The sequence below is a fragment of the Uloborus diversus genome, chromosome 3 (assembly GCF_026930045.1).
Source record: "Uloborus diversus isolate 005 chromosome 3, Udiv.v.3.1, whole genome shotgun sequence".
NCBI lineage: Eukaryota > Metazoa > Arthropoda > Arachnida > Araneae > Uloboridae > Uloborus > Uloborus diversus.
In genome coordinates, this window is record NC_072733.1 from 73,152,846 (window position 1) to 73,297,024 (window position 144,179).

General features: G+C 33.6%; 2 protein-coding genes and 1 long non-coding RNA gene across 4 annotated transcripts; 2 read left to right on the top strand and 1 right to left on the bottom strand.

Moving 5' to 3' along the window:
- Window positions 1-42,809: 42,809 nt before the first annotated feature.
- LOC129218799 (myb-like protein AA) lies at window positions 42,810-44,927 on the top strand. The gene is made up of 2 exons (XM_054853120.1): window positions 42,810-42,991; window positions 44,363-44,927. The coding sequence occupies exons 1-2, from the start codon at window positions 42,810-42,812 to the stop codon at window positions 44,925-44,927; spliced, it is 747 nt and encodes a 248-aa protein (XP_054709095.1).
- Window positions 44,928-56,905: 11,978 nt separating this feature from the next.
- On the top strand, window positions 56,906-93,735 carry LOC129218154 (uncharacterized). Of its 2 annotated transcripts, XM_054852370.1 has the most exons (4): window positions 56,906-57,011; window positions 66,453-66,568; window positions 89,837-89,966; window positions 90,053-93,735. In XM_054852370.1, the coding sequence occupies exons 3-4, from the start codon at window positions 89,942-89,944 to the stop codon at window positions 90,940-90,942; spliced, it is 915 nt and encodes a 304-aa protein (XP_054708345.1). In that variant the 5' UTR covers window positions 56,906-57,011; window positions 66,453-66,568; window positions 89,837-89,941; the 3' UTR covers window positions 90,943-93,735. The 2 variants fall into 2 exon arrangements, with proteins under 2 accessions (XP_054708345.1, XP_054708344.1); XM_054852369.1 differs by having other exon boundaries at window positions 89,837-93,735.
- Window positions 93,736-109,110: 15,375 nt separating this feature from the next.
- On the bottom strand, window positions 109,111-118,080 carry LOC129218155 (uncharacterized). The gene is made up of 3 exons (XR_008580297.1): window positions 117,590-118,080; window positions 114,624-114,720; window positions 109,111-109,570 (listed from the first exon to the last, which is right to left on the bottom strand). It is a non-coding gene; the product is annotated as an uncharacterized LOC129218155 (long non-coding RNA).
- Window positions 118,081-144,179: the final 26,099 nt, after the last annotated feature.

A 144,179-nucleotide genomic window follows, 5' to 3' on the forward strand; every position in this document is an offset into this window, starting at 1 on the left:
TTTCAAATTTATATCGACCCTCGACGATGATGACATGGGGCGGACGGTATCTACCATATTATTATTCTTCGTTACAATTCGTTGTCTTTGTTAGAAAAATAGATTATTCAAAGTGTAAAAAATGTTTTTCAATTTATACAACTCCGACAAAGAGATACGAAACACACACACATGAAAAAAAAAAAAAATATATATATATATATATATATATAGATATATATATATTTTTTTTTTTTTTTTTTTCATGTGTGTGTCGAATCTGTGTCGCTTGTTTTACATGATTTTTTTTCCCCCGAAAAGGGTGTTAATCAATCGCCAATCGTATTCATAAAACCATATCCAAATGCACATTCCTTTAAATCGTTTATAGAAATGCCGTTAGAAATATCGGTACATTCGTGCGCTCGTTTTCGGAACGCTTTCATTCTTTCCATCAATAATTGCCATTCGTATTTTTGAGCTTTCAATTCATCTTTGCTCGATTTATAGCGAATGCAAACGTCGTTGTCGTCTTTAATTTTTTCCTTTTCCGTGGTGACGATACATTGCGGATCACAGCAATAGACGAAATTTGTGTAAATTTTGAGCTTCTTTGAGAAAAAAATATCCATTTTTAATCATGGGGTTAAAAGTCACGAGAATATTCAGATATTTTTCGGCAGTTTCAAAAACCGGATCCAAATAAGCTTCGAGAATCGAAAAGATTTGTTTTTTACGTAGATCATCGTCGATCGCAGAGTCATTCCAGCTTTCCAGAAAACGTTCCAATTTCATGACGGCAAAATTAAACTGAATATTGACGATATCGTAAATGGCTTTCCATTCGCGAGCCATTTCGATAAAATGAGGACATTTTTTTATGTTTTTCGGAAAGTTTGAAACATGTTCCGTTACTTTTGTTGTTGCGAGATGTTTTTCAGCAATCAATAAAGACATGGTTACCGATACACAGAAATGAAAAAAAATAAAGGATTTGAAATTTATTTTTTATAAAGAGGTTGTGTATCGTTATTCTTGTCATTAAAAAAATATATATATATATATATATATATATATATATATATATATATATATATATATATATTTTTTTTTTTTTTTTCCTTACTCCAATTTTTTCAAGTGGTCCCGCAGAGAGGATTTCGTCCAATCCATGTTTTTGCAAACAAATTCGACGATCGCGTTCAGAGTTTGCGACGTTTTGTCTAATCCAACCCTCAACTCGTCGTTCCATTTCGTCACCATATTCATGAAATTGCGATACATTTGTTTCATTTTTCTCTGATTTTCTTTCAACTCACGTTGGCATTCCGCTCGAACCTTTTCAATTTCCACGTCTTTTCGTATCAGTTTCATGTCGCATTCCGCGTGAACCATTTTCAATTCGTACTTTCTCAATTCTTCTTTCAATGCCTCGTTTTCGCGTTTCAACATTTCGATTTCGCGTTTCGTTTTCGCTCTGTAGTCCGATTTGAATTGTTCCATCAAATCAGCGAATCGTTTTTGACTCTGACTTAATTCATAAAACACTTTACCGTCCAACGCCTCGTAGAAAAAATTACCGAGCGAAATTTGTCTCGCCATCCATTCCCGCGGCGATAATAATAACGTCTCGTTCGAAACGTTTTCTTTCAAGAGCATCGAATAATCGTTCGACAAATACAACGACGATAATAATTTTGTACCATTTTTTCGTTTGAAACTTTTCACGAAACCGTCGGGTTCCAACGTCTTTCTCAAGGGAACTACACATCGAATCGAAGCACACGCTTCCAATATCGGTGCAACCCATTCTCTCTTACCGGTCGAATAATTCATTTTCTTTCTCAAATGCCACCCGTCGATTCGCTTGTTACCGTTGGATTGGAGCAAATAAGATTGTAATCCCCCGGGAAAACACAAACTCATAAATAACGCGGCGTGATACATGACGGGTCGCTGGATATAATAATGTTTTCGATCATCATCATCATCATTTCCGCCAACACGAAGCGTTTTATCTCTTTCCAAAGTTCCATCGCACGAAGATTTCGGCATGGAAACGTAAGCGATAGTCCTCGCCAAATGTATCGCGGTTTTGATCGGTTTACACAATTTTAATTTTTCGCCTTTCGCGACGCGTTTCGTTTTAGACTGCACGCGATCGTACATTTGCTTGAAAGCTAGCGGACCGTTCAACGAAACGATTATCATGTGACGATGATGGATATTTTCCCAATTCTTCTCGTCGTCGTCGCCACCACACGTGCGATAAACTTTGGACGTTGTTTTAAATCCGTCGCATAAACAACTCCAAGGCAAGACGATCAATCGCTGCTCGTTTTTCATCATTTCCGAAGAAAACGTATCGAAAAGCGTCGCTTTGATCATGACGTGGTACCAAGTAGGATCATCTAGACAAATATATTTATCCATCACAAATTCCAAATCGGAACCCAATCCCGATTCCTCGCTGAAAATACCACGGGGTTGTTCACTACTACTACTACCACTCGTCGCCGTCCAATCGCGAAACCTTTTCAATAAACCATCGATTTCGTAAAACGATTCGTAACCGGGTCTTTTTTTCTAATCCTCGTTCTTCATTTGTTTGGCTCGACACGTCAATTTAATTTCACCCGTTCGAGAATCGTAACAAGACTCGCAAAACGACAAATCCTTCTTCTTTTTTAAAGAAGGTTCGAGTTTTCGTTTTTGCGAGTTTATTTTCTTTTCGATTCTTTGCAACAAACATTCCGAAGAGTGATTCGCGTTATTTTTTAAACCTGGAACCGAAAACGTTTTGCCACACCATAGACAGGATACCCTTTCGCCAAAGATGCAATGTTCTTTTTGCACGTGTTTCGACATGTTACCCACCGAGATTTCTTTGCGACATTTATAACAAGACAATAAAAAGTCACCATATTTTTTTATACGAAAACAATAACCCTTACGTCCGAGCTGACGTTTTAAATCCTTCATACTCTTTCGATTATATAAAATATTTATTTTATTCCCCTTATCCAAGTCCAAATTTAATCGTCAATGAAATTTATAATTATTTAAAAATATATATATATATATATATATATATTTTTTTTTTTTTTTTTTTTGAACTAAGAAGAGAGAGTTGTAAATTTTTAAGAATTGTAATGTTCTCTGGTTAAACTCTCAACATTTGCAAACGATCTTATTTCGACCGATCCTTTTTTTTTTATACGTTCGGCGTAAAAGGTTTCTTTTCGAAATCAATAGATTATATTTTGCAATCTATCATATTTTTTGAAATTTAACGTTTCAACCACATTTTGTAATGTATCGAATATGAAATTTAACGTTTCAACCACATTTTGCAATCTATCGAGTTTAAAAATTCAAACATTTTGCAAACGAGCTTCTTTCGACCGATCCTTTTATACGCTCGCGTAAAAAGGTTTCATTTCAAAAAAATCAATGGATTACGGTACGTGCGTAAAACTTTACATTTCAAATCGATAGATTGCGGCATGTCGTTCAAAGTGTACCGGTTTGAAAAAATAAAAAGCGAAGGAACGCAGAAGTTTTTTCATCGAGTTTGAAATTTAACGTTTCAACCATATTTCGCAAATCTATCGAGTTTGAAATTCAACGATGTTTACCACATAGTAAACGATCATATTTTTTTAAAATTCGACTATTTGCAAAATATCTTCTTCTGACAGATTCTTTTTTTATACATTCGCGTAAAAGGTTTCATTTCAAAAAATCAATACATTACGGTACGTTTGTAAAAGGTTTCCTTTCAAAATCAATACATTACGGTACGTTCGTAAAAATTTACATTTCAAATCAATATATTGCATTATGTCGTTCAAAACGTACCGGTTCGAAAAACGAAAATGGAAGGAAAGCTGAAGTTTTTTTTGTAAACGGTCGCATTCAGAACGGGTAGATTTCGTAAAAATGTCACGCATTTCAAAAAAAAATCAAATAATGCGAGAGAGCGAAAAAAACGTGACGAACGGGCTCGTCGCACAAACACAAATGACGCTCTCGAAAAAGTGACAAATTGCCAAAACAATCGCGCATGCGCAATGCAAATATTTTTTTTTTTTTTTTTTTTTTTTTTTTTTCAAGGTTAACTTTTTAGTTGAGTTTGCAATTCAGAGTTGTTTTTTTATCCTTATTTTTTTGAAATCTATCCTATTTTTTTGAAAATTTAACGTTGCAACCATATTTTGTAATGTATCGAGTTTGAAATTAAACCTTTTTTATGCGTTCGCGTAAAAGGTTTCCTTTCAAAATCAATACATTACGGTACGTTCGTAAAACTTTACATTTCAAAATCAATACATTACGATACGTTCGTAAAAGGTTTCCTTTCAAAATCAATACATTACGTTACGTTTGTAAACCTTTACGTTTCAAATCGATTGATTACAGTATGTCCTTCAGAACGTACCCGTTTGAAAAACAAAAGTCGGCGATACGCAGCATTCTTTTCTTAAACGGTTGCATTCAGAACGGGTAGATTTCGTAAAAAATGTCGAACATTTCAAAAAATCGAAAAAAGAGAGAGGGAGCGAAAAAAAACGTGGCGAACGGCCTCGCCGCACAAACACAAATGACGCTCTCGAAAAAGTGACAAATTGCCAAAACGTTCGCGCATGCGCAATGCAAATATAAATTATTTTTTTTTTTTTTTTTTTTAATATATATATATATATATATTTTTTTTTTTTTTTTTGAGTGACCTAGATTCGAAGCGATCTCGTTGCAAAAAAATTCATTTACAAACTCGTTTTTTCATTCGAAATCCAAACTTTTTATGAAATATTTCGTTATTTTTTGGTTTTTTTACGTTAAAATACGCGTCCTCTTTAGAAAATAACGCAAATATTCCTACAAATTACCGTTGCGCAAAGTATTTTTCATGTGTCGTGCAAAGGGGAAAATGTCGAGGGGAAAATGTCGAGGGGAAAAAGCCAGGGATACTATGGAGTTGCAAGCTAGCCCAAAATCGTTTTTTCCAAGCTAGCTCGAACGATCAATTTTCAAAGAACGAATTTTAAAATTTATTTCCAAACTCCCCAAGTGGTGTATCACGTGACCTTTATGACGTCATACATATCACGTGACCTTTATGACGTCATACATATCACGTGACCTTTATGACATCATACATATCACATGACCTTTATGACATATCACGTGACCTTTATGACGTCACACATATCACGTGACCTTTATGACATATCACGTGACCTTTATGACATATCACGTTACCTTTATGGCGTCAACAAAATCAAAATGAATTTGTGGTGGTTCATCAATGTATTTGCTTATTACAACAAATTGAATAAAAAAATTCAACGAAAGATGGATAGATACACACACACACATGATAAATACAAATTTTATTTTAGTTTTTTAGATTGGACCCACCACAACCACGACCCGATGTTAAAAATTATTTATTTAACATCGTCCAATCTAAAAAAAATACCATTACCATTATATATTTTTTTTGAACCATACCATTTCGATTCATATATTTGAATCGTTTCGAGACACACAAATTTTATTTTATTTTTTTTATAGATTGGGCCCACCACAACCACGACCCGATGTTAAAAATTATTTATTTAACATCATCCAATCTAAAAAATACCATTACCAAATTTTTTTGAACCATACCATTTCGATTCATGAATCGTTTCAAGATATATACACACACAAATTTTATAATTTTTTTTTTAGATTGGGCCCACCACAACCACGACCCGATGTTAAAAATTATTAATTAACATCGTCCAATCTAAGAAAAAAATACCATTACCAAATACCATTTCGATTCATATATTTGAATCGCTTCGAGATATATATACACACACACAAATTTTATATATTTTTTTTTAGATTGGGCCCACCACAACCACGACCCGATGTTAAAAATTATTTATTTAACATCGTCCAATCTAAAAAATACCATTACCAAATTTTTTTTTGAACCATACCATTTCGATTCATGAATCGTTTCAAGATATATACACACACAAATTTTATAATTTTTTTTTTAGATTGGGCCCACCACAACCACGACCCGATGTTAAAAATTATTTATTTAACATCGTCCAATCTAAAAAAAATACCATTACCATTATATATTTCGATTCATATATTTGAATCGTTTCGAGATATATACACACACACACACACACACACACACAAATTCTATATATTTTTTTTTAGATTGGGCCCACCACAACCACGACCCGATGTTAAAAATTATTTATTTAAGATCGTCCAATCTAAAAAAAACCATTACAAGATGCTCAAAAAACATAAAGTTTCGAGACTTACATGAAATATTTTGAGTGCTCGAAACATAAAGTCTCGAGACTTACATAAAAATATTTTGTGGTGCTCAAAAAACATAAAGTTTCGAGACTTACATGAAATATTTTGAGAAACATAAAGTTTCGAGACTTTTATATATATACTTTCAAGGTTCAAAACGTAAAGTTTCGAGACCCATAATATTATGTACTCAAAAAAACATTCGAGACGCGATTATTTTGACGCAAACCGATAAATTTCGAGACGCGATTATTTTGACGCAAACCGATAAATTTCGAGACGCGATTATTTTGACGCAAACCGATAAATTTCGAGACGCGATTATTTTGACGCAAACCGATAAATTTCGAGACGCGATTATTTTTTTATTTTTTATTCCTCCGATATTCACATCGTTTACGCGATCGTTTTGGCGGTTCATCTGCAGATTTCTGTATATTTCATCTTCATTCCATCTTCATTCCATCTTCATAGGCCATTTTCATTTTCTGTCTTCATCTGTCCTGTAAGAGAAAAAGCACACACAGACAACACAAAGCACACGTAAAACATACAGAAAGCACACATAAAACATATATAAAACAATAAGAGAGAGCGCTCAAATTAATATTTTAAAGTCAAAAAGAATTTAAATTTAATGCCGGCAATATCATTATAAATTAAAATAGAATATAAAAAATCATACTTACTCATCTTTATCCGTTGTCACGGGGAATAGTTCGTGTAATCCATATTATATTCCCCGGGTCCTCTTCATCTGTCCTGTAAGAGAAGTACACATACATATACAACAATATTAGTTCCCAACGTCTTTGTTTTGCGATCGAGGTGTGTGTAAAAAAAAATTAGATAGATAGATAGAGAGTTTAATTTATTTTTTTTTTTAAAAAAAAACATTTAAACACCAGCAATTCAAAGACATGAAACAGAGAGGAACTAATAAAATAGAATAGAACAAATCATAAACAAAAATGTACTTACCCATCTTCATCTGTCGGAATTCCACACAAAACTTGGTCTTCATCTGTAAGGCATCAGTTGATAGGCATCCACGTCCAGAAAGCATCGGTGTTGAAGTCCAGGAAACAGCAGGCGAAGATCCACTTCCAGAGCATCGGTGTTGTGAAGTCCAGGAAACAGCAGGCGAAGATCCACAGCATCGGTTGATAGGCATCCACGTCCAGAGCATCAGTTGAGGCATCTGCAGCAAGTGAAGATCCACAGCATCGGTTGAAGTGAAGATTCCAAGTCCACGGCATCAGTTGAGGCATCTACAGCAGGTGAAGTCCAGAGCATCCGTTGCGAAGATTTCCAAGTCCAGGGCATCGGTTGAGGCATCCACAGCAGACAAAGTCCACGGCATCAGTTGATAGGCATCTACAGCAGGTGAAGAACCTGAAAAGAAACAAAAAAAAATACGGCAGCAACAAAAAATAAAAACACACAAGCATATATACATACAAATACAACACAAATATAACATTTATATAAGGATCCTTATACATAGTATTAGTTCCTAATATTCGTTTGCCGTTTAGCGTAAAAAATTTCAGTCTTTAAATTTTTGGAAATTTTGCGCGCATTTTAAGATACAATTTTCAAGTCCAAATATTTTTTAAGTAACAAACAGCAATTCGAATACATACAAGAAACTAATACAACAACAAAATATATACAATCACATTCACACAACATAAAAATATATATACTACATATAAAATACATATAAAACATACTTACCCTTCTGTCCCACAGTGATGATTCCACTTCCAGAGCATCGGTGTTGAAGTCCAGGAAACAGCAGGCAAAGTCCACGGCATCAGTTGAGGCATCTACAGCAGGTGAAGTCCAGGAAACAGCAGGCGAAGATCCACTTCCAGAGCATCGGTGTTGTGAAGTCCAGGAAACAGCAGGCAAAGTCCACGGCATCAGTTGAAGTCCAGGAAACAGCAGGCGAAGATCCACAGCATCGGTTGATAGGCATCCACGTCCAGAGAGCATCGGTGTTGAAGTCCAGGAAACAGCAGGCGAAGATCCACAGCATCGGTTGAAGTCCAGCAAACAGCAGGCGAAGATCCACAGCATCGGTTGATAGGCATCCACGTCCAGAGAGCATCGGTGTTGAAGTCCAGGAAACAGCAGGCGAAGATCCACAGCATCGGTTGAAGTCCAGGAAACAGCAGGCGAAGATCCACAGCAGGCGAAGATCCACTTCCAGAGCATCGGTGTTGTGAAGTCCAGGAAACAGCAGGCGAAGATCCACTTCCAGAGCATCGGTGTTGTGAAGTCCAGGAAACAGCAGGCGAAGATCCACAGCATCGGTTGATAGGCATCCACGTCCAGAGCAGTTGCGAAGATTTCCAAGTCCAGGGCATCGGTTGAGGCATCCACAGCAGACAAAGTCCACGGCATCAGTTGAGGCATCTACAGCAGGTGAAGAACCTGAAAAGAAACAAAAAAAATACGGCAGCAACAAAAAATAAAAACACACAAGCATATATACATACAAATACAACACAAATATAACATTTATGTAAGGATCCTTATACATAGTATTAGTTCCTAATATTCGTTTGCCGTTTAGCGTAAAAAATTTCAGTCTTTAAATTTTTGGAAAGTTTGCGCACATTTTAAAATACAATTTTCAAGTCCAAATATTTTTTAAGTAACAAACAGCAATTCGAATACATGCAAGGAAAACTAATACAACAACAAAATATATACAATCACATTCACACAACATAAAAATATATACTACATATAAAATACATATAAAACATACTTACCCTTTTGTTCCACAGTGATGACTCCAACACAGCATCGGTTGAAGTGAGGATTCAACATATAACATCAGATACATACATTTTTTTGGAATTATATTGTCACAGCATCTTCGTTGCAGGAGGATACATTGAAATGAAACATCGAAGTAACGCGCTTTTATAATCGAAAAACCTCACACGTGATCAACTTCACGTGATGAACATCTGCTCAGCGCGTGATTGCATTGACGTCAATACCAATAACCTTCGGGTTTCTTTCGGGGGAGTAGTTTGTAACGCGCATATCGCATTCATTTCGTTGAAAATTTTCGGACAAGAAAGACTACTACGATCCAGAAAAAAAGTAGCGGCCGTGACATGACGATTCGTTTAGCGTTCCATTTTCACGATCGATTTTATGCGTGTCGGACAGATCCGGCATCGGCACACTGAGAAGTAAGTGTTTGTTTTTACATTATTTTGTGCAAAGTTGAAATGCGTCGCGTAATGTTTTATATATTTTGTGTAAGTTTGGAAATGTTAGTCTTTTATTGGGAAAATAATTTTTTTTTCATTTGATGCGAGTATAAACACTGCTATTTACATCTGTTGTATTTCGAAAGCGGTAACTTAGTTAGATTTTTACATGATTCTAAATACATTTAAGATATTATATTGCTCATCGAAACATAGCGTTTTTTCCTGGGAATTCAAACTTTTGCAGAATGAGTACCAACAATATGGGTTTATTATGGGATGTGGGGAGGTTACAAAAATAATATAAAACAACAATTAAAACACCAAAAAAAACATGAAAGAAGTGACAGATATACAAAAAAAACCGATACAGTAGCTTAATGGTCTCAGAGAGACGAGCAGAATGCATACCCACAATGTGGGTCTATTTTGAAAATTGTGGAATTTGCATGAAAATAAACACAATAAGTAAAAATATTTAAAAACAAAAATAACTAGTAAACGATTACAGATATACAAAAAACCGATATGGTAGCTTAATGGTCTTAAAGAGACGAGCAGAATGCATACCCACAATGCTGGTCTGAGTTGGAAATTGGGGAAGTTACGAAATTGATTAAAAACTCGTTAATTGGTAATTAATTGGAGAAATATAGCAGGTATGGGAAAAAGGAGAGTACCAGGCCATTTGAAATTTAGAGCTGATTAAAATGAATAGTCACAAGCCGGGGTGCAAGTGAGTTCGAAAAATTGGTCCGAGTACTCTCGGCAAAATTAGGTATTTTTTTATACTCCAAATGCCTCGAAACTTCGAAAATGACTACATGGGGGGTGGTTACAGGAGTCCGTCAGGGGGGCCAAATTTTAATAAAAAAGCCGTATCTCGGCTCCTTCCCCCTCAAAAATGCAATTTACAGTTGAAAGAGGTAAAAATACGGCAGGAACACAAAATAAAAACACACAAGCATATATACATACAAATGCAACACAAATATAATACAACACGAAATTGATTAAAAACTCGTTAATTGGTAATTAATTGGAGAAATATAGCAGGTATGGGAAAAAGGAGAGTACCAGGCCATTTGAAATTTAGAGCTGATTAAAATGAATAGTCACAAGCCGGGGTGCAAGTGAGTTCGAAAAATTGGTCCGAGTACTCTCGGCAAAATTAGGTATTTTTTTATACTCCAAATGCCTCGAAACTTCGAAAATGACTACATGGGGGGTGGTTACAGGGATCCGTCAGGGGGGCCAAATTTTAATAAAAAAGCCGTATCTCGGCTCCTTCCCCCTCAAAAATGCAATTTACAGTTGAAAGAGGAAAAAATACGGCAGGAACACAAAATAAAAACACACAAGCATATATACATACAAATGCAACACAAATATAATACAACACGAAATTGATCAAAAACTCGTTAATTGGTAATTTATTGGAGAACTATAGCAGATAGGGGAAAAAGGAGAGTACCAGGCCATTTGAAATTTAGAGCTGATTAAAATGAGTAGTCACAAGCCGGGGTGCAAGTGAGTTCGAAAAATTGGTCCGAGTACTCTTGGCAAAATTTGGTACTTTTTTATACTCCAAATGCCTCGAAACATCGAAAATGACTGCATGGGGGGGTGGTTACAGGGGTCCGTCAGGGGGGCCAAATTTTAATAAAAAAGCCGTATCTCGGCTCCTTCCCCCTCAAAAATGCAATTTACAGTTGAAAGAGGTAAAAATACCTATTAACACAAAATAAAAACACACAAGCATATATACATACAAATGCAACACAAATATAATACAACACGAAATTGATTAAAAACTCGTTAATTGGTAATTAATTGGAGAACTATAGCAGATAGGGGAAAAAGGAGAGTACCAGGCCATTTGAAATTTAGAGCTGATTAAAATGAGTAGTCACAAGCCGGGGTACAAGTGAGTTCGAAAAATTGGTCCGAGTACTCTCGGCAAAATTAGGTATTTTTTTATACTCCAAATGCCTCGAAACTTCGAAAATGACTACATGGGGGGCGGTTACAGGGGTCCGTCAGGGGGGGCCAAATTTTAATAAAAAAGCCGTATCTCGGCTCCTTCCCCCTCAAAAATGCAATTTACAGTTGAAAGAGGTAAAAATACCTATCAACACAAATTGAGCAAATACAACCAAAGGCTAAACATATTGTGTAAATAAAAACACAAGCATATATACATACAAATACAACACAAATATATATAAGGATCCTTATACATAGTATTAGTTCCTAATATTCGTTTGCTATTAAGCGTAAAAAATTTCAATCTTTAAATTTTTAAGTAACAAACAGCAATTCGAATACATGCAAGGAACTAATACAACAACAAAATATATACGATCACATTCACACAACATAAAAATATATATACTACATATAAAATAACTATAAAACATACTTACCCTTTTGTTCCACAGTGATGATTCCAACACAGCATCGGTTGAAGTGAAGATTCAACATATAACATCAGATACATACATTTTTTTGGAATTATATTGTCACAGCATCTTCGTTTCAGGAGGATACATTGAAATGAAACATCGAAGTAACGCGCTTTTATAATCGAAAAACCTCACACGTGATCAACTTCACGTGATGAACATCTGCTCAGCGCGTGATTGCATTGACGTCAATACCGACCTTCGGGTTTCTTCCGTGGGTAGTTTGCAATCACGCGCTGAGCAGATGTTCATCACGTGAAGTTGATCACGTGTGAGATTTTCGACTATAAAAGCGCGTTACTTCGATGTTTCATTTCAATGTATCCTCCTGCAACGAAGATGCTGTGACAATATAATTCCAAAAAAATGTATGTATCTGATGTTATATGTTGAATCTTCACTTCAACCGATGCTGTGTTGGAATCATCACTGTGGAACAAAAGGGTAAGTATTAGGGTGGGCCGAAATAAGCCGAAAAAAATTTTTTTTCGAAATCAATTTTTGGATAGCGCGCAAAAGTTGCATAGTGAGCTAGTTAGCACTCACAAAAAATTTCTTGGATATTAAAAAATATCTAGCCGGCGCTATTTGACACTGAAAAACCGAAAAAAAAAGAGAAAAATGAATTTTTGTCGATTTTTTTATTTTTAAACAAAATTCCAAATATTTTGCTGGAATGCACCGGAAAAGTTATATAATGAGCCAGTTCGAGCCCATAAAATGTTTCATTGATTTTAATGAACATTTAACCGCTCCTTTCCAACATCAAAAATTGGAGAAAAATGAAAAAATATTGAATTTCTTTAAAAACCAATGTGAAAATTATTTTTCAAAATTAAATGATAGACTAATTAATTAAATAGCACTATTAATCATAGTTGTTATTATCACGCAATAGTATCATACATTTTCTAGAATTACATATAGAGATAATAAAATTTTGAAAAAGAAATCTTCAAATTTGATTTATAATACCTCATGAAATAATGAATATTATTTTTTGGAATAATATTGTCCCTTGTTATCAAATGATGGAAGTTCTTTCCTAGCTTGAAGTTTGGCACGAATGTATTCATCTCGTGCAGTTTCACCACGAACTTTTATTGCAACTTCGGTTATTAGTTTCACACAACGTTTCACAGCTTGCGTGTGACAGTTAAATTTCTCGAAAGTGAACTATGTAAGCTGTTCTTTGCACATTTCTTTCAATTGTTGGTCTTTTAGATGCATTGTAAGAGGTGACTCTGTCACAACATAGTTTGCCCAATCAACTAAATCAACATAATCAACGGCTTCAAAATTGAGTTTAGGACGCTTAAAAAAATCGTACACCATCCGAGCTCTTCGTCTTCTTATTTCTAGAGTTCAGACCGCGCCTAACAGCTAATTCCTGAATGTATTTTCTTGAGTCAAACAACATTGTCAACAGTAGCTGTTCAGGATGAGCGAAATATGCATTATTTGAGAGAACTTTGAAAATTATCTCCTTAACGTGGTCTGGAAACTGCCTTGCAAGAGAAATCATTTTCCAAAAATGGTGGGCACCATACTGGCAGTTCGGTTTCATTTTTATTTCAAACCACATTGGAGCATAAGCTAACATTACATACTTTACAAGCATTGTAAGATTTTCTGATGGAGTTGGAGTGTCTATATACAAGCGTAACAAACGCTGCTAAAGCAGTATGAGCCGTAGAAAGTCTCATTTGACTTGTCATTGTTGATGGCGCATCAGTTCGCTTACGTTTTCTTGAAAGCGGATAATTCAATTTAAAATCGTCATCTGTATTTTTTGTGCTTTCTCCTGATTCAAGCTCTGTTTCAGGTTTATTCAATGTAATATGACTTTCCTTAACCCTCAATCCACTTGTGCTGGGTACTGATATGTCTTTCTCATCCAAAGCAGCACTTGATTCAATTTTCTGGCATCTTTTTTCTATTTTTCGTAGTTTCTGGGTTGTTACCTTATCCACTTTCCCAATAGCCAGTTTTCTTACTGTCCTTTGATCAATTAGAAATTGTTTTTCTCTATCAGGGACTTTTGCTTTTTTTCTGCAATTACACGAATATAAATCTCCGCATTTGCAGGCACAAATGTCAAACAAAGTCGTAGCCTCTGCTTTAAATTTGCCTAGCTTTGATTGTAAAATTTGCGTCCTTATATTCTTAGCTTTTTTTGTTGCGCTATTATATTTAGAATAATAAGATAAAATCATGGTAATCACTCTCCTTATTGAAACAACGGGAAGGGAAGCACGCTCCCAAATATCAATAACTTTTTTTGCAACTACAGCGGCCACACTTGCAGAAGATAGTTGCTTACTTCCTTCTCCCTTTATTTTCATTCTAGTGATTTGATATCATCTGATAATGTTTTCATATGTTGGAAGAAATAAAGCATCGGGAGGAGACAAATCTTTTCCAAGTCCAAATAGAAGACTACTTGTGCTTGCTAGCGTTACTTTCTTTTTCGCACGTTTCTCCATAACAGTCGTATTGTATACCAAAACAAAGATAATAATGCAATGATATTCGAAATTTTTCTTTAACACGTTCTGCAGTGAACAATCGAATGCTCATAATTTTATTCTGACTAAAGCTCAGAGAGCAGCCAGCCGGGAAACTTTTCTTTCCCCAAAGATGGACATTGGACACAAGAGAGGACCCCTTTTTAAAATGGGCGTACAAATGTCGCATAAAATTGATTGAATTTTTACTGTTCATTCTAAGTAACGTATTGCGTAACATTTCAGTATTTACTTATTTCGAAACTACTTTTTTTTTTCATTTTTCCCAAGTTTCAGTCTTAAAGAAGCGTAGCTAAATCTTCTACGAAATGTATAAATGTCTTTGAGTATTTCACTAATTCACTGACAGATACTTCTAATGTTTGCTGAAACTAGCTTCAAACTTTTATTTTTGCCCCCCCCCCCCCTTTTTTTTTTTGAAAAAAGTGCATTTTTGCCCTTTTTTTCCGTTTTTCAATGTCAAATAGCGTCGGCTAAATATTAAACAAATTTAGCGAAATTTTTCATGGGTAATAACGGGCCCATATAGCAACTTTTCCGCACTATCCAAAAACAGATTTCCAAAAAAAGTTTTTTCGGCCCACCCTAGTAAGTATGTTTTATATGTATTTTATATGTAGTATATATTTTTATGTTGTGTGAATGTGATCGTATATATTTTGTTGTTGTATTAGTTCCTTGCATGTATTCGAATTGCTGTTTGTTACTTAAAAAATATTTGGACTTGAAAATTGTATCTTAAAATGCGCGCAAAGTTTCCAAAAATTTAAAGACTGAAATTTTTTACGCTAAACGGCAAACGAATATTAGGAACTAATACTATGTATAAGGATCCTTATATAAATGTTATATTTGTGTTGTATTTGTATGTATATATGCTTGTGTGTTTTTATTTTTTGTTGCTGCCGTATTTTTTTTGTTTCTTTTCAGGTTCTTCACCTGCTGTAGATGCCTCAACTGATGCCGTGGACTTTGTCTGCTGTGGATGCCTCAACCGATGCCCTGGACTTGGAAATCTTCGCAACTGCTCTGGACGTGGATGCCTATCAACCGATGCTGTGGATCTTCGCCTGCTGTTTCCTGGACTTCACAACACCGATGCTCTGGAAGTGGATCTTCGCCTGCTGTTTCCTGGACTTCACAACACCGATGCTCTGGAAGTGGATCTTCGCCTGCTGTGGATCTTCGCCTGCTGTTTCCTGGACTTCAACCGATGCTGTGGATCTTCGCCTGCTGTTTCCTGGACTTCAACACCGATGCTCTCTGGACGTGGATGCCTATCAACCGATGCTGTGGATCTTCGCCTGCTGTTTCCTGGACTTCAACTGATGCCGTGGACTTTGCCTGCTGTTTCCTGGACTTCAACACCGATGCTCTGGAAGTGGAATCATCACTGTGGGACAAAAGGGTAAGTATGTTTTATATGTATTTTATATGTAGTATATATATTTTTATGTTGTGTGAATGTGATTGTATATATTTTGTTGTTGTATTAGTTTCTTGCATGTATTTGAATTGCTGTTTGTTACTCAAAAAATATTTGGACTTGAAAATTGTATCTTAAAATGCGCGCAAAATTTCCAAAAATTTAAAGACTAAAATTTTTTACGCTAAACGGCAAACGAATATTAGGAACTAATACTATGTATAAGGATCCTTATATAAATGTTATATTTGTGTTGTATTTGTATGTATATATGCTTGTGTGTTTTTATTTTTTGTTGCTGCCGTATTTTTTTTGTTTCTTTTCAGGTTCTTCACCTGCTGTAGATGCCTATCAACTGATGCCGTGGACTTTGTCTGCTGTGGATGCCTCAACCGAAGCCCCGGACTTGGAAATCTTCGCAACGGATGCTCTGGACTTCACCTGCTGTAGTTGCCTCAACTGATGCCGTGGACTTGGAATCTTCACTTCAACCGATGCTGTGGATCTTCACTTGCTGTAGATGCCTCAACTGATGCTCTGGACGTGGATGCCTATCAACCGATGCTGTGGATCTTCGCCTGCTGTTTCCTGGACTTCACAACACCGATGCTCTGGAAGTGGATCTTCGCCTGCTGTTTCCTGGACTTCAACACCGATGCTTTCTGGACGTGGATGCCTATCAACTGATGCCTTACAGATGAAGACCAAGTTTTGTGTGGAATTCCGACAGATGAAGATGGGTAAGTACATTTTTGTTTATGATTTGTTCTATGCTATTTTATTAGTTCCTCTCTGTTTCATGTCTTTGAATTGCTGGTGTTTAAATGTTTTTTTTTAAAAAAAATAAATTAAACTCTCTATCTATCTATCTAATTTTTTTTTACACACACCTCGATCGCAAAACAAAGACGTTGGGAACTAATATTGTTGTATATGTATGTGTACTTCTCTTACAGGACAGATGAAGAGGACCCGGGGAATATAATATGGATTACACGAACTATTCCCCGTGACAACGGATAAAGATGAGTAAGTATGATTTTTTATATTCTATTTTAATTTATAATGATATTGCCGGCATTAAATTTAAATTCTTTTTGACTTTAAAATATTAATTTGAGCGCTCTCTCTTATTGTTTTATATATGTTTTATGTGTGCTTTCTGTATGTTTTACGTGTGCTTTGTGTTGTCTGTGTGTGCTTTTTCTCTTACAGGACAGATGAAGACAGAAAATGAAAATGGCCTATGAAGATGGAATGAAGATGGAATGAAGATGAAATATACAGAAATCTGCAGATGAACCGCCAAAACGATCGCGTAAACGATGTGAATATCGGAGGAATAAAAAATAAAAAATTAATCGCGTCTCGAAATTTATCGGTTTGCGTCAAAATAATCGCGTCTCGAAATTTATCGGTTTGCGTCAAAATAATCGCGTCTCGAAATTTATCGGTTTGCGTCAAAATAATCGCGTCTCGAATGTTTTTTTGAGTACATAATATTATGGGTCTCGAAACTTTACGTTTTGAACCTTGAAACTATATATATAAAAGTCTCGAAACTTTATGTTTCTCAAAATATTTCATGTAAGTCTCGAAACTTTATGTTTTTTGAGCACCACAAAATATTTTTATGTAAGTCTCGAAACTTTATGTTTCGAGCACTCAAAATATTTCATGTAAGTCTCGAAACTTTATGTTTCGAGCACTCAAAATATTTCATGTAAGTCTCGAAAGTTTATGTTTTTTGAGCATCTTGTAATGGTTTTTTTTTAGATTGGACGATGTTAAATAAATAATTTTAACATCGGGTCGTGGTTGTGGTGGGCCCAATCTAAAAAAAATATATAAAATTTGTGTGTGTGTGTGTGTGTGTATATATCTCGAAACGATTCAAATATATGAATCGAAATGGTATTTGGTAATGGTATTGTTTTTTTAGATTGGACGATGTTAAATAAATAATTTTTAACATCGGGTCGTGGTTGTGGTGGACCCAATCTAAAAAAAATTATAAAATTTGTGTGTGTATATATCTTGAAACGATTCATGAATCGAAATGGTATGGTTCAAAAAAAATTTGGTAATGGTATTTTTTAGATTGGACGATGTTAAATAAATAATTTTTAACATCGGGTCGTGGTTGTGGTGGGCCCAATCTAAAAAAAAATATATAAAATTTGTGTGTGTGTGTGTATATATATCTCGAAGCGATTCAAATATATGAATCGAAATGGTATTTGGTAATGGTATTTTTTTTTAGATTGGACGATGTTAATTAATAATTTTTAACATCGGGTCGTGGTTGTGGTGGGCCCAATCTAAAAAAAAAATTATAAAATTTGTGTGTGTATATATCTTGAAACGATTCATGAATCGAAATGGTATGGTTCAAAAAAAAATTTGGTAATGTTATTTTTTAGATTGGACGATGTTAAATAAATAATTTTTAACATCGGGTCGTGGTTGTGGTGGGCCCAATCTAAAAAAAAATAAAATAAAATTTGTGTGTCTCGAAACGATTCAAATATATGAATCGAAATGTTATGGTTCAAAAAAAATATATAATGGTAATGGTATTTTTTTTAGATTGGACGATGTTAAATAAATAATTTTTAACATCGAGTCGTGGTTGTGGTGGGTCCAATCTCAAAAACTAAAATAAAATTTGTATTTATCATGTGTGTGTGTGTGTATCTATCCATCTTTCGTTGTTTTTTTAAAAAAAAACATATCGAAATTTGATTTGAAAAAAAAAATCTAAAGATGTACAGATCAGCTGTCAAACTTTGAACAAAATTAAAAAACATAGTAACATGTGGAAAATGAAAGTTCAATATATATCTAAATGATGATTAATTGGAAAATAATAGCCGTCATTTATTTTTTGTATAATAACAAGATTACATGTTTCGCGCGAGTCAATTATTATAATTGGTATTCTGTTTGAACGTAGCTATTTATCTCAATTAGAAAAAAAAGTAGCCGTTTCCGTTACGGGTTTTACACATGTCAAAGCTCTAACAAGATTATCTTTAAAAAAAAAAGTTAGAAACCTTGAGGTAATGGATTATTATCTTGGGAACTTGAGGAAAATGAAAGTTAAATAGATCTAAATGATGATTAATTGGAAAATAATAGCTGTCATTTTGTTTTTTTTTTCGCTACGGGTTACATGTTTCGCGCAAATCCATTATTGTAATTGGTATTCTGTTGAAAGCTGCTATCAAGTTGAGGTAATGGAAGATCTTGGGAACTTGTGAAAAATGAAAGTGAAATAGATCTAAATGATGATTAATTGGAAAATAATAGCTGTTTTTTTCGCTACGGGATACATGTTTCGCGCAAATCAATTATTATAATTGGTATTCTAATGAAAAGCTGCTATCAAGTTGAGGTAATGGAAGATCTTGGGAACTTGTAAAAAATGAAAGTTCAATATATATCTAAATGATGATTAATTGGAAAATAATAGCTGTTTTTTTTCGCTACGGGATTTGGAAATGGAAACTTTGAACAGAGGAAAGAGATTTAAAGGTTGCAGACCTTGACGAATGTATCAATTTTTTTTTATAGACCTCGACAAATGTATCATTTCGCGACCTCGAGAAAATGTTAAAAATATCGATAAACACTCGTGGACGGGAGATTCGCACTATGCATTACAAATCTTAGCTGGTCGCATTTCCAATATTGCCTTTGAAATTATCACTAAATTAATTGTAATTTGAAAATTATACTTATAAAAATAAATACTCAAATTTTCATCTTTGAATTCGATCCGATATGATGTTTCAATTCAACGTTAAAATACAATCCAATAAAAATATAAGATGGAGATGTAAAAAAAATTACCACTTCAATGTTTGTCGTGAAAAAAAAAAAAAAATTATATATATATATATATATATATATATATATATATATATATATATATTTTTGTTTTTTTTTTTTTTTGCGCAACGTATTTTCAATGTTGTAATTATATTTTCAACGTACGACATGTTTTTTCAACGTTTTCAATAGTGTTGTATTTTGGCATGTTTTTTTGTAAATGATTATAATTATTTTTTTGTAATCTTTTTTTTTCAATTCCATTGCAGATTCACATCGAAAGAGAGAGAGAGAGAGAGAGAAAGCAATGTTGAGAACATATTTTAAGACTCGTATTTATTCCGGAAACAGCAGCAAGATCAACTTCAACGATGGTGTCATCGAACAGAAGAAACGATGTCCTTCTTCTCTTTTTGATTTGGCAAATCGTCGAATCGTTCAACTCTTACCGAATTTGAGACTCTCCGGTGCCGCATCTCTATTTTTTTTCTACCTCATTTAAAACATCAAATGTGTCGTCGAACTGATGACGAAAAACGAATCGCTCGATTTCAGATCATGAATCCAAAATTGGAACGAGAAATTGACGCATACCTATGGAAACAATTAACGATCAATATATTTGGTTCGACGCTCGTCGAAAAAGAACGAGAACGGCAATCTTCGAAAGTGACGGATCTACTACTACTACAAGACGGCTCTTGGAAATGCATTTTCCAAACATTGAAAAAAAGACGACTCGATGCGATCGCGAGAATACGATCTGCGATGATTTCGAAAACGTTAACGAAAGTGATTCCGATTGCTGTTGTCGCATCGCAAAATGACGAAAGAGGGAAGAAACATAAAAAGAAGAGTAAAAAGGTCTGTGGAAAAAAAAACGACAAAGAACGACAAGTTGTTTCGAAAAAAAAGGAAAGTAAAAAACCTAAACCGAAATATGATTTGACATCATTGAGATCGAAATTGAGCAAAAAATGGAGAGGTAGACTAAACTAATATGATCGGTGAGTTGCCGATACAGAATGAAAAAAAAAATATTGTTCACGATAAATAAATATATTGATTCATAAACAAATGATTATTGTATTATTATTATTATTTTTCACATTGTAAAAAAAATATTGTATGATATGTCAATAAACATATGTGTTGTGCATGTATTGTGTTTATCATTTTTTTCTATCGTTTCCAATATTGCCTTTGAAATTATCACTAAATTAATTGTAATTTGAAAATTATATTTATAAAAATAAATACTCAAATTTTCATCTTTGAATTCGATCCGATATGATGTTTCAATTCAATGTTAAAATACAATCCAATAAAAATATAAGATGGAGATGTAAAAAAAATTACCACTTTAATGTTTGCCGTGAAAACACATTTCAAAAAAAAAAAAATATATATATATATATATATATATAAATAAAATTTGTTGTTTCCAAAAGCACAAAAAAATATGACCGATATAATAAAGGATGTAAGACAATATTTCTCATTTCTCGGTTTAACTGCAAAACTCAATCCGATATGATGCTTCATCGTGAAAATACGAATTATTTCAAAATACGACTATTTCGAAAAAAATATGGTGAAAAATAAAAGATGCTGCTTAAAATGTTACTTCAATTCTAAATTTATTTGGTCAAACTTGTCAAAATAAAAAGTTCAAGACGACTAATATAGTAAAGAAACAAAATCAAATCTAAAACCACAATATTTATAAAAAATGCGATAATAAAGGGTCCATTACAATGTCAAAATTCATTCCGACGTGATCGCTATAAAATACCACAATTATATATATCGAACATGTCTTAATTGATAACTTTATAATATATATAATAAAGGATGTAATTCAATCGTTAAGAAATACGACAACAAAACACACATTGACTTGAGGAAGATCGAAAATGTTGCAGACCTTGAGGAAAAGTTATAAATTTATGACCTCGACGAATGAATCTCTATCAAATATCGATAAAATCTCATAGCTGTCACGGGAGATTCGCAACACGTCTTAATTGATAGCGTTTAAAAAATAAAGGATGTAATACAATGTCAAAAATCTCAATCGTTAAATAATAATACGACAACATCTTGAGAAAGTTATTAATGTTTATTTTTTTCAGACCTCGAAGAAAGTTATAAGTTTATGACCTCGACAAATATATATATTTACATTTGAGTTCAATGTGAAATACTCAATCCGATGTCATTCTGAATCGTAATGAAATACGAAAATTATAAAAATATTGAGATGAAAATATAAAAATTACTACTTTAAGGGAAGGGTATGTAGTAATTTATATATATATATATATATATATATATATATATATATATATATATATATATATATTTTTTTTTTAAATTATAATTTTTTTTTTTTTTTTTTTAAATTATAATTTTTTTTTTTTTTTTTTGAGATTGTATGTCTCGTTCCGTTTTTCATTTTGCTGACCCTGGTTATATCTCGGGTATATATAAAAACTTTCGTTTCGTGATTTTATATATATATATATTTCAAATCGTTCTCTTATCGGTTTTTGTTGCATGCTCGCAAGCTATTTGTTTCTATTATAAAACATTTAAAAAATAAAAAGAATCAATCATCATGTCATTATTATCTCCTCCTCGACAACAAGACGAACAAAAAAAAGAGACTGTTACGTGTAATTTTTTGAAATCTATCCTGCTCGGCAAAGACGATGATGATAATAATTATCGAACGACGATGGATCCTTTCGTGAATCAAAATCAACCGATGGAAAGTGATGCTTCGCTAGAACAACAATACGAGAGGTTCGGCGGACTCTTTTCACCGGTTCAACAGAACAACAACAACAACAACGATAACGTTGCAAACGCAACGGTTTTACTAGAAAAAAAAGATGTAAAAAACGACAACGACAATGATTTAAAATACCATCGTTATTCGCGATACGAATCTTTTAAAAAAAGACGCAATACGATCGTCTTGGATTGTGAGAGGTGCTGCGAAAAAATACCAGTCAGAAATTTCGAAAATCATTACAAGAGACGACACGGAGATGACGCGAATCCTCTACTCTGTTGCGTTTGGTGCGACGGACGATACTCTTGGAATCGAAATATGAAAATGAAACACGCGCTTCATCTCTTGAACTGTTTCAAACGAAAAGTATCGGATCATTCTTCATCATCTCTATCACCATCATCATCAGAACACGATTGTCGTTATCGGAATTTGTTGATGCGATACGTGGAAAAGAGAACGGCGGAATATGTCAACGATATCAATTCGTTGACGACTTTAGCAGAATACATCGATTCGATGAAAATGAAAAAAATTGAAACGATGCACGGAATGATTACGAACAACAATATCGAATCGAAAGATGAATGACGATTTTTTACAATCCAATATAAGATGGAGATGTAAAAGTTGTACCACTTTACAATTTTGCGTAAAACACATTGAGAAAAAAAAAAAATCGAATTTTCCAATGAAACATTTTAACAACATACTGTTGTTTTCTTTACATCCTGTTTGACAAAAGTTATCTCGTCATCTTTCAAATAAACGCAGTTACACCTCACGTTTGACCTCGATTATTCATTCTCGCACTCCTATCTCGTCATATTTCAAATAAACGCAGTAACGCTTCATGTTCGACCTCGATTATTCATTCCTACATTCTTATCACGTCATCTCTCAAAAAAAAAAACGCATTTGCTTCGTGTTTGACCTCGACATTTCCTTAGCACGTGTACTCGCCGTGATCGATTGCAATCTTATCACGTCATCTCTCAAATTACGCATTTGCTTCGCGTTTGACCTCGACATTTCCTTAGCACGTGATCTCTTTCTTAGGTCATGTGATCGTTATCGGTACGGTATATATATACACAGGCAGGAGATACAAGAGTTTCATTCAGTCGAATATCTTTCGTTGCACCAAATGTCTTTGTCACGGTATATGCCCCTCACCATGTTGGTCAGAAGAAATGTCGATTTTCACCGAGAGAAAGCCGTGCATTTTTTTCAGTCTCTCAAGAATCGTTATGTTTCGAAAATGTGTCGAGCTACACGCGGATTGTATACGTCGACGTATTTGTTGAATCATCTTGACATATGCGTGTTTGACAGTGATGAATTCCGAGATTTTGACCATAAAATGAAAGAGTGGCGTGAAGAAGTGATATTTGTGCCTACGAAAGAAGACGGCGTAAAAGATTGCTGCATCTGTATCGACTCGCTGGACGACGACGACGACGGAGGAAAGGAATTCGTTCGTCTGATGTGCAAGCACGAATATCACGAGAAATGTTTGTACAAATTGTGCTCGAAGGGGAACCGAACCTGCCCGCAGTGTCAAAGTCTTATCGAACCAACTTTTTTGATTTACGAGAACACTTCTACATGGTATAGAGAACTTTGTATACTTCGCAATGTGATGACGACTCTTAAAGAAAAGTTTTTATATTTTATTGAAAAAGAAGGATGTATTCAGATGAGCGGTGAAGCTGACGACGAAATCGAGTGGATAGTAAAGGAAACCCTGACAACATTGATGTGAATTTTTTTGTATGTATGTATGTATGTATATATATATAAATATATATGAAAATAATAAAAATAATTGAAAACAAATTATTTAGAGTTTATATTTCGTTATATTATAAAGATGAAAAAAGTACGCTTTGATAATTGTATTGTCATATTTCATATTACACGTGAAAATCCTATAAACGAAAGAGAACTTGATAAAATACGATTTAAGATGAGAATTTTAAACTTTGAAAAAATTTTGCGTAAGACACATTTTTTTTTTTTTTTTTTTTTTTTTTTACGCAAATTTTTGTATTATATATAGACGTGTCTTTTGAAATTCGTAAAAATTTAAAAATTGTTTTCTTAACCATGGAAACAATTCACGATACAACGGTTAAATGTGACGAAATGACCGAAGAATGCAAAAATACAACGGTTAAAGGTGACGATACGAGTGAAGAACGTAAAGATATGAGCGAAGAACGTAAAGATATGAGCAAAGAAACGGAAATTGTTTTTTTGGACAATACAATTGATGCATTGACAGAGCTAATTGAATCGGATAAAGAAAAACAAATACGAAAATGTACGACGAAACAAAAACGACGATTTACGATTTGAAAAAAATATGCTGAAAAAAATATGTTGAAAATATATCTTCAACATTGAAAAAAAAAAAAAATATATATATATATATATATATATATATATTTTTTTTTTTTTTTTTTTTTGAGAGATAGAATTGTGTTTCACGCAAAAAATTCGTTGTTTCCAAAAAGCACAAAAAAATGACCGATATAATAAAGGATGTAAAAATATATATATTCTCATTTCTCGGTTTAACGGCAAAAACTCAATCCGATGTTGAAAGCAGCTATCGAGTTGAAGTAATGGATTATTATCTTGAGAACTTGCGGAAAATGACAGTTAAATATATCTAAAACGATGATTAATCGGTAAATAATAGCCGATATTTGTTTTATAATGACAGGATTACATGTTTTGTACGTGTTAGAATTATTATAATTGGTATTCTGTTGAAAGCAGCTATCGAGTTGAGGTAATGGATCTTGAGAACTTGAAAGGAAAATGAAAGTTAAATATATCTAAATGATGATTAATCGAAAAATAATAGCTGTTTTTCCGCTACGGGATACATGTTTCGCGCAGGTCGATTACTATAATTGGTATTGTGTCGAAAGCAGCTGTTTGTCTCAATCGGCAAAAAAATTATAACTGTTTTTCCGCTACGGGTTACGTGTTTCGCGCGAGTCGATTACTGTAATTGGAAGCTGTTATCGGGCACTAAATCGTACGTGACCCGTTTCCCCTGATATTATAACAAATATTGGATTTGCAGATCATTTTAATTTATATTAAAAATAATTTCGAGCCAATATTGGTTTTTTTAACTGCTTTATCATCGATGTAAATCAATGAAAATTAATTTTAACCGTCATGCATTTACACACGAATTGATTATCAATTTTTTTTTCACACCATTGAAAAAAAAAAAAATATATATATATATATATATATATATATATATATATATATATTTTTTTTTTTTTCAATGGTGTGATCCTTGATATTTATAATGAAACGTATCGTTACGTTAAACAAATATTGTTACCCACAAAAAGGTTTGAAGGAGAGAGGATTAAAAAAAACCAATATCATGATTACTTCGGGGATATGTTATTTTTTGCAAATATTTCTCGCAATTTTATTAATTTTTAATCGTCCTCTCATTTACGATTTAATCGACGATTTTAATACCATTCATCTTTTTATGAGAGGAATCACTAAAATAGCTGTCATTTCGTGTTTCGTCCTTTTATGTATCATGATAAATCGTCCCGAAAATTTTCAGTTGCAAATTTATTTGTCTTCCAATATTCCGTATTTCGAAGAAGGAAAAAACTGATTGATTAGGACGTTGTGTAATGTAATTTATCGAAAAAATATATTACAGAATCTTTGTTGGATTTGGACGTTGGAGCCTATGTATTCGTATTGAAATTTTTACTATTACTTAAATAACAAAAAGGAAATATTCATGTCACAATCAGAGTGAAAAAAAAAAATATATATATATATATATATATTTTTTTTTTTTTTCACTCTGATTGTGACATGAATATTTCCTTTTTGTTATATTATTAAAGTCGGAAATATATATATATATATATATATATATATATATATATATATATATATATATATATATATATATATATATATATATATATATGTACGATATGGAAAATAATGATATTTTCAATTCACGTTCATCTTATCGACAACCTTTGCAATTTTTAGATAGCGTTCCAGGAATCGTAGCTATGAATGCCGACGGACCCAGAGGATATACCATGACTAATGGATCTGCGTACATTTCTAGAGATATTTTTATAGATCAGGCTCTTTTTTTCAAAGATTTATCGCGATTGAAAATCAAAAATGTTTACGCGCTCGATTCGTACACGTACGAATTTTTTTTTTAAATCCTGTATCCGAGAAACGTACCTGTTACCGTTAAATTTAATAAAAAATGTCAGTTGTCCGTTGTGTATGCGATCCGATTGTCATCGATTCATGGCGGTTCGAGGATTACAGACGCTCGTGTCTTATCGCGTGTCGAATATCCCCCATTTCAGTACGGTAGTTTTACGAAATAATATGAAAGAAACGCGGGACGTGGAGAATCTCTTGGAACGAATGAATATCGGTTAAATATCCAATATTGGCTCCAAAAATGTTTTTTTTTTAAACGAAAAATATACATATATAATTGATACGATACATATAAATGATACAATACAATTTTTTGTTTTTTTTTGTTAAATTAACGAAGGCATCAGTTCATGACAGTCTAAAAAAATTCCATACTTTCCAAAATCTTGGAATAAATCGTCCACGTCAAAATCATATTTTTCGATTTCTAACGCTTTGATACATTTTTGGATATCGTTCGTGGTCGTCATCAGATTATTAGTAGTGGACCAATTTTTCCCGAGTTTAGTCCACATCCAAAAATGCATCGCCGTTATATTTTCCATAGAGCAAACAAAAGGTTCTTTTTCTTCTTCGCGCTGATGAAATTCACATTGCGGTAATCCATACAGTTCAGAGTGATTCAAAAGAGAAAGTTCACCATACCTTCTGTTTATTTCACCGATGGAATCTGGATATTCGTAGTCTTTTAAATCTATGAAAGGAATGTTTAACCGTTTTAAAATGTTTTGGATTCCGGATGAAGAACGGCACGCAATCACACTGTTGGATGTCGACAAATCATTTTCCATCGGGAACCATTTTTTGATGACACGATCGACATCTTCCGGTCCGATGGGTTTCTCTCCTTTCGAAGGTAATATCGACAATCCTTCGATATTGAACGTGGACAACAACAACTCCGAGCAGCCGCCGAGAAGAAGAAGAGGTTCGACGATCGATTTCAAGTCGACGAGATGATGACAAGATGCGAAATAGCCTTTACATTTCATCAATGAAAGTTCTCGAGGAACGAAATTGTTCTCGGAATCAAAAACTCCATTCGCATCGATAATTCCAACCACATTATGAAAATTTTGGAACATGTCGACGTTGGTATACATGGTGCTGTGAGAGAGAGAATCTATTCCATGATATACGCAAACATTTATATCAATCAACCGATCGTGGGAACGAGATGGCCATCATCACGAAATGCCGCAAGGGCTAGCGCGTGATCGAGTGAAATGCGTGTCGGAAAAAAAACGAATCACGAGATCAGCGCGTGATGAAATCAACCGATCGTGGGAACGAGAAGGTCATCATCACGAGACGACCACGAAATGCCGCAAGGGCTAGCGCGTGATGAAACAACGGCAGGGCTAGCGCGTGATCGAGTGAAGTGCGTGTCGGGGAAAAAAAACGGATCACGAGATCAGCGCGTGATGAAATCAACCGATCGTGGGAACGAGAAGGCAGGCCACGAGATAGACCACGAGGATACCACGAGGGCAGACCACGAGGATACCACGAGGGCAGACCACGAGATGCCGCAAGGGCAGACCACGAGGTCAACGCGTGATCGACGCGATATAAAAGAGCAGCTTGAATTGAAAAGGAACACACATCTCTTCTTCTTTGACTGTTGCTGTTGCTGTTGCGTGTACTACTGCAAAAAAAAAACGATATGTCTGATTACGGCGTATTTGCTTTCATTGATGCTAAAGGATTCTATTGTGCTGGAAAATACCGATTTCGCGAAATAGCTATGATTTCGATTGACGGAGAAGTCGTTGAACATTTCACCATCGATCTGGAGAAAGAAATGAGGTTCGAATGGCTGACGCACGGTGATTTCCGTACGGTGTACCATCAGCTGGACCCTGAAGACGAGATGACGTTCTATGCCGACCGGAAGAAGGAAGGAGATATCCTGGTGCCTTACGCGGACATCAGGTACATCATCTCCCTCTTTTTCATAAGGAACTCGTCTGAAGGGAAGATACATTGGGCCTGCGGGAATAACGAGTTGAAAGTACTCTTGGAGGACATGAACCAGCGGTTTGTCGACGTAAAAGTTCTGCAGATGCCGACCATAGAAGTGATACTGCAATTGTTTTCGAGGCATCTCGTTATAGACAGTCAGTATCAAAAAATTGACGTACAAAAGTGCAGAATACATAAAAAAAATACCGGTATTTACTCTCGGTGTGCTCTAGAGCATGTGCTGGCCTATAACTTTTTTTATAAAGCAGTATTAAAGAACATTGGACCGTGTAACGGTGACAGGAGAATGTAATAATAATTGTATGTATATATTTTATGTTATTCATTTATCTATTTTTTGAAATCGTATGTATTTTTATGTTGTTCATTTATATATTTTTTGAAATTTTATGTATATATTCATCTATTCATCTCTATTTTTTTTGGAAATTTATGTATATATTCATCTATATCTCTATTTTTTTTGAAATTTATGTTATTCATTTATATTTGATATTATTCATTTATATTGTATGTTATGTATCTATATATTGTATATTATTCATTTATAATGTATGTTATTCATTTATATTTTATATTATTCATTTATATTGTATGTTATGCATATATATATATATTGTAATTTTTTTTTAAAAAAAAAACTATTGCCATTATTGGACTTGTATGTGATGATAACAACCTACTGTGATCTTTCGAGTTTGAAATGTAACATTTTAACAACTTAGTGTGATCTATCGATTTTTTAAACATAACTTTTTTATATAAAAAAAACATACTGCAATATATTGAGTTTGAAATGTAACATTTTAACAACTTAGTGTGATCTATCGATTTTTAAACATAACTTTTATATATATATATATATATATATATATATATATATATATATATATATATATATATATATATATATATATATATATATATATATATATATAAACATACTGGAATATATTGAGTTTGAAATGTAACATTTTAACAACTTAGTATGATCTATCGATAATAATACTTTTATAAAAGTATGATATAAATAAAAAAATTGACATGATATGATGTTTAATCTAACATTAACCTTATAATGTATGTATAAATATTAGGTTTAGGTGGTCTAAAAAAAAATTCATTTCATTTTGTGCAGCTGCAATTTTTGTTTTGTTTTGTTTTGTGTAAATTTGACCTTCACGCTTACGCTCTTATCTCGTCACACGCGTAACATCTTCCTTGCACGTGCACTAGTCGTGATCGATTAGATTAAATGCGTTTTGTTTCCTCCTTTTGCGAGTATAAAAGAAGCTCATCTCGTCTCGACTAATTCACTTTTCGTTCCGAGATTGAACAACCGTGACTCCAGAGCCTATAGAGAAAGAGAGAGAAAATGTCTTACAAGAGCTATAGAAATTTTATTAGCAGGCATTCTTGTAAAAAAACTGTGTGTACGCTATTCGAAAGCGTTGTTTCTTTCGGAGATTTTGAAAATCATCATAAATACAAGCATCGTTTGAATCCCTTGCAGAGATGTATGTATTGCAGGAGCTTTTGTTGGAATATCGGAAAAAAGATGCTTCAAGGGGAGCATTTGTTAAAATGCAGTCAACGCTACTTTAGACTGTACGAAAATGATTGGCGAGTCTCGCAGTTGATGGCTATAGACTATCCTTCTTCTTCTTCTTCTTCTTCTTCTTCTACTGCTGCTGCTGCTATTACTGATACTACTACTACTACTACTTGTGATGCAGTCGTCGTTAAACCTGCTGCTCCCGTCATGGTATCTGCCGAACATCGTAAAAAAACGTTTCCGAATGAAATCCAAGTCTTGGAACGATCTCCGCCATACGACGAGGAGGAATTTCAACACAGATTGATCATAGATAGCGATGTATTCTCGGCATCTTCTTCTCCTTCTCCTTCTTTCGAAGAGCGTGGTGTCGTCCCCGGAGTGATTGAATTTCCACCGACGCCATGCTGCAGTGTACAACCGGCAAAAAGTGACATCGAAGTCAACATTGAGCAGATCGAAATACGCGGTGACGAGAAAGAAGAAAGTTTACTAGAAACTTTACCTTCGACTCCTGTGCCACCAGCATCATCATCGGATCCGATGGATATTTCGACGCCGGGTGACGTGTTCAATAGCTACACGATGAAAATCAATTCGTCCAATCCGCTGAAAGCGACATTCTTTAAAAAATGTACGGACGGAACTTTGATGAAAGGACTGAAATTAAAACTGTCTAATGGTTTGAAATTTCATTTTAGTGTAGCTGATGACTATTTATATGTGTATTACTAATTGTTTTATATGTGTTTTACGAATTGTTTTATATGTGTTTTACGAATTGTTTTATATGTGTATTTTTTTAAAGAAAAAATGAAATGATTGTATGAATAAAATGAATGAATAAAAATATTTTTTTTTTAAAATAAAGTGTCCAATATTGGTTCTTTAAGTGAATATGTTCCAAAATATCTAGTATAGTTTCAGATTGATAGATGAATTACAGTGAATATGTTCCAAAATATCTAGTATAGTTTCAGATTAATAGATGAATTACAGTGAATATATTCCAAACTATTTAGTTTAAATTAGATAATACAATTACCATGATCGAGACACTTCGGTTTTTGTTTACAATTACTTTTTTTAAACGGATATTTACAATAACCATAAATGTCTTTTTTTTTTAAACTGATCGTAAAAAAATATTCCATTCCTGCACAAGTCCGGTACTTTTTCATCGCAATATTTACATCCGAAATACGTTGGATCGCTACAGTAGCAAAGCGTTTTCGGAAATTCTTCAATGTTGGTTAAAATTTGTATCCCTCCGTGCTCTATATGCTGCACTGTTTCTTCTCTTTCGGTTCCACGATGCACTTTCCGCTGATACATATACATGTCCAATAATGGTTAGAGGTTATTTTTTTAGGGTCCCCTTTAAATTGCAATATCTCGAAATGGTATTTTTTAAACTAAATGTTCCTTTTTTCTCAGAAACTAAATGTTCCTTTTTTCTCAGAAACTAAATTGTGTTAGGCTTTGAAATTTTTACCACCTATTCCATACATCTAACTAATTTGAAACAATCGTATAATAAAGGATACGACGGTTCCATTTTAATTTAGACGATTTGCAATCCGAAATCATCAATGCTAAGCATCATTTAATTTGAAACAATCGTATAATAAAGGATACGACGGTTCCATTTTAATTTAGACGATTTGCAATCCGAAATCATCAATGCTAAGCATCATTTAATTTGAAACAATCGTATAATAAAGGATACGACGGTTCCATTTTAATTTAGACGATTTGCAATCCGAAATCATCAATGCTAAGCATCATTTAATTTGAAACAATCGTATAATAAAGGATATGACGCTTCCATTTTAATTTAGACGATTTGCAATCCAAAATCATCGATGCTAAGTATCATTTAATTTGAAACGGTTCCATTTTAGTGTAAACAATTTTTACTATTGCTGAGAATCATCTCATTTAATCTGAAACAATCGTATAATAAAGGATACGACGGTTCCATTTTAATTTAAACGATTTGCAATCCAAAATTATCATTTAATTTGAAACAATCGTATAATAAAGGATACGACGGTTCCATTTTAATTTAAACGATTTGCAATCCAAAATTATCATTTAATTTGAAACAATCGTATAATAAAGGATACGACAGTTCCATTTTACTGTATCCAAAATCAATGCTGAGAATCATCTCATTTAATCTGAAACGATCGTATAATAAAGGATACGAGGGTTCTCTTTTTAATTTAACGATTTGCTATCCAAAGTAAATGTGAAAAAGGAATAATAACACTTGAAGAACTAAAAACATATTATAATAAAGGATACTCCCCATTCGAATTCAATGTGATTTGATTTATTTCAATATTCATGTTTAAAAATACGACCATGTAATCCAATAATAAAGGATGTAATGTAAAATGATGAAAAAAATACCATCCAATTTAATAATAAAACATGTGATAAATTCTATGTTAAAAATGTAATGCAAAATACCATCTAATTTAATAATAAAGGATGTGATAAATTCCAACTAAATTTCTCAAATTTTAGTCGAAAATCGACTAGTTTTAAAGTCTAAAATTATAAAAATATAATGAAAATTACGGTAATTCCTTAAAGCAAAAAAAAAAAAAAAAAAAAAAAAAAATATATATATATATATATATATATATATATATATATATATATATATATTTTTTTTTTTTTTGAATGTAATTTTGTAATGTTTGCGTTTTAAAACTGAGAATCTTTGGATTGAAATCATCTTTTCAATTTTGTGTGGAAAAAAAAAATCAGTTAAATGTTCATCATGGATCAGTTTAACGCAAATTTTTTCCAAGTGCTTCGTTTAGTGAATAATTATTTCATTTTGTACGACTTATTCAACGCTTCATATGAGGGTGGAATCTCACATCGAATCATACATTTTTGTACGGTAGAAGTTATAAAAGTACTCGTCATATCGTTTCTCATTACAATTTTATTTTCCATACTTCCTTGGGGACTTCAAGCGAAAATCGGTTTCGAACCTGCTACCGAATAACTAGTCAAAATTTGAACCGAAATCAAGACTCGAGAGAAATTAATTATATTATATGGTAATGGCAGGATCTTTGCGTTTTTTAGATACCATACCCGGGATAGTCGCGATCGGTGAAGGATCATCGGACCATCACCAACGGTTCCGCGTACATTTCGAGGGATCATTTCATCGATTGGATTGTTTTTGCTGAAGATTTATCGAGATTGAGAATCAAAATTATTTACGCAGTCATTTCGTACACTTACGATACCCTCTGTTCCAATTCGTTTATTATTATCTCCGTCCGAGAAATGATTCGATGGTTTTTATCTGCCGATGATTTTCTCAACATCCCTTGCGAATTGTGTCGGAAATCCAACTGTCATCGGTTTTTGGCGATTACGGGATTACGCGCGCTCGTACGATATAACGTCAGTCCCATTCCTCATTTCAGTACCGCCGTTTTGCGAAAAAGTAAAAATGAAACATGCGACATGACGAATCTCATGGAACGAATGAATATCGAATAAATTCTTTTTTTTTTCCAATATTGGCTCTCGAAAACATTTTAAAAAAAAATTTTTTTATTGTAATAATAAAAAAGTTTACATGATGATACAAATTTGATTATAGATGACAAAAACAAAACACATTTCAAAATTCTGGAAACAAATCGTCAAAATCAAAGTCATATTTTTTTCCAATTCAAAATCAGTCATTAAAAAATATGGTTCGTCGGTGGGTTCCCATTGTGACGACGATAACCAAAAAATGCATGGCCGCGATATATTCATTGGAACAGAAATGGATGGAGAATTCTTCGCCTTCTTCGTGAAAATCACAAGACGATGGAATGTTATTTATTTCCGCATGACGACGGACGGGTGATCGTCGAACGATATCGAGAATCGAACTCGGAAAACCATAAATATTCAAATTGATCAACGGAATGTTTAAACGTTTTAAAATCACTTCGATGCCCGACGAAGCCCGACACGCCACCATTATCCCGGCGGGTGGTGATAGGAACGGAAAAGCGTCGAAAATCTGCCACCATTTGGAGATGATATCTTCCACGTCTTCAAAGAGAACTGTTTTTTTGTTTTCTTGTTTGGAAGGTAATAGTGAGAGTCCTTCTATAGTGAAATTAGTCAAGTCTCCAGTATACTGTGTAAAAACAGATGTCAAGTCCACCAAATAATGTATGAAATAAAACAATAATCCATCACATCTCATAATGGAAAACTCACGGGGATAGAAATTGAGTTTTGAATCGTATACTCCATGAGCGTCGATAATTCCTACAACGTTAGTCAAAGCGTGCATCGTGTGACGGTAGAGCTGCAAGATACAGAGAGAGAATGACGCTCGCGAAAGCTTGACCAAGTCGCGAGTCAAGGAAGAAGGAAGAAAAAAAAAACAGGACGTGAAATAACGATAGTGAAACATGTGATTGCGAGCGCGCGAGCGCGTGACAGGATGAATGGAGGAAACAGGACGTGAGATAATGATAGTGAAACATGTGATTGCACGTGCGCGTGACAGGACGAATGAGGTGAGGTTGATTAGATAGGGAAAAAAAAAACGAGGTCGAATCGGAGTATAAAAAGGGGAGCACGAAACATGATTTTTCATTCCAATCTCTCTCGCTCTCGAGTCTAGTTGTTGGTGCTCTCTCTCTCTCTGGTTGAGAAATGGAAGATTCGAGGATATTTGCATTGATCGATGGTAAAGGATTCCGTATTGGTGGAAAACTTTACTTTAGAGAGATAGCAATGACCACCATTGACGATATCGAGTACGACTATGACCATTTCACATTGGATTTGACAACGGCGTTGAAGACCACTCGACTGCTGAGAAAGGACTGCGCCTCCATTTTTTATTTACAAAATTACAGGGATGGCTTGTCACTCTACCCGCCAAAAAGAAAACCGGAAGAAAATGACCTCATGTTGCCAGAGTGGATTAATTACCGCTTAGCGTGCTTTCAGAGGAACGCCAAAGGAGTCAAGACTGTGTGGGGGTACAAAGGCCATAACAACGCCGTAAAAGACCTGTTGGATGCGATGGGATTTGAAAGTGTGAATATCGAAATGGTGGGGATGCCTCGAATCGACACTATCCACCAAATTTTTACAAAAAAATTAAGTGTGGAAAACGAACGAAAAAAATTGTGCATCAAAAAATGTGAGCTGCACAAGACTGTGTGTGGGTCGTACCGCTGTGCACTGGAGGATGTTTTAGCGTACCGCTTTTTTTTAAAATCTGTCATTTTGAAAAAAGGTAACTGTAATGGAGAGAGTACATATTATTATTTTTAAATGTACTTTTGACCATCATCTATCTGCAAAAACTCTACTACCCCGGAAAGGATTATCACTCTATTCCGGGAACAAAAAAAAACTGACCTCATACCGTTGCCAGAGTGGATCAAACTACTGCCTATCCTGCTTTCGGAGGAAAAAAGACTATGTGTGCAGTATAAAGGACAGAACTTTGCCGTCAAAAAAAAGACCTGTTGGATGTGCAAAATGGGATTTGATAAAAAGTGTGAATATCGCACATCAAAGACTTGTAAGCTGCGCAAGATTGTTTGTGTGTGTGGATCAAACTACTGCCTATCCCGCTTTCGGAGAAGAAAAGACTATGTGTGCGGTATAAAGGACAGAACTTTGCCGTCAAAACAAAGACCTGTTGGATGTGCAAAATGGGATTTGATAATCATACCGTTGCCAGAGTGGATCAAACTACTGCCTATCCTGCTTTCGGAGGAAAAAAGACTATGTGTGCAGTATAAAGGACAGAACTTTGCCGTCAAAAAAAAATGACCTGTTGGATGTGCAAAATGGGATTTGATAAAAAGTGTGAATATCGCACATCAAAGACTTGTAAGCTGCGCAAGATTGTTTGTGTGTGTGGATCAAACTACTGCCTATCCCGCTTTCGGAGAAGAAAAGACTATGTGTGCGGTATAAAGGACAGAACTTTGCCGTCAAAACAAAGACCTGTTGGATGTGCAAAATGGGATTTGATAATCATACCGTTGCCAGAGTGGATCAAACTACTGCCTATCCTGCTTTCGGAGGAAAAAAGACTATGTGTGCAGTATAAAGGACAGAACTTTGCCGTCAAAAAAAAGACCTGTTGGATGTGCAAAATGGGATTTGATAAAAAGTGTGAATATCGCACATCAAAGACTTGTAAGCTGCGCAAGATTGTTTGTGTGTGTGGATCAAACTACTGCCTATCCCGCTTTCGGAGAAGAAAAGACTATGTGTGCGGTATAAAGGACAGAACTTTGCCGTCAAAACAAAGACCTGTTGGATGTGCAAAATGGGATTTGATAATCATACCGTTGTGGATCAAACTACTGCCTATCCCGCTTTCGGAGAAGAAAAGACTATGTGTGCGGTATAAAGGACAGAACTTTGCCGTCAAAACAAAGACCTGTTGGATGTGCAAAATGGGATTTGATAAAAAGTGTGAATATCGAACAATGTGCGTCAAAGACTTGTAAGCTGCGCAAGATTGTTTGTGTGGTTCATACCGTTGTGGATCAAACTACTGCCTATCCCGCTTTCGGAGAAGAAAAGACTATGTGTGCGGTATAAAGGACAGAACTTTGCCGTCAAAACAAAGACCTGTTGGATGTGCAAAATGGGATTTGATAAAAAGTGTGAATATCGAACAATGTGCGTCAAAGACTTGTAAGTTGCACAATATTGTTTGTGTGTTTCATACCGTTGTGGATCAAACTACTGCCTATCCCGCTTTCGGAGAAGAAAAGACTATGTGTGGGGGTACAAAGGCCATAACAACGCCGTAAAAGACCTGTTGGATGCGATGGGATTTGAAAGTGTGAATATCGAAATGGTGGGGATGCCTCGAATCGACACTATCCACCAAATTTTTACAAAAAAATTAAGTGTGGAAAACGAACGAAAAAAATTGTGCATCAAAAAATGTGAGCTGCACAAGACTGTGTGTGGGTCGTACCGCTGTGCACTGGAGGATGTTTTAGCGTACCGCTTTTTTTTAAAATCTGTCATTTTGAAAAAAGGTAACTGTAATGGAGAGAGTACATATTATTATTTTTAAATGTACTTTTGACCATCATCTATCTGCAAAACTCTACTACCGGAAAGGATTATCACTCTATTCCGGGAACAAAAAAAAGTTGACCTCATACCGTTGCCAGAGTGGATCAAACTACTGCCTATCCCGGTTTCGGAGGAAAAAAGACTATGTGTGCGGTATAAAGGACAGAACTTTGCCGTCAAAACAAAGACCTGTTGGATGTGCAAAATGGGATTTGATAAAAAGTGTGAATATCGAACAATGTGCGTCAAAGACTTGTAAGCTGCACAAGATTGTTTGTGTGTGTGGATCAAACTACTGCCTATCCCGCTTTCGGAGAAGAAAAGACTATGTATGCGGTATAAAGGACAGAACTTTGCCGTCAAAACAAAGACCTGTTGGATGTGCAAAATGGGATTTGATAAAAAGTGTGAATATCGAACAATGTGCGTCAAAGACTTGTAAGCTGCACAAGATTGTTTGTGTGGTTCATACCGTTGTGCACCTAGAACGTATTAGCATATCCGCTTTTTTTTTAAACTCTGTATTTTTAGAAAATTGAATTGTATTCATGATTGCGTAATCATAATATGTAAATATTTCATATACATATGTATATATTTTTTTTGTTTGCAAATATGTATTGTTAAAAAATAAATGCCAAAAAAAAAAAACGAAACGAGGAGATTGAGAGATTGTTTCTCTCAATCTCCTCGTTTTGTAAAAAAAAAACCTAGCCATTATTGGACGTAGTAAAATTTATAATTGCGAAAAGATTTAATTTTTAATCAAAAATTTTCAATGATTTGTTTTTTTTTATTCAATTTGTTGTAATAAGCAAATACATTGATGAACCACCACAAATTCATTTTGATTTTGTTGAAGCCATAAAGGTAACGTGATATGTCATAAAGGTCACGTGATACATCACTTGGGATCTGGATCGATGCATCCGGATACCGGGAATGGATCGGTACAATTTTGATGTAGACGATATACTCTATTCTATTGTTTAACTTTTCGTATTTACATGATTTATATTCTGTTTGAGTATCTTGTTGTTGTTGTTGTTTTAGCATACTTGTCATAGTGTTAAATATTATTGAAACTTGAATGTAACTGTTTGTGTATCGTAATTAAAAAAAATTTTTTTAGATCCAGTATTGGTTCATTGTGTTACCTATGAGTGAAACTTTAATGTAACTGTTTGTCTAACATAATTATTATAAAAAAAAAAAAAAATATATATATATATATATATATATATATATTTTTTTTTTTTTTTTAATGACAAGAATAACGATACACAACCTCTTTATAAAAAATAAATTTCAAATCCTTTATTTTTTTTTCATTTTTGTGTATCGGTAACCATGTCTACATTGATTGCTGAAAAACATCTCGCAACAACAAAAGTAACGGAACATGTTTCAAACTTTCCGAAAAACATAAAAAAATGTCCTCATTTTATCGAAATGGCTCGCGAATGGAAAGCCATTTACGATATCGTCAATATTCAGTTTAATTTTGCCGTCATGAAATTGGAACGTTTTCTGGAAAGCTGGAATGACTCTGCGATCGACGATGATCTACGTAAAAAACAAATCTTTTCGATTCTCGAAGCTTATTTGGATCCGGTTTTTGAAACTGCCGAAAAATATCTGAATATTCTCGTGACTTTTAACCCCATGATTAAAAATGGATATTTTTTTCTCAAAGAAGCTCAAAATTTACACAAATTCGTCTATTGCTGTGATCCGCAATGTATCGTCACCACGGAAAAGGAAAAAATTAAAGACGACAACGACGTTTGCATTCGCTATAAATCGAGCAAAGATGAATTGAAAGCTCAAAAATACGAATGGCAATTATTGATGGAAAGAATGAAAGCGTTCCGAAAACGAGCGCACGAATGTACCGATATTTCTAACGGCATTTCTATAAACGATTTAAAGGAGTGTGCATTTGGATATGGTTTTATGAATACGATTGGCGATTGATTAACACCCTTTTCGGGGGAAAAAAAATCATGTAAAACAAGCGACACAGATTCGACACACACATGAAAAAAAAAAAAAAATATATATATATTTAAAAAAAATATATATATATATATATATATATATATAATTTTTTTTTTTTTTTTATGTGTGTGTGTTTCGTATCTCTTTGTCGGAGTTGTATAAATTGAAAAACATTTTTTACACTTTGAATAATCTATTTTTCTAACAAAGACAACGAATTGTAACGAAGAATAATAATATGGTAGATACCGTCCGCCCTATGTCATCATCGTCGAGGGTCGATATAAATTTGAAATATGTTCTGGAACGTTTATTATTACAAGAATATCGTCATCGACATGATGATGACGATAATAATACTAATAATAATGAAAATAGAGTCGGAAAAAACGAATATGTTTCTCTCCATACGATTCATTTACGAATTTTGGAAAAAATTGCCCATATTTTAAACGGACCTCATTTTTGGAACGGATTGACAGAGTTTTTTATTTTACAACAACAAAATAACGGTCAAAGTTTCATCAAAGTTCATCGGGAATGTCAATTGCGATTGTACGAGATTTATAAATTGAACGCGATACTTTTCACAAATGAGGAAAAGAGTATCATCGAATCGGTGCTGAGTAAAGATTACGTGCCGAAAATCGAATTGACGAAATGTGCGGGTATCATGAATAAAAAATATAAATTCGTCAATCGTTCGGCATTAGAAATTCTTTTCGCTTCGGATCGCCAACAACAAAAACCGGCGAAACGAAAATATCGTCGTGGTCAGAATCAATTCGATACCAAAAACGATGAAGAAGAAGCAACAACAACAACAACAGAAGAGCAAAAAGACGACAAAATAGAAGAAGGAAAAAAAACGGTCGTCGACTTTAGAAAATATATTGAAAATTTACGTTATCCTCTGACACCCGACGAATCGTGTGTACACGATCCCATGGCGTGTCAAGTATTTTACGTCAGATATTTACACGAGCAAATACGGGATCCGAATCGCGTTTATAAAATTATCGATCGAGCATTGACGGTAACGAACGAAAGCGATGACAATCGACGAAAAGTCTTGCGTCAAGAAGATCAAGATTGGTCTGAACATTATTTATTTAATATCAGTGCACATCTGGAGTTTATTAAAAAGAAATGGAACGAGAATAACGAACAACCACAACAAAAACAACGCAAGAGACAACACAAAGAAACGCAAAAAAAACCAAAGATGGAAAAAAAATGAAACTCGACGAAGAGAAAAATGAACGAAAAGATGTCGTCGTCGAACCAGAAGAAGAAGAAGAAGAAAATGGCGATGAAAATGTTGATCTTGTTTCGGAACAACAACAACAACAACAACAAGAAAATGAAGAGGAAGAGATGAATGATAACGATTCTGATTATGAATCTGACACCTAAAAAATTTTCAACGTGTCAAAAAGTTTGACAACTCACAAAAAAAAAAAAAATATATATATATATATATATATATATATATATATATATTTTTTTTTTTTTTTTTTTTTTTGTGAGTTGTCAAACTTTTTGACACGTTGAATTGTAAAAGCATACTACTAATATTTCAAACGACATACTGCGATCTATTGCTTTCGAAATGAAACCTTTTTTCCAAATGACATACTGCGATCTATTGATTTCGAAATGAAACCTTTTTCCAAACAGCATAAGCAATATTTTTCAAATCACAATCTTGAAATTCGGAGAGGCTTACGTTGACGCTGCTGTCTAATGATTTACAAAAAAAAAAATCGGACGATTGTAACTCGGGAGGTGAAAAAAATAAATAGAACGAATTTATAGATTTTGTTAGATCTAATAAATCACTCGTATCCTTGCTCAGTAAGCTAATATGATTACAACATACTGCGATCTATTGATTTCGAAATGAAACCTTTTTTTTTTCAAACAGCATAAGCTTCTCCGAATTTCAAATCACAATCTTGAAATTCGGAGAGGCTTACGTTGATGCTGCTGTCTAACAAGAATCGGACGATTGTTGTAGCTCGGGAGGTGAGAAGTTTAACGAACTTAATATAGATTTTGTTAGATCTGATACACTATCCGATATTGAATCTTTTAATAAATCACTCGTATCAGATCTAACAAAACCTATAACGTATGCCTCTCCGAATTTCAAATCACAGTCTTGAAATTCGGAGAGGCATACGTTATAGGTTTTGTTTGATCTGATACACTATCCGATATTGAATCTTCTAATAAATCATTCGTGCTCGCTAATATGATTACAACATTGCTGTAACCGAAGAAGCATTACCAATTTTTTTTTTCAAAGTCATAATCTTGAAAAAAAAAAAATTCGGAGAGGCTTACGTTGACGCTTGCTGTCTCACAAGAATCGTACGATTGTTGTAGCTCGGGAGGTGAGAATTGTAACGAACTTGATATAGATTTTGTTAGATCTGATACACTATCCGATATTGAATCTTCTAATAAATTACTCGTATCCTTGTTCAGTAAGCTAATATGATTGCAACATTGCTGTAACCGAAGAAGCGTTACCTCTAGTTCCTTTGCTGGAGTTTTTTTTGAAACTGTTTGTTCACTTTTTCGTTCAATTTCTCATATACCTTTTTTTCTTCAGCGGTATTTATTATACTATAGAATCTCTCCTTGTTGAATTTGTCAAGAATGCATTAAATTGTCAAATTTATCCTAATGATTTATATTGGCATCGTACAACTGATGGAACATTCTTTCTCCACTATGAGCATAAAAAAATTTAATACCCGTTAAAACACAAACTAATCTTTTTTAATCCATTCAGTCAATTTTTCGATATGTACAAATTCACCCGAGATAGTGGTATTTACTATATTATAGGATCTCTCCTTGTTGAATTATTCAAGAATGCATTAAATTGTCAAATTTATCCTAATGATTTATAATTCAAAATAAATCAAGCAAAATTTCGTCCGCGTTAAAAAAACACAAACTAATCTTTTTTAATCCATTTAGTCAATGTGCAAATTCACCCAGTATTTTCTATACTATAGAATATCCCCCCCCCCCCTTGTCAAAAAATTTTTAATCCATTTAGTCAAATTTTTTTAGATATGAAAAAAAAAAAAAAAAGTAACTGCGCATGCGTAAACAAATGTAACTGCGCATGCGTAAACAAGATTATCGCGCGAGATAGGTTGTTTTCTGATTATAAAAGCGCGGTATTTCGACGTTTTCATTCATTGTAACTCGTGTCTCTCGAGAGATTTGCAAAGAACAACAACAACAACACCAAAAAAAATATATATAAAATGGATTTTATTGAACTCAACCCGACAGACGATGAACATGAACAATTTTTCGTGGAGCAACAAAATGATGAAAATGATGGACGACAATCTACCACCACCACCAACCCTACAGACGACCAATTTTTCGTGGAGCAACAAAATGATGAAAATGATGGACGACAATCTACTAGCACCGGAAAAAGGCAATTTATTCACGGGAAAAAAAATTACAAGAAACGAAAAGTGGAAAAAAAAGTTTGTACACCGAGTCGATCGGTATGCGTTTCCGAAACGGCACAAGAATCTAGAAGAATTTTATTTGCCGACGAATTGAAATCGGAGAAAAAAAATAGACCCATTTCGTTTTTTTCACACGTTCCGGCTATCGTGGCAGCTCATCCTCAAAAAGGATACTCTGTGAGTAACGGAATAGCTTTCCTGAGTCGCGATGGACCGTTCGAAATGAAATATTTAGTGTTTGACTTGGGAAGATTGCATTGTTCCGAAATGTTATTTGCCGCGAATGGTCCGACTTATAATTTATTAAAGAAATACGCGATGGAAAATGGTATACCCATGACTCAAATGTATATGGAAGGTATGATTGAAAAGAGAAATGAATACTATCGCGATAATGTATGTCCCAGTTGCTTTGATCCGGATTGCCATCGTTTCGAAATGATGTTGGCATCACGACTCTTGGTGGATGTTTGGAGAATGCCGATTGTTCATTGATTTTTTTTATTTGTCGTAGCCTCGATGCCACAATCGATAACAGAAACTTACATAACGTGTCGACGTCATCAATTGATAACGTTTATGGACGTCATCGCTGCTGCTGTGTATATAAAAGCTCGTTCTCTGGAGCAAAAAAGACTCATTCTATACCACCGTAAAAGGTTAGACATGGAAAAAAATTTGGATGTGTTTCCCGACGTATCTGTCGTGGACAATGTTTTGGACTTGAACGAATTGGATCTCGAGATGCTATGTAAAAAGACGCATCCATCTGAATTTATTCAACGGTTTCGCTCGCTATCGATTCCGTTCATTTTTTACATAGAAATGGATTCGCACAGAGTTCGATTTGCGAGGATAGACAAAAAGACTGCTCTGGTCGAAGAAAATTTCCAGCGGAGTTTATTCGAGGGATTGTCGTCCAACGAATTGCGTGCGTTGGAATGGTTCAAAGTACACAGAAAATTAAAAAGACCGATTCTTTTCGATGACTGCTGCGAACAACAACAAAAAAAGACTACTACAAAAATCAAAAAACAAAACACGGATCGGCGGTTGAGTTTTTTGTACAGAAACATTTTTCTGGTGAAATATGGTTTTACGTTTGGATACAGGAGCGTGGCGGCTGAAGAACATCACGTGATCCAAACGAAAAACGTGCCGATATTCTATTACGAATTAAAAAGAACCTATTCGGTGCGAGAACGAAATTTCTCGGACGTGGATTTTGGTCATTTTAGGGGTTACGTGTTGCGTCCGGACAGAATTTTTGCGATAGCTCCGGAAACGACGTATGTGATCGTGACCCCTCAAAAATGTTTGTTTTCCTTTTTTAGAATTAAATCGTCGAGTTTATCCGATTTGAAACTGAAATTTAAAATTGCAAGGTTCAACGATGAAAGAAAATGTTCCGTGAAAAGTCTTTATCATTGTGCCACATATTGTCCTCAGCAGCAACAACAACAACAACAACAACAACAACAACAAATGATATTCGTCGAATTTGTCGTACAACCACCACCAGAACAAGGAGAGCAAATCGAATCTTTGAGTGCTACCAATGACGTTCTTTCATCATCATCATCATCATCTTTCACCATGTATGATCAGATATCTCCTGTCACGAATGACGTTCCTTTAACATCAACATCGGTCACCATGTACGAACCGATATCTCCTGCTAACATCACGGAAGACGTTCCTTCAACATCATCTTCGATCTCCATGTACGAACCGATATCACCTGCTAATAATAATAATAATACTAATAATGCTACGGAATACGGATCAAGTCTAGAATTTCAACCCAAAACACCACTAATAGATTTGTCTATATTTTCGGAAGACTGGTTGAATGGTGATGACATCGATTTTAACAATCTTGATATTATTAATTTTTGAATGTACAAATTGAATGTTTTTATCTTTGTATTGTATGATATGTAAATAAATATGATTTGTTTTTTTTTTTTTTAAATATATGTGTTGTGTATCTTTTGTGTTTATCATTTTTTTGTTGGAAATGGAAACCTTGAAAAAAAGATTATCTATAAAAAAAAAATTAGAAACATTGAGGTATAATCTTGGGAAGAAAATGAAAGTTAAATATATCTAAATGATGATTAATTGAAAAAAATAATAGCTGTTTTATATTAACAAGATTATATGTTTTGCGAAAGTCAATTATTATAATTGGTATTCTTTTGAACGCAGTCCTAATTGGAAAATAATAGCTGTTTTCGCGCAATGGGTTACAAGTTTCGCGCAAGTCAATTAATATAATTGGTAGCTGTTTTATATCAACAAGATTACATGTTTTGCGAGAGTCAATTATTATAATTGGTATTCTGTTGAACGCTGTCTTAATTGGAAAATAATAGCTGTTTTCGCTATGGGTTACATGTTTTACACACGTCAATTATTATAATTGGTAGCTGTTATCAGGTTGTTCTCACTAAATCGTACGTGACCCGTTTCTGAAAATAGTTTTTGATTTATTTTATATGTTTTTTTTCCCTTTTTACAATCCAATATTGGCTCGAAATATAAGGAGAAAAAAAAATTATTTTTATATAAATTGAATGATCAAATAATTGCAAATCCAATATTTAATCATCAAATTTTTATATATATATATATATATATATATATATATATATATATATATATATATATATATATATATATATATATATATATATATATATATATATATATATATATATATATATAAAATTTTTTTTCCTTATATTTCGAGCCAATATTGGCTTTTCAACTGCTTCATCATCGATACCCTAAAAAATCGATACCGTATAGTGTAAATCGATGAAAATTTAATTTTAACCATCATCCACACGAATCCATTATCGATTTTTTCTCTGGGGTCCCGTCGCTCTAAAAATTTTTTGAGCGACTGTACTTTCTTTCCAATTCAGGTAAACAGAAGCGATGGAATAATACTAATCGTGATGTATTTTCCAGTTCTTTAAGATATTTTGTAATTTTTCAATATGTTTAACTAATCCAATTAAGTTTTTATAAGTCAAAGATGAAAAATGCCCCTAAAAATAATATAAACACCTAAATATAAAAGAAAACCTAGTGATTTATGTTTAAAATTCTTATATAATAACTAGTAAAAAAGTTAATATAAAAAAATGTCTTTTGAAAATTGTTTTTTGATTTTTTTTTTTCAAAAGCCGTGAGGTATGAGAAATTTTCCTGGCCCCTCCCCCCTCCTTGCCGGCACCCATGTGCACATCTCTTATTTCCTGTGGAAATAATAGGTGTCACATCATTGTCGTATCATTAAAATTACAAAAGTATAAGAAAAAGAAGGAAAAGAATGAGTAAAAAAAATAATAAAAAATAGCGAGAATAAAACAACGTAAATCCGCTTATTTCAGACCGGCTGAAGAAAACGTAGCTCCACCCATTTCGATGACATCAGAAGGCAACGTAGCTGTGACGTCAGTGGTAGACCGTTGCAGATTTATCCGAACGTCTCATAATGAACATGTTTAGGGCTTAAAAAGACTTACGAATGCATGAAAAATGGCGAGAAACGGGGAAAATAAAAAGAGAATTCGAGTTTTCACCATGTTTCTGATAAGGAACCGAAGAGGCTTAAACCCATGAAAATACGATAATAAAGAGAGTATTTCGTATCAAATGAATCGTTCATCATTCTTTTACAACGTTTCTTAGTTAAAAACTTAAAAAACCTCCCATTTTTTAAATAGAAAGAAGAGTTTATAAGCCACACAAAAGCAAGTGTTATTATACGCTGTAGTGCCGGATTTTCGTCACGAGACCTTAAACCCCACTTTTGCCGGACCCTCTGATTGGACAATTGATTCCGCAGCACTTTGATGGGGGTTGCTGTAAAAAAGTTTTATCGCTATATTTGGCACTGTTTTGAAAATGGTAAAAAATGATTACATGATTTAAGTTGAGGTGAACGTATTCTGCTTCTCGCATTGGCCTATAATAATGAACAACTGTGGCTTGCCGTAGCAAAACAGTTTTTTCATAATTATGTAATTTAGAAACAACGGTGTAAGTGCAGTTATTTCTTTTCCATTGTGATATGATTTTTTTTATGCAAATATATACATTTATTTACGCACGGCAAAGAAAACAATAGAAAATATAATTTAATTATTTTGGGGACTCTATGATAGAAGCTGCATCTTCTAAGTCGAAGGTTGTGGGTTCTGAGGCAAGGGCGCCCATATAGGGGGGAAAATGGGGGGGGACTTGAGCGCCCCCTTTGAAATTAGAACTTCCGTGCTTTTGGTACTTTTTTCTTTGCAAAAATGTGAAAAAAATTTATTATCCACCCATTAATGAATAAGTTACTACAAATGAAATATTTTAATGACTGATCTGTCCTGAAATCGGTTTCCATGGAGAAAATATCTGAGCCCCCCCCCCCCCCTTACAATTTTGCATATGGGCGCCCTTGTATGTGAGGCATAGCTTCTGAATAAATAATGAAAAAAATAGCAACGAAATTATTTCAAATCTTTTTGTTTAAAAAGTCAAAACCTACTTTCTTTTTTATTATTATTATTATATTATTTTTTTTTTTTTTGCTTAAATGCAATGTCTTGTACTATATGCACGACAGAAATTTAATAATCAAATCAGGACCAGTCAAATGTATCATTAAATTCAGCAAATCGGGTATGATGGTTGAATCAAAGTTATACGACTGTAATAGCTCCCGCAGGCTCGGATCTACGCACCCGCATGGGGGGGGGGGGCAAGTTTAGGGACCCAACGACCAAGAGTTTTTGCGGGGAGGGGGGAGAAAAAACAATAGATCCATGGAATAAAGCTCCCATTCCTCAAAACGAAATTTTGGAACACAGTAGCTCAATTTTAAACTTAAATGTGGTTAGGATGGAAAATTGGATACTCTTCAAAGGCTGGTGAATGTGGGATAAAAAGTGCAGGGCTTGATAAAGCCATTGTGAGACCCTGAGCCTATAGAGTTCCTGCGTGCATTCCTCTCATGGGCACCCATATAGGGGGGTAAGTGGGGGCTCGAGCCCCCCCCCCCCCATTTAAAATTAGAACTTCCTTGCCGCCTTAGTACTTTTTTTCTTTGAAAAAATGTAAACACTTTTTTCTTCAGCCTTTAATGAATAAGTTGTTCAAAATGTCATATTTTAATGACTCTAATCTGTTCTGAAATTCGTTTCTATGAAGAAAATATCCAGCTAAACCACGAAGAAAATATCTAGCCCCCCCCCCCCTTACAATTTTGCAAATGGGCACCCTTGATTCCTCTCTCTAGCATTAGTGGTTTAAATACATGTAAAAGTGCTCCGATTTTTTCTTTTTTCTTGTCAAAATGACCAAAATATCAATTCAATATTATTGAAAATTTTGTAAAGGAAACATACTGAAATGTTCAAGACATGCCACAAATAATAAAGAAATTAAGGAAAACGACAAAAAATTTAACGAATATTTTGAGTTTGGTAATTTATTTATGTTTAAAACCATAAGCGTATTGACGAAGGGGCATATGCCCCCTCACTAAATTTTTAAGTGACGTTCAAATTTAATTGCTCATTTTTTTCAAACGTTATCTTAGGTGCACCCCCCCCCCTACCTCCTTTCATGGCGCAGCACCGCCTGTTACTCAGAGGCGCGTCATTAATTTTTTTAGAAATGTAATTTAAAAAAAAAAAGAAAAACAATATTACGTTTATTTGATCATCTAGACCAGAGTTTCCCAAACTATGGTTCGCGGACCCCCGTGGGTCCACGAGTTGCATACCAGGGGGTCCGCGGTGCTAAATCATACATAGAATAATAAACAAATACATTTAAAGGAAAAAAAAGCGTAAAAGTATATTAGAAAAAAATAGATTTAACTGTGTCAAATATATATATATATATATATATATATATATATATATATATATATATATATATATATATATATATATATATATATTTTTTTTTTTCGCGCGCGCTGGGGTGGGGGGTCCGCGAAATTCGTAATTTTTCAGGAGGGGGTCCACGGAAGTCTGAAGTTTGGAAACCTCTGATCAGGCATAGATTTTTCAGTTTTTTTTTCTTTTCCCGCAGTGGTTGATGTCCCCATTTGTGCACATCCATAACCTAGGCAGGGAAAAAACATATTTTATGCATGTAAAAGTGAATTTGAATCTTTTAGGACAATATGATTGAGTACCTCCAGGTAAAATGAAGAGAATTGGTTCAGTCTTTCAGCGCTAATTAAAAATTTGAAAAAAAAAAAAAAAAATCCAATTTATGAGTTTTACAAAAAATTGAGAATTTGATGATTTGAACAAGAAATTGTGCCAGCGAAAAAAATATTTTTGTTGTTCTGCCACCTAATGTTGTCCATTAAAGTTAAGAGAAAAGGACTCATGTGATTTTAATTCAAAAAATTGGGGAAAAAAAGAGAGAGAGAAATTTACAAATAGGTGGTTTCACACCGCAACCACCGCCTTTGTAAGTGTTAAAACATAATAAATGCAAGTTTCTATTAGCTGTAAAAAAAAACTTTCAAACAAAATGCCCCTCTTCCCTCCCGTCTTGTGCTTGAGCCCAGTTGGCCGATGCGTAAATCGTATACGGCCTGATGACGTGTAATATTTGTTAATTCTTACATTTTAAAAAATGAACACATTAGATGTTTTAATAGTTAAAGTACAGTTGAACGTCAAAAATCCGAACGAATACCCATGTAGTTTTAACAAACTTCAATGCTCTCTCAGCCGAAAATCTCAGTAATTTTTTTAAATGAGCAAGCTAGGTTAATTTACTTTGTTATATATTACCATGGTTATCTCTTTTACTTCCTTTGATTTGTTTCACTACTTTTTTTTTATTTTGTTTTAAACATTTTTAAAATTTTGCAATTCAAATCCTTTTTTTTTTATGAAAAAAAGATTTAAATCGAAACAATTCAACTATTAAGAAAAAATCGTCTGATATTATTTTTGTAGTTTTTATGGAATTATGTTCAGTAAATTATTGCTATTACAACGTTCTTTCTATTATAGTGCTTGATTTTAGAAAAAATTCTTATTTTGCATTTTATGCAAGGAAGAGAAACTTTCTTTCCCTTTGAAAATATTTCTAAGGTTTTTGCTGGTGTCTATTAAGTTGCATGTTAACTTTTCAAATTTGCCAAAAATATGCAGGTGATGAACCAACCGACCCTTTAATTTTCTACTACGAGCAAAGCAGTGCGAGTACCGCTAGTATTGAATATTTAGTGTATGCTAAGTGTTTACTCCCCCCCCCCCCACACACAAAGACAACTGTGTCTCTAAAACCCAGTACATAACAATAAATCCATGGTACAAAGAAATCCTTTCTGCAAAATAACAACGTTTGATTAACGGATCAATGCTTCCATAATTTGGGACCCCACTGCCCTTTCATCTTATATAATACAAGCGTGATTTTATTGAATGCAATTACACACAGCCCCCTAATTATCTTCCAAAAAACTGTAAGTAAGCAACATTGTTTTTATTTGCACAAATTGCAATAACGTACCTTCATGACATATGAATAGTTAAATTTAAAAAATAAAAGTTTTTCATCTGTTGAGCCTACACTGATTTTTTTTTAAATTACAACCCCTAATGGAAGAGCAATTTCATCAGTAAGTAATTACTTTAACTATCTGGAAAACTCAGTTTGTTCAATTAATTTGGTAATATTATTCAGTTCTTTTAATCAAATTTTCAACAATTGGTCACAAAATTACACAGCCCCCTAATTATCTTCCAAAAAATTGTAGGTAAGCAACATTGTTTTGATTTGCACAAATTGCAATAACATACCTTCATGAAATATGAACAGTTAAATTTAAAAAATGAAAGTTTTTCATCTGTTGAGCCAACACTGATATTTTTTTAATTACAATCTCTAATTGAAGAGCAATTTCATCAGTAAATAATTGTTTTAACTATTTGAAAAACTCAATTTGTTCAATTAATTTGGTAATATTATTCAGTTCTTTTTTATCAAATTTTCAACAACTGGTAACCAAATAAGAACGGTTGTTTATTTGGAAATGAAAACATTGCTAAATCTTTAATAAACATAAGAATCTATATTGAAGAACACTAATTAGTTAAATATTGATTAGAATAAATTTATAGTTAATTAATACTTTAAAGATCCCTGCAATTTAATATTGTTGAAATGTTCTGCTTAACATTTTTATTTCTGCCCAATTTTTAATTGGAATTTTGCCATTCTCCTTTTATTATTCCTCAAATTTGAACAAGCTATAACATCAACTAAGTTATGATTTCACAATACACTAAAATATACATTAAGTTTTAAATTCATATTTTCTTACTTAGTTTTTATTTTTAAGTGCTTAGAGGCATTTAGGAGGAAGAATCTACGAGCACAAAATAGACAACCTTCTTCAAAAATTTATAAAAGTGTTGTAATAACCAAAGCCAATTTCTTCCCAAATGCATGTCATAGACAATTAAAAATAAGATGCAAAATATATTCTGAAGCTTCAGGGAATGATATATATATATATGTATTATGTAAAATAATATAATACCTTGAAACCAGGGTTTAAGCTGAGTTTAAAACTTCTTTAGCAAAAAAGCTAAAGTTAGAAAAAAAAGTTTAGCAAAATGTTAAAACATCGACATTTAATGAAGCCCAAAAATTCATTTATTAGGAGGTCATATTGCAAATAAAGACTCAGTACTGGCTGTTGAACTTAATAGTAATTGAAACATTTTCTGAACTAAGAATTGTAATATGATTAAGTTGAGTATCGCTGTTCTTGTTTGATAATCTCTCGAATCATTCTTCATGCATAGTTTTTTTTTTTTTTTTAATTCTTTATTTCTATACTTTTTTATTTGAGCAAAAAAGCGAAAACGCCTTGTTTTATTTTCGCAATTTAAATAGGTTTTTCGCATTTTGCGAAAAATGCGACCGTAGCGGAAACCCTGCTTGAAACAAAGTAAAATTGTGTGAATACATTTTCAGTTTATCGTCATTTCTGTGCCTATTTGCAATTGATGTCCCAGCAGACAAAAATTACATTTAAAAACAACAAAAAAGCTTTCATTTAAAAATAGGGTTCGTTGGGGCAAGTGGAACCCCTTTTGAGAACAGTTTGTTTTTGAAACCTTATACGTTAGTTTTGAAACAAATTTTTTTTATCTTGGACATTACTAATAAACAGTCATTATTTTCTAAAATATTGCTTTATATATTCCTAAGAATTTTATTGAAATTCAGGGTGTCCCACTAACCAGGAAATACTTCTTTGAAAAAATGTTGCTTGAATTGGCAAAAAAAATATTTTTCAGATTTTTTTTTTTTTTTTTGACTAAATTCTATGATCTAGAAAAAAATTCTACAAAACCCAAATACATGCAAAACCAATCACTGTGATGAACTATGACATGATCAATGTAAAAAAAGTATAAAAACCATATATTTATTTCAGTTTTAGGGGGGTGACCCACTTCCCCCAACCAATTCTACTATGAACAAAGTGTAGTCTTATTATGTACAATAAAAAGCACAGTATGTAAAAAGGTTTGCACAAAACTAAACATTCATGAGAAAAAATAAATATTTCTTCAAAATTATTGATGTAACTATAACAGGTTTATATTTTATTATTTTTTAAACAATTATCAAATTAAATGATGTCTTTTGCATACAAAGTAATAAGTATGTGTCCACTGAAAAGTTACAACAGAGGAATTGATGGAGTACAACACACCAAATCTCTCTGTTATATAACCATTCGGTATCAACACATGAAGAAACAGCAGTTATTCAAATCTTCTTATGAATTTCACACCAACAGCAATTGATGGCCAAGCATGATCTTAAAACAGACCTAGGAAAAGAGAAAATACAGAAATTAGTTGCATATAAAATAAGTACTTTTATCGAATTTAAATACATATTACACAACAAGGAAGCAAATATCCTAGCATAAAGAGACTGTCTTGCAAAAAATAATAAATAGTTTAATATTTACACATATTTGATTTAGAGCTACAAATAAAACTCTTGATATTTCAAATTTTCTTTCAAAGTGTCTTGAGTTTTGAATTATTGAGAATCGTCTATCGTAATCTAACATACTTGTGAATATGCATACAAAAGGAAGTTCATCTAATGTAGTGGTATGGGAAAATATCAAACCAAACCAAAAGAAGCAGCTCTAAACAACTACTATGTGTCCACTGAAAAGCCACAACAGAGGAATTGATGGAGTCCAACACACCAAATCTCTCTGTCATGAAACCATTCGGAATTAACACATGCAGAGGCTTTCTTGAGTTTTGAATTATCGAATGTCGATTGTGTTCTACTTGTGAAATGCATATAAAATGAAGTTCATCCAATGTAGTGATAGGCGAAAATATAACATCAACCAAACATAAGAAGCAGCTCTAAACAACCACGATGTGTCTACTGAAAAGCCACAACAGAGGAATTGATGGAGTACAACACACCAAATCTCTCTGTCATGAAACCATTCGGTATAACACAAGCAGAAGAAACAGCAATTCTTCAAGTCTTCTTCGGAAAAATGAACCAACAGCAATCGATTGCAAAGCACGATCCTAAAACAAACATCAGGAAAAAAGAAAATGCTGTCATTAGTTGATTAAAATACATATTTGTATCGAAATTATGTAAGCAAACATTCATGCATACAGAGAGATTGTCATGCCAAAACAGTGAATGGTTGCATAATTTGAAAATGATTAATGAATCATTACATACCTAATTTTTGAATTTAACTTTATGACATTAGTTAACTATATGTTCCAACTTTCTATTTTTAATAGTTACAATTGCTAGTTCTGACCAAAAATTTCGGATAACATTGAAGATTTTCTTTCCGGATTCATTGTGGTTAGGAAACTAGTGTGGTTAGGACTAGTGATTGACCCAAAACATAAATCTGTAAAAACAATTTTAAAATTTAACTAATTTTAATTTTTAAAAACTACTTTCTCTTTGTAAGTGTTGCAGATCTTCTTAAATAGGCTATCGAGTAGTATGATAGCATTTTTATTTCATAAATATTAATTTTGTTATATTAGGAAACTATTTTTTGTTCATTAAAATGACACATAGGTTGAAAGTAAATAGAACATAAAAAGGCATACAAATGTATGTTTCGACTTCTAAAGACTTGTACTGGGCATCATTATAACGTTTAGATTTGAATTCTTTTTTCGAACTTTTCACTCATACAGAATAGAATAAAATAGATTTTACAATAATTCTAAGCAAACGAGTATTGGAATGCACACAAAATTAACAAGCAGAAATATTTATCGACAAAAATAAACAGAACAATGTTCTGGCAGTTCTCAAATCCAATTTTGAAGATGCTAAAAAAATGTTCCACAATCCTAAACTTCAATTCATAGAATATTTTTTAATTTCACAAACCATGTCCAGGTTTTCTTCTCACAACTTACTTAATTCTTTATCTTTTTCTGCCTACTGAAAGTAAATATTCCAAATTAAACAAATTAGGCTGCACAAACAGAATCGCATTACCATCACAGTACAAGTAGTATCTTTCACCGCTTAAAAATGCAATTTGATGAAACTTGTAGGGGTTTCTTCCTCAGATTATTTTCAATGAGACCTGAGAAATCACTGTGGGGATCTGACAATCTACATGAGTTTTAGACCTAATGTGATTTTTTTTTACATTGTAACATCATCATAGAGTTTATTTAGCGTTATCTCTAGGGGCATTCCATGGTATTTTTGACATTTATGTAGAGTCCGTAACGTGACCTTTTTTGCCATAACTTTTTAATTTACCGTTTGATTTGCAAATTATTTTAATTTGAGCTGGTGTGTTGGTAGTAAAAGATCAAAATAAAATAATATGCTAATCAAACAGTAAATAAAAAAGTTATGGCAAAAAAGGTCACGTTACGGACTCTACATAAATGTCAAAAATACCGTGGAATGCCCCTCTAGCAAAATAGTGGAAAAATATTAGATGTAAATTAAACACTCAAGATTTCAGGAACTGATTCAGTATTTTCATAATTCATAAGAAAATAAACCCTGAACAACAACTTTCAGTAATGTATATGTAAGAAAAAACCCACTTACTGCGATACAAATGTACTTTCAGCTTCTTAGAATATTTTTTTGTTCCGCTGGTAGTTCAAGAAAAGAATAAATATTTCGCCTTTGCATATTTGCCTTTTTTTGTACCGGCATTCCATTGGCAGTTTTAGAATTGTTAGCGTTGGAGGGCAAGGGTTAAGGGAATGTAATATTACTTACTATTAAAGTTTTCGAACTTCATATCTTCAAATTCTACATCAATGTTGTGCTTATCACGCACGTGGTCCCGCAGCTTTGCAGGATTAACTTTTTAGCAAATCGGACGAAAAACTTTATGTTTAGTTCAAAATTTAAACACTTTGCAGCATATATCACATTTATTTTTTTCGGGATCTATTACTACAATGGCCTTATACACTCACTGCTTAGATTATCCAGTTCAGATCAAGCAGAATACAATATTATTGCTTCGCTAATGAAAAGCCGAAATCACGTCGCCAAGTATTCGTCATCCACCGCACCATATCGCTAGCCCACTTTTGCCGGAAATTTTGAAAGCAACCCTACACACTCCGAACAGCCAATCAGAGTGTCCGGCAAAAGTGGGGTTTAATGCCTCGTATTTTCGTCTGCTGCAGTTCCCACAATGCACTGCAGTGAGGGTTTTTACCCGCAGTGACGTCAGGTGAATACTGTCCGTTGATGACCGTGACGTCAGAGCCCCGACCGGTCGAGAACGGAGCAACCGAAGATCAAGAGTTTATAAACGCGCCCTAAGAGATAGGACATTTTGATTTTGCCTTTATGAACTGGGAGAGTCGAGCTTGTTGCTCTTTGTGCTATAAGTTTTACGTGAAAAGGAAAGAGAATATTAGCTGGCATATATGGAATTTCTAAAACTTAATTGTCTAATATAGTTAAAAACAAGGAAAAACTAACAAAATTATTTGAATAGTATTTTTAATTATTGTTTCACTTTCAATAATATTAAACATTGAAAGTGAGTTGAACAGAGAGAGTAAGGATGAATTCCTCAAAAAATGAATACATGGTGCAAGAAATGACAAAAAAGAAAAAAAAATATTACCGCCCTTTATAAGTTGACCACCTATCTAAGTTGACCGCCAAAGTACTGCACCGCGAGTGGTCAACTTGTAAACAATAACAAACATCTGTTCGGTTTCCGCTGCCGTACAGTGACGTAAAAAACCCGTCAAACAGGTCACGTGTACCAGCCGGCATCCTAGCTGTGGCGACTAGGCTGACAGAGCCAGCCGGCAGCTGAGTCTCGGCCCAGTACAAGCGCTCTCTGGTGAGAAACAAATACTTCCACTTTAAAAAAGAGTTACTTCGCTCCGCGTTTCGGTTACAGTTTTCACATCTGCATCAGGGTTAGTCAGGGTTAGTTACGTTCCTTATGCTTGGAAGAATGACATCGGTAAAAAATAATAAATTTATCCATTTCCGGCTGTAAAACGGTGAATGTCATTCCATACAATCCGTGGTCAGACAGTAAGCATAAATAAAGGAACATGCTCTTTTTCAAAATAAAAAAACAAAAAGATACAACTTAATATAGTCACATCCAAGAAAATGTTTCACTTACTTTCATGCATATTTAATTGTAAAAATCTCATCATATCATAATAAATACATTAACACATTACTCATTACTACATTCTTCAAGCCATTTTTTAAACAACGCACGAGGTACAGGAAGAATCCTTGTCGCCAAGTCTGAGAATGATATCATTTAGCGCCAAAATATAGGGTTGCCTCCCGTTTATCTGTCAGGATCGTTCCTGCATTGACCGATTTCCGAATAAAATGCGGTTTATATGCTTGACGACAGTGATAAAGGAAGCTTCTTTTGTGAGTTTTATTATTATATCTTCTGTTTTTTGCTACATTTATTAGTGTAAAACTCAACAGGAAAAAAAAATGCTTTCAAATTATGATTGAAAAAAATATTTCAGGTTCTACTGCGGTTTGCTTTTTATCTCTTTTTCATTTTTGATTTTATTTTTTAAAGTATCAACTTTTCCCTTAAAAATTTTAATGTTAATTTCAATCATTCATTCGCACATTTAGTTTTTTAATTTAATAACACTTATTTTGGTGCAGGACATTATTTTATTGGGCTGAAGGAATATTCAACGATTTTCCGGAGCCAGTGCAAATTTTGAAACTGCCTCCCTTACACACCTTTTTTCAAGTTCTTACATCGAGTTTCAAGGAGAAAAACACAGAAGAGGGTGAATTTTCCGCCCCCCCCCCCGAGAAGTTATCGTCCGGGGCGAGGCCCTTTTAAAATCCGACACTGAGGGATATTTAATATGCAAAACATTTGTTCGGACATTGACATAGAAAATTAGAAGCAAATTTTCAAACGAAGCAATTTTTATTTTCGGATCGATAATTTTCTCATCTTCACCTTTTGAAGATGCAAAATTATCTTTTTGAGTGGATCATTCCTTTCAGTTTTTATTCATGGGTGCAAGACCTTCCGTCTTAGGACGGATTTCCGTCTTGGACAAAATTTCCAAGACGGAGGTCGGGACGGAAAAAAATTCGATGACGTTCCTTCAACTTTTGCTTAAAGAAAAATTGAGTCTTTGAAAAATATGCCTTAATACTGGACCGTTCCATAACCACGAATTTCATCGACATTCTCTCGATTTTCCACCATGCGCTTCTTTTGTTTGCAATGTGCTTTTGGAGGAGTGGCTTTTAGACTCGCTCCGTTTGACTTTTTTAGGTTGCTCTGTTATTTCACTCACTGCATTGCAGACGGCGGAATTGCTCACTATTATCCCTGGTTTATCGAATTAATCGTTTGTGTTTGAAAATCTAGCCTTTTCTCTTTTTATTTTCGATCATTCATTCGTTTTTTTGTTTTTCCATTAGAGTTTTTTTTTGCAAAAAAAAATGTCTTAGGGTTGAAACTGAATCACCGATTGAAAGTGATTGCTGACGGGATGAAATGTTTACGCCTCTGCAAAGGGTGTCCACATACCAGGCGAACGGGAACTTACTGGGACTTTTAAGATTTTAATGAAAATGGGAATTTTGGAAAGAATCGGGGGAAATTTTGCTTGTTTAAAACACTGAGGGGTAATTGTTCCTGCATTTTTGACATGTGTCTGGCAAAAAATATTCTAAGACTTGAGAAATCATTAAATTACAATGTCTTTCAATCTAACATTCGCTTGAATGGAAATATGGGGGGGGGGGGTAGAGAAAAGGAAACGAGAAAAATTACGGCGGCACGAATTTGCAAAAAAAAAAAAAAAAACCTCTGCTCTTTCAAAGAGGATAAATCGGCAAATTACCCCATGATGGTCTTGAAACGTTTGTATCTTGGATAATCTAAGAGGGGGGGGGGGGTGCTAACTGAAGGACTCCAGAATAAAATATCGAAAAACTGTATTGAAAGTCATTTCTGAAGCTAGGAGTGGTTTGGGATTTTTCCTCTGCCAACTCTTAAAAATTTAAAAGTCAAAAATGTTTAAGATGTCTTAAATGATGTAAAAGTGGGGAGGTGGAAGCTTAAAAGAAAAAAAAATCGGAAACTGGAGTCTTAAAAACACCAATTTATGCAATCTTTGGTGAATTGATTAGAGATGGGTTTGGTGTTCTAACCTGAAAATGTTTTGTAGCTGATGTATTAAAAACTATTTGAAGCTATACCGAAAACTGTTTGTAATTGAAATCTTAAAACTTTTAGGCTGTCTTTGGCAATGTCAAGAGGGGAGGGGGGGGGGGCTCTCTTTAGGCGAAATTCCGAAACTGGAGTCTTAAAAGCGTAACTTTAGACCGTCTTGGGGATCGGAGTCCCCCTTCCCCGAAAAAATTTTAAAGCTGAAGTATTCAGATCTCAGCTTTAGGTAATCTCTAATGGACTTAAGAGGAGGGAATTTGGAGGTTATCTCTCAATAAATTTTAGAACTTAAATTCTTAAAACTTCGGTGAGGAAAAGGGGGAACCGCAAATTTAGGTTAAATTTAGTGAACTTAAGGGAAAGAGTTCGGGGGGGGGGGGCTCTCTCCCCCGGGGGAAAATTTCTCCATGCTGAAATATTGAAATGATATTTTGGCTATTTTTGAGTGAGTTGAGAGTTAGGGAATCTGGAGGTCTCTTTCGGAACATTTTCGAAATTGAAGTCTTAAAACTTTGGGTTGTCTTTGGCGATGTGGAGAGGGGAGTCGCTCTTCCAATAAAAAAATAAATCTAAAACACAAACTTACACTGCCTTTAATAAGCACAAAGAGAGGGAAAGGGGGTATTCTGCCACGCAGCCGAAAATATTTCCGTTTCTGAAATTTTAAGAACTGTGTTTTGGGCTATCTTTGAATGACCTAAGAGGGAAGGGAGTAGCAGAGTAGGAAGCTTTTTTTTGCAAAAAGTTTCCGAAATTAAAGTAGTAAAACTTTTAGGTGGTCATATGTATATAGGTAAGGTTGTGTACTGTTCCTAAAAAAAATTTAGAAACTGAAGCCTTAAAACTTAAATTTAGGTATTTGTTGTGAATTCAGAAAAGGGGATTTTCGGTGCTGAAATATTTAAGACGCTACTTTAGGCTATATTTGAGTGCTTTAGAGGGATGTTATTTGGGGGACCTCCCTGGGGTGAGGGTTCAGTTCCCCTGCTTTTTTTCAATTAATGAATATTGGAAAGTGTACCTGGTTTAAAAAATGTATCTACTTCACTGAAGTGTGTTTTTTTTTTCACCACTTGCTATCTTATGAAAGAATTCTTTTTCAAATGAAGAATGTGTGTGTGGGGGGGGGGGGCAACGGGTGCCAGTTTATTATCATTAGTCGCCCATACCCTTCCCCCATCTCCTTCTTTTCTGGTTTGTTGGAGCTACCTTGGATTGACTTTCCGATCATGACTGATTTGTGTTGCAAAAGTGAAAATGTTATGTCCCAAGCGATTTTATTGCTGCAATAAAAATGCTTACAATCGGCAAAAAACTAATGGCGGGGAGCCACGAACGCTTTTACCCCTAACATTATCCAACATCGTCTAGAATTGCGTTTTTGGAACTTCAATTTCGAAATATTGCCGGAAAGGAGAATTCCTGAACTCCATCCCTTCGATAATGCATTCAAAAAGCGTAAAAACGCTATGAAAGATGGAGTACAATTTCGTTTTTAAAGCTTCAATTTCAGGGAGCGTCCAGAGTTCCCCCCTCTTTCGCTAATATTTTTGAAAGTCGCCCAATATTGTGATTTTTGGGACTATCAGTTTGGAAAAATTGATGAGAGTCCTTGAACTCCTCCTTTCCCTGAACTTTACCAAAATGGCCTACCATTGCGTTTTTTGGACTTCAATTTAAAAAAAAAATTCTGGAAGAGAACCCACAGACCCCCCGTTATTTCCGGTTTTTAGGTCTTTGGAATTACGATATCAAAACGTTGAAATATTACAATTTGAATCAAGTTTATGTTGTTAGAAAAGTCAAAAGCTTAGAATTCAAATCAAACAAATTCCAAAATTGGCATAGTTAAAATCTACAACATTTATACACATAAAATTTTCCTAAAACGTATGGTTGGGGGGGGGGGGGCTGAAAATATTTTCCGTCTTGAACGCATCACCAAACTTGCACCCATGATTGTACATGACAGAATCCATTAACATTTTCGTACGAAAACTTTCAGTTATCAAAATGTTTCAAAATAAACCATTGAAGTGCTAAAATTTTTAAAAAATTTTGATTATTTTACCATTAGAAGAATTTTTCAGTAATAATTCTTTAATATGACAAATCACTACCCACCCTCTAACTGAGCAATTAAAAGGTGTCTTTTGATGATCAAGTTAAACAACCAAATGGCCATGTATGAATTTCTTTGTTTTTTAAATTTCTGTATCATATCAAATCATTTATATTTCCTCCCACTCCATTTTAAGTATGAAAATGATCCACAGTTTGCATAGTGTTATCTATTTCGTTATCTTATAAAAAAGGCTTTGATTCATTTCCAACTTTCTTACAAATCTGGATCACTCTTTCATTAGTAATGCAAATGATGAAAGAGTAAAATAAGAATGTAGTTATAGTATATATATCTTTTTTCTTTTACCTATGAAAAATATATCCAGATTCTTAATTGCAAACGCAGTTTAGAATCTGAATACTGATGATCATTCAGTTTCCATTTCTTATACGTAAGGCATAAACTATCGCCAATCTTCTATTTTTCATTCTTTAATTTGGCTTTTGTTCTATCTGTATCTGTGCTTAAATTATGAAGTTAGAAGCTAGGAAACGGTAGCAAATAGCCACAATGACTCTAATTGATGTGTGCAACTGCAAGCGTTATAATTCAGAGGCAGGGCCGAACTGGGTGGTCAAAACGGCGCGGGAAAGCTGAGTTGAAGGGCGCAGATTTTGCCCCATAATATCTAAAGACTTAAGAGATAGTGCTGACATTTTAAGGGGATAAAAACCATTGAGAAGTAAATAAAGCCCTTTTTTTTTTACAGAAAATGTCCAAAAGCGAAGTCATATTTTTTCCAAGTTCAACAATAGTAGGAGAGACTCTCTCCCCCCCCCCCCCAAGAGCATTGGCACACCCTTTTAAATATTACTGATTGCCTCCTAGAAAGAGACCTTCCCTAAAAAAAGAGAGGAAAGATCCCCAAAATACCCCCTGAAAATTTGAAGAACGTGGGGGGAGGTCAGGGGGGGGGAATATTTTCTAATTTCTAAGAATGAGAAGTTTTGCTAAATGGTTCTCAATAAGCACTTCTTCTGAAAATTCATTGCTTGTACGTCTTTCTTCTGGAAATGCATCATTCACTAGTTCAATAACATTAGGAGACAACATCTCTTGCCGTGATACATTATTTTTTGTGTTGTCAATTGAATATTTTTCACTGGTATATGTGCTGTCATTTTAAAACATGATGTTGTCATTTTGTCACATAAATTTGTCGATTCTTTAAGCTGACGAGCTTGAGCTTTTTTCTCCGTGCGATCAATATTCATGCCCAAGTTTTTTTTTTCGTATTTTTCCTGCATATCATATGCTAGTTGGTCACTTTCGACAAAATGCTTCTGCAGTTCAAAATTAAAAAGAGATGTACATCACATTTGAAACTGTTGTCCGTTTCCAAAGACTTAAAAAAAAAATTTTTCACTTTATTTAATGTGCTAAAGTTCAAAACTCAAAAAAGAATAAATTAAAAATATCATTTCATTATAGCATTGTTAAAAATCTTTGCGTGTCTGCATGGTGCGTTTTAAAGCATTTTTGTTAGGCAATTATTTTGAGAATAGAAGCGAGTGGTAATGAATATCATGGGTTATGACTTTAAATAGATCATTATTAGTTTCTATAAATATACTTTTTAAAAAAATGGTACATTTTTGGATAAATAGTAATATAAGAAAGGCGTACAGTCATGAACGGAAAACATGATTTTAAAAATTAGGTAAGTCAAGAAATATTATAATTTATCAAAAATGAAAACTAATAAAGGATAATTAAGATGACTCCTTGCTATACTGTGACTCCCAAACAGTGGAGTAAATGGAGTGATTCTGATACATTGTGTAACTCTCCTAGGTTTTTGTACTCCAATGAAAAAAATAATAGTTTAAAAAACTAAAAAAACGTGCTTTAGTAGCAAAATGAACTAAAAAGTTAAAAATAATCTTTGGATGACAAGTATATAAAGTAATTAACCAAACACTTAATTTTACTGTAATAGAAAAAAAGCGTGGGGGGCTTCTTATCAATTATCTTAAAATTCTTCCACTTGTTATCCATGCAAAAATGTAAATAGACAGCCCCCCCATGCCTTTTTTTTTAATTTCAGTAAAATTAAGTGTTTGGTCAATTACTTTATATACTTGGCATCCAAAGATTATTTTTTAATTTTTAGTTCATTTTGCTACAAAAGCGTGTTTTTTTTAGTTTTTTAAACTATTTTTTTTTTTCAAATAAGATTTAGATACTAAATATTGCTAACACTTGTAATTCTTAAATAAAATCTTTGTGCGTGTGTCGATGTGTATAATGGAATGCATCTTAGTATTCTATTGCATTATTTGATCAGACATTTTGAATGAGAGGAGAGGAGGAACACTTCTCCTCTCTGCCTCCCTCTGACTATGCCCATGACTGAGGTATCGTATCTTACTTAGGCCAATTCATCCAACATGACTGTTACACTAAGTGTTATATCCATGGTTATGAGATTGGCATCACAAGGGCAAAGGTTATTTCATTGCATTTTTTTTCGGAGAAAGTCTATTTTTTAAGCTTGCTGAAATATTCCATGATTGAACTTAGTCTACTCCAGTGTGTTTTGAAATTCATAATACAATTCTTTTTTAAATTTTCTGCACCAGAATTTTGCAGCCATTGACTTTTAATAGTGTTCCGAAATGTTTAGTTTTTATGCACTACCTCAATTGTGGGACACTGAAAACTGACACCTCAAATCATAATTCCAATTCTTTCTTGACATTATCTACTCTATTTTTATTGTGTTCAAAATGGTAAATTATGCATGATTATCAGCATTTTTATATTCATCTCATGATACGCAAATGTTTTCTTGCTCTTCTTCCAGATATATGATGGCAAAAAGACGAGTTTTGTTTCAGATGAAGCTCACAAATCCATTTATTTTATGAGCAGCAGAAATTAGAAAAAGATTTTGGAAATCTTTTTGGTTTATGCTCTCAAGCTCATGGGATTGATCCTGCTTAATATCATGCAGGATCAGGATTTCAGGGATTGAAAACCTGAATTATTAACTAAAAATAAGAATTCTGAGGGCTATTTATGATACTATTTTTGTGCAAGTTATTTGTGTTAATGGTTTTGAAATATAAAATCACAATAGTTCTATATCTTTGGATGCTTTAATTTTAATGCCTTAATTTGCTCACCTTGAAGCTTTTTTCACTTTTGTTTTCGAATTTGCAAAAGTTAGCTATTGCTTTGCCTTATAACGTCCAAAACAGGACAGGGGGTCATTGTTTTAAGCTGTTCCAAGTCTTAGTCTAATGTGGAAATCAGGAAAAATTATTACTTTAGTAGGGTTAAGGGCATTTGGAACAGCTTACCAAAAAAGGCAGTAATGAGTAAGGGGCTAGATAGCTTTAAGAGGGCCATTGATCTTCATTGGGGACTAATAAATTAACTCACTATGTCGCGAATTGCTCTTTCGTATAATCGTTTTATTCGGAGCACCGCGTTGGGTTAGTTTCCATATTTTTGGGATGGTTTGCCGCTCCGATATGTAAGTGAGAATCAGCTCTTTAGTCCCAAGTTTTTTATTAAAATAGTAAAAAGGGACACATCACAATTCACATACAATATGTACATCTGGTATAGTATGATTGTTCGAAAAAAAAATGTCCAAGAAAGTCAACGAGAGAAAAGAAAACTCCAGAGCTCTATTGCATCCTTCCTTCTCTCGTCCCGTTCCCCGCATCTCTCTCTTTCGTCCAGTCATCCGATTCCCACCAACCCCACTGGAAAGAACCCCCACATCCGGTCAGGGGTCAAGAGGGGAGTGAGAGACGACCTTGGACGAGCGTGGGAGCGGCTGTTCACGACACACTAGGACTTGCTTAGCTGGGCCCAGAGCCTGTTGCTGGTCATAATATTTGTAATTGTACTGTACTATATTGCTTTTACGAAAGTTGCATGTTCCAAATTAAGAATAATATGCCCCCAAAAGTTTTACCAAAATTCGCATCTATTTCTTCAGTTTCTTTCTTTACAAATCCTATTTTATGTATTTGTACCAGTCATCTTGTCTCATGTCTACATCCTGCTTACGCATTTGAGAAGCGTAAAGAAAGGTGATACTTTTTCAGCTAAAATTACCAACTTGTGAAGAATTTTAAACTTTCTCTAGTGTTAACCTTCATTCTATCTTACCTTCACATTTTCAATTTTAAAGAAGTTACAAGATTAGAATTTTCAACTAAGCAAAATTTGTCTTTTTTAGTTTTTTTGAAATTTGTTGCCAATTTGACCCAGAAAATTTCTATTTCTTGGCTGTAGAAATGAGCTAAAGCTAACTATGTCCTTTTTCAAAAGGTTTTTCTGCATGTGCTACTGTTTGAAACATGGCATGGATTTAATATCTTCAGCACTTTGTGGGTCATGTTGAGCTGACTTGTCCATTTAAATGAAACATGAGAACTGCCTAACCTAGGAATGGTTGAAACAGCTTTGATTTATAATTTATAATTCATTTAAAAATACAGCTTTTCAGATCAACCTGTTTGCTCCAACGAGTAATGTTCCTTGTTCACTACTAAGCTTCCTCCAATACATGTTTCTTTTTGAAAGTAAGGATTTTGTGTAAAGTTCACTTATAATAGAAGTCTTATCTCAACTATATTAATATTGCCTATCTATTCAATGTGTCATAAGCTTCCCTGTCTTCAATCCTTCCATTTAATTGTCCTTTCCAATCATCAACTGTGCAATTATTCAAAGCACAAATCTTGATTTTTGGAAAGAAGAAATTTTGCTTTTTGTATCACTTTACTTTGTTCCTGAAAATTTCTTTTTAAATGAAAAATAACTCTCATTTGCTTTTAGAAGGACACTGATTGATTTTAACATCTATTATTGTTTCTGAAAGTAACTTTTTAGAATTTTAGTTACAAATGAGTCTAGTATGAAGACTAGAATTAGTACCAAGTGTAATATGGAACGTGTACATATCTTCAATGAGATTGATAAGAAATTTATGTACAGGGGTATCCCTCGTATAGCATGGTTAATTCGTTCCGTGTAGTATCGAAACTGTTATACAAGACTTTTTTAAAAATAAGGTTTTTACTTATTTTTATTACTAATTATGTATGTGCATGAGAAAAATCTGGTTAAGATGTATCGTGTTATATCGAAAGTGTTCCGTGTTATTTGAGACTTAGAAGTAATGTAAATCAAGGGATGTATACCGTGTTACATCGAAACCAAGTTAAAAATAAAAACAAAGTAAAAACTTATTAGAGTTATCAACCATTAACAGAATTTATTAAACAAAAATGAAATTCCATCTTTTATAAATATAACATTTGATTTATATCAAAACCATGAAGTATTAAATTCAAGTTTTGTACCGTGTAATATCTAAACCGTGTTATAATAATCGCTAATTTGGTACTGTGTAATATCAAAACCGTGTTGTAGAAGTACTATGTTATATGAGGGATGCATGTATGTGTAATTTCAAACAATATTTTTTGTTTTTTCCCATATTGTGATTCACATATACAAACTTTACATTGCTTCTCATGCGTGTGTAATTTTTTTTTAATAGTGATCTCCTGCTGGTTCTGACTACTTCAAATCTAGTCTCTGCTAACAGAATTGTTTGGGACATCCAATCAGCATGAGGATATCCATCTATCATAAGTTGCTAATGGAATGACATAGGTTCTTTTTCATTGGATAATATATTTGTATTATAACTTTAAGTGCCATAAATAGAGCAGGCTCTTAATTATTCAAAAGCAAATTAAACAAAGTGATTTATTCATCAAGCTTTCATCAGATATTCAAACTTAAAAGATTCTTCAGTTTTTAAGTATATTTATCCAATTGCAAAAAAACTTTTACTAGAATTTTTTAAGGGTTTTTAAGTATTGAGGACATGCCATAGGTGCCCATATGGGAGAGTAAGTGAGGGCTCAAGCCCCCTCCCACTTAGAAATGAGAACTTTCTTGCTTTTAGTACTTTTTCTTTGCAAAAATTTAAAAACATTTCTTTTCCAGCCATTAATAAGTTATTAAAAACGTCAAATTTTAATATCTCTAAGCTGAACTGAAATCAATATCCATGTTGAAAATATCTAACTCCCCCCCCCCCTTCAAAATTTTGCATATGGGCGCCCATGGGACATGCTTGTCATTTAAAGTTTTCTGGGTTTAGCGGGGGAGAGCAAAGGATCTAGGCTCAATGCCTACTATACTGAAAAACAAAAAAAATCATGCCCACATTTCTGGAAATACATTGCATTCTCAAAGTCGGAGGGAAGAGGAGGTGGCTACTACTCCCTTCCATCTTCTTTACTGACAAGCTTTATTGGATTTTCAGGGCCCTATCAAACCCATTAAATCATGTATAGTGGTTGGCATACGTGGCTCGTGGGGGAAGGGGAGGGGAGGGGCAACTGCCCCTTCACTTTCAAATGTTAAGGGGCCTTGCTCCCTCGCTTTTCAGAGTTAAAAATTAATAATCAATTGAAAAATGTTTCTTTACAAGGTAGATTGATTTTTTCCGCCAAAGTAACAGCTAAAACTTCCAAATAAATAAACTTTTCTCATCTTGTTTCATAAAAATGAAACTTTGAATTGAATGGGGAAAGTCTTCGTTATCCATCCTTCCCGATTTCTGGGGCCGTATTCAGTTTTTTGGCGGTCATAGAATCATAAATGCTAAACGCCTTTAGTACAACCCAATTCTACAAAAAAAAAGGTAGCTTCAGGGACCACGCCCTCTAACCTCACCCTTTTTGTTTGACCCCCATCATGTGGGTTAGCCCGGAATGTGATTACATATTTTTTTATGATGTTACGTCTGCTTGAAAATCAAGAAAATAGACTTTTGAAAAATCGTTGAGAAAACATAAGGTAAGAAAATCATGATTGTTTTTAAAGCATTCAGGAGATTAATTTCTTTGATTTAAACTATAATTCAATTGTTTGATTTAAATCATCATTTTAAGGGCTCGAGAAACTTTAGGTATTAGTTTATGTTTATAAATGTAACCAGACACAAAATTGATATTTTTAAAAATTAAATAACATGATATTTCAATGATTATTGCAGCAAAAACTTTCATAATAGGATATAAACTAATATTACTGCAGATGCATATATGATTAAAATGCAAATTTAATATCGATATCTCAGTAGTTCACTACAACTACAGAAAAGTAGGGGATAAATTGGGTAGTGTTATATGGGTTGAAATCCAAATGAGTTTTAAATGGAAAAAAAATGTTTCTTTATAAATTTCAATTTTTTTTCATATACAGGGTTTGTCCGGAAAGTAATGAGTCTCATTTTTTAAAAAATACTTTTAATGATCAGATTCTTACAAATACTTAAAAATCTTCAAAGTACGACCCTTCTGCTTCGATACACTTTTGCCAGCGCGATTTCCATGAATTGAAGGCTCCCTGGAAGTCCTCGACCGATAAGCTCTTTAGAAGTGACGTCGTAGTAGACTGGATGGTTTCCACGGTGTCCCAATGTTTCCCCTTCAGCTCTCGTTTCAGTTTAGGAAACAAAAAAAAGTCGGGCGGTTCCAAGTCGGGACTGTAGGGTGGCTGGGGAAGCGCGTCGACGCGAATTTTGGTCAAGTAGGAGGTCACAACAAAGCTGGTGTGAGACGGTGCATTGTCATGATGGAGTTTCCAACAATTTTTGATCTCCTTTCGGACGCGGGTGACGCGGTTATTCAGCCGTTGAAGCACTTCTTTGTAGAACTGACCTGTAACAGTCTTGCCAGGTGGGACGAACTCGTGATGCACTACTCCTTTAACATCGAAGAAGACAATGAGCATTGATTTCACGCGTGACTTGCTCATTCGGGCTTTTTTCTGGCGAGGCGACGCCGTGGTGTGCCATTCCGCACTCTGTCTTTTCGTTTCTGGGTCGTACTCGAATATCCATGACTCATCTCCAGTGATGACGTTGTCCAAAAAATTAGGGTTGTCCCTACACATTTTTTTCATCTCCTTGGAGACTTCCAAGCGATGCGTTTTTTGAGCATCGGTCAAAACTTTGGGCCCAAGTTTTGCGCAAATCTTTCGCATGCCCAATTCTTCCGACACAATCTCATGGACAATTGTTTCCGGCAAGTTCAACGAGTCTGACAACAAACGAACACTCATTCGGCGGTCTGAGTTCAACAATTCGCGCACACAACTCACATTGTTGTCCGTTTTCGAGGTTGAAGGGTGTCCAGACCGGGCCTCGTCGGTGACATCCTCACGACCCTCTTTGAAAGCTTTGTGCCACTTTTTTGCCTGCGAATAGGACATGCAAGCCTCCCCGTAACCCTCCTGAAGCATATCGAAGGTTTCCTTGGCAGTTTTGTTCACTTTGACACAAAATTTTATCGCGTAGCGTTGTTCAATCGTTCTTTCCATTTTTAGTATGACAAGGGCGCGAAACAGGGGTCTCCTTAAAATGACGTCCTCACCGTTTCAGAGCTCGGAGGCTGTGGAAAAACTTTTATGTTTTTTAAAATGGCAACAGTATTAGCCAAGCAGTTTAGTGTATATATACTCAGTGAATTCATGTTCAAGTGCTTATGTTGCTTCTGTTAATTATGTTATGATTTTAATTTATGTTCGTTCATTTAGTTCATAATTTTTCTTCAATAAAATTTTATAAGTTAATTGGTTTCATGTATCTGTTATAACCGCGTGGCAGAAGAGGGTTTGAAGTTGTTTCGCGACATCATTTTTGGTGCATCAGGCCGCGAAGTCGTGAAAGGTGGAAATTGTGAGAGTTGTGTTTGAAGTTGCTTGTGGAAGTTGTTGGAAATTTTGTGGGACGTGCAAAGGTTGTGAGTGGTTTTTCATTTCTATTTTGACTGAAGTTTGTGTTATTTCTACTGTGTTGTTGTGAACTGAACTGTTGTTGAATAGTAGGAAATTTAAATCGTGAATTGAGAATTATAGAAATTGTGCTTTTATATACGTTAGTTGGTAATTGAAGTAAATAAGGATTGAAATGGCAGATATTGAAAAGTTAAAAGTTAAAAGAGCAGCTATTAGAATGACGACAACTAAACTAATTAAAAAAATAGATGAATTTTTGGTGAAGATTGAAACTTGCAGCAAGGATAATGATACTAAGTCAAGTATTTTGAAAGAGTTTCATGAGCAATTACTTGAGAAAGAAAAAAGTCTGAAATTTGTGAATTTGGATATTGAAGCGTATTTACCGCTAGATGAAATTGAAAAGGATTGTACTACTTCCGAAGAATATTCGGAAAATATAGTACTTTGGAAGCAACGAATAAAAAATAAAATAGAACTTTTGGAGACTAAAACTAACAATTCCAGTTCAGTTAATTCCTCAGAATTAAATGTTCAGAATGTTAGGACTGTAAAATTGTCTCGATTAAACATTAAAACTTACTATGGGGATCCAGTGGGATATTTGGAGTTTATGAATCAGTTTAATAATGCAATTGATAAAAATACAAATTTAAGCAAAATTGACAAGTTTAATTATTTAAAGACATTTTTGGGAGGTGCTGCGGCAAATTGCATTAAAGGTTTTACTTTATCAGAAGAAAATTACGATTCGGCTATTGAATTACTAAAAAAGCGTTTTGGTAATACACATACTTTGATTCAGTTACACATGAATAATTTATTGAAAATTCCTGCTGTGTATAATTCAAGGGATTTAAATAGGTTGCGAATTTTTTTTGATAAAGTGGAAGTTCAAATTAGGAATTTGAAAAGTTTAGGCATTGAAATAGATTCATACTGTAATTTGTTATCACCAATCATACTTGATCGTGTTCCTAGAGATCTTGTTTTGGAATTCAATAGAAAATATTCGGAAGGGTATAAATTTCAGGACGTTCTTACTTTCTTAGAAAGTGAAATTCAATCGCGTGAACGTGCATTACTTGTGCAATTAAGGTCGGAATCGTTTAAATCTGGTTCAGAAAATTCGAATAAGAATGATTGTAAAAATGGGTCAAGTAACAGTAAGAGTTATAAAAACTATGCTGCAACAGCAAACTATGTGGCTAGTACAAAAAAGCATTGTGTATTTTGTAATAGTCCAGATCATGAGTTTTGTGAGTATAAAACTATCGAAGATCGTAGAAATAAGTTAAAAAATGAAAACCGTTGCTTTAAATGTTTCTCGAAAAATCATTATAGTCGCATGTGCAGGTTAAAAGTTGAATGCAAATTTTGTAAAAGTAAATTTCACAGTTACGTTTTATGTGAAAATGCTAAGAATAAACCTTTAAGTAATGACAAAGTTGATGAACAAAATAACTCTGTTGTGACGCAATGCAATTCGTCGGCTTTAAAATCAAATATTTTATTGCTTACATGTTCAGTGATTGCAAGTGCAGGTAAAGATTCAAATTCTGTAGAAATTGCTCGAGTACTTTTAGATAACGGTTCTGAAAGATCTTGGATCACAAAATCTTTAGCAAGTCGTTTAAAATTAAATATAGTTAGAAGGGAAAGGCTTTCAGTTTATTCTTTCGGTTCGGTAAAAACATCGGAAAGAATTTATGAGGTTACAAAACTTAAACTATCAAATAGAAATAATTCTGAATCATCAATTGAAATTGAAGTTTTAGTAACGCAAACAATAACTTCAGCATCCTTAGCAGTACCTAATGTCAACGTTCAAAATGCATTGCAACAGAAAGGCTTGTTCCTTGCAGATATGTGTAATAGTGAAAATGAAATTTAAGTTTTAATTGGAGGGGATGTGTTTTGGGGTATAATTTGCGATTCAAAAGTGTTCAAAATAAATGAAACATTAAGTTGCGTACCAACGATGTTTGGGTTAGCTATTCAGGGGGTCCAACAAAATTGCAATTCAAGCTTCGTAGGAGTTTTGGCTACGGATTTCGTAATTGCAAAGGATGTTCAGGTTCTTTGGGATCTTGATGTTTTAGGTATCACAGATAAGGAAGAATTAACTTTAACAGATAAGCGTATAATAGATAGATTTCAATCAAATTTAAAATTCATTCAGGGTAGATATGAAACACGATTGCTATGGAAATTTTCCCCGATTGAGTTAGGGAATAACTTTTGTAATGCAAAGACAAGATTTGATGAATTGCAAATAATTCTTCGGAAGGATGAATGGTTGGCTAAAGAATATAATAAAATTATTGAGGAACAAGAACGGCTAGGTATAGTTCAGGAATGTATTAGAACTGAAAACGAATACTTTATGCCACATCGTCCTGTTGTTAGGATTGATAAGGATACGACTAAAGTGAGACTCGTTTTTAATTGTAGTTCAAAATTAAAGCAAAATATTTCGTTAAATGATGCGTTAGAATGTGGTCCAAATTTAAACGCTAACATTCTTGATATTATGTTAAACTTTAGGAAGTTTAAAATTGCATTCAATGCAGACATTGAAAAGGCTTTCCTTATGATTAGTATTGCAAAAAATGATCGTAAGTATTTGAAATTTATTTGGGCTTCAAATAACTCTGAGGGATATAAAATTATGCAAATGAATCGATTACCATTCGGTTGTACAATGTCAAATTTTGTTCTCAGTGCTACAATTAAAACTCACATAAAAAAATATGAAGATAATAGGCGTACAACTGTTGAAATGTTGAAAAGTTCATTGTACGTCGATGATTTGTATTTTGGAGCTGAAAGCGTGGAAGAAGCATTTCAGTTGTCGTCTGATGCCGTATCAGTTTTGAAAGATGGGGGTTTCAACTTAAGAAAGCTCAGATCTAATTCAGTTGAATTGGAATCTTTATGGGTTGACCAGGGTCTGAGTACTAGTGAGTGCTTGGAAAATTGTCAGTTAAAGGTGTTGGGGTTGAATTGGAATACTAAGGAATACAGTTTGTCATTAGATGTAAAATCTTTGTTGAGTAATTTATCTTCGTTGAAAAATACTAAGCGTTGTGTGCTGCAGACAGCCGCAATGATATTTGATCCAATGGGTTTTTTGTCTCCTTTTGTTGTAAGAATTAGATGTTTAATGCAAGATATTTGGAAAATAGGTGCAGATTGGGATGATGAATGAGGAACCTGCATGCATTTTTTTTATTTTTTAAAATGAAAATTTAAGCCATTTTATAACGATAGACACCGGTTTCAGTTCATTCGGACTGCTAGTTATTTTTTAATTAATTTTTAAAGTCTCCCGATTAGCCCCACCCACTTAGTTTCCCCTTCTCCGGTGATGACGTCAAGATTCATTCCCGCTCCTCGCTCCTCTAGCACTGGACGCACGTGCGTGTATAGAACATCGCTATTATTCTCAAGATGGCTCCACGCACAAACTGCCGAACTACAAGTACTAGATTGTATCTCATTGCAAATATTCAGAATCGTACATAACAAGTTGAATATTTTTAGAGTACCAAGAGATAAAAATAGTGCAAGCCATCAACACTATTAAAAAGAGAGAGAGAGAAAACTAAACTGTGTTATTCACTCTTCTGTTGCAAAAGTTACTTAACAGAAAATAACAGAATTGTATATTAATTATATAAAATTGTTCTACTTTTTACAAAAGCTATCCCTGATCACTTCTCCTTTTTTTTTTTTTTTTTTTTAATTCTTCGAATTGAAACGAGTTTATTTTCTTTGAGGATAGAATGTTATTTTTCATGTATTGATTTATTTCATTTTGCTCTGCTTCAACTATTGCATTCAAAACAATTATTGAAATCAAAAGTCTCGATTTGAATTTTGAGTAATTTTTAAGATTTAAAAAAAATGAAGAGGCTTTGTGTATGATTTGCATCTCTAGTCTGCAAAATTCATGAATAAAAATAACAATGAATAAATAAAATACTTTAGGAGCAAACAATAAAAATGAGGAAGAAACGTATTGAAGAAATGATAAAATTCTCAAAAATTTTAAATTTAAAATCATATTTCCTTTTTACTTAAAAACATATTGAAAGAAGTAGAAAATTCGAAAGAGTTACAATAAAGATTAATATAGTTTTCATTTATTAATTTGTATTACTTTCCTCTGCTCTAACTTCTGCGTCCAAAGCCCGGGTCGTACGAAGAAGTGACGTTACACTCCCCCCCCCCCCCCCCCCCCCGCCCCTCCATGCGACCAGAAAAAGTAAGCTGTTTCGTTGTAACTTCAATGCACAATAGACGAACGTCTTCGTAATTTAATTGTTAATGAATAAAAATCTGAATTATATAGGTAGTTAATATTAAAAAAGCAGCAAATGAAACTTTTATTTATATGTATAAAGTGTTAGCTTTTCAAAAACAATTTTCGAAAAAAAAGGAATACTGTTAAAAAACTAAATTATATTTATCTGTAAAATGTCACTACATCAGATAAAAAAAGAAGCAATTAAAAATTAATTCACTACGCATTTAAATCAATCTAAAAACATGTATAAGCATTTAAAAGCACAGAAATAATGATTATTAATTGACGTAACACATTACGTGTTATTTTTCAGATCAATAATATCAATTTGAACTGGCCAAAAAAAAAAAAAAAAAAAAAAAAAAAGATATAAAGAGAATGGAGTTGTTTCCGAAATTTATAAGAAATATTTTTTCCTGAAAGAGCATGCTTAAAAACATAGGATTTGACCATTTTTTAAATAATTTGACAAAGTTTAATATTCTTAAAAATTATTTTAATCGGTGCGCAGATTCAATTTTCTTTTTTTACACTTCTGCACATGACATCACAAGTGATGAAATATCATTCACTGATGCCATTACCGCAGAGCACAATATTTAATTCGCTTCTGAATTATCATAAACTGGAAACGTGCTAGACAGCAAGCGTAAACATTCAGCGCGCCAAAGTTCATCACTTTTGATGTCATAAAGATTACGCCTTGTTTTAAAAATCGGACGTTTTGAAATATTAATTAAAAATTTAACGTTTTAAAAATAAAAGATTTTCCCGGCTCCGTGTTATTTCTTTTTCGTTCTATAAACTTCAGTTACTAAAAGTAGTACTTTTGACTAATGGAAACAACTTCATTAGGAAAAAAAAAGCGCGTAAATTTGATAAAGATAGAAAACAGTAAAGTTAATATCTGCTTAATGTTATAAAGTATTAAATTAAGAAGGTTTATTCCCCCATATTCCATGCGGGGAGAGGTATCTGCCTAGCTTGACACTCGCAATTTGTTTGATATCTTCTTAATTTATTTTTTGAGTGTCATTATTTTTCATGGCTAAAATGGCAAGTAGTGTTAATTTGCTCTGCCTCATTAATGAACACAAATACTGTTTAATTAATGTCAGCATCTTTTGCAAGCTGTGACAGTCACTCAGGCCTGATTAAGGCACATGTCTACTAGGCCCTGGGATTGGGGTCAATCCTCCTAAGGGGCTTCGAATTTTTAAAAAACCAATGATAGCATTAAAAAATCATGTATTTTTGTGAGAAAAAAAAATCACCAATCATGCTTTAAGTAAATGTTAAACATTATTTTGCGTTGACTCAATGTGATAGAATAGAGGGGGGGGGGGCTTCTAAAGCATTGTAGGCCTTGGCCTCAATTTTAGTTAATCAGGCCCTGCAGTCACTGGCACTAGTCTAGTTTGTAAAATTCTGAGTGGTATCCATACATATGGAAATAAATCTTTCATGTTTGTTTTCTTTATTAGTTTTTAAATTTTACTTTAAAGTGATTTTATTTTGAATTAGTTAATGATGTACAGCTCAAAATGAATTTTTCAAAGGGAGGGGGGGGGTTGTGAATAAACCGTAAGCCCATGACATATAGAGGGTCAATAAATGCTCTGTATTTAATTTATTGTGTAAACAATTTGAAGTAATTTACTTGTGAATAAAATATTGATGTTCAATTCAAAGTAAGTTTTCTTGTTGTCGGAATTTCGGGGCTGAGGGTGGGTGATTCAACTAAAATATACACCTCTTCCTCTTCTGAAGATCAAAATAAGAGCACATTTGTTTTCAACAAACAACAGCAAACCACGCTGCGCTCCTATCCCCTTCGTTTCGACTCCTTTGGAACCGGTTCTATTGTAACCCAGGGACTGAATCTTGACGTTGTGCATGCTCCTCCTCTTTTTGTGTCACGTGAGCTTTGTTCCGTTTTTAGCTAATTTTAAGCTGTAATTTTGAAGAATCCAAGTCGATTTTTTAAAAACTGAGTTGATTTTTGAGAGTTTTAAGTAGAAGACTATTTAAATCAATCAACGTTCCGCGATTACCAGAACCATGCAGGTTCCTCATTGCCAGAGAATTTGACTTTGAAGTGGAGGAAGTGGTATGGGGAGATTAAAAATTTAGATTCATTAACGGTAGAAAGATATTTCTTTTTAAATGTGAGTGACCTTAGGGATTCTGTTGAAATACACATATTTTCGGACGCGTCATTAGTGGCTTATGGTGCGGTTGCATACTTTAGGTATAGTAATAAGAAGAATGAAGTTTCGACATCCTTTATAATGTCAAAGGTCAGAGTGGCACCGTTGAAAAAGTTAACGCTTCCGAGACTGGAATTGTTAGGAGTGTTAGTGGCTGCAAAATTGTGCAAATATTTGTCTGGTTTATTTAATAATTTGTCTGATAGAGTAATATTATGGACGGATTCAGAAATCTGTTTGTGTTGGATTAGAGGTTCATTTAGGGAGTGGAAACAATTTGTTGCAAATCGTATTTGTCTTATTCAAGATTTGACTTCGCCTAGTATGTGGAAATTTTGTCCAGGTTTAATGAATCCAGCAGATAAACTGACAAGAGGTGAATCATTGAGTTTGTTGAAAAATGACAGCGTGTGGTGGCGTGGGCCAAAGTGGTTGGCTAGTCCTATTGATGAGTGGCCGTTGCAGAAACAATACTGTACGAATGACGCGGCGAAAGTTGAACTTTTGAAAGTTAGTGTTAACACGGTTGTTTCATCGTACAGTCCTGTATTAAAAGTTAACGACTTTAGTAATTTCAAAAAATTACTGTGAGTGACTGCATGGGTGTTGAGATTTATTTCGAAGTCCAGAAAATTATCAATTGAAAAGGGTCCACTGAGTGCTATAGAATTACAAGAAGCTGAAGAGATGTGGATAAAAACTGTGCAGTGGGAAGTGTTCCGCGAGGAAATTCAAAGGCTTCAAAAGAATCAGCAGATTAGTAAATGTTATAAGATTTATTCCTTATCTCCATATCTGGACGAGACTGGTGTTCTTAGGGTAAGAGGACGTCTAAAGGAGGCTCCATTGACTGAAAATGAAAAACATCCAGTTTTACTTCCGAAATCGAAATTTGCGGAATTGGTGATTTTTCATGAACATCTTCGTGTCTTTCATTCGGGTGTATCATCAACTTTAGCTCAAGTGCGTAAGAAATTCTGGATACCGAAAGGAAGACAGACTGTGAAAAGAGTTATTTATACTTGTTTAATCTGCAAAAAATATTCGTTAAAACCAGCTAAGCAGTTAACTGGTCAATTACCCTTGGAACGTATTGCTGAAAGTCCACCGTTTACTAATGTGGGAACTGACTTTAGTGGTGCAATAACTGTTAAATCTAAATTAACCAGTTGTGAGAAAGTGTACATTGTATTATTTACATGTGCCGTAACTAGAGCGGTTCATATTGAAGTGGTGCAAGATATGTCCGTAAAAAGTTTTATATTCGCTTTGAGACGTTTCCTAGCAAGAAGAGGAAATACAAAAATAATATTTTCTGATAATGCAAAGACTTTCCGTTCATCTTGTGAAATACTGAAATCTTTTCGTAAAATAATAAAGCATCCAGAGCTGCAGAATTTTGTAGCATCGGAAAACATCATTTGGAAATTTATTCCAGAACGTTCTCCATGGTGGGGAGGTTTCTGGGAACGATTGATGAAAAGTATTAAAGACCCGCTGAGAAAAATACTCGGTAGAGCTCTGTTGACATTAGAAGAGCTTGCTACCATCCTTACAGAAATTGAGTTCATTTTGAATAATAGACCAATTACCTATGAGTTCAATGATTTAAATGAACCTATTGCATTAACACCTTCATGTTTTTTATTTCCAGGAAAGGACAAGATTAACTTTCCAAATTATTTCCTTGAGGTATTTGACAAAAGCTCTAACCAAAAGGCTTTACAAAAACGTAAATTGTTCCAGACTCGTTTAATCAAGCAAATTTGGTCTCAATGGAAAGAACAGTATTTATTGCAATTGAGAAGTGCTCATAATTTTTTAGTTCCTCACTCCCAACAGAACTTAAAAATTGGAGATGTAGTGCTTGTTGAAGGACCTTTGAAAAATAAGTTACTGTGGGACATGGGTGTGATCGATAAAGTTCTCATAGGAAGAGATGGCAATGTACGTGCATGCATAGTCCGCACGTCTAAAGGTTGCTTAAGAAGAGCAATTCAACTACTCTATCCATTCGAAGTGACTGTTTTGTAATGAAATGTATTGTTTATTGAATGTTTAAATTAGTTTAATTTCAGACTGAAGTAAGTTGATTGTTAATTTAAGTGATGATTGAAATGTCTAATTTAGTTTAAATTGATAGATCTGTTTAATTTATATTAAGTTTTAGTGTACTCATTAAAGAGTACAGGTGGGGAGTATGTGGAAAAACTTTTATGTTTTTTAAAATGGCAACAGTATTAGCCAAGCAGTTTGGTGTATATATACTCAGTGAATTCATGTTCAAGTGCTTATGTTGCTTCTATTAGTTATGTTATGATTTTAATTTATGTTCGTTCATTTAGTTCATAATTTTTCTTCAATAAAATTCTATAAGTTAATTGGTTTCATGTATCTGTTATAACCGCGTGGCAGAAGAGGGTTTGAAGTTGTTTCGCGACAGAGGCGACTGAGGCATGGCTCGCTGGAAAGCTTAGGGTTCCCCCCACCACTTCCAAGCGGTTGCGCCGCTCGGCGGCGTACGGTCGCATCACAATAAAATAAGGCTCATTACTTTCCGGACAAACCCTGTACTTACAATTTTTTGACTCTAAATCTGGCATCAAATAGTTATATACCCACTTTCCTTTAAAAGTATACATATATTCACTGTTTATATGCATAATTATAGCATGCATTTTAAAATTTCAACTCTTTCATTTCATAAATATTTTTTTAATATCTTTTGTTTTTTAATTTTTATATGTGCAGTGATGCATTTTGAAGTAAATAAGTCTTACAAATAATCATGGGCCCCCATAAGAGGAGCATAGTGGAGCTGAAGCCCCTGTCTAGAAATTTTGCACTGTCAATTTTTTTTAAATAAATGTTAAGCATAAATATCATTCAAAACATGTCAACATAAGTCAGTAATGAATGAATGTCATTAAAACCTTCTTTCCTTTAAAACTTGCTCTGCATAGGTTTTGTTTTCAGAATTGTAACTATTTATTTTAGGTAGCAAATTTCCACCTGTATTTTAAAGAAAACAAAAATATGAATTCCCTTCAAATGTTTAAAAGACTGTTAAATTTCAAAACAGAAAATTTTCTTGATTATAACTTTATTTTATTACTTTGTAAACAGAAAAAGAAGAAAGTATTTTTCCCCCTTTAAAATTAAGTTTGGAAACATATGAATTTTCCTAGAGGGGGGGGGGGGAGCTCTCTAAAATTACACATAAAATGGTATCTTTAACTAGCTATTGATGCTTTGTCAGAAATGTAGTCAAAATATCTTGTTTCTTACATATTTTTCATCATGCTCATCTACAACCTAAATTTTTGCAAAATTTCGCTTTCAAATGTTATAGCTCATGTTTTCTGAAAGCAACAGAGTTTTATAATTTCTCATTTAATAGAAAATTACATTCACTTTAGTTTGTAACTTGAATAATTTTCAAGAAAATTTTTTTTCCATAAAAATTTAAAATATAAAAATGGAAATTTTTTTGTGATGGTGTCCTTTAATTTTTTTTAATACTGTTTGATTTTTAATGCAAATTTATAAAAATGTCCAAACATTTTCAGTGGGATCATGAAGGGTTCCACAGTTAATAGTTTTAACGAAAATTGTAGTAATGTGTCCTACATTATTTGCTGTAACTGATGATCTGTAACTTCATGGTCCCACTCTGAAATTCTCTGTATTCATTAAAGTGCAGTAAAAATCATGTGTTTTTTCCAAAAATATTAAGACACTATCTTTAAAATTTTTTAACTTAACCATTGTATGAAAAAAATTCTCCACAATTATTCAAGTTACATAAACTTATTAATGTGCATGTAATTGTCTTTAAAATGAGCTATCATACAACTCTGTAGCTCTCACAGAACTTTTGTTGCAACATTTTAAAACGCTGCTTTCAAGTAAAAAAAAAAAAGTGCTATTTAACGCATTTCAAAATCACCTATCAATTATGAATGATAGATTTAAAAAAAAATACATGTAAATAAATTTAAGACATCAAAGGGAATTGGTGTGCGATATTGGCGTGAATTCGCCCTAAATAGTTTTAAAATGTGCCATAAAAAGGCCATATAAAGGCCCTATTTTTTAATCTGCTGGAAGAGTGGGAACCCTGCAAGAGCCAAGATCTGTTAATTACCTTAACTTCCTTGAAAAATTTAGCTTGTTCATTTGTAGTCTTTTGAAGGAGGTGCAAATTTTAATTATTTTCATATCTTTCTTTGTTTTTTCTTTTTTTTTTATCTTTACAAGTTTCATTCTAACAAAGAGTGCTCATAAATAACAAAAGGAATACAAATAATTAGGGAAGGAAAGCACTGAAGTTAACAATTATAAATGAAAGCCTTGTTTTCATTTCTTTCCCAGTACAAAGTTTTTTTTTTAAGTATTTCTGAATCAAGGAATCTTTAACTAGCTGTAATTAGTTTTTGTATAATAGTAATATGATAACTAGTTTACTAGTGCATTATTTTAGGCCCTTATCAAAGACTATGAATATTAGGCTGATGGCTGATATTTAATCCAAATAATTCATTTGATACATGATGTGCATCCACAGAGGCGGATCAAGTGAAGTCGGGGCCCTAAGCGGTAAAATCTTTGTGCCCCCCCCCCCATACTTAGGTGAAAAAATAGAAGTTCCAATAGAAAAAAATAACATATGAACAAAAATTAAAAGCAATATTGCTCTACACAATAATTTTTTAAGCACCTTTTATGAATTTTTGTCGTGTTTTACTGGTGGCAAAACCTTCAATTATTTTTTAGTGTCAATGCGGTTTAACATTTCTCTATGCATAAAATAGATAAGTTATTCAGTTTCTCTTCTCCCAATTTCTCTCGTAAATGTTTTGTTTTTTTCAAAAGTGAAGAGGATCGTTCACCAGGTGCATTAGACAATGGAATGGCTAAAAAAAACTTCATCTATGTTTCCATGTTCGGAAATGTACAAGACATTCCTTTAGCTGATTGACAAATGTGATAGCAAAAGAGACCTAATGTGTCTGGATTTTATGGTGTTGTTTTAAAGGTATCCTCAATTTCTTGGAGAAACGTAATGAAATAATTAAATTCATCTTTCAAAGTGCAAACATCAATATTATTTCTGTACATATACTTCAAACATTTGACTAATGCTTTTCTTTCTTCTGATGTCATGTTTCAATCAAAGAAGATTCGAAATGGCTCAAGCACAACTTCATATTTTTGAGCCCTTAGACATAACTGTTCCTTTGTGTTATCACATATCACAAGAAAAGAATTCACTTTGAAATTGTCTCTAGTTGAAAACTCGTGTACTGCTTTTTTGTTTTCTCTAAAAAAAGTTTCTCTTTCCACGTCTGCAAGTTTGCACATCTTCCTCTCTTTATGATGAACCTGAAATATCAGTTGCTTCTTTTTCTACTTTTCCGTATTCTTGTTGAAAATTAATAAGAAAACATTCTAACGATTTCATTCAGTTGGAACCTTTCAAGAGTTCATACGCTATTACTTGCAATGATTTGCTAATAGCATTTATTCTTTGCTAAATAGTGTTCCAAATCACAGTCATTAGAGTGGTTTCATATTTTTCCATCTTCAAAAGTGCTGTCGCCTCTAGCATATAGATGTAGTATAACTAGATGCACAACTCCGTAGCGAAAGCCAATGGCCGCCATTGAATGCATGAAGCTTGAAATATATGGGCAAAAGTGTAGCCTACGGTGATGCAATGCTGTTTTCTTCCCATCAGGCTCCGACAAAAGTTGTTGTATGCATGCACTTTTCAGAGCTTGTTTCCCATGTAAACGGTTTTTAGATGTGTATCTGGTTAATACGACATCCATGCTCTACCCTTGTCACCTTTTTCTCTTCTTTCACATTACAAATCTCTTGAAAAGACTTTTTAACGTATGAGCATCCAAGTTAATGGCCAATACCGCATCTGCTGTTGCTGATCACCTTGTATCAGAGAGACTTTTTACTGAAACTGAATGTCGTTCTTTACACATTTCTAATTTGGATGTTAAGATGCTCCATCAATGAGTTGATGCAGATAATGTGGAGGGCCCCTAAACCAGGCCTCATTGGTCTATTGATGAATGTGGCCCCGCTGTAAGATAACCCATTATTTAGTTACAAACACAAATATGACGACCAGCAACAGGCTCTGGGCCCAGCTAGACTGGTCCTACTCAATTTACAATCCCCAGTGAAGATCAATGGCCCTCTTAAAACTATCTACTCCCTTGCTCATTACCACCTCTTCCGGTAAACTGTTCCAAGGTTCCACTACCCTGCTATAATAATAATTTTTCCTAATATCCATGTTAGCCTGATATTTAAATAGCTTAAAACAATGACCCCTTGTCCTGTTTTCAGTGCTAAACTTCAGCCCCGTAACATCTTTCATTTTAATAAATTTAAACAACTGAATCATGTCCCCTCGGTCTCTTCTTTGCTCAAGACTGTACATTTTTAACCTTCTAAGCCTGGAATCATAGTCTAAGTGAGAAAGTCCATTTATTAGCCTTGTAGCTCACCTTTGAACCCTTTCCAATACATTAATGTCTTTCTTAAGATAAGGAGACCAAAACTGAACAGCATACTCCAAATGAGGTCGTACCAAACTTCTATATAAGGGCAGAAGAACTTCTTTAGATTTGTTTGAAATAGATCTATTGATAAACCCAAGCATCTTATTGGCCTTGTTACTAGCAATGCTGCACTGTTGGCTAAACTTTAAATCCTGACTTATTAAGACCCCCAGATCAGTAACTTTGTCTGCCTGACTAATGACTGAACCTTGCAAATAATAACTTGTACACTTATTTCCATGTCCTAAATGTAGCACTTGACATTTCCCAACATTAACAGCCATACCCCATTTATCAGCCCACTCCGTAATATGATCTAGATCTTCTTGCAGCTGCTTTGCTTGTTCTTCATTATCTACAGTCCCCATAACTTTGACATCATCAGCAAAACAATTCATGTTCCCAGAAATATTTTTGTGAATATCGTTCATAAAAACAATGAACAAAACAGGCCCTAACACTGATCCTTGAGGAACCCCGCTTAAAACCTCACTCCAATTAGAGTAATTTCCCCTTACAACTACCCCTTGTTTCCTTCCGGTCAGCCAGTTTTTTACCCAAATGAAAGTTTTCCCTCCTATTCCTATATCAGCTAATTTGCTAAGTAGAGCAACATGCGGTACCTTATCGAAAGCTTTTTGAAAATCAATGTAAACAACATCTACAGGCTTCTTATTGTCCAAAGCCATGGTAACTTTGTCATAGAAATGTAATAAATTAGTTGCACAAGATTTGCCTTTCCTGAAACCTTACTGAAAACTAGTCAATAGATTATTAGTCTCTAGAAAATTTACTATCTCAATTTTTATCAATGTTTCAAAAATTTTGCAAACCACCGAAGTTAGACTCACAGGTCTATAATTTCCCACACTCCCTTTAGAACCTTTCTTGAAGAGCGGTGTAATGTTAGCCAGCTTCCAGTCCTTTGGCACTGTCCCTGAGTTATAAGAAGCATTGAAAATATTTACGATTACGTCTGCTAATTCCTCCGCACATTCAACTAAAATTTTTGGATAAATATTATCAGGTCCCGGAGCCTTAGTCTCTTTAATTTTTTTCAAATGAAGTAAAACGTCATCCCTGGAAAATACAAAGTCCTCAAGCTGTACTATAGCTTGTGTCTTGTTGGTGTCAACTGTTGGGATACAGTTATCGTTAAAAACACTGAAAAAAAAGTTATTAAGAACATTTAGCAATATCACTATTGTCCTGAATTAAAATTCCGTGCTCATCAACCAGTGGCCCAATATGACTATTTCGAACTTTCCCCGAATTAGCGTATGCAAAAAACCTCTTGGGATTCCTGTTTATGTTATCTGCCAGTCTTTGCTCCAACTCTCTTTTCTGAATCCGTACCAAATACCTAAATTTACGCCTTGCCTCACAATATTGGAGCCTATCTGCACTGTGACCAGTTTCTCTAAACCTATGAAAAGCAGCTTGCTTGTAATTTAGAGCGTCTTTAGTTTCCCTGGAGAACCACATTGGCCAAATTTTAGTGTTGACACCCTTTCTCCTAAAAGAAACATGATCCCCAACCGTTTTCGCTAGCTTTTCCTTAAACTCTGCCCACTGAAGATTCAAGTTGCTCATCAACTCCAGCCAAATTATATCAATCTCATTAGGTTTATCATTAATTACCAATTCATTGCAAGTTAAAGTGTCTCTGACATAAAATAAAACCCCACCACCTCTTTTACCTACTCTATCTTGTCTAAACAAATTATACCCAGCAATAGATAATAAATCATCATCACTTTTGGTTGCCCATGTCTCAGTAACTCCAATAATATCCAACCTCTCATCTATAATTATGCTTTTCAATTCTTCCATCATGTTCCTCATACTACGAGCATTTGTATAAAAAACCTTAAGTAAGCCCATCTTACTTTTATTTAATGCTGCACGATTATTTGAATCCCAGCTGTTAAAATCTTTTCTCTTATTAGCCACCCTATTTCCGTTTCTACTAAAATCCAAATAGTTAATACCCTTTCGAATTCTGCTCCTTAAACCATGCCCCCCATTCCAACTTAGTTTTTTGATTCTGAAGCCTCTAAAACCAAACCACTAACCATTTTGACCCCTGTAGAGCTCAGATGCAGGCCATCCCTAGCAATCCAATCACGCTTACATTTACTCCACACATCAATAAACCTGATACTACGCTTAACGCAAATTTCCTTGAGTACCAGGTTCATACACCTAACCTGTTGGTTTAACCAACTCCTATGCACTCCATACCTGGGAATCAGGAGTTTAGATATTACAGTTTGATAATCAGTTTGTTTTAGATATTACAGTTGGTAACATCTAAAACAAACGTATTCAAGCTTTATAAACTCCAGTCAAGCTTCAGTCCCTATAGCCTATAGCATCGTCTTTCAAAATATTGATAAAACAAATTTGGGGGGCCCCTAAACCAAGCCTCATGAGCCTATTGGTATATCAGTCCGCAACTGTAAGAAAACTTGTTCGTTTAGTTACAGTTAGTAATATCTAAAACCAGTGTACTCTTGTTTTGGATTCTAGCTGAAATTTGGGGCCCTGTGCCATCACTGGGCCCAACGCAACTAATTACAGTAAGACCCAGTCATTTATCATTTTTTCTAAACTTTGTTCTGATTTAGGTGAAGATAATGTTCAGAAAGTTCATGGTGAAAAATATAGGTTTTTTTCCTTCTTTTAAATTCAACATAAATTTGACTGACTTCTTTTTTGAACATTAAAATGCATACAAATATAGTTTCATGAATTGTTCTCCAGTCATTTTTACCTCGTATTGAACAAGTTACAGAATTTGGAAATTGTCACAGAGCTCCTTCTCCAATACAAATGGTGACTAATATTTTCATGGTTATTGGGAAAATGAAAGACTCTGTGAATATAAATGTTAGTAGCATTTCTTATAAAGGAATATTTCTTCAATTTTGTTGGCATTTGATATTAGTACCGTTATTGACTTTAGTACCGTTTGACAAACATGGACTAAAGCTTTTTGGACAATTTTATTTGTATTATTTACAATTTGTCCATTAGACTTAAATTAAGAAATCTTTAACAGTTGGGCAGTTAAATGTGACATAAAAGTATGTATACATTTGTTATGCACAGTTATTCTTTCATATTTGTTGTTTTTACTTACATTTTGAGTAGTAGTGACAAGCATACATATGCAGAAATTTTTTTAATTTAAATGAGAGCCGTGGTGTTTTGCAAATATTTTCTTTCTCTTTTTTTTTTTTGAGTCAGTGATGGAAATAGCACAATTAATCTTTATTTTATTAGTTGTATCCAAAAAATAAATAAATAAATAAAAAAGCGTAAAAAATAGTTGAAATATTTGTAAAATGTGCTATTCAGTATTTTCTTCCTCCTTTGACTCAAGAATTGTCCTTTCTCGTAATTAAAAATATTTTCACTACATGACTTTTAATGACTAATTTACAATATGGTTTTGAAAAATTAAATGCTTGTTTCTGAAAGATTGTTTCTGAAAATAATTACAACTTTAGACCAGTTAAAAAATTGTGAGTGTTAAAACTCAGGGCTAAATTGTAAAACTGCAAAATATACAATTGATAAAGTAGAAAATGCTCCTCTACAGATACAAATACAAACCAGCAACAGGCTCTGGGCCCAGCTAGACTGGTCCTGGTCAATTTATTAGTCCTCAAAGAAGATCAATGGCCCTCTTAAAGCTAACCACCCCCTTGCTCATTGCAACTTCTTCTGGTAAGCTGTTCCAAGTGCTTACAACCCTACTAAAGTAGTAGTTTTTCCTAATTTCCAGGTTAGCCTGAGATTTGAATATCTTAAAACAATGATCCCTCGATCTGCTTTCCGCACAAACATTTAATCCATTAACATCTTCATTTTGATAAATTTAAACAACTGAATCATGTCCTCTCTGTCTCTCCTTTTGCTGCAGGCTATGCATATTAAGCCTATTAAGTCTGGTATCATAATCGAAATCTGAAAATCCCCTTACTAGTCTAGTTACCCTTCTTTGAACCCCCCACCCCCTTCCAATACAGAAAAATCTTTCTTCAGATAAGGCGACCAAAACTGAACAGCATACTCCAAATGAGGTCTTACTAAACTCCTATGTAAAGGCAGAAGAACCTTCTTAGATTTGTTTTAAATAGACCTATTCATAAACCCAAGCATTCTGTTGGTTTTGTTAGTTGCAATGCTGCGCTGTTGACTAAACTTAAAATCCTGATTTATTAAGATACCGAGATCAATAACATTTTCTGCTGACAAATGACTGAACCCTGTAAACGATAACTTGTATGCTTATTTCCATGACCTTAGTGTAGCACTTGACGTTTCCCTACATTAACTGCCATACCCCACTTATCCGCCCACTTAAAAGCATCATCCTTCCCATACCAAGAAAGGAATCTGCATGGATTCATTTTCTCCTGGGTGAGGGGGACATACTCCTGGGTGAGAGCCAGGTATCCTAACCACTAGTTTAAACAAATTTATCAGTTACTCTGCAATACCTGTTTATTTATAAAAATCAGATAAATTCTACCAAGTGATTAAAAAATACAAAGGATTTGAATATTTTTCTGACAAATAAACCTTTATTTGTGTAAACCTATCTGATTAATATGCAATCTGGTTTCTTTTTTTTATATATGTAAAAAGTTAAGACACAGTTCGTTTTTTAATAAGAACGAGGCAGAAATGGGGTGTCAAGAGACACATCATTTTTTATTTTGCTGAAATTTTTATGGCGGATTCTTCTAAAGATTTCAGAAAACACTTGTTTTTTCTTTTCCTCTAAAAAAATTTTTAGAACCTTTAAAAATTTGTAAAGTTAACTCGACATAAAGGTTTTTCCAAATTGGCATTTTTAAAATTTTGATTGTTTCTGTGCATCAGCCAAAAAGTTTCTTGTGATTATAACATGACATTTAGTAACTAAATTCAAATATATTGTACATTTTGTGACTGACCTTCAGTGCAATTCGGCAGGGGTGGCCAAACTTATTCGAAGAAAGTGAAAAAGTGCTGTATTTGAGGCCTCTTGTATCCGAGGCTTCTATACCCTGAGCCGCAAACATAGTTTTTTTTAGTTGTAACAATATATATAGATAATTTTATAATTGCATTAGCTGCAAGGCTCAACTTCAGTGCTGCCAAAAAATAGCAATCCTTGTATTGCAAGATGCTAAAAAGTGTACTTTTCAAGAGCCTTTATCTCAGTGCACTGAGGGTCAGTGTAGAACTTAATAACTGCATTTCAAACTGGAAAGTGTTTCTTTTCCCAAACAAATTACAGCTCTGTAGGCAATTTCTTTTCATGCAGATAATATTTTTTTCACAATGGTAAACTGACATATTTCAGTTTTCAATTCAATCAACACATCCAGATTTAAACTTTCTCCATGATTAACACAGTGTGGAGCAGGAGGGGGTGATTTAATAGGGTGCATAGTAGAGTATACAAAGTTTATGCAAATTTGTATTTTTTACATTTTGTTACAGATATAGTTGTACAGTTGTTTGGACACGTTTTACACAATTTGTTCAGGAAAACTCTTTGTTTCAAATATCCTTCATGGTTTTGTGGATCTTATAAGCTGTTTTAAAACCTCAGTTCTGAAACAAAAACATAAAACAATGAATAACTAATAGTGCATGTCAGATATATAAGTAGAAAACAGAAAAGTATAATTTATCTAATTTCTCAAATTCTCTTCTCAATTATATCCTCAATTTTGTTCATTGATGATGGCTGCAGTTTTCCATTTGAAAAAAAAAAAGAAAAGAAAAAACAATATTGAACATTCTTGAAGAAAGACTGAATCTCTGCTTTAGTTAAACATTCCTGAGGAATAAACACTTTTGTGCATTCAGTATTGACGACTGTGCCCTTTTCCATTGCTGCTTTCTCTAGAGAAATTTTTCTTCCTGATATTTCTCCACTCATAAACAGATCATACAAAAACTTCTTCTTTTCTTCCATTTCAGGTGGCACCATTATAACATTTAAACTACCATGATAGCAAGCAATTACTAAGCCATATTTTATTACTTATGACAATAGCGATATTATGACATTAAAATAATTGTATGGTTACCTAATTGAGTAGTCATATGATAAAAAAAAATTTATAAAGCATATAAGTTGATTACAACTAACTGGATGCACCATTAACATGTATTCCATTTCTTCAATTTGAAGTGTGTATGATCATTGCCCATAATTGTGTGAGTTGTGTGTTAAAAGTCATGGATTATACTTTGAAATACACTCATCAAGTTCCATACCGACCCTTGGTGCACATAGATATAAAGTCACAAAAAGTACTATTTTGATAGTACAAAAATATCTATTTTTCATCAGCAGAGAGGTTTATTCTTACAATTAATGAGACAATTGAGTAAAACATATGTAGTACTAAATGAATTGCAGATGAAAACTATTTGCTAAATCTCTAAGAGGTCACAATATGCTATTTTTTCACACCCTTCAGCAAAGTCTGGCCACCCCTAACTGGCGTTGCTGAAGGTCAGCCATAAAATATACAAAATATTTCTACTAGACCCTAAATATTGACATAATCACACAAAAAAATTTTGCTCAATGCCCCGAGAGAATTGAATATTGAAAGTTGTTGGTTTGAGAAAAACACAAAGTCAAGACCAACTTCTGGAATTTTTATGGGTCACAATAAATTTTTTTGGACAAAAAGAAAAAAATACATATATTCTAAAATTATTAGAAGAAACCACTAAAATTTTCAGCAAATAAAAAATGGTATGTATCTGACGTGCCTGAGTCTTGTAAAATCTGCCTCTCAACATTTTTCACAATATCATACTGTGCTTTCTTCATTAAAATTTTCTGAAACCCAGCCCCTTATACTGTAAGACAATAGCTCTAACATTCGAGTACTTCAACTTCGTATGGTGTTCCAAGAACATTATCCTCACAGATGCTGAAGTGTCCAATTTATGATTTTTTAATAGTATTTTTGATTCTTTTTCTCTTTATTTGTAGAATTATGAAGTTTATCCATTATGAAATAAATTTCTTTTGAAAATATGCCAGCTCTAAGAAAAGCACCTAAAAAGCTATTTAAGAAGACTGTTGTATCCAAAGGTTATGGATATCATACGCCACAAGATGGGTCAGTTTGTAAAATTAAAGTAATTTCTGATGATTCAAAGCTTATGATTGGTTTAGATGATATACAAACAAAAGAAATAATTGTAGGAGATGTTGACGAATCCATAGACCGAATAATTGAGGATTGTATTCGAACAATGAAAGAAGAGGAAGAATGTTATGTGCATTTTCAAGATCCAGAAGCTTATACAGACAGCATTACTCCAATAGATGTAACAGAGGATATAAAGGGTGACTCAAATTCTCCTGTAAATGCTCCTGATGCTGAATCTAGTAGTGAGTCAAATATTTCTGCTGAAAATACTAATCTGGCACTTCCTGATGAAAATAAGCCAAATTCAGGTAGTGAAGAGAATGTTTCTCCTACTGAAGTGGCTCCCCAGAGTCCTTCTAATGAAGCACATGACAATGCCTCTGCTATTAAGGAAGATTCTGAAAATTTAGTCAAAATACAATTCCAACTTTTGTTTTATACAAGAGAGCCTGAAATATGGGAAATGAGCATTACAGAAAAGTGGCGAAGAGCTAGCTATCATAAACAAAGAGGATTAGAGTTGTATGCTCGTGGTGCATATCAGTATGCATTTAGACGCTTTGGGTTAACTTTAAAATATGTTATTTCTTTAGAACATGATGTGCCTTCTGGTCAAGAAGAAGGCATGGATATCAAAGGGTTGAAATTATCATGTTATCTAAATGTTGCTGCATGCCAAATGAGACACCACAATTTTGAATCTGTTGTAATTAACTCAACTAAAGCTTTATCTATTCAACCTCAAAATGCCAAAGCTTTGTATAGAAGAGGAGCAGCATACCTGCAGTTACAAGAGTATGAGAAATCTAAGGAAGATTTGACAGCTGCTCAGCAGCTTGAGCCAAAAAATCAAGCAATTTCCAAGCAATTGCAAGTGCTTAAAAGTCAGGTTCAAAAACTGAATCAATTTTATGCAAGTGCCATGAAAAAGATGTTCTCATAGGCTTAATATTTAAAGTTCAAAGGTATACCGACTCTGAAGTTCCAAAAATACTGATTGGATCTGCTAAAATGCTTTTTAACAAAGACTTTTACTTGAACTCTATTTTAAATTCAAAGGTAGCTATTTATTAATTTGCTTATGATTTTTGCTAAAAATGTGCTACTGTATTTCATCGAAACTGGTGTTTTATTAACACTTATTCATTGCATATAGTATAAACCACAGTTTGAGTCTGAAATGTGCTTCCAATTTTTTTTTAAATTGAAATTTGATGTGAAACTTGTGCTAATTTTCTCATGAAAAGAACCTTGTAATGCTCTGGTTACATAGAGGCAAATTGCGTGAGCTGAACACTTTTTTCTGTATTACTTCTTTTATTTATGACCTATTTATGATTAGTATTAATATCGTTCTGCAAAGTATTTGTTCAATATTAATAGAAGGTAAAATAGTATATGATTGTGTATATGAATGTACTTTGTTCAGTATGCTTCCTTTTAGAAAAAAAGTTGCAACTTATTTAAGGTAAAACAACATAATTTACTCTTAGCTATTAATCGTATGCTTTTTTTTTCTTCTTGTTTTGTTTTCTCCTTGCTTAATAACCTGTATATTAGAGAAGCTATCAAGCTAAGAACTTGTTCACATCTTCATATTGTTAGTGCAATGTATATGTCAGTTATGCTGTTGTCTAATGTCTGGACTATGACAATTTACATTTTTTTTACAATGTAAAATATTCATATCCCTAAGCTTCGGCTGTAGTTTAAAATTCAGTTCTTTTAGGATGATCTTAGGTTTAGTTTAAAATTAAAACTCAAGTTTTCTGTAAAAAGTGTTACAAGATGCATTTAATTTCAACCATTTACTTACTGTGCAGAACAAGTTTGAGACATACATTTCTCTTTCTTTATTTGGTTTTTCTTTTCTGTGTGGATTCTATTTCATTATTGAGTATGTTTATTTATTTATTACATAAGCGTAAGGTACATTTTTGCTACGAAGCATTTGGTGCTTCTGTATATCTTTATTTTAGGTACAGAATTCTAATTTCAGTTACCAAATATTGACATATAACTGATTATTACTTTTAAAATGATGCTTATTAAAAAGTAAGATAAGAATAGTTTAAATGTTTACAACTGTTTATCTTCATTTATCAAATATTCTCTTAATTTTCTGAAATATTTATTTGAATATTACTTTTTTTTTCTTTTTCTATATTTTATCAGAAGCTTACTCAAATGTTGTTGGACCCTTGGAATAACCTTTTCCATACTTACTATTAGTAATCATATTGTGATGTTGAGAAGTTAAATCATAATTTGCAAGATTGTTTTGTGGGGTTTAACTCAGTACTTACTGCTTATGAATCTTCTGCATTACATTGCTTATGAAAAAATCATAGTTTAATTGCATTAATAGAGTTACAGTTCAGTAATTTAAATTATTGTCATAATACTGGTCAAATATTAAGTAAATGTGTATGCTAGATTGCTAGATATCTCAAAGTATATTATACCGAAACTGAGAAAAAGGATAATGCTGCTTTTTATAAGTTCTCTTGTTTATATTCTTTAATACTATTTTAAAGGCTCTAAAATTGTTTCTCACTTGTAAACGTTTAATGCATTGCAGACATTTTTATGCATAATATAAAAAGATTTCAAACAAGGGTCATTTGTGCATAAAACTTTCACATGCAGAAATTGTATAATAATGTTCGACTTAAATTTAGTAATTTAAGTGATCTTGTTGCTCTAAATATGGCTCAAAGAACAATGTGATACATTTAGAATATACATGTAATGATAGATACTGTGTTTATCTGTTGTTAAATTTGATGTAAAGGTTGATTGCTTTTATATATTTTACTTTGAATATCTAATTTGGTTAAATAAAAATGTTGTTTCTTTCAAATTAAAAGTTTATTACCTTTATTGTGGCTTAAGCATATCATTTAAGGACCCACTGTGTTACAAATTGTCAGAAAAAAATTCATAGCTTTTGTTTCTCTCAGTTTTAGTTATTTCTTTTAAAAAAGCCACTTTCAAGTCACTCATTTTGTAAAAAGGTTTTTTCTGACAGAATTATTAAGATTTCGAATGTTGCTGCCACGACAAGTATAAATGTTTTTGTAAAATTAGCTACTGTTTGTGCTGGTGAGGATTTCTGCTGTGGTCACATTGTTCATAAAATGCAAAAATATTATCTGAATTACAAAAATTAAGCGACATAGTTTCGTTTGTTTGCTTAAATAAGATTTAAAAAAATGATGTATGATCCAAGAGAAGGGGGGGGGGGGAGCAATCATGGTGATATTGAACTAAATCATGTTATTAATCTTAGTTAACATGTTTAAACTACAATTAAATTTAACAATACTTTTTCTTACAGGGTGTTATATTCCCTTAAGAAATGTAATATTGGCTTTTAAAAAAAATGCAACTTGTGTTCTCTCAATGCTAAGTAAAATTTTAAATTTTAGGTCTTTTACAGTTACGAATATACTATGGATTTGTGTCTGTATGTGTTTTAGTATATTCAAGAACGAAATGAGAGCTTGTTTAATTTGCCATGCAATGGAAAAATCCACATTTGCAGTTGATCTTGTAAATACTAGAGCAGAAATGTGATACATCAAATTGACGATTGTTGTTAAAAGAAAAGTTGAACTGAAAATTCAAAACTTTCAGTTGACGTGTTTCAAATTCTTATTTAGGTGATAATGTTAAATACTTTTTATCTGTTGAAACATTACCTTTAAAAAACTCCATAAAAACTTTTGAATGTTTGCATTTAATGTTCTTACCAATAAAGCTTATACACTCATTAGATGTGGGTTTATACAGTATTCTAGGAATGTGCTAACTGAGTTCCATTTATACTTTCAAACTTTCCACTAAATGTTCAAAACCTTACAAAAACTCCTGGAAAGAAAAAGCATTTGAAAGTCTTCATGGTTGAAAAAATACATAGAAAATAATGAGAGCACTACTGTTGATGCCCCAGGGAATTTTCCAGGAGAAATGAAAAGTAACGGTTTTGATGTTAGCATTGCTCTCACTGAAACAGATGATGCTAGCTTTGATTTTGTAGGATTAGATTCGGGTATGTATTAACCACTTTCTCAAGAAACTATTATTGCTGAAGAAAGGTTTAACAGCTACGTTGACTAGACACCAGTTGAGGATTATTTTGACGAAGATTCTGTACCCACCCTCACCAAAAATAAAAAAGTGCTTGTTGAATTGAAAAACTGGGCAGTTCGTTTTCGAATTAAGTCATCTTGCAATTTCAGGCCTTTTGTGCATTTTAAGAGTGCACAAATGCTTTGATTTACCATGTGATACTAGGACCTTGCTAAAAACACCTGTGACTGTGCCTGTGGAGATAATTTCCTAAGTCTCTATTCGCACATTGGTTTAGAGCATAGCTTGGTGAAACCGTGGGAAAAAGTGACAGAAGTGGTGGAGTGTAGGGTCAGGTGGGGTGGAATGGGTATAAAAACAGGTATTTTTTAAATGATTATCAAACTATTCAAATCTGATATCCAACAATTAAAAAATCATAGCTGAGTTTTTACATTTCAACAATACACTTCACATAAGAAGCCTGTAGATGTTGTTTACATTGATTTTCAAAAAGCTTTTGATAAGGTACTGCATGTTGCTCTACTTAGCAAATTAGATGATATAGGAATAGGAGGGAAATTTTTCATTTGAGTAAAACATTGGCTGACCAAAAGGAAATAAAAGGTAGTTGTAAGGGGAAATTATTCTAAATGGAGTGCAGGCATGCAGCGTTCCTATATTTCTGAAAAAGTTCCTATTTTCCTATAATTCCTATATTTTCCTATATTTTCAGTTTCCGCTTCCTTTTTTTTTTTTTAACTTTTCCCCCGACTTTCTCTATTGCCTTTTCCGCGAGCAACGCGCAGACGCCATTTTATCTTTGCAGGGCTCCCAAATGGTCCGCTTTTCCCGCCAAAGTTCGTTTTTAATGGTGAAGTCCGCTTTAGACCGCTTTTTAACGTTTTGATCCGATTTTTACTTAAATATCAGATTTTAAGTTTTTTATTTCCTTAAAAGTTAATGTACACCCAAAGCCGCCGCAGCGCGTGTTAAAGCAAGTTCGTACGTCCATGAAAAACTTTGAAAAGTTCTTGAAAAAAGAATCTTTTTTTTTTTTTTTTTTTTTTTTTTTTTTTTTTTTTTTAAGTGCTTGAAAATGTATAAAAAGTTTCTTTATATACCTTGAATTCTTTCAAATTTTATCGCGAAAAATTGCTTTCGTGTTTGAGGTTTCAATCCTTTTGCATCTTGTTAACATTTTGATGCTTTTTACAATCCAAAGTGATTTTGACATGTGCTTACTTTAGTTTATTTTTCGTTTAATTTCAATAATTAACGGGAGAATTGGTTTTTGAAGCCATGGCAACATTGAACTTACTCGGACTTCGTGGAAAAATGCTTCTCGCGTTTGAAATTTCAATCCTTTTGCATCTTGTAAATATTTTGATGTGTTCCACAATTGGAAGTTATTTTGACATATGCTACTTTAGTTTAGCTCATTTTTCGTTTAATTTCGATAATTGACGAAGGAAATATTTTGGAAAACATGGCAACATTGAATTTACTCGGACTTCGCGGAAAAATGCTTCTCTCGTATGAAGTTTCAATCGTTTTGCATCTTGTAAATATTTTGATGTTTTCCACAGTTGGAAGTTATTTTCACATATGCTACTTTAGTTTAGCTTATTGTTCGTTTAATTTCTATAACTAACGAAGGAAATATTTTGAAAACCATAACAACATTGAGCTTATTCGGACTTCGCGGAAAATTGCTTCTCGCGTTTGAAATTTCAATCTTTTTGCATCTTGTTAACATTTTGATGTGTTCCACAATTGGAAGTTATTTTGACATATGCTACTTTAGTTTAGCTCATTTTTCGTTTAATTTCGATAATTGACGAAGGAAATATTTTGGAAAACATGGCAACATTGAATTTACTCGGACTTCGCGGAAAAATGCTTCTCTCGTATGAAGTTTCAATCGTTTTGCATCTTTTAAATATTTTGATGTTTTCCACAGTTGGAAGTTATTTTGACATATGCTACCTTAGTTTAGCTTTTTTTTTTTCGTTTAATTTCAATAATTAACGAAGGAAATATTTTGGAAACCATAACAACATTGAGCTTATTCAGACTTCGCGGAAAAATGCTTCTCGCGTTTGAAATTTCAATCCTTTTGCATCTTGTGAACATTTTGATGTTTTTGACAATTGGAAGTTATTTTGACATATTCTACTATAGATTAGCTTATTTTTCGTTTAATTTAAATAATTAACGAAGGAATCATTTCAGAAGCCATGGCAACATTGAACTTACTCGGACTTCGTGGAAAAATGCTTCTTGCGTTCGAAATTTCAATCCTTTTGCATCTTGTAAATATTTTTATGTGTTCCACAGTTGGAAGTTATTTTGACATATACTACCTTAGTTTAGCTTATTTTTCGTTTAATTTCTATAATTAACGAAGGAAAAATTTTCGAAACCATAAGAACATTAAGCTTATTCGAACTTCGCGGAAAATTGTATCTCGCGTTTGAAATTTCAATCCTTTTGCATCTTGTGAACATTTTGATTTTTTGACAATTGGAAGTTATTTTGACATATACTACTATAGATTAGCTTATTTTTCGTTTAATTTCAATAATTAGCGAAGGAATTATTTTGGAAATCATGGCAACATTGAACTTACTCGGATTTCGCGGAAAAATGCTTCTCGCGTTTAAAATTTCAATCCATTTGCATCTTGTAAATATTTTGATGTGTTCCACAATTGGAAGTTATTTTGACATATACTACCTTAGTTTAGCTTATTTTTCGTTTAATTTCAATAATTAACGAAGGAAAAATTTTGGAAACCATAGCAACATTGAGCCTATTCGGACTTCGTGGAAAAATGCTTCTGGCGTTTGAAATTTCAATCCTTTTGCATCTTGTAAACATTTTGATGTTTTTGACAATTGGAAGTTATTTTGACATATGCTACTTTAAATTAGCTTATTTTTCTTTTAATTTCAATAATTAACAAAGAAATTATTTTGGAAACCAAGGTAATATTGAACTTACTCGGACTTTGCGGAAAATTGCTTTTTGTGCTTGAAATTTCAATCTTTTTGAATCATGTAAATATTAAAATATTTTGCCCACTCGAATGTTATTTTCCCATATGCCACCTTAGATTAGCATGTTTTATGTTTAATTTAATAGAGAATAAATATATTTTATGGGAAACATGCCAACATTGAACTTGGTTCGTGAAAATTTGCTTCTCTAAACTTTCAATCGTTTTGAATCTTATAAATATTTTTATATTTATGGCAATTAGAAGTTATTTTGACATGCTACGTCAGATTAACTCGATTTAATTTTTATTTAAATAACTAAAAAATTAATAATTTTTGTGTTTAATTCAAGTTTATTTAGTTTTCCTAACTTAATTTTGATTATTATTTGCTTATTTTCGTTTATTACTGTTTTTTTTTGGTGTGGGGGGGGGGTGGATATGAAATTTAAACAATTGAGCACATAACATTTTAAAGTAGCATTTGTATATGAAACAAACTTGAATCATGTAATTTTATGATGTTGAATTTGTGTATGTATTTCATTGTCATAATGCCTGTTGTTATCTTGTGCCAGCTAGGCTGGCAATTTGGATTGCGCTGCTTCATTTTTCCAACCGCACCGTCATTTGGTGTGAAGTCAGACTTCCACAGTACACACATGTCACGAGGATCCGTTTATAGGGTAGGCAACCATTCAAAGCATAACAACACATTCACACAAAGAAAGGACAAGAGAGAGAAAGTACGTCCATGCCCCAGCCGGGTTTCGAACCCGGACCTTCCTGTCACAGTCAGACTTCTCTGACCACTAGATAAGGCAGGCGGCATGGTGCCTGCTAAGGGGGGACTTGTCCCCCCCCCCATAAAAGTTCAAAGCACTCATGGCCCTGCAATCATGGAGTAATTTTTTAATGTAAGCTTTATGATTCTTGAAAATAACTTTGAATATGAAGATTGCAAAACTAAGCCTCATGTGATCTGCTTCCCTTTGTGATTGAGCATTTCAGATATTTTTAGGAAAACTTTGAATACAGTAGATCTGTTTGGTGTGTGATAAGGGATATAACGCTTAGGACTCGACCGATGCATCGGCCTGGCCGATACATCGGCGCCGATGGTTCAACAATTTTGCCATCGGCATCGGCATCGGCGGCCGATGCTAACTTGCAGGAAACATCGGCCCATCGGCCTTAAAAACATCGAAAAGCCGATGGAATTGGCCGATGTTTTTGAAAAAAAAAAGGACCTTTGTTGTTTTACATTTTAATACAAAGTAAAGGGAGTTATTGTTTTCAAACAAAATTGTTTACATAAATTTCAGTATGAATTTCTATTTTAGTCACCCATCAAAGAGTTTTTAATACTGCATTCAGGTACCAAACCAGTTAATTATTGCGTTGTTTCTTGCGGCTGGATGTACGTATGTATCTCTCATAAGTCATAACTCAAAAATGGTAAGCTGTAGAAGGCTAAATTTTCGCATGTGGGATGTGCGCACGTTCCAGTTGTGCACTTCCCTTTTTGTTTTCGATCGGGTGTTCGAAAAAGCCTATCAACTGATTTTTTGTGGCTATTAATTACTTATTTCAATGCAAAACTAATATAGCGTCTCAGGCTGACGATCATTTGGTGATAGATTGCAGAATTGGAGACCGTGGAAACAAATATGAGATGGCGAAACCGATTTTTTGAGCAATCACATTGCTTGTTGTTCTCATTTGACTGTTTTGAATTCCTATGATTTTATTTTCCTCCCGCCTCCCTTTGCAGCACCACCGTCGACCGGCCTCACGATGCTGCTCCTCTAACGAAAACCGCTCCAGGTTGCGTCCATATCCTACACACACACGCATACACAAACACACCTACCCACATACACACACACACACACCTACACATACACACACATCTACACATACACACACACACCTATACACTCATACACAGACATAAACACACGCACTCCTGATTGCGAAAAACATAATTTAAATTCCAAATGTCAAAATTCAAATTAATTTCATTTTGTTAGATTCCCGTAGAACTGACGGTAATTTTTAATTTTTCTATATTTTTAATATGAACCACAGTAATGCAGTCCTTTCTGTATCGCTTCGGCGGAGCTACAAGTTTAAGGCGCGTCAAAATAAATTTTGGGGCAGTATTTCTTTATTACAGAAGCTGTAAAACATTTATCACAAGCATTTTTGTAACTTCTACGGTGCCCCTATGGTTATGGGGCCTCTCTCGCAATTGCAACATTTGCTATTAAATCCGCCACTGCACGTCAAAACAAACTCGGGTGCAATTTTTAAAAGGTTTTTTCTGCTTAATGTTTATGATTATTTGAAACTCTATTCTTTACGACTATTTTTTGTATTTCCGAGAACACTTGCCCCTCCTCCCACTCCCTCAATTTCTGAAATTAAACTCTAGTTGTATTTCTGAGTTGTTTAAAACTAACACCATTCATTAAAAATAGATTTTTTTTTTTTTTTCAAGATTTATCTATTCTTTAGGAAGCATTTAGAGCATTAATGTAAGAAAATGATTAAAGACGTTTTGAATGGTGACATAATTCGGAAAACAAAGGGACTTTTGAATTTTTTCTTCAGAAGTGCTGAAGTAGATTCAGAAACTCTTCCGAGGCGTTGGTGGTAGCGGTTCCGTACTAAAACAAATAACCCGAAGTTTAACGTTGTGAGTTACTCCAAAATCAGAGGGTGACTCCCCTAACCCACCTCGTCGTTTCAAGCATTTCTCAAATATTTAGCGATTACTTATTTTGGTCAAGAAATGTCATTTTGCGTATTTCTTATACTCGTTTCACCTATATTTTGTAATGCGCCATCTTTTTTACATCATTATAAGCGATCGATTTTTTTTTCTGTTGTAAGTATCTATTTTTATGTATTTATATAAAATCAATGAATAAGTTATTTTCGTTTTCACCATATGTTTAATAATATGTTATAGAAAAGTTTCAAGGATTTTCTTATATGCAATTTTTTAAATTTCAGAAAATTATTGTTAAATTGAAAAAAATAATTTGAACTTGGTTGTAGTGCTTCATAAAAGATTAAACAATCAAATTGTTCAATATTGCGTGCGCAAACGTCAGATCAAGTAGTATATGTATTCAGTTATTAACTTGGTGCAAATATTGAGTTTGTTTATTGTAGTTGCATTTTAAGAACCTCGCTCTTTTCATGGCTATTTCTTTTTTCCACAAAATTTATGTCATTGTTATACATTTTATGAATTATGCAAACTTTTCTATTCATAAATTTAAATAAGTATAAAAATATTAATATTATGATTAAATATTGCAATTTATCTGTTACCTTTTTTGTTTAATTTAATGACTAAAAAATGTCTAAGTGCAATCTTTCCGCTTTAATTGCGTAAATTGTTGACAGTTTCATAGTTTAATTCTTAATTTGTTTTTGAATGATTAAACAACATAATTGAATTTTAACTATGTTTAGTTTACCTAAATCCATACATTATTACAATATTACTGAAATCTTAGTTATATGTTCAATTTAAAAAAAAAAAAAAAATCAATCGGTTATTAAACAGACTCTTTGTTTTTCTTCCTTTTTTCTCTTTTTTCTTTCTTTCTTTCTTTTTTTTTTTGCTGTTGTCCTTTGTCTTCTGTCATACAGCAGTCAAAAAAGGAGAAACATAACTACACCCTATACAGATTGTACGTAGTACTATCCAGAAGTTTGGGGGACAAGCTGTATAAAACATTACCCAGAATAGTTCACATTACCGAAGCACATCCACCTTCAAAAGGTCATCATGAGAGACCATGTACTTCTGCCAGTGTTCATATAACTTTTGGAAACACTCCTGGAAGCCATTTTTCGCTACCTTCTGTGATGCAGCTTTATCTTCTCCTGACGGTAGAAAGCGGCGTCCATGCAAATGTTTTTTTTTTTTTTTTTTTTGCTGGGAACAGGTAAAAGTCACACGGAGCTAAGTCCGACGAAACGTTATGCTATTTGTTTGCCATATCAGAGTATTGACTAATCGAACCGTGCATCCTCAACATGAAAGTCGCCTTCTTCCCCACGTTGAAGTTAAAGTAGCAGCGCAGCAGGCCTTACAGGAGGTTGCGATAAATATCTTCCAGGAGTCCTTCTAAAAGCTATACGAACGTTGGCAGAAGTGCATAGTTGTTCAAGGCGACTATTTTGTAGATAGATGTACTTAAGAAATGTGAATTATTTACGGTAAATTTTTATACAACTTGTCCTCGAACTTTTAGATCACACTTCGTACGTATGAGTTTTCAACTTACTATTTCATAACGTTTTTGAGTGATGTAAGTTTACGAGCATGAAGATATCACAAGAGAATTTGCGATAATTAACTAACGAGGCGTTCAAAATGGATATTTCTATAATCTATATGTTCTTAGGTACATATGCATGTACATATGCGCCGAAAAAACTTGTGAAGTTTAAATTGGATGATCGTAAAATAAAAATTTAAGTCGAAATCTGATGGTTTTTTTTGGGATTACAATTCCTTATTCGTAGAAAGGAAGTAAAGTGAAATGAATCAATGATCTTTTAAATCCTGACAATCTTATCAATTTATTTCTGTTAGATTTTTTTTTTTGCCATCGGCCAACAGCATCGGCCATCGGCCATCGGCCATTTGTAGGAAAACAATCGGCCATCGGCCATCGGCCATCTTTGAACAATCGGCCAACAATCGGCATCGGCCCATCGGCCAAAAAATGCCATCGGTCGAGCCCTAATAACGCTATTAAGAAGCATTACAAGACAGAAAAACACAAAAATAATTTTAAACTAAAGAAAGATGAAGCACAGCTTCATCTATCCTTCTGTAGGACTACCTAAAGCCCTCGATCCGTCTCTTAAGTGGCGACACGCTCCAGCGTCCGCCATTTTGTGTCGTTCCGCAACTTTCTCCCTATCTCAGTAGTAGAAAAATGCAGAGTTTCGCTCATTGAAAAGTATCTTTTTATCAACGAATGTTTGCAGATTTTTGATCGTAACTTATGTAACTGATAATATACATACAAAAATGTTGAATTTTACCTTAGTAAAATATTTTTTTTATTATTAAACCGAATATTAGTAAAAAGGTGTTTTGAAGAAATTTTCGACTATTTTTAAGAGTAATTTCTTTTTTTCCCCCATATAGATCTTCTGAGTTACAAATTACTTGAAATGTTTTAAATATGCTTTTTATTATTAGAAAGTTGGTGTAATAGAACCAGGGGCGGATACAGAAAAATCTCTCGTAGGGGACCCGGGAAATTGAATAGCACCTCCTCCTTCCCCCTGCCACATACGGTGTTTCATAACAAAGTTTTTATTACTTTATTTTAAAATGTCTTTTTTTAATTTTTTTAGGATCCCTTAAGCTAATGATCCACTTCTAAGAACATACATATTATGTACCAATATACTTTGAATGTGGACGTAAAACATCTTTAATGTTTCAAGCCAATTAAATACTAAACCATAATAATGTTACCGAAATGCTATACAATTAGCGGTTTTAATTTTAGGAACAATGTCGTAATGTAACAGGAAATATCCAACGTTGTTTAGCACAAATAAACAGATTTCAGAATACACGTGTTTCGAGGTTTCAAGGAACCCCTTTTTCAATTCAAAGGTGTGAGCTTCTAGATGTACACCCAGACGCTTTTACTGGGTGTCTTTACATCTAGAAGCTCACACCTTTGAATTGAAAAATGGGTTCCTTGAAACATGTGTATTCTGAAATCTGTTTATTTGTGCTAAACAACGTTGGATATTTCCTGTTATTTCTCGGCACAAAGGTATTTATTTATTGCTTAATGTCGTAATGATTATAACACGAGGGTAAGGTTATTCAATAAAAAAATATACCCATACCTCATTTGGGGTTTTAATATTATTTTATAGTATTTTAACTATAAAATATTATTTAATTAAGAAAATCATAGCTATTAAACATATAAGTTTTACTGAAAAATTCAGGACAATTTCTGTGTGGATTTCGAAGCAGTTGCTGATTGTTCTTGAAGCCATGATACAGTTGAGATAACATATTCATATTACATACCGCCTCCATTAATATCATGGTTTTCTCAAGAAACTACGATATGATTTCTTTCATTTTGTATTTTTTATAAGCTGAAAAAGAAAAAGCTATTATTTCGCAAATAGCTTCCTGGATCAAAATAATTCTTTTAGGCACGCCTGCACATTTTTTGAAGAATGTTAGTTATTGATTCCATCAAAGAAAAATTAATGGACGAATCGCGATATTACGTTCCTTGAATTCAAAACCAGCGAGTTAAATATATAAATGTATTCTGCCACTCTAGGACTCCAGTATGACTTTTTTAGCAAATAAAAATGCTATTATTCAAAATATGCTCTATGTGTGTTTTGTGTCCTGTTTAATTAACTATATAAAAAAAACGCTATGGAGAAGTCAATTAAAAAATTGTGAATAAAATATTTAAATAAATTCATCCTTTTGGACACGGGCCTCCTCCCCCCCCCCCCTTAAATCCACTACTGAGTAGAACAGTAGTGAGCTAAATTAATTATGTCATAAATTATTTGTGGGCAACAGTTTGAACTTATTCATGCAAAGCAGTATTATTTATATTACTAATGATAGTAGTTTTCTTTCTTTTTTTTTTTTACCAACACTTTCTTGTTTCTCATGACGATTTTACATTAAAAAATGCCTTTCATTTAAACCTGATTTTTAAGGATACTACTAGTTCTTAAAAATTCAACGAACTGATAATAAAATGTAACCAGTTTTAAATCAATATTAAAAAAATAATAATAATTGAAATATTTGATACCAATATTAATTCAAATAAAAGAGTGCAGATTACATCTTTGACAAACTGTTATAAATAGTAATAATGAATTTGTAAATTAACAGATACCGGGATAAATTATATATATATATATATATATATATATATATATATATATATATATATATATATATATATATATATATATATATATATATATATATATATATATATATATATATATATATTGAAAAAGTTTTCACATCAAAATAAAAATTAAACGAAAACAGATTTTTTCCGGGAAAAAAAAAATCTTTACATAATTATATAACTTGGCTTGAGTTACATGTTACTGTAATCTCAAAGAAGCTTAATTTTTTTTAATGAATAATTTCATACTTTTAATATCTTAATTTTTACGCGCAAAATAGATAAATAATTAACTTGGCAACACACTGAAACTCATGGCTATGACACAATTAAAAGCAAAACGACATGTTCTTAAAATAATTTTGCTACAGTTATTGAGACATTTTGAAACTAACTAAACAGTAGAAAATTTACATTAAAAATAAATAAAATAACTAGTATATTTAAATTTTGGCGGTTTTGTTATCTTAAACTCAGAAAAATCAGTTTTGAAAACAGGGCAAATATTTTACTACTGCTAGTAGTTTATTAGGTGCCGTTACATAGTTGAGCTTTACAATATTTGAAGGAACTATTTGTGATGATTTTAGTGAATGTCCTTATTATCCCATGAAAATTAACAAACCATCAAACAGCTTCATGAAAAGTAAAAAATATTACATTTTCAACAAGAGTTTCATAAAGTATCTGAAATTGCGCAGCAGTATAGATGAAAACATTTAAAATACATAAATACTCTTTCAATGTACATCGATATAGTAATTTTGAACTGTTAGAACATCTTAATGCACTACACCAAAGCATCTTCACATTAGAGATAGCGTTTGATGAAAAATACGAATAGCAAAGAGAAAATATCTAGTATTCCGCACAGTGAAATCGCACAGGCAACGACACAAAATGGCGGACTGAACCCACGTGACTGCCCGCCTCCAATCGCAGTCGAAAGCGGCGCGCAGTGCATGGATCAAAGTGTGTCGCCACTTAAGAGACGGATCCAGGGCTTTAGGACTACCAGCATCCCTGGTTCAATTCAAAATGTATCATTATTCCTATTTAATTCTAAGGAGGTTGCCTCAAGTGCTGAGCTAAGTGCCTCCCCCCTCCCATCCAAATGTTTGTGTAAATAATATTATTATTCAATGGATAAAAAGATCAGTTGTGCAGAAGGTGATAAAGGAATTGTATCATTAAAAATCTCAGTATTATGGTTAATTAACAAATTATCTTCACGGATTTAGCAGCAGGCAGCTAATTGCCTTTTGGTGCTTCCTTGAGTTTAAATGAATGGTCCTCCCAAGGTCATCTTTTTAATCCTAACTGGTCCTCTTTAGTCCTTTTTTTAATTGAAAATGGCCCTCTTTTACCCTTTTTTAAAGCTAAAATGTTTTTGGAGTCCTGTACCGTGTTTCTTCCTGAGTGGAGCAGCGTTCGACTTTAGCTCATCTGCGCAGCTCAATTCTGCGCCCATGAAGCTCCTGCGCAAGTCCTCAAAACTTCACTTTTGAGCTCGGTGTCGATGAACTTGGGCGATCATGGTGGGCACATGCGCTGTGTAGGTTTTGACAAGGTCATTCTAGAAAGGGCTCTCCAGTTAACTACCGTTTCAGGTCTCCCCAGGTGCTATTTTTTTTTTCGTAACTTTGTGTTTGGCTACGGCTGCAATTATTGCTGCTTGCGGGATAGCTCATCTCAACTTCGATTGTTTTGGTTTTGATTGTGCGGAATGTAGGTGCTGCAGTTCGCGTATCAACTAAACGTTCATTTTAATAATAATGCCTCCGAAGAGGCCGCACAGCCAAGTTTTCAAAAAAGAATACGCAAAGCTGTTCCCGATTTTAAAGGAATCGAGGAAGTCGGAAAGACATGCACACTTTGGGGTCGTTCCAGACCCGGATTGGGTTTGCTTTGCGGCCCCTTCACAAATTTACGCATCGTAAAAGCATCCCCATTCACAAATTCCACATCTCAAAAGCAGCTCATTCACAAAATAAATATACGAACAACATAATAGGGTAAATCTGGAACGATCTTTTTTTTTTTTCAACCGGAAAGCTACCGGACCAGCAGCTATGTGTGAAACATAGTCGCCATATTTGGTCATTCACGGGATGGAATCGGGCAAGATGCTTAAGTGCTTAAGATTATAAGAACAAAGCAGAATTGTATTTTTAGACTTATTTATGTATATTGAACTTATGTCAGGTAGTGTTATTACATGTTTTTAATCGAATAGTTGTATTGCATTTTGAAAAAAAATGTCATACTGGCCAGCCTTGTTATAAAAATTCCTGTATATCCTCTTTTTTTTTTTCAAAATGTTCCTATATTATTTCGAAAAATTCCTATATTGTTTGCAGAAAATTCCTATATTTTCCATCGGATTCCTATATTTTTTTCAGAAAATTCCTATATTTTCCTATTTTTTTTGGCAAATGTCACTTCTATCCCTGGGAGTGAGATTTTAAGCAGGGTTCCTCAAGTATCAGTGTTAGGTCCTGTTTTGTTCATTGTTTTTATGAACGATATTCATAAAAATATTTCTGGGAACATAAATTGTTTTGCTGATGTTGTCAAAGTTATGGGGATAGTAGAAAATGAAGAACAAGCAAATCCGCTGCAAGAGGATCTAGATCATAATACGGAGTGGGCTGATAAATGGGGTATGGCTGTTAATGCTGGGAAATGTCAAGTACTACATTTAGGGCATGGAAATAAGTGTACAAGTTATTATTTGCAAGGTTCAGTCATTAGTCAGGCAGAAAAAGTTACTGATCTGGGCGTCTTAATAAGTCAGGATTTCAAGTTTATTCAACAGTGCAGCATAGCTAGTAACAAAACAAATAAGGTGCTTGGGTTTATCAATAGATCTATTTCAAACAAATCTAAAGAAGTTCTTCTGCCCTTATATAGAAGTTTGGTAAGACCTCATTTGGAGTATGCTCTTCAGTTTTGGTCTCCTAATCTTAAAAAAGATATTAATGTTTTGGAAAGAGTTCAAAGGCGGGCTACAAGGCTAATAAATGGACTTTCTCATTTAGACTACGATTCCAGGCTTAGAATGCTAAAAATGTAGTCTTGAGCAAAGAAGAGACCGAGGGGACATGATTCAGTTGTTTAAATTTATTAAAATGAAAGATATTATGGGGTTGCAAGTTTAGCACTGAAAACAAGACAAGGGGTTATTGTTTTAAGCTATTTAAATCTCGGGGCTAACATGGATATTAGAAAAAATTATTATTTTAGCAGGGTAGTGGAACCTTGGAACAGCTTGCCGGAAGAGGTGGTAATGAGCAAGGGAATAGATAGTTTTAAGAGGGCCGTTGATCTTCACTGGGGATCGTAAATTGACTAGGAACAGCATAGCTGGGCCCAGAGCCTGTTGCTGGTCGTCACTTTTGTATTTGTATATCCATAATTATTATTACTAAAATAATTTTATTATTTAGTGAAATAGCTGTTATTTCAAACTCTGTTTTTATACCCATTCCACCCCATGGGGTAGGGTGAAATGGGTAGTATTATTTTTAATTAAATTTCAGAGCGAAAACATGAATTTATTCATTATTTTTTCGCAAAAAGATATTAATATAAGGGTAAAAATCTATTGAACAATTTAATCTGAAATTTCACTACAATTACAGGTATAATGCGAAATGGGAAGATTGGGCTCCGTCGATTGGGCGCCGGGAACATTGGGCGCCGAGCATTTTGGGCGCCGGGAAGCGAATTTTGAAACCCTCTCAATTACAGTGCATTGGCGAAATTCGGAAGCTGACAAAATGGTTGGCGAGAATTTCGCAGTGCTGCTCTTTGAGGAGCGCAATGCTGCTTATGCTCTGCTCAAGCGCCTCTGCGTCTGCTTGCAACCTGTGCTTGAAAACAAAGTTCATTGTAATAGTCAGGGCCATAGATAGTCCTAGGGTGTTGGCCGCCCGTGTGCAAATACCTAATGTGCCGCCCCTGAAGAGCAATTTGAATGTTTTGACTAATACTTAACGCCCATACACTGTAAGAAATTTCACCGTTAGAATACGGTCAGTGACCGGCAGAAAATGGTCCGGTCACTGCCCGTAAAAATAATATTCTGCCCGTAATCTTTCCTGACCGTGAAAATAATAGGTTTGCCCGTAATTTCCTCCCCGTAAAATAAAAGGGGAGTGACCGTAAATTGACAATGTGCCCGTGAAAATTATATTCCTCTTTCTACGGCCACTGCCCGTACATTGACTATATGCCCGTAAAAGCTAGAATTTGTTTTCTACGCCCATTGACCGTAAATTGATATTGCTCCCGTAAAAGCTAAAATTTATTTTCTAGGCCTATTGCCCGTAAATTGATATTGCTCCCGTAAAAGCTAGAATTTATTCTCTACGCCTATTGCCCGTAAATTGATATTACTTCCGTAAAAGCTATAATTCATTTTCTAGGATCACTGCCCGTAAATTGGCGTTATGCTCATAAAACTTTTCTATGGTCACTGCCTCCTGTAAATTAACATGATGTTCATAAAAAAATGTCATTCTTTATCGTCATTGCCCATAAATTATTAGGTGCTTTAAAACTTAGTTTATTGTCATATAAGAACCAAGTTATGAATAAAAGTTTTAAGAACACAATAAAATGCAAGTCATTTTTACAATTCAATAAACACGTAAAATAGGCTAACACTGTTAGTAATGCAGTTTGAGGACCCCAGTTGCCAGAATTATAAATATTCTATTAAATGATCTCTAAAAATGAGAATGCATGTTTAAGAGAGAGAAGTATAAAAAGAAATATAGAAAAAATCCCGTGAAATAAGGGAAACTTAACTGAAAAAAAAAACAAATTCAGTAAAGCTTTTTTACTGTATGGATTATAGTAAAATACAACACTTAACATTTTATGTAAAATGCTTACATACATAATAATTTGTTTCATCGCTAAAACACAAGTTACCAACATTGGCAACTAGTGTTTTTTTTAATGGTTCGTCCATTGCCTTTACTTGTTTGCTGACCTCGTTCATTCAAAGAACATAGAACATTCAAAAAAGTTATATAAATTATTAAAAAACATATTTATACTTCATATTTAAAAAGTTATAAATTAATTAAATTATACATAAATTAAAAACTTGTGCAGTCGACTTCAAAAATAGACTGCATTTTTTACTAGCTAGCATAAACTTATGGATAAATTAATTTTTAAACACCATAAGTATCCATTAAAGGTAAGCATCTCGAAAACAATTTTATCGAGAGAAAGAATTTTAGCTCAAAAATTATTACCAAAAAAATATGTGAGCATGTCTACATAAGAAATAAGAAGAGACAATATCCAGAAGTGTCAACAATGAAAACAAAGAAGTTAAAACATCAAAAAGGTTTATTTTACACTAATTACAAGTTAAATAACAACATAATTACAAATAAACTTTTTCAGAAGAGAAATTATGGTCAAATTTTTCAAAACTTGGTTGAATCACTTTTTCCAAATCTTTATTCCTTTTGGATCCTTTAGTTCAGTAACTTATCCAAAATATTGCCCTAAAAAGAAATCACCATAAGGAAAATTGAAAATGATTTGTTTTTCACACATTTAAAGCAGAGCAGCATTCTCACTAAATAGTGAAAATCAAAATAAAGCATTTTAAAGCACCCTATTTTTTTTCACCCCTTTCCCTGGTTTCATAAGGTTTTCCTCCCTAATATGATGTTCAAAGGATTTTTACATAATTTCCAGGAATCCTAGGAAAAAGCACATGCATACATAGAAATAAAAGCTATAATAAAATTAAACAAAAAATTAAGGCTAGATCAAAAGACATCGTAACTGCTAAAATGTATAAATCTTAAGTTTAATGCATAAAAGCTGGTAAACACGTAAATATCGAAAAATTTGTTTCATCAAATCAAACGAGTGACAAAGAAAAGCATTTTTCCAACATCAATTCAAAATATGTGGTCTGTTTTGAAAAGAAAACAAAATGAGGTTATGAATATTTAGTGAACATCAATTTCAAAAAAAGAAAGAAACAATGAATCATATTCAATTGAAAACATAAACAATAATGATGATCATTAAGAGATATAATTAAACATAAAGCACTTTGGAGACTTGCAAAGATCTCGGGGGAAACCTGCAACTGTAGTACAAAGTATAAGGGGAAATTTCAGGGAAAAAACATTTTGGCATTTTTAGTGCCAATAGGGCTATTTCCTGACGGGCATCTACAGTATGATAAACAGATATTGAAAACACCTTTTTTCAGAGCATAAGCATCTAAGCTTTTGGACCCCATACATAAGCATGGTAGCAGATTTTCTAATAGAGGGGCTAAGGGGGGCCACAAGGGATAAATAAAAATAAACTATTTTATTAGATAAATTTTCATTCATTTTCCCATACATAAATAAAACTTTTAAACAAATTTTATAAATAAAAACATAAAACATATTTGAATAAAACCACTTTTGTTCGCTATGGGAATAATATCAGAGTCCGAGTCCAGTCCTAAAGGATGCATTTGTACTGGTTTAATATTTGTATTTTTTTTCCAAGTTCGAAAAGAAAAGTAAAGTAAAGAGAGAAAACATGTTGCATTGTTGGAAGGAAATAGAAACTCCGGAAATCTTCAACTCCTTTACCCCAAAATAAGAGACAGCAAATTTATTGGTCAAAAATTTTTTAAGTACAAAGAAGCTAACCAATGTATGACTAACCAATTTTTAATGCTTGAAAGAACTGTCATGGAAAAATTATGTTTTTTAAATCAATTTCAATTTTTTCCTCCATACATTCAGAAAAAACTAGTTTTAAATTTTAAACTTTAAATCTTTTTGGATTTCCTTTTTAACTGAAAACTTATTTCATGCTCAAGATCCATATAGATGTTCCAATAAGTGAAAATTTTCCCTTGTGTATGTCAGTTGATCGTTAAAAAAAGATCTATATTCGGTACTTGACCCAGTAGCAAGAACTTGGGTCGAGTACTCAGTAATCATCCTAAGTACTACTCAACTACACTAAATTACTGCAATCAATAGTAGGACAATGTTTTCAACCACACATGCACACTGGGTTTTTAAAATGCATACGAACCAACTTTGAAAAAGCTCATCGTTTAAATTAGGGATACATTGAGTATGCAGTTGATTTTTGGTATACTGATGGCTTTTTGGCACACAAAACCGAATACTTGGTTTGGCTGAATACCTTAATATTTAGTCAGCAATTGAATAGTAAATAACATAAATAGTTGACAATTAGTAGGCAAACAATTTTTCATACAATGAATGCATAGTACTCTAGTACAAACTTCCAACCTGTTATTTACTAATATTATCACATTTGGGTAATTCTTCAGAAAACGTAACTTTTGAATGCAAATATTTTTCAATCTCGAAACCTTTTGTTTCCTTTTTTTTTCCCGTTCTTACATGAAAGTGTTACCTACTAGAAGTAACCATAAACAATGGCCCAGCTAAGTTTTAATTATTTTACGCATAACTAAAAAATAAAATAATCCCTTGTTCATAGAAATTTTTTTTAAAAAAAGAAAAAAAAACTTTTAGTATTTAAAAATTGAGGCCAATTTAATATCAAAGTAGTAGTTTTGTTAATTGTGCAATCAATCAGCTATTTTAATGATTAGTGGGAATATAATATTAAGTTCTCTTAATTAAAGTATGGTTTAATTAGTAGTTTCAAATACATGTAAAATACTACTAAAATGAACTAAACCACAATATTAAAAAGTTAAATATACTTAAACAATTATCATTTGAGGCACTTGTGAAAGGAATAATTAATAAATAAGTATATACTTTTAATTAAGTTATTAAGCAACATAAACAGCCACACAAGGTGTGTGACATGCCACGGAAATGAAATTCACACGTTGTGAACCAAAAATAAACTAAAATAAAACTTATTATTCAAAAATTGGTGGCAGGTTTAAATCGATATATTTTTGATGAAATTAAAAATCATTGTTCCTAAAATTTTTTACTGTAAAAGGCATGTCACAGAAAAGTTACTTTTTGAAGAATGACTCATTTAAGGTGATTTTAAGTACAAGAGAAAACATTCAGATGTTACATTTAAGTTTCGTAGCTTTTCACTTTCTTTTTTATCTTACGCCACATAAACATTTTTTTTTTTACCGCTTATAAGTCATAAGTATGAAACTAAACTCAGTGGCACAAAATTAGAGGCAATCCCACCGTGCCCATATCAATCTTCATGACAGAGGGCTGTGGGGTGCAAAGGCAGGTGTTCTAGTAAGGTAGTCAGCCGAACGTGGAACCTCCAGTGTTTAGTTTCCAAGCATGCTTGGTACTCATTTTATTGACCCACTTATGGGATGAAAGGTCGAATCAACTGTGCCCAACGGGGAATTAAACTCAAATCTGCAATGAGGAGACACAAAGTGCCACTGAACTTCTTAGGTATGAAACACTAAGCAGAAAAAATCAATTTGTGAAACGTTTCTCGTCTCACAAATGTTTAAAAAAGGCAATTTATAACGTGCAAAGAAAACACTCAGAAATTAAATTTCGCAGCATTTTGATTTCGGAAGTTTTACCATTCAAAATATTATGTAATGCTTAAAACAAAATAATTAATCTACAGAAAATAGATAAGCATCCTCAATTCTGAATTGCCATAAAATAAAAATACAAAAATTACATTTTTTAGCCAAATATTCAGTCTTCAGTCAAATATTTGACTAGAATTCTAATAAAATATTCGCTCAAAAACATAATTGAACTATCAAATCATCCAAAAGAAATCAATAACCAAACTCTCGACAACAAACATTCTTTTATAACACTATTTAATTAAAACACTAAAAAAACAATCATTTAAAAAACACAAAGGTATCTGTTCCACAATAGTGGAGGCTCATCCCCTAAAAGACGGTGCCTCAAAGAAGGACATTCCTAAAAAAGACACCCTTACACTAAATTTTATTAGCAGTCTACTTTTGGTTCTTTTCAATAGTAAATGAGTGTTACTGATATGATTAATATAATTCTTATATTGCAAACATCACAATTGGAAAACAAAATATCAAACATATCATACTATTTTGAACACGCTTAAAATGAATTTCTGCTAAGATAAACTACATTTGTGATCCCTGTCCTTTTGATTGTTAATGATTGATATTTGGATGAGATAAACTAAGGTGAAGGCCAATAGATTATAAAGGTCCCTTGGAGTTAGTTTTAATAAGGTTTGACTGTATTTTCAAAATAAATATGGAAATCTGTGCATCTTACATGCAACGATGGATACAAGGTGAGGGTCATAATTCTCTGCCGACATTATTATCCAATCACTTTGTGCTCAAATATACTTAATGAATAACCTGCAAACAATTGGAGTATTTTTTTTTTTTTTAAATTCACTTAATATTTTTTAAAGTAAAAATCTGGAATACAACTTCCTTTCATTGCTTTTAAAATTAATTAGTATTGTTTTCCCACAAGGTGCTTTATTTCTGGATAAGTTATTGCTTCAATTGACACCCAAGTATTTTCAGAATTTTTTATGCACCTTAAAAATATTCTTCAGCATGACCAGCCCTAAAATAGCAGTATCTAACCCCCTGATATCAACCTTTTCATCATTTATAAGTTGTACCACAAAAGATGGCTAATGCACTTCTTTTGTCGTAAGTAGGATCAGGCCCGGCATTTTAACTACTGTGAATGCGTTAGGCATTAGGATCGGCAATGGGGTTAAAACCAAGGATTCTGGGAGGAATTGAGCCCCTAAAACCTCCTAACTGGCAGCGCCCGTGCATACCCTAGTCATGCTCATCTTTTTTTCTTGGAAGAAAGGGAGGGGGGAAATCCCCCCCCTCCAATGACGAGCATGGATGGGTATGCAGTGGGACAGCCAGGGTTGAGATTTTAACTGTTGAAAGCTGCCCAAGTATCCTTGGTTGAAGCACATGTTGCCAATCCGAAATACAGTAGTTTATATACGTATAAGGCAAGGGGGCCCATATAGGGGTGAAGGGGGGCTAGAGCCCCCCTTGAAATTAGAATTTTCTTGCTTTTAGTACTTTTTTCCTTGCAAAAATGTAAAAACATTTCTTCTCCAGCCATTAATGAATAAGTTATCAAAAATGTCAAATTTTAATGACTCTAATCTGTCCTGAAATCAGTTTCCATGGGGAAAACATATAGCTAAACCACAGGGAAAATATTTGAGACCCCCCCCTGCAACTTTGCATATGGGCGCCCTGCCTATACAATACAATACAAATAGGACGTGTTCTCATACCTATACAATACAAATAGACTACCTAAGATTACAAAATGAAGAGTTCTGTTTTCGTGTCCAGTTCATCGGACATCACTCTGTGGCACAATTATACTGAACATTTTATATTCTTTTAAATTTATTATAAAATTTTATTATTTCATATCGATAACATTTAAATACAACAGCGACCAGAAATAAAAGCACTGAATACAAGTAACAAGTAGAAAAATTAAAATTGTTAGTTTAAGAGCAAAGAAACTGATCGTCGCTCAATAGAGTTTAGAAAAACATTTCTTAAAGTAAAATATTAATACATACCTCTAAATAAATTCCGATGAAACACTTCTTGATCCAGAAGTTATTTTTTCATCCAATTGTGCAAACTGGATCAAACTTTAAAGCAAGGATTGTCTGGCTGAAAGAAAATTCAACTAAGTATATGGAACAAAATAAAAAATGGTAGGTATGATTATGTATCATTTATATAAAAAAACTCCAGATTAAATAAAAAATTATTAAATAAAAACAAAAAAACCCCGACTGCGTAAAAACCAAAAAAACTAAAAAGAAAAATGTATAAGCCCAGTAGTTTAGAATGTATTAAGAACTACTAAATAACTACACCGTTGAAATAGTTTTATAACCGCACACACATAAGACAAAGCATAAATTCTAAAGCAGAATAGAAGGATCAACAGTAAGGGCCCATTCCTTTCTGATTCAAGAACCCCGTAAAGTTTGAGTGAACGACATTTTCGAAAACGTTTTCGATTTCGGGTAGTTTTTCGAAATTGAAGATCGAAAAATTCAAAAATTTTGGCGATTTTTGATGACATTGGAGAGAGGGGGTTGAAGACTCTCCCCTGAAAAAATTTTGGAATTAAAGTCGTAAAAATACAGTTGGCGACTTTTTGTGATGAGTTTGGGGGGGGGGGGGGGAGGTTTGGAGACCTTTTCCGGAAATTTTTCGAATTTACAAAATTAAATTTGCAAAGGTAAATTTCGGTTTGTGAATTCGTGGGGGGGGGGAGGATCACCCCAATTGCTCCCTCTGTGGATCCACCACTGCCCCTCCCCCACTTCAAGGACCTGCAACCATGACTCCTATAAACCTGCCATTATGATTAAAACACATTCCAGTCAAAAACATTCATACCAGAACCAAATCATTCAAAAGAATAACATGAAACGCGCCTTTGACAACAAACATTCGATTATAACACTATTTGAAGGAAACACTTCAAAAAAACAGCAGTACAACCAGGGGGAGCGTTCATGGATCTAGACCCAAATTGAAATGGCCAAGAAAATTCAAAAATGAAAATATTTGTGTTTCGCATATAATTTCATTAGTCGTATATAAGAAAACTTGAAGTAAGCACGATTTAAACGTTTTTGAAAGTACTGCATGAAACAAGCCTATTAAATGAAAAAAGTATAATAGGTATTCGTTATTATGTATTGAACTCAGCAGTGACTAATTTTAAAAATGTATAAATGATAAAAACGTATACAAGAGAAACTTATAAACTGTGCTTCACTGTATAATACACAGAGTGGTCCGAAAGCGGGAGTAACCCTTTTTTAATTTTACTATGGTTGAATGTTTGCTGTAAAGTTCAGGCTCCGATCTGAGTACCTACAGTTTGGGGAGGGGGGGGGGGGACACATCCTTAAGAGATCCACGGCCCAAGAAATTGAGGGAAAAAAAAGAAAAAAAAAAACTAGTACTGAGACTTATTTACATAAACAATATACACTGCTGGTCTAGGAGAGGACCCACTGAGTTTTTGCAAGGGGGCAAAAATTTATCGAGCTGGGCTTAACAGTTACTTTGAAGTCTTAAGAACTTCAGTTGAACAAGATCCATGTTGCAACACAGCTGAATTCTGCACCATATTCCACTTAATTTGGGCGTTTAGAACATTGCGTTTAAAATTCTGCTCCGAACCCAGCAAAACATCTGCAATAACATGGAGCAGAATTCCGCTGTGTTACGACATAGATGGTGCTCTGCCGATTTTTACTACTTTCAAGACTGTAAAGTGACTGCGTAACGAACATAACACTGAATATACGATGGGGGAGGGGGGTCACCCCGTTTGAACCACTCTGTATTCTGTATATTAGACCCTTAAAGATATGAAATCCTGGCTATGCAACCCCCAATAAAAAGTTATTTGATTTTATAAGTCACATGAACGACTCTCTAAAAAAGGCATACCCACAGTAAATTTCAATAGCACAATCTCACCACTTTAATCACCTCCCTCCCCCCTCCCCCCCCAAAAAAAACCTATACACACCTATGCAAACACAGCCTAAATTTCCTACTAGAAAGACATGGCTTCTCGTCCGCTCAGATTGAGCAAATTGAAAACTGCTGCAATTTCATAGAGCTGCGATTCAGACAATACAGCAGTTAATGATGTGAACATTCTTCTTACAGTAATTATTATACAAAATATTATATTTTAAGTTATGAATAGTTGTAAGTTTTAGTAAAACATAGTATTATTATAGAAATTTACATTTAATTTATAAGTTTAGGCACATTGAACCAGAAACAATTCAGTAATTAATTAAGTGTTGAAAGTTGATAAGAAATACATGTTACATCACATTATTTTTGGTTTATAATAATTGTATGAATAACTGTTTAAAGATTTAGCTATAAAAAAAATGTATGAAACATGTTTTAAACATTTATAGCTGTGAAACTAATGAAAACAATGATGTCATTAAATATATTTTGTACTAAAAACGAATCTGTCGTTAATAGGTAGCCTAAAGCAATTTATTTTCAACTACGTACCTATGTTTTATTTCATTGGTTTAAATGTAACATTTGAGTTCATTAAAAACAATCTAAAAAATGTAACCAATTCCTATTAGTCATTGATCATGGTTATTTAAAACCAGGAATATAAAGCATGCAGAGAATTAGTAAATAATTCATTTTGTCCTCATGCACAACATCTTTAATTAATTACATTAATTTAGAAAAATACTGCAGAAATTTTTGAATGAAACTATGGAAATTAAAACAAATGGAGCATAATATGATATTCATTTGTGCGTTTATATTGCATCACGTTTGCATGCATTGTACTATGTACGTCTTGATACAATCAATATCAATGCTAAATTTCAACGTTACAGCGACGCTTCGGTACTCGCCATCAATCAATGCTCACAAATTATTGTTATCAAAATAGCTAATAAAAAAAGAACAGTGGATTAAAATTACACTTAAACAATAGTATAGAAAAAAAACCACTTACTTAATATTTTGAATCCAGACATTGGAATCACATGGCGACCACTGACGGCGACGAAGCACGAAGACAACATCTTTCTTTCGATGCCTAGGCGCAATACTTAGATGAGAGCCTGTATGTCAGAGTCCCTACTCTCCAATACGTATATTTTGTCCAGATATTGTGGGACTTATATCATACATTACATATTTAAAAGGTTAAGTTGTTAGAAGGGACTCTAGTTGGAAGACAACATTCGTTCAACACAGGCCATCCATCTTGATTTTTCTCCTTCCCGCTTCTTTGCGTAGAAACACGTGACAACGACACGTGATCTTTATCAGCTAGCATATTACGGGGAATGACCGTATTCTGCACAGATTAAGGGACTGGACGACTGCCCCGTAATTTTACGGTCAACGCAACTTAAATTTACTGTAGTTTTTTTACAATTACGGTCACTGCCCTGTTTCCTCGAAGAAGGGCACTTACCGTATAATTTTATGGCCAATGCGCCTAAATTTACGGAAATTTTTTAGAGTGTATACATCGTTCTTCAAATTTCTGTATAGAGTTCTAATTTTAAAAAAAAAAAACAAAAAGGATGAATTTTTGTAAAACGTTAGAAACTCCTTAGGTACAATTTATATCTTGAAGAAAGTAATAGGTACCGAAATTTACTAGTCGTAAAAACGCATTTTATAGTCTATCTTTGGTGACATCAGAGGAAAGGGGGGGGGGGGGGGATCGCCCGCAGAAATACATACGAAATTGGCGTATGAAAAATAGCTGTAATTAATCATTGGTTGTGTTTGGTTGCAAAGACAAAAGAGTGGGGAACATTCAAGGTCCATGGAGAAATTTTCAATATGGACGTCAAAAATTGCAATTTTAGGAAATATTTCGAGATATGAGGGGAAAGTAATGTTGGAGTTCTTTCCTGAAATTCTTTCAAAATTGTTGTCAAATTGCAGCTATTTTGTGTGACCTGAAGGATCGGCGCTCTCCCCGAAAATTTTCTGAAACAGAAGTTGTAAACACGAAATTTCGGGTTATCTTTGTTGAAATTGCTGAGGGAGGAAGATTCGGTCGTCTCCCATCGAAAGTTTTCGAAATTGAAGTTTAAAACTCAAATTTAGGGTGTCCTTTGTGACGTTAGGGGGTCTGGCATCTTTCCTCCGATAATTTATCGGCACTATTGTTTGAAAAACACATTTTTGACTAGATTTGGACACGATAGGGGAAACGGGAAAACATTCCGAACTGAAATATTTTTCGGAATTAAAATCAATTTTAGGTTATTTTTGCGAAGGAAGGATTTTGGGGCTCTAAAAAGTGCAATTTTGTGCTATCTTTAGTGACGTTAAGGAAAACGGGAAGCTTCAGCGGATCTTTCTGAATATTTTTCGATATTAATATCTGAAAAATACTAGTAAAGACTTTTCTTCACCTCACCTCGGCGATTGATGGGGGATGACGGATGCCCTAGCGCCGTGAAAATTTACATAAGTCATCCGGAATTTTTCAGAAATGGAAGTCCCAAAATCATATTTTAGGCATTGTTTGATAACGATGAGACAAAGAGCGGGTAGGGGTTCAGTATGCCCTCAAGAATTGTTTTTTGAAACTGAAGTAAATTTCAGGCTAGTTTAGGCAGGAAGGGTTTGGTGGCTCCACGGAACGGTCTAAAAACGAAATTTTGGGCTAAAGAGATTACGTTGGAGAAAAGGGTTATCCGGGGTATTTCCCCCCAAGTTCTTCGAAACTACTGATTGAAAAACGCAATTTTAGTTTGTTTTTGAATACGTTAAGTGAGAGGGGGTGGGATTGGGGGCCTCTCTAGAGAAGCTGATTCAGACTATCTTTGGTAGTAATGTTAGGCAATGGATTTCAGGGCCCTCTACCGCAAAAATTTCGAAAAAGAAATTCGAAAAATGCCATTGAGCAATTTTTGATGACGGTAGGGAGGGCTGTCTCCAGAAAAGACATTTTGGAGTCATCATTTTTAGGCTATGTTTGATTACATTAAAGAAGAAAGGGTGAATAAGAATCTGAATTGGATGCTTAAAATCGGTTGTTCAACCAGCGAAATTTTCCGAAATTAAAGTCCTAAAAGCGCAGTTTGAAGCCTTCTTTAGTCTCGTCAAGGCATCCTTTTGGATCTTCGTTTTGGAGCTACATTTAAAATTTGTAACCCGGGGCAAAGGCCCTGCCCTACCTGATCTGAAACTGGGCAGTTCATTCGTGATTTTAATTAGAAAAAATTGCTGTAAAGGTGGAAAATTAAAAATTTTAGTTCGTTAATTATATATGTTTGACTCTCAGGGGAGTCGCAATTTTCCATTGTCTCTCCAGTCTCCACGCATCCACGACTGCTGAACACAGAATTTGTTCTTTGAAATATCTGCGAGAGTATCCTATCAACATTTTTTTTTCTTTAACAAAAAACGTCTTCATTCTTTAGGGTCAATAAAATTTTGGGAGGCTGGGTGAAGCATTAGTGGAATTCAGAAGGCACACTTTCATGCTTCGGTTGGGGGGAATTTCGTCATTGCCCCTCCCATGTATCCATGCCTGATTACCAGTTCTGTCACAAATTTTGCAACCAAATGAAGCATGTGTGTAAAGAGTTGATATTAATGGATAATGGAGCAACACAATGTGCTCTAAGATTCCATTTTTCTTAATATGCTATGCGCTGTTGGAAAATTGGCACTTACTTTGATAATTGAACATTTAAAATTCAGCATATTCATCCGACTTATTATGTTATCTTGTGAGAAATTCTTGAGGAATTTTGCTTGATTTAAAGAATTATATGATGCGACCTGCGGCTGCCCCTTGTTTTGGCCGCCCGTGTGCGGTGCACACTCTGCACACCTGCTAGGATCGGCCCTGGTAATAGTCGCGATTGTCATAAAGTTCTGTATTTTTTAAACTCTGAACGATATTCTTGGTCTAATTAAACAATTATTTGAACACAATATGAATCAAGTTTTTAAATGTTGTAAGTCGTGTATGGATATTACGCTAGTTAAATTTTGTATTAAGACATAAATTTTGTTTACAAATGCTCCGTGTGCAGTCGTGAAAGCTTGGCTTCATCTTCATACGTTATGGCTTTCATATTTTAACTCATATTATATTTAAAATCCTTGAAACTTATGTTTTGTCACTTACAACCTTATTTTGTGAAACAACCACGAATTTTGTTAGCGTTACTAAAAAGTTGTTATATTGCTGACTAATATAATGTAAAAAATATATGAATTTTTTAGGATATATTTGACATTTCTTTTAATTCAGTATTGATTCAATGTATTTTAATTCGTAAATATACTTCAGTTTGATTTTTCTGTGTGTTGAAGTTACGCATAATTCAAATTGCAGACGATATTCCTTTATATTTTCCGAAAAATATTAAAATGCATTTTACTTATGAGTTAAAAACTAGTTGGGTTGTGGAACAGTCAAAAAATATTAAAAAAATTTCCTACCTGCTCAGCGCCCAAAGTTCCCGGCGCCCAAAATGCTCCGCGCCCAAAGTTCCCGGCGCCCAAAGTTCCCGACACCCAAAATGCTCGGCGCCCAAAGGTCCCGGCGCCCAAAGTACTCGGCGCCCAAAGTTCCCGGCACCTAAAGTGCTCGGCGCCCAAAGTTCCCGGCGCCCAAAATGATCGGCGCCCAAAGTTCCCGGCGCCTAAAATGCTCGGCGCCCAATGTTCCCGGCGCCCAAAATACTCGGCGCCCAAAGTTCCCGGCGCCCAATCTTCCTAGACCGGGTATAATGTCTACAATTATTGAGGATTGGCTAACTTAGTTTTTTGATGATCTGTTCTTCTTCAATCTCCATTTTTGCATTATTAGGGAAGGTGGAAAATCTCCCATCAAAGAAAAGCACAAGTATTTAAAGATTCTAGAACTTGAGCAATAAAATACTTTTTAAATTTCTTAGCAATGTATTCAACTAACACCCAATCTCCTGCAGATATTGTACTTGTACATAAGCTTAGTGGAATGGAAGTTTGATCAGACTGGTTTTCAATTTATTTAGTAAGCTCTTGCTTTGCCTAGTGGTTGCAGGGCATGACTTGTATTAGGCGGTAGGCAAATGATAATTTCACTATCGATAGCATGCTTTATCGTTTCATAGGTCAGATGACTTGCCTGTCTTTTCAGATACCTTGCAAAAAGTTTAAAACTTTCATCAATGATTGTGTCTTCCTCAACTGGAGAGTAGGGAGTTCGATGCCTGGCACTCGAAGATTCTCTGTGTGCATTAATGGTGACTGCTGAATGTTAAATCTGTCATGGTCAAAGTCCGCCAAGTTCCCATTCCAAATCAATGCTTTAGGGTTGCTCAGTTCCTGCTCTGGATCAGAAAACAGCTGTCTTCAGGCAGGGCAGGGGTGCCCACCCCATAAGAGTAAGGGCGCACCCCCCCCCCAAATATCGTAAAGAAGCAAAAAGGAAGAGCCCCCCCTAAAAAAGGGAAAAATGCCCCTAAAAATTTCAATGGCGCACTGCGCCATGATCCCCCCCCCCTTATGCGCAGCCCTGCTTCCCCATCCAATCGCGTGTTGTAGTTGTAGTGGTAATAAATGACGAAGACCTTGGAGAACAGTATTGACGGAAGTGCATTGATTTTGCCTTTCTTTTTAAACTTATTTTCCAAAGTTTTCAGTTAAACAAAATCATTCCAGCGAGATCCGGACAAAACGTCCAACCGACAAAACATCCGAGGGACAGAATGTCCGACGGACATAACGTCCGACGGACAAAAGGTCCATGGACAGAACGTCCACATTTTTGGACAGCTAGGACATAACGTCCAGTTTTCTGGGCAGGCTGTACAAAACGTCCGGATTTTAAAGTGTTTCCTTTGTCTCAACCAATAATTTTGTTGAATATGTTTGTGTGATACGTGATGCAATCACCAGCAAAAAAGTAGTTTTTAATATAGCATGAGTCTGTATAGGTCCCCCCCCCACACACACTGACATGATGGAAAAATAAAATTTAAGTATTAGGGTCCCCCTTTTTTAAAATAAAATGTGTCTTACGGCAAATGTAGCGTGGAGACGGCCCCCATATTTTCACGTGATTTTTCCGCTTTTAGGCACATGTGGGTGAGAATTGAATTCGGAATTTTTAAATTTCTAATCAACTTTAAAATTTTTAGTTTCATTAAAATAAAAATAAAGAACACAAAAATCTAGATAACTACAAAACTGAACGATAAATGGCGGTGCTACATGGGGGCGGTTCTTTCGTTTTAAAAACTGCCAAAAATTGTATTTTCACTTAACAACACACACACTCAAACGTATCTTCAACATTTTTCCGATACGTATGAGCGAAATTATTACTCCGTAGTTGCGCCCGCAATCTTGGGGGGGGGGGGAGGGATTAACGATCGCTTTTTTGACTTGTACCGCCATCTATTGTTGAGTTTTGCAGGTATTTGTATTTATAATTGCAAATAACTGCAAAACTAAAAAGATTTTTTTTTAACGAGATAGTCATGTTTGTTTTATTTATTTATTTATTTTTTTTTTGAGCTGATGATTTCTCGTTTTAAAATTTGAACATTATAGTTTTATAGAGACAGACGAATTTGCTGGACTGAAAGGGAACAGATAGGTATAGTTTAGTTTGTTAAAAAAATGAACTTTAGTTTTACAGAATATAATTATTCAAATTCTATACAAAATTTTATGCAGTTTAACTGCACTTAACAGTTCTAAATTTCTTGGAAGTGGTTAAATTCTAGACACGTGTGTGCGTGTCTGAAAAATTCATGTCAATGTAATGAATTAATTTCTTAAATTAGAGTATCGTTTAAAATAAGGGTCATTCTCCAGAAAGTGTAAGTTTTGAACGGAAATATTTTTCGATTTCGAAACCTTTTTTTTTTTTTTTTTCATTTTTACCTGAAATTGTTACCGGTTAGAAGTAACCATAAACAATGACCCAGCTAAATTCCAATTATCTTACTCATAAATAAAAAAAAAAATGCCTTGCTCACTGAAATTAAGAAGCAGAAAAAAAAAAAAAAAAACTTATACTGTTTGAAAATCGAGGCCAATTTTATATCAAAGTAATAATTTTGTTAATTGTGCAAACACTGAGCTATTTTAATGATTAGTGTGAATCTGATATTAATAAACTCTCTAAACGGCTTAGTTTTTAGTTATCCTTTTTGTTCAAATGTGTGTTAAAAATAGTATAATATTAATATATTTCCAAATTAGTAAATTTGAGAATATACTGGCAATTTATAAGTTTGATAGAATGCCTAAAATTGATGTATTTCCCCCGTGTCATTTATTTCCATTTCAGAAATAATGACGTTGATAAGGTCTGTCACGGAGGTGAGGAATTTTCCATTAATTTGGTCCTAATGGATACATTTTTCAGGGAAATATTTTTTTTCTATGTTGCTACAATCTGCACATGTTAAGCATATGTAAACATGATCACTTCTTGTTTTACATTAGTTTACATCCCTAAAATTCAAGTACACGGAAGTGAGAATTTATTGTGTGACACAACTCCTTAGCCTACTAAACCGAACTAAAGCACAGTATAAAAAAAAATTAAATATACTTAAGCAATTAGTATTTGAGATACTTGTGAAAGGAATTTATATATATATATATATATATATATATATATATATATATATATATATATATATATATATATATATATATATATATATATATATATATATATATATATATATATATATATATATATATATATATATATATATATATATATATATATATATATTAGGGTGGTCCTTATTTATATGGGAAATTTTTTTTCTCGGAATTCAGCAAGTGACGCCCCCTAGTTTTGTGACACTATAATAAAAAGTAACGTGTGCAAAATTTGAACTCGATCGGTCAATAATAACACGTGCCCCTAGGGCGTTGATTTTTAACACTTTTGATCATTTTTCCACGAATCTTCGAGTTTTTACTTCAGACCCAGTTCGTCATTTCTCCCAGGTTAGCAAAATATTTTTACAGTGAGGTAGCATTAAAATTGATTTTTTTAGTTACTTTATATCATCTAAGCATTTTACATTGATTAAGAGTGAAATAATGCTTTAGAAACTTTACATTAATCGTACGCTTTTCTCAATGTATCTCGATCGTGTGTATTTTTTTTTTCGATAGTCTTGGACATTATGTAAAAAAAATTGCTTTTGTGACTCATGTTTGGTAAATTGGTTGTGAAATTCTTCGATTAATATTGTGCTCCTCTTTCAGTTGTATCATTCACAACTTTCAGCATTTTAATGATATCTCTTCCCTTTAAATAGCTTCCTTCATTTTTGCCATAAATCAGGATCAAGTAGGAAAACATCTTTTGGTATTTGTAACTTATCAAGCACTTTTATTGATTTGTAATTGATTCTATAAAGAGGACAATCTTTACTAAGAAAGTATTTCAAATCATCTACTCTTATCTGAAACTTGTTAAACAGTCATCAGACACGTCTTCCTTATCACAAGCATTTTTTGGACTAATCTTTTACTCTCTTCAAAGTCGATTCCTTCATCCAATACAGACAAAGCTACTAGTTTATTCTCTAAATACCAAAAGTAATTTATGAATTTTCCAATCACTGCTTCTACTGCATGTTTGTTATCATTTTGTACGCTGCTAGTATTTTTGGCAAATTATATTATTTAAAGGAGCCTCGATTGGGTTGCTGCGAAAAACTTTATCTTCATACAGCATTTAACTGTAAAACAGCATTTAAAGGTTTTCTCCTCATGTAAGGTCAATTAAATTGTTTCCTAAATATATGAATATTCAAGTAATAAAATCCTTCTGTCACCCATCTGGCTCAGGAATAAGCTCCAGGGTGCTGAAAGCATATCCCTCTGCGAGGGTTTTCACCCGGAAATATTATTACAAGTTAAGAGAATTCTCTTAAAGGGAAAGTTCTTTCTCAGTATCCACTTCTTACGAACAATAATATATCATCAACTTCGTCTTTAAGAATTTAAGTGGTCTGTGTACTTGATTGAAATGTTATAAGTTCTGAATGGTGAAGATCTCTCCACAAAATGCTTAATAATGGAATATCGGATCTAGAACTGAGAAAGGCAAGAACTTTTTTTAGAGACACACTCTGCAGTACGATTTCAAGTGCATGATGATGGCAATCCAAATGTAATATATCGCCATTCAGATTTTGCTCTAAAAAAATGCATGCACCATTTATGCGGCCGGTATTGCAAGCCATTGTATCAAACACTACAGCTTGAACAGTTAGCAATAAAGAGCAATCATCTAAGATATCATATACAACTGAAGAAATATCTCAAGAATTCTGAGTAGCTATTCAACATTTGGACCTGAAGCTGCCATGGTAAGCCTATCGGCATTCTTTTTGTAGACATCTTGATGTAGCTTTGTATCCCAGTGAATAACTACAAAATCTGAATTTAAATACATGAAATTTGATTTTTTCTCTCGAAGATTTTCTCTTGCTTTCTTAAGGGATGTATGATTGATCACAAGGTCATTTGGATTTAAATTTACTGCATCTACATAGACTGTTAACAAGTGAACTTTCAACTTTACCCCCAATATAGCATTTGTCTGATCAGTGATGAAAGGCGAGAAGATATCAATAATTGTCAAGCTTTTTTGCGTTGTGGTAGACCAGATGTAGAAAAAAGGTTCAGTAGGTTAGGATAGATACTATATATAAGGATTGTGTACTGAAATGGAAGAAAATTAATAGAATTTTACGTTATTCTGATCTGATTTTTTTTTAATTTGTATATTAGATATGCAAAATATAGTACATTTTTATGTTAGAGTAATCGAGGATTTTTTAAAATTTATATTTTAAAAATTAAAAATTGCGTAAGCATTTAAGTATATTTATAACTGAAGAACAGAAAATTAAAACTATAATTGTCATTTTTTTTATTTATAGCATTGAAACCTAGTGACCCTATTTGCCACACCTATTACATACACAGGAAATTTTGTAAATCAACAGCCCCAAAGCCTGGAGGAGGCAATTTGTTGTTGTCAAAGATCATTCATTAACGGCCTAGGCCATTCATTAATGAACTTTAGAATCCCTTGTGTCCATCTTGGTGGAAAGAAATGTTCCCTAGCCGCTTAGTTTGGAACGAGCTCAGAAAAGCATTATATCTGACCCAAGGCCATTGGTGTACATGTACCCTCTGTTACATGTAAAATTTTATAGAATGAAAGTGAGATAATGATCAGTCTTAAAGAAGCAGCATATATTGAGGTTCAAAATTACTGTAAATATGAAACGTAAGAATAATTTTACATAAAAATGAGAAAATCTGCAATTTTTTCTTCAAAACTCAAAAAAGAAGGCCCTAGGGGCACGTGTTAATATTCATGGATTGACTTCAAATTTTGCAAGGATCATTTATTTGTATAATGGAACAAATTGAGGGGGCGTCGCATAAAATATCAACAACTTCAAAAATAAGGACCACCCTAATATATATATTTATTTATATATATATATATATATATATATATATATATATATATATATATATATATATATATATATATATATATATATATATATATATATATATATATATATATATATTAGGATGGGTCGTTCATGAACGAACGAGTCAAAAAGAACGAATTCTTAAAATGAACGGATCTGTTCGTTCACCTAAAGATGAACGATCGTTCTTTTGAACGGTGAGCAGTTTGGAACATTGTATCTCGTGATAAAATTGCAACTTTTTCCAATTACATATATTTTCGATTTTTTAACTCTTAATCGATCTCAAATTTCCTTTTTTGCAGTGCTGTACAATATATTCTTCATGACTATTGTGAACCTTTTTACTTTCTGCTTTATTCATCATTTTTCGTTGAGCGTTGCAGTTAATTTGCAATTTTCCAATGTATACATTAGTAATGTTTGTGTAACTTCCTTGGCTACTAACAATATTTGGACCATCCACTTTTTCTCCCACGCATCTGCTAAAATCCTTCTCACTCTTTCTGTCGCCAAAATTATTTCTAAAAATACCTTCTGTCATTTTTCTGGCAATCCTTTTGTCTTCTATAACATCCCTCCTATCAACTACCATCTATATCGATTTGGTTTATTTTGAACTAGCTTAGCGACTTCCAAGTCGCTTATTTTGCACTCAATATCCAGAGATATAAGGATTATTACTGTCTATTCCCCCCCCCCCCCCCCCCATTTAAAGAAATGTTGCGTTTTTTTTTCTGTTCTTAATGGTACTGTGGAATAATTGAACTCCCTAAAATTTTAGCTTCCTGAAATTTTGAAACTCCCTGATATTTAGGAGAGTTTTTTTTTTTTTTTTTTGTAAATCCAGTACTCTGGCTGAGCTTCCAATATATTTGTTGTAACTTTTTCGTTATACATGGTCTATTGGGCATGCTTACAGTGCTGTAGCTGGAAAAAAATATTTGAAGGAACACACCTCTTTCTTTTGGGTAGATGTCATGGTTGACAGATGCTTGTTTTGGGGTCAAAAAATGGCAGTTTTAACAACTTACGCCAGTTTCTATTTAAAAAACAGTGTTATGGTTGTAATATTTTTGTTCAGTTTATATGTACCGTATTACCCCGCATTATACGGCATGCCATAAAATTTGGGGTCACCAGATTTTCAATAACACTTGCCTGGTCCTTTCCGGCATCCCGGAAAAATCGAGGTAAGAAAAAAAAAATTGAATACTGTTAAAAATATATGTTCAGCTTAAAAATGAGTAAAAGTTCTATACATAACTTATTAGCATTAATAAACAGTTTAATTTTGTAAAAATATTTACTAACAATGTCATTTTGTTATTTTAACAAGAAAAATATTGTTTAATAACGAATAATTTCATAAAAATTAAATTAAAACTAAGTAAGCAAACATTTAAGCAGTAAGTTACCGCCCCTAAACCAGTGCTAAAGAATTTACCATAGGTATTCAATAAGTAAAAATTAAATTTACCTCTCTAAAAGGAACTTAAAATAATTTATTTCAAAAATTTGGAACAAAATCGCAGTAACGATGAATGCTTCTGAATTGATTACTTTATTGGCGTATAATTAAATCCATTAATAATGACCTACCATACATAACAGGCACATATTACATGCAATACACATTTTTTTTTTTTTTTTTTTTGAAAGAAGATTACTTTTGGGATTTATTAGCTTTTTTTTTTCTTTCTTTACAGTGGTTTGCTTTCTGTATAGAACTGAATTGGGAAACTTGCTTTTGTTTTGTTGCAAAAAAAAAAAAAAAAAAAACCTCGAATTATCCGGCATGTCAGAAAATTCGAATTTCCCGGCATGCTGGTCAACCTCGCTTTTTTCCAGCATGCCGGATAATGCGGTGTAATTACGGTATTTAACGTACATAGTTTTAATTTTCATTTCGTTATTCTCGTGTTTTATATTATATCCCGTTTCTTTTCTTTTCTCTTCTTTTTTTTTTAAATCTTTCTCTTTTTTATTTGTTTCGTGATTTACATTTTGTTTTATTTAACCTAAAGCACACATTCAAATATATTTTTTGTTTTATTTTCACCTGTGATCATGCTACTCTTGGAGATACAATATATATACTTAGAATTAGTGCACTATTTCATGTAAGTTCAATGTTGCAAATTTTCCAACGTCACAAACAGTTATATATATATATATATATATATATATATATATATATATATATATATATATATATATATATATATATATATATATATATATATATATATATATATATATATATATATATATAGTAAAATTTAATAACTTAATATTGTGACATGCTATAGTGGAACCCGCGATTTTTGAAGCATTTCTTACCATTCGGCAACTGATAAATATCTTACAAAATGAATTATAATTGTTTATTACATCTGAACCTGAATCAAGTTTTTTGATTCATTTTACATAGGTATATATTTTTTACTTTTATATGATTTTATTTATTTCCACTTCAAAGAATATCACTGATCTAATGAAACATTTCGAATGTATGTGAGTATGTCGTGCATAGAGATCACCTGCAACTTTTTTAAATGAACGAAGTCGTTCACATGAGCGAGTTAAATGAACGGATCATTAAAAAGAACGACATTGCCCACCTCTAATATATATTTTTAGGGTGGTCCTTATTTATATGGGAAATTTTTTTTTTTTCGGAATTCAACAAGTGACGTCCCCTAGTTTTGTGACACTATAATAAAAAGTAATCGGTGCAAAATTTGAACTCGATCGGTCAATAATAACACGTGCCCCTAGGACGTTGAACTTTAACACTTTTGATAATTTTCTCACAAATCTTCGAGTTTTTACTACAGATCCCCCATCTGGCTCACAGATAAGCTCCAGGCTGCCGAAAACATATCCCTGTAGGAGGGAGGACTTCACCAAGAAATAATATTACACGTTATGAGAATTCTCTGTGATATTTCTTAATTCCGCTAAATATAATACAATAATATGCTATATACAATAATATGTCATCAAATTCTTTTTTTATAATTTGAGTGGTATGTGTACTTTTTGAATTTTGAAGCGCTTAAATAATGAAATATCGAGTCTAGAACTAAGAAAGGCAAGAACTTCTTTAAAGACACTCTGCAGTACGATTTCAAGTGCATGATAATAGCAATACAAACGCAATATATCACCGTTCAGTTTTGCTCTAAAAAATTACATGCACAATTTATACGGCCGGTATTCAGTGGCGGATTGGTTGAAAAAATCGGCCCTGGCATTAGATGTAGCGGCCCCATAGCTCTTATAGATATTAAATTTTACCTAACGATTGGGATATCACTTAAATATGAGGAAATTATTCTTAACAACTAAATATGTTTTATTTAAACGAAATTCTACTGATAGGAACACTTATGTGCTTTAATAGTGAACAAATTGATACAGTGTTAGCTAAATCTTATTTGGGGGGAAATTTGTGATTGTAATTGTCCATTTAAGTACTTTTATAATGCCGGGAATTCGATTGAATATACTTGATAACACTGCTTGTTTAGTATGTCCTTTTCTGCAGTCATAACAAGTAACTTAATTGCCCTGTTTTATGATGTTCATGGATGAAAGACTAGGGCCGTCTTAGAACGTGATGGGTCCCTCGACACAAACACACATTACTGGGCCCTGTCATAAACATTCCCGTTTTTATACTGCCATACCCTGACGACCCCCAGTCTCGATACGAGGTAAAAGCCTGGTGGGAGGGGTCGGGTACGAGTTTGGCAGCCCCTTATTTATTTTTTTTTTCAAACTCATGTATCAATACAAAGAGAGAAAGTGGATTTAGCTTTCCGACTTCTGGGAGCCATTAAAGTATTAGCATATAAACTTAATGGAAAGATTAACATTGAGTTTGAAACAGGGGGTCCAGGGGGCCTCTCCCCCGGAAAATTTTCGAAATTGTAGTCTTAAAAACTCAATTTTAGGCAATATTTGGTGATGTCAGGGGAGCGTAGGTTCAGGGTTTCTCCTGCTGCAATTATTCGGAAGTGGAAATCCAAAAACAGAATTTCAAATTATCTTCGAGTATATGCTATGAAGAGCGGTTCTGGGGGCTCTCCTCTGAAATTTAAAAAAAAAAAAATATTAGCTCTGAAAACGCAGTTTTAGAAGATCTTTGGTGATTTTAAGTCGAGATAGATTCCAAGGCCATCCACCAGAAAATTTTCAAATTGAATCTTAAAAGCCTTTTTTGGTAAAGACTAGGGCACCGGCAGTTACTCGAAGTTAAGTTCCAAAAACGCAATTTCTGCTGACCTTCAGTGATGTTAGGAAAAGGAGTTTTCAGGAGGCTCACCCGGGAAAATTTTCGAAATTGAAGCACTAAAAACGAGATTTAAAACGTTCTTCATTGATTATGCCGAGAGAGAGGAGGGGATGGGGCACTTTCCCAGAAAATTTTTGATACTGTTAATTTAAAAACCCAGTTTTAGACCATCTTTGGGAATGTTAAAAAATGGGAGAGGTTCGAGTGATTTCCTCCAGCAGCTTTCGAAACTGGAATTCCATGTTATGGCGGGAGTGGATTCTGCTGTTCTCTTAGGAAATTATTCAAAATTGAAGCCCAAAAATTTAAATTTTACGCGATCTTCGAGGATATTAGGAGAGGGGGGGGGGGAGATTCTGAGGACCACCGGAATTCTTTCAACCTTGTCACATTTCACATCTATCAACCTATTTTCTTTTTAAACTGAGGGGCCCGAAACCGTAAGTTTGTGCAGCGTACAGAATACTTTAATGTTTCGTCAAAAAATGTTTGAAATTCACATTTCGGCGGCCTTTGGGCTTTGATTTGATAATCTTAATAATGTAGAGTCTTTCATGCTCCTCAATGGTATTTTAAAATTGCATTTTCTAAAATAATTTTACGGAAAAAAATATTTTGTCACTTTTATTCGAATAGTTATAAACAGGGTCGCCGAGAGCAAAACCGGAAAAAAGTGACATAGGTTAATATTTTTCATAGGCCCCCTTCTACACCTTTCGCCATTAGAATATTTTACACTCTTCACGAGTTCAATTCCGAGCCGGGCCCCTATTCTCCAACTAAGCTGACATGACCTCACGTCGGCCCTTGTTGTAAGTTGCATTTTAGAGCAATTGTGAATTGTCATTTATAAATAAAAGCGTCAAAGAAACCAAAAGTATTTTAACTTTTTACGACCGCTAAGGTTTTCGTGTTTTTTTTATTCATTTTTTTATTACACCACTAAAAATGTATTGGCAGCCCCAGGGCCCGACTAACTAAAAGTAAGACTCTAGGCTCACATTAATTTGGAGGCCCCCTGAAGACTATGCAGTGTTTGAATTACATTTTTAAGGCACGAATGTACTTTTGGAGGCCTCTTTGTCTAATCACACAACTATGTATAAATCACTTCTGTTCATTTTTGAATCCCGTTTGGGCTCCCTTATAATCGTGAACAAGGAAATTCGTTACTGGCAGAATGATTAAAAATTCCCCTTTAAAGAAGTTTTTTTTCCAATTAATAAGTCATAATTTATAATTATTATTTTTTTAAAAATACGTGTATTTTTTCATATCGTTGCAATGCTATGCATAATTCTTTGAAAAATGTGGAGCCCCATAGGAACATGGGGTCCCTTGCCTAGGCCTAGTCAGCCTGTTATGGTAATCAGGCCCTGGACAGTTCCATTTCAGAAATTCCCCCTCCCCCCTCTTGGTGACGGCCCTGCCTCCCTCCACCCGCAAGCTTTAGCCCATTTATAAAAAAGAGCTGAGGCTGTGTTTTACGCATTTGCGTTATTCTAAACACATGCGCGCAAAATTTACATTTTGCTGTTAGTAGACAGGCCCGAAATACTTTGCTGTTAGTTGATCGGCCCAATGCATGACCGGCCCACCGGGCAAATGCCCGGTTGCCCGTCGGCTGTATCCGCCACTGCCGGTATTGTAAGCCGCTGTATAAAACACTACAGCTTGAATAGTTACCAATAAAGAGCAATCATCTAAGATATCATATACAACTGAAAAAATATCTCAGAAATTCTGAGTAGCTGTTCAACATTGGGACCTGAAGCTATCATGATAAGCCTATCGGCGTTTTTTCCGAGTTACATCTATGTAGCTTTGTATCCCAGGGAATAACTAAAAAATCTAAATTTAAATTCATGAAATCTGATTTTACCTTTCGAAGATTTTCTCTTGCTCTCATAAGGTTATTTGGATTTAAATTTACTGCATCTACGTAGGCTGTTAATAAATGAGCAGCATATTTGTCCCTAATATCGCATGTGTCTAATATTGATGAAATGTGAGCAGATATCAATAGTTGTCAAGCTTTCTTGCGTTGTGGTAAACCAGATATGGAAAAAAAGGTTCAACACGTTAGGATAGATACCCATTTCGGTTTCTAAATCTTGTGAATTGCAAGAGGAATTTGATGATAATAAAAGACTATGTACTGAAATAGAAGACAGTTTAAAGTATAGATTTTCACATTATTCCGATCTGGAATTTTTTTTAATTTATATTTTAGATATGGAAAATAGAGTTTATTTTTATGGTAGGGTAATCAAGGATTTTTCAAAATTTAAATTATAAGAATGCATAAACATTGAAGTATATAACTAAAGAACAGCGAATTAAAATATAATTATCATTACTTATATTTATTACATGGAAGCCTAGTGAACCTATTTGCCACACCTATTACATACACAGAAAATTTTCTAAATCAACACCCCCAAAGTCTGGAGGAGATAATTTGTTGTTGTCAAAAATCATTCATTAATGGTCTATTCTATTCATTAATGGCCTTTAGAATCCCTTGTGTCCATCTTGGTGGAAAGAAATGTTCCCCTGCCGCTTGGTTTGAAACGAGCGCGAATAGCGGCATGCCTGTCCCAAGGCCATTGGTGTACATGTACCCTATGTAATATGTAAAATTTTTCAGAATGAAAGTGAGCGAATGGTTGGTCTGGAAGTAGCAACATCTATTGAGGTTCAAAATTACTTTAGATATGAAACTTAGGAATATTTTTACATAAAAATGAGAAAATCCGCAATTTTTTCTTCGAAACTCAAAAAAGGGGCCCTTGGGGCACGTGTTAATATTCATGGATTGACTTAAAATTTTGCATGGATCATTTATTTGTATAATGGAACAAATTGAGGGGGCGTCGTTTAAAATATCTAGAACTTCAAAAATAAGGACCACCCTAATAAATATATATATATATATATATATATATATATATATATATACTTTTAATTAAACAAGTTATTAAGCAACAAAAGCAGTCACACCAGGGGTGTGACATGTAGGGGGGGGAGAATTGACACCTGTTGGCCCGGGCCCGAGCCTGAAGGGGGCCCAATATTTTTAAAACTAGGCGTAAAATATTGGGGTAAACAATATGGAAGGGGGCCCAGAAAAGTCATTTGTGACGGGCCCCAAAATTTCTGTGTGCGCGCCCATAGTGACACGCAACGGAGGTGAGAATTCACATGTTGTGAACCAAAAGTATATTAAAATAAAAATTATTATTAAAAAATTGTTGGCAGGTTTAAATAGATATATTTTTGATGAAATTAAAAAGCCCTGTTAAATGAATTGCTCCTTAAAGTTTTTACTGTAAAAGGCGTGTGACAAAAAAGTAACACTTTTTGAAGAATGACCCATAAGCCATTCTCTTTTTTTTAAAAAAAAGGAAAGAAAGGAATTGTTACTTCTAACTTTCCGCAGTAATAGCTCTTTTTTTTTTTCATTTCTTTCTTTAAAGTTACTATAAAATATAAATCAAGCAAATAATATATAATGAAATAAATAAATTTGAAAAATTATGACTTTTTTTTAAACTCACTAGCAAGGATTAATAGGATCGCTATCAGGGGAAAGTGTGCTTTCTATCACTTTCCGCGTCTCAATATTTAACTTGAACAGTTTTGGCCCAGCGAGGTGGTCAGTTATTGATACAATTTTTCAAAAAAATGTGACTCTCAAAACATACGATTCGCTTTAGTTGAATCAGCTTTCGAACGGGCGGTTATTAGGAGGTATAACCAGGGTAGAAAAATGAAGGAATCGCCCGACATCCTTCACACGACCACGACGATCAACTCATCTGGCACATGTGCCGCTACCATTCTCATCTCGATCAGTTGAATCAACTAAAAGGACATTGCCAAGCGTTTGCTATACACACGAGTAAACTAATTGAGTAAATTTGGTTCAGTTTTGACAGCGTTGTGGAGCAGCTGCTCGAATGAATTTGGCTTAGTCCAGTGATATGAGACAAGAAATTACTTCTTTATGTACCCTTTTCTTTCGAGAAGAAAAGTTGATTCAATCAAATTGCCTCGTGTGAACACAACGAAAAGAGCCACTCAACTAGTTGACAGGTAAATGTTTCGAAAAGTTGATTAAACTAGCCGCCTCGTGTGTAGGAGGCCTTAGTAATGTCTTTTTAACTGATTCAACTAATCGGAATGATAACGTCAGCGGCACATGTGCCTACTGACGTCCTGAAAGTTTTATTTGGTGTGAAAGGGTTCTAGCAAGTCCTTCACATTTGCTACCTCTTCGCCCTTTGAAAAGTTGATTTAATTAACCACCTTGCGTGAAACAGACTTTAAATTCAGATTTGAAATAAAAAGAAATTATAATCCTCTGTGTTATATTTTTCCCAAAACTCAAAGGATTTCAAACTAAATTTGTGAGGTAATAAAAGTTGAAATTGGAAACTGTTCCAAAGTTCAACAGATAACAGACAGTGCAGTATTCCCATTGATAATTTGACTCATGTTCATGTGCAACAAATGTAAATAGTGCTCAGGAGTCGTATTTCCTTTTTTTCCCCAGTAGGACTGCACCTTCCTCGGGGTCTTCATTTTAAGGACTAAGGAGAGCTGCTTCGCTCTAGCTTAATGACTTCGGAAAAACATGGGAGACTTTCACCAGAAAAATCGATGCGTGAAAGGCTTTTCAAAGCAAGGATGGTCGCAACCGATTCGAACCCCACAACCCTGGGATCCCAAGCAGGTCAAGTCAAAAGCTGACAGGCACTGAGGGACCTCCGAGAGTGATGCTGTGATTCGAACCGAGGAGATTCTGCTACAGTTGCGAGCTGAGGGATGTACTGTTGGGCCACAAGGAGTGGTTATGTCTTTGCAAATAAACGAAAATCGTTTTCCTTTAAAAAAAATTGCAAACAAAATTTCCAAATAATAATAAAAACAGCAATGATGATGTTAAGTACCAAAACAAAAATAATATAACAACTGTAACATTTTTTAAGAAAATTTTTCAAGTCTTTCCAGCCAAATCGTCTGCTTATTTAGTGCTGGTGAGTTTTATCATTACTAGTTGATTCTTATTTTTGAACATTGTTCACTTAATTTGTTAAGCAAATTAGCACAACAAAAGGAGGAGGAAAATATGCATTGTGTTACATATACAATATATATATGTATACATTCAAACATTGAAGAAGAAAAAACAATCTACTATAATTAAAATCTGTTCGCGTCCGTCTGTCTGTCTGTCTGTCTGAAGATTGATCTTTTCCCGCTGCGAATCGAGAGTCAAACGAGATACCGATCAATTCGAAATTTTCCATAGAAAACAATAGGACCAATCTCGTAATTGTGCGACTTTAATTAGCGGAGATATTAATTAAAACGTTAATTAACATAACGTTATTCAGGAATTATTATTTCTTTCCTGTTGCCATTTTGCATATGCGTGAGCAAGTAAAATTCTAATAATTGTTTTGAAAGAGATTTTTTTGGCTGCTGTCCAAATCTTAAAACAACGTTTCCATCTAGAATTTCATTTTAAATTAGTTTAAAATTGGTTGCCCTATTCGGACATAGCCTTTATTTTATCGTCTGTCCTTTTTTTATTTTTTACATTCAACGTTCTTAACTCTTTTCAGCATATGAAAGTTGTTTTTTTAGCTATGTTTATTGATTGTAGTGTAAGTTTATCATTCACCGGCCTCATATTTTGGTACACTTAGGATGTGCGACTAATTATGTTTATTTTGTTGGACTTTTTCCCGTCACATGGGTGAGTTTTTGAACTGTAATACTCTCTTTTTCCTTCCTGTTTCTATTTTTGAAATAAAGTTTGTATCGTTAAAAAAACATGTTGAATTAAGATTGTTTGGATTTCTTTAAGTGAAACAGAGTTGAGCAAAAAAGATTGTTTTTAAGGATTTTAACTAAAGCTTAATTCGAATCTGATGACTTGGTATTAAATTTATGCTTATTGGAATTTATTAAGTCTTGGTGCTTTAGTTTCACGTAATCAACCAAAAAGTGTGTGTCATTTTATGTAAAAAGCTGATTGTAATTGTACATAAATATTTCAGATTTAGTCTATCAAATGTAATTCATTTTAACGTGAGCACAGATTATAATTGATAATGCATATATTTTCATCTTTTGTGCTAATTGAAAATACTCATAACTTGTATCATTGATAACTATGATTCACGTTAAAGAGATTTTTGCCAAAAATATGCTCTACTGGTATTTTGCAAACCTTTCATTACGCGTAATTACTTACTCCTTAGCGCTTTAAAAACTGATGTCAGAGAAATACAAAAACATCAATTGGACATTTCTTTCATTTTTTAAGTAGGCCGTGCAACGCCGGGCACGCAACTAGTATTTATAAAAAACCTGCAGATTCATTTCATTTATATTGCTAGTATTTTTACTTTATTTTCGTTGAAGGGAATTTTTAGCTTCAACATTTTCCCTCGAAAAGGACAATCATTCTATCATTTTCGGCTTACGATGGCGATGTTCTGAAGATCCTATAGAATTTACAATCATGAAACTTTGCACGGAGAGAAATTTTAACAATAGATTAGCACTTTTCCTGATATTCACCCTAATTGGACTCAGTGGCGGATCCAACCGATTGTTTTGGGAGGGGCCATAAGAAATTTTTGAACAAACTCCGAACTCCCCAGACATTTTACTAAAATGAAGTTTTAAAAACTCAATTTTCAGGGTATCGAGACGTTAGGTGAGTGGGTGGATTTAGGAATCTCCCTCGAAAATGTTTCAAAACTTAAATTTCCGGGTAATTTTTGAAAATTGGGAAACTAAAAACCCATTTTGTCTATTTTTTAAGATGTACGGAAAAAGTTCAGGTTTCGGGCGCTAGCCCCAAAATACTTTTTGAAAATAAAGCTTAAAAACCAAAATATTCTGTCATTATACATTGAGAAGTATAGAAGAGGGGAGGTGCTCTTCTAGCTCTACAACTGTCCAGCCTAAAAATGCATCTTTAGGTAATGTTTGCTTACAATACAGGAAGTGTAAAGGTGATTAGAATCCTTCCTTCCTGGAAAAATTTTGCCTTTGAGGTTTTAAAAATTCGATTTTTAACTATATTTATACATATTTTAGAAAGGGATGGAAGATTCGTGAGCTCCTCCAAAAATCTCCTTTTAAAGCCATCATCACGATATAAACTAGATAGGGAGGGGGCCTATCAAAAATCGTTTGTAATTGAAGTCCCAAAAAATTTCATTTAAGTTTCTTTTAAGCAAGTTAAGTGATAAGGGCTGGATAAGCTAGTTTCCGTTGACATTTTTTCCAAAAAAAAAAAAACTTTTTGCTACACTCAAGGCATTTGTGAAAGGGCATGGAAAAAGGGGGTTCTCCCCCTAGTTTCGAAATTAAAGCCATAAAAACGAAAATGTAGTCTCTCTTTGGTTTTGTGAACATTAGGTATACGCTGAGAACAACAGCATTTAGAGATCGTCCAAGTGTCTGTAGTTGGAATCAAGAAATGATATAAATGATGGAGAAAAATAAAAGTTTTGTTTTGAGGATAGGGATATAATTTATTTCCCAATTAAGGCCTATACTTCTTTTTCTGTAAAAAATATGTGTTAAATTTTGTTATCTTCTCATAATATTTTTTTTCTTAAAAAAATTCCTACAATCACAAGGCTTTGGAAGGGGCCATGGCCCCCATGGCCCCCCTCTAGATCCGCCCCTGATTGGACTGCAGAAGAGAATTTTTTTAATTGATTCAGGATGTGAGAAAATAACGACAGTGAAATTAGATTGACACTCTTTTGATTTTACTTAAAAGGTGCGCTATATGCATTTCTAATTATAATGTCTTTACAATGAAATGAGCGTCAATTTTAAAATCTCAAAAGGCAACTCTTTCTTTTTCGCAAATTTGTAATCAATCTTAAAAAATGACCTTATGTACCAAATTTAGTGTAGCCTAATTCAATTCTTACTTAGGAAATCAAATTGAGAAAAATACACCCCGTTATGTTAACATATTTATTAAATATTAAAAAGTTGATATTTTAGCTTATAATATCTGAACTAACATGATTTTTTTTTTCCGTGTGAAACTCTAAACCAACCCAACGCTAAATGGTTTGCGTGGGTGAAGATATTATTTTAATTTTTATAATGAAAAGTTATCTTTCCAGGAAAGGTTAATCAGGTGGAATTTTCCTTATTGATACGCAAAATTTTAGCTATAATAATATTCAATTTTTATCTTAATTCATTTATTTTTCTTAGTATTTTGCCCGCATCTTTGCAGCTTAAACGCAAGATATTTACAATGAGAAGTAAAGACTTAGTTGAGAAATAATAAATAATTAAATCAAAGTTGTCGGAGTGCACAAGTTTGCGAAAATATTGCATACGCGCATTTTGTTTTTATAAGTTACCATACCACTGGTAATGAAATACACATTTTTCTCCTTTTTAATAAGCAGTCACTTAAATTTAGGCACTTATCACTTAAAAGTGTACAAGCTTTAATAAATGTAATTGATAAAAATATTTTTTAGCTAAAAATAATTTAATGTAGTACTAAAAAAGTTAGACATATATTTGATTCTACCACAGTGAGAAAATTGCCCTCTCTCATAGCTATTATTCTCAACTCTACAAAATCTAGATTTTTTTTTCCCTCAATTAAATATGTATGTGTTAAGAACATTGCTCATAAAAATATTTTAAGACTATAGGAAAAGGACAGATTTTTAAAATAATATTATTATTATTGATTAATTTATTTTTGAAACTTACTCACTGCAAAACTTTCCCATCTTCGTAGTATCATCCCATAGGTACTTCAAAGTATCAAATTTTCGAATTGTTACATTTTTTAAGAGTAACCCATATTCAGTCAGCTTTAAGCGGAACATAATTCCAGTTCTTTGATTCATAAGTAAGTTATTGTAGGACGTATGCTACCTGAGAAAAAAGAAAAATAAATCACGTGCGGTACATTAGCTATACTTTTTTTGGATTAATAAAATAAATGAAATGAAGCACTATTCAGTTTTGAATTAATAAAAATTTGGAATTTATTCTTTATCCAATAAGTACATTATTAGCTCGGAGGCTATGTATGTAATGGCAGAAATGAGACACATATTGTTAATTATACTTTTTGAATTTATTGTTGTTTGCGTGTCCGTAATAAACTACTACGGAAAGATTGGTGCCATTGCCTCGAAAGGTTGGACTTCTTTATTAACAGATAAGACAACGCAAGAAAGATTTACAGCACATAGAGAGGAAATAACGCCCAGGGCACCGGCGGAAATCGAACCTACGACCTCCGGTATGTGAAACGAAGCTTCTACCATAGAGCCACGGAGGCCTCTTTGAATTTATTAATTTAATAAAATGTATTCATTGTTAGTTTACTAGTTCAAGTTAGTACTTTGATCTATAAGTAAATTATTAGCTTGTGTGGTGCATGTAAAACACAAAAGACACTTGCAGTGAATTACACTTTAATGAATTTATAAATTTAGTATGTCCAGTTTTTGTCTACAAATGAATAACTTAAATTTATTTTTATGCGTTTTGAGTTTTTTTTATTAAAGAAAAAAACATACTTGCTTCTAATAAGAGTAGCTCATAGTTTCATAAACTAATTTTATAGTGGTGTATGCATGTCAGTATGACAGCTCTTAAAATTTACTTTGTTCTTCAAGAGAGAAAAAACAAATTAGTGTTAGTAGAAATACAATAAAGTTTTCTAGAGCCGGAAGTTTTTAATTGTGTTCTTTCTAGCAGAAAAACGGTTCTTTATGGCAGGTTTGCTAGGTATTGTTCGATTCTTTTTACCCTTGATGCAATTGCGTGCGTATAAAATTGTCTTAATGCAATTTAATAGTTGTAATAAATTAAATGTTTTATAATAAGGTTAAGCTCTTCCGAGCGTTATGAAGCCATCTTCTTCTTTTTTTTTTTTTTTTTTTTTCTGTTATGAAAAATTACGCTGTTTTTCTGAGTAATTGTCGACATAAATTACGTTGTTGTGGGCAAACCTGAAATTACGTATCCCGTCCAAAATAAGTATTGGTCGTGAGAAAGTGGATAAAATTTGACTCTACTCCAAAAAATAAATTAATTAATAATAATAATAATAATAATAATAATAATAATAATAAATGAGATTCCGTGAGGTTGCCATGAGCGGGAACAATAAGTTGACAAAATTTTGGTGTCAGTTGACCGAAATTAAAGAGAAATTATCACTACACTGCTCTTATAAAATGTTAATTAAAATAATTAACCATTAAACTGTGAATAACTTATTTGCTAGATGATAATGTGTTTTGAGAAGGATGGATGTCTAATCACGTAATTAGGTAACACTACTACTCCTTTTCTCTCAAAAGAAATTACTAAATAAAATTATTTTGAATTGATTTTCCCCTGTTCCAAATTTTAGACTCCTACTTGTATGGGAACAAGCAGAATTGGCGGGAAGAGAGGCTTTCGTATTCACTTTCAATGTGAGCTATTATACAACTATTTAGCTAAAGAAATGTGTTGTTGATGAAATGTGTCAATAAATTAAAATCCTACAATTAAAATGTATTTAGCTATTATTCAATGATACGATGGTTTTCTTTCTGAAATAGTTTTAGGGGTAAAATAGTGTGTTTGTACTAATTTAATTTAAGACCCAGGGTATAATTTGGATGGGCTTCTCTTTTATTTCAACGAGTTTTTACATTTTAGACAGTATTAGTTAGAATTCAGACTTAGTTAAGAAAAAGTAAGTTTTGACTAAAATAGCACTCATGCACTTTTTGTGGTGGGGTGGGTGATGATGCCTAAGGTGTTTTAAACGGAAATATTGCAATTTTGTAAGCAACAAATAGTTCCACCTGTGTATACTTTCGTAACTTGGTTTTTATTATGAATGTCCAAATTATGATACCATCTAAACCATGTACAAAAAACTATGCTGTATCATCGTTCTGTCTGCATTGTTTTCGGTTTTGGATTTAAAAGAAAAAATACTTCAAACAAAATACTAGGATGTGAATGTATTATGTGCAACTGTCTAAACATTTTGAGAATGTAAGTTTTCTGCTTTTCCGGCAAAAATTACTGAAGCAAAATGTGAAAAAAAAAAGAGGAAAATTGAATAAAGAGTACGAGTATGATATTACCCAACTTCAATTCTTTTGTGAAAGAAATCGTAAATGGGATGTGGCGTGAGCCTCTCCTTCAAAGGTGTCGCACTGCACATGTTTTAAGAGACGGAAGGTGGACAGGTGGTCAAGATCTAACACCTGTTCAGATGGCCACTAAGCATAAGGACCACCCTAATAAAGGAAGGAGAAAATATTTTGCGATTCGTGTTGCCTGAAAGTTGGTTTTACTTCTTAGCTTGATTTTTTTTTTCCTCCATGACTTTTCTTCGAAGGTTGCAACCTATTAAATGTTCATATGTTGGCTATTGCATATTGTTAATTGACTCTCAAAACTAAAAAATTCACCATCGCCGAATTTTAAAACACCGTGGTTGATTTTTAATGAATTTTTAAAAATCCACGCGCAAAAGTGCGCTTTTCTGAAACGTCACGAACCTACGTCACAGGGCGCGAATGGCCAGCCTACTGCCGAAGATCCCTTGTTTTCGCTAGGGACATTTTTAGCGCGCTGATATTTTTATTTTTTAGAAATTCAATAATCCTTTTGAACACACTATGGAGGCCGGATTCGTTAAAGCACAATGTAAATAATCTTCCTCAAATAATATCAATGGTGATATTCGAATATTTCCGAGAGGATGAGAGGTTTAATGTTCCAGAAACGCGAGGAGATAAGCCTTTTACGTGTTATGCGAAGTCGAATGCACGTTCTTCGATTTCTCCCATGACATGGGAACCGGTTCGCTAGCGTTTCTCTCCTATCGGACGTCACTTCCTATGCCATCTGACGTCACAGGCGCTTGAACTTTAAAAATTAATTTAAAAAAAACTACTTAACGTATCGCAAAAATTTTTTCACCTATGATGTTCATACATGTTACTCTATCATATAAAAAAAAAAATTGAAAAATCGAAAACTTCCCTATTGGGAACGTTAGAGGTCAAAATTCGCCGTGCTAGCGAATATGAAATGTTTTACAATAAAAAAAGTAACCGAGCGTTTTTCTTTTCATGATAAAAACAACCACAATAAAGTTATGCTTCACAGTTCAACAATTTTAGAAAAGAAATCAACTACCTAGTAGCATAGTTTAAAAAGCAAATTGTAATTCTTTTTATACGAAGTTAAAGAAACAAAACATTTCAAGGAAATGTTTTATTTTTAAAATTTAATTAACAACAATATGTTAAAATTACATAATTTTTTATCGATGGGGTGGGTTAAAATAAACTAAGATTTTTTCACAACAATCGATAATTTTTTCCAATTAAAATTACTTTGTTTTCCTGAGGAGCAATCATTTCTTCTCTTTAATAATACGGAATATTTTTCAGAAAAAATATTATACTCAGTTCTGGGGGGGGGGAGGCCCTATGCTGCGGGGGGGCGATCCAATTCCGACGACATGCAGAAGTTCAAAAACTGGACCGCCAAAAATGTATTATTATTTAAAACGTCGTAAATAATAATTGCTTGTTACGCAATTGCAATATCCCACGGTGCCCCGTGTAGATGAAATATGGCTATCCGGGGAGGCACACAACTTGGGGAAAATTGACTATCTTCACTAAATCAATTCGAAATCAATTTAATATTTAAAAAAATTA

Coding starts and splice junctions, on each gene's coding strand:
- LOC129218799 (XM_054853120.1), top strand. CDS start 42,810: ATGGATTTTATTGAACTCAACCCGACAGACGATGAACATGAACAATTT. Junction 42,992..44,362: donor TCTACTAGCACCGGAAAAAG/GCAATTTATTCA, acceptor TTCCTTTTTTAG/AATTAAATCGTCGAGTTTAT.
- LOC129218154 (XM_054852369.1), top strand. CDS start 89,881: ATGCCAGCTCTAAGAAAAGCACCTAAAAAGCTATTTAAGAAGACTGTT.